This window comes from Neolamprologus multifasciatus, chromosome 20, assembly GCF_963576455.1.
Source record: "Neolamprologus multifasciatus chromosome 20, fNeoMul1.2, whole genome shotgun sequence".
Taxonomy (NCBI): domain Eukaryota; kingdom Metazoa; phylum Chordata; class Actinopteri; order Cichliformes; family Cichlidae; genus Neolamprologus; species Neolamprologus multifasciatus.
Window position 1 is genome coordinate 3953438 of NC_140458.1, and position 121896 is coordinate 4075333.

The 121896-nt window shown below is 43.3% G+C and overlaps 4 protein-coding genes, 1 long non-coding RNA gene and 1 other non-coding gene across 13 annotated transcripts; 4 read left to right on the forward strand and 2 right to left on the reverse strand.

The window, feature by feature from the left end:
- Positions 1-3594: 3594 nt before the first annotated feature.
- Positions 3595-15978, forward strand: irak1 (interleukin-1 receptor-associated kinase 1). Of its 2 annotated transcripts, none has more exons than XM_085145228.1 (15): positions 3595-3937; positions 6544-6711; positions 8888-9043; positions 9133-9206; positions 9327-9497; positions 10902-10966; positions 11079-11190; positions 11641-11762; positions 12941-13145; positions 13944-14012; positions 14178-14265; positions 14356-14450; positions 14728-15352; positions 15463-15561; positions 15652-15978. In XM_085145228.1, the coding sequence occupies exons 1-15, from the start codon at positions 3826-3828 to the stop codon at positions 15729-15731; spliced, it is 2241 nt and encodes a 746-aa protein (XP_085001354.1). In that variant the 5' UTR covers positions 3595-3825; the 3' UTR covers positions 15732-15978. The 2 variants fall into 2 exon arrangements, with proteins under 2 accessions (XP_085001354.1, XP_085001353.1); XM_085145227.1 differs by having other exon boundaries at positions 3596-3937; positions 9321-9497.
- LOC146494131 (uncharacterized) lies at positions 12917-21011 on the reverse strand. The gene is made up of 2 exons (XR_014871445.1): positions 18146-21011; positions 12917-17853 (listed from the first exon to the last, which is right to left on the reverse strand). It is a non-coding gene; the product is annotated as an uncharacterized LOC146494131 (long non-coding RNA).
- hcfc1b (host cell factor C1b) lies at positions 16682-39262 on the forward strand. Of its 4 annotated transcripts, none has more exons than XM_085145223.1 (32): positions 16682-16866; positions 21558-21770; positions 23647-23795; positions 24045-24205; positions 24287-24489; positions 24674-24758; positions 25728-25834; positions 26025-26204; positions 26290-26613; positions 26701-26846; positions 27082-27252; positions 27345-27569; positions 27672-27785; positions 29006-29204; positions 29513-29628; positions 31038-31176; positions 31950-32116; positions 32265-32430; positions 32551-32828; positions 33066-33206; positions 33298-33381; positions 33457-33523; positions 33606-33742; positions 33822-33998; positions 34071-34269; positions 35533-35688; positions 36858-37063; positions 37149-37256; positions 37343-37528; positions 37623-37926; positions 38018-38072; positions 38609-39262. In XM_085145223.1, exons 2-32 carry the CDS (start codon positions 21590-21592, stop codon positions 38646-38648), a joined length of 4971 nt encoding a protein of 1656 aa, XP_085001349.1. In that variant the 5' UTR covers positions 16682-16866; positions 21558-21589; the 3' UTR covers positions 38649-39262. The 4 variants fall into 4 exon arrangements, with proteins under 4 accessions (XP_085001349.1, XP_085001350.1, XP_085001351.1 ...); XM_085145224.1 differs by having other exon boundaries at positions 16682-16862; XM_085145226.1 differs by lacking the exon at positions 16682-16866 and having other exon boundaries at positions 21151-21770; positions 32551-32648; positions 32739-32828.
- Positions 39263-46419: 7157 nt separating this feature from the next.
- On the forward strand, positions 46420-87982 carry ccdc120a (coiled-coil domain containing 120a). Of its 4 annotated transcripts, XM_085145230.1 has the most exons (12): positions 72800-74394; positions 75355-75948; positions 76198-76380; positions 76528-76645; positions 76726-76853; positions 77161-77274; positions 77496-77637; positions 80190-80246; positions 82251-82350; positions 82475-83259; positions 84541-84817; positions 85395-87982. In XM_085145230.1, the coding sequence occupies exons 3-12, from the start codon at positions 76333-76335 to the stop codon at positions 85498-85500; spliced, it is 1875 nt and encodes a 624-aa protein (XP_085001356.1). In that variant the 5' UTR covers positions 72800-74394; positions 75355-75948; positions 76198-76332; the 3' UTR covers positions 85501-87982. The 4 variants fall into 4 exon arrangements, with proteins under 4 accessions (XP_085001358.1, XP_085001357.1, XP_085001355.1 ...); XM_085145232.1 differs by lacking the exons at positions 72800-74394; positions 75355-75948 and adding an exon at positions 46420-48705; XM_085145231.1 differs by lacking the exons at positions 72800-74394; positions 75355-75948 and adding an exon at positions 51372-52987.
- Positions 57205-57276, reverse strand: trnae-uuc (transfer RNA glutamic acid (anticodon UUC)). The gene has a single exon. It is a non-coding gene; the product is annotated as a tRNA-Glu (tRNA).
- Positions 87983-93277: 5295 nt separating the features above from the next.
- abcd1 (ATP-binding cassette, sub-family D (ALD), member 1) lies at positions 93278-121662 on the forward strand. Its single transcript, XM_085145936.1, has 17 exons — positions 93278-93813; positions 95636-95917; positions 98644-98750; positions 98849-99006; positions 99131-99318; positions 101532-101706; positions 101838-102028; positions 102154-102334; positions 102430-102572; positions 102783-102960; positions 103135-103229; positions 107968-108113; positions 108265-108410; positions 109225-109309; positions 112816-112941; positions 113958-114045; positions 119616-121662. Exons 2-17 carry the CDS (start codon positions 95789-95791, stop codon positions 119736-119738), a joined length of 2259 nt encoding a protein of 752 aa, XP_085002062.1. The 5' UTR covers positions 93278-93813; positions 95636-95788; the 3' UTR covers positions 119739-121662.
- The last annotated feature ends 234 nt before the right edge of the window (positions 121663-121896 follow it).

Genomic DNA, 121896 nt, shown 5'->3' on the forward strand with positions numbered 1-121896 from the left:
AACGCATTCCCTCTGCTGAGCCATAAATTCCACTTCATTCACATGTAGTTTGACCTACAAGCCTCGACAAAAACAAGTGATATAAAGGTATAAATCAATACAGTTCCAGCCATTAACAATTGTGAAGCTGTTTTGGAAACTACTAAACAACTTATAAACAATCCCCATCCCAAGGTCCAACCCAATATATATTATTGGCTGTGGCTACAATGTAGCTGCCATCACCAGTGTGTGAATGGGTGCATGAATGGGTGGATGACTGGTTGTGTAAAGCGCTTTGGGGTCCTTAGGGACTAGTAAAAGTGCTATACAAATACAGACCATTTACCATTTACCATTTTAAAAAAGATACTCAAAATTTGGCAAGTCCAGTTGTTTTCAAGGAATTAAAATAAATGATAAAAAACTGCCACATCTGTAAAAACTTATTAGCGTTCCCTCTGAGTCTGAATTTTATAAAAAACAAAAAACACTTAACATATTTCAGTGATGTAGCTGCAGGATGAAGAGCTTTCAAGGACAGCAAAATTCTACAGTGCACCAACAGTGACTGCATGTAGAAATGAATGAAATGAAAGCACTTCACTGTGGATCCACTTGCCTTCAAAGGGGTGAAAAAACCCAACAACAATAAACTCAAATGCTATCAAACAAATAAGCCTGACTTCAAAATATGAAAATTGGATATTCTCTGATATCTTTTACTTCTTGCCTGTGCGGACCTACACAGGATAAACAACAGTTTTGCCTGTTGGGGTCCCTCTGTGGGTTTTCTGTGGGCAAACACACTATGGGTTGACCCACAGAAAACCGTCATGGGGGCCCTGTGGACACTGTGGGCTAAAAATACCATGGCACCAGCACAGGATGACCACAAGGGGGGCTAATGAGTGTTTTTGGTGGGCAAGCCAAGTGTGCAACGTCACTCATTAATGTAGTATAACATGAAACTAGTGGTCAAGCCCATAAAGTCAATGAAATCATTTACTGAGGTCACAGAGCGGGAATCTTAGGGACATTTTTTTCACAATGTGCTTCCACTTGAGTCGCCCCCTGGTGGTAATTGTGAACATTGCAGATTTTGTCTTTAACATGGAGTCAGAGTCAGAAAGGAGGAAAATCCAGGGTATTCTCATTGACTAATGACCCCGTGGCACGCTCACTTTCACAGTCATATCCACGCCTCACACGTCATGTCCAGTTTCAAAACACTAAGATGGCAAAAACACTCTGTTTGGCTTTCAACAGTGTGTGGCGTAATGGTGGCACATTTTTTAGTCTTTTTTACCAATCTGTCAAAGAGGTAACTCAGAGAGCCAGACAACCGTTCACACTCATGATCACACAGTCGATTTAGAATCACCAGTTAACCTAACTCAATGCATGCCTTTGGGCTGTGGGAGGAAGCGGGAGAGAACCCATACGTACATGGGGAGAACAAGCAAACTCCATACAGAAAAGCCCCAGACTGAATTCAAACCCACGACCTTCCTGCAGTGAGGCAGCAGTGGACTGAAATGACAATTATGTAGGGACCTCAGCATTGGAGGGGACCCAATTTAATGATTCATGCTAATTTTTAGAATTTGTCTCAATATCCTTTAGGTCGAGTCAAGACAGCCACATAAAGGCAACAAAGACCGGAAAACAAATTCTATCACCCCTATTTTTTATTTTATTTTTTACTTTTTTCATGCAATTAAGCATTTCAGTTCACCAGTGTCATGAAAAGAATAAACTGTGTAACTGTGCAGCATGTAGTAGTTTATAGAATAGATCTTTAAAAAACAATCAAGCAAAATCCTCAGATATGAGAGCCCAGCTGCACTGGGTGAACATGAATCCCAGCGATCTTTATGCAGTCTCATACCTGACGGATTATTAATCTGATGACAAAACCAGATTCTTAAACCTGGAATTTTTTCAAATATCTCCACTGAGGTCAGCAAAACTACCGAGCTTCTCTGTTTTTCGCCGAGACGTGACCCAGTCCTTCGGTTTCACAGTTCTACTTCATGCTGTTATTCTAGCTGTATGTGGTATTAATAATAACAGTTTGCTGTTGTTAATCCTTTGACACAAACAAACTGAACTGAGCTAATGAAGCATTCAGGCGTTTCATTCAATGACTAACATTCAAAAAAACACGGTGAGAAAAAGGAAGTGTGAAACGTGTGCGCGTGTGTGTGTGTGTGTGATGTAATGCAATGCTTCACATTTGTCATAGTTCAGACAGGAAAATGACTCATTTTAGTCAAAGCCACAAGAAAATACTCACTTAGGACTTCCTGTAGTGAAATGAAAGTCATACGAGGTCTTTACACACATCAGTCCTGCAGGATGTAAAACAAGTATAAAATGTGGTAAGCATAAAAATTAATATAAAATAAGTTAAAATAAGAAGAAATCTCTTAATATATTACAATAAAGTGTCTCTTTCAGGTGACATAGCTCAATGCATTGCAGGAAACATTAATTGCAATGTGAAAAGGAGATTTTATAACCATAATACATCTACATGTTTTCAAAGCTCTGTTTGTATTTGGATTCCATCACAGCAATCTCAGCACTGACCCAAATAACTGTGGTTTAAACCAAGCAGCTCTAGTTCTAATAATATCCTATTTTCTGACTGATAGTTAAAACAAAAAACAACAACAGTCTGGAGTTTGTCATGCAGAAAATTATATTTAACCAGGAAACGGTCACAGTGGAGAAGCTGACACTTTGCATGTAAGAATGACCGATCTGATGTAATACACTGTTACAAATCTTGGTATAGAGAAGAGTAATATTTGGATTTTCTGGTTATTTTTGGTGATTTAATAGTCAAAAAGTACATTTTATGCTTGAGTAATTATCATTAACCCCCCCCCCCCCCCCCAAACAAAGAATTTATATTATTTTTGAATTTTTACTGTGCTTCATAAATACAAATAATACATTTAAACAAAATAAATAAATTGGAAATTTGGCCAAGCAAAGACTCCAATCTGTTAACTGCATTTTTCTACGTTTTACAGCTGTATTTTCCACAGATAAAGACCTCTCCCATGGCCATTTATGCTAAACCAAACTAATTAGGTAATAGGTAAAAAATTAGAGTGATAAGAGACGTTGCTGTTTTTACTACTACAGAAATGTCTGTTTGTTACAAAGGATGCACAATTTTGCCAAATTTGTGCCATTTTCTGCAAAAAGCTTTCTCTTTTATAATATCAGGATAGTCAGTAAACTACCAAAACTTTTTTTCCAGTCATTTTACATTTTATATCTTTATGTCTTACAATTTAAACCCAGAGTCATGCTGACAGATTCTTTTCATTTACCACGACAGCTTTTCTTTATCATGTAGAAAAACTGAGATGTCCTTTTATCTGTCGGTCCGGTCCTAAGACATCTCGAGGATTAAATGTGTAATTAAACTGATTTAAACTGTCAGAAAGGGGAATTTCACTGGTGTGGTCCACTTGTGATCAAATGGGGGTATATGTGGCTCACGAGGTAAAACATTTGTTTAAAAAACAGAAGTAAAAAGTGAAGAAAAAAAGTTTTAAAACAGTGCATTTATTTGGGCTTTTATTTCGGTAGTACGGAGCGGAAGCAGCTAGCTTGTTTTAGGCGGAAGCGCTGAAAGACTCAAACCTGTAGTTTGAAAGAGTTTTTGAAGTGGTTGAACAGGTTCGTTCCGGGCGGTTCTGATGTGATCCAGGTCCTTGTGTGAATCTGATACCCTACAGACCACCCAGAGTTCCCCGCGGTGGCCGCTGTCATCGGTTAGCCTATTAGCTTCAGCGTGGACTAACTTGTAGGAGTTAGGTAAAGATGTCGGGAGGAGACCCGAGGGCCGTATTGTACTACAACCTGCCCGCCTCCGTTGACTGTGAGTTCTGCCGCATCATGGACGGGCTGTCAAACCAGGACTGGACCCGCTTTGGTGAGTCAGAACCCGAACTTTGGCTCAGAGCTAAAGGCCAGCAGCTTGGGGTAGGAGGGACGGTGGAGTCCACCGTTAATTGGGTGTTTCACCAAAATAAACTCGAGCGTGTTTATTCTGTGTAACAACTTTAACTGCTGCCATGTGAAATCACTACAGAAAATGAGAATTAAACAAGCTGTGAGAGCCTCAGCTGTGACCCATCCTTCTCAGTCTGCCCTCAGGTACAGGGCTTACCTGTCCCAACTATTTTCACATAGTTGTAAAATATATAATAAAAGATTGCTTCAGCGTGAGTGTCAGCTGAGATTAAATCAGGTACAGTTTTCTTCCGATATTAGGTCACATTTTGACTACAGTTAGCCTAAATATAGATAAATTCACCGGTGGCTGTTTTGAGGAAGTCTCTGGTTGACGTTATCTGTAAGTGCACTTGGTTAATATTGTGTAAATACGGAGCACAAGAATGTGACAGAAACTGAAATGCCTGTGTGTTCTGACACATAATGAAATGTGATTAGAAACAGTTTGAAGTTTCTCAAAAAAATCCAGAAGTTTTCTGTTTTACTGTAAACTCTCTTAACTAAGGTTGTGCAGGGTTTATTTGACTAAAAATTAGGTAGAGCTCTGTTATGTTGGTGTACTATATTGAGTTCAGGTGACTTGAAAATCTTAAGTTTTCTTCGAATGAAATACACTTTTAAAGTTTTACATTGTATAAGCAGCATTTGGCGATGGTGGGGAGGAAGACCTCTGGCAGTTTCTCTTCTACTTAAATAGAAGTTTTACAGAAAAACGACAAAATTAAATTAAAGCATTAGAGAACATTCACAGCTGTCAAAGTGGAACACTGAAAAGAAATACTAGAGCAGTTAGAGTTGGCAGAAAAGATGATTTAAAAAAGATTTAGATGTAGATCTGTATACAGATGATGGAGCCAGGCATTGTGATGTTATTTTGAAGCCTCACCTTTAGTGTTTTGGTCACCTGCACCTTTTCTCTGATATCACCATCAGTTCCAATTTGCATCACCCTCGCAGCCATCAAAGGCAACTACTTGTGATCCCCGAGACATCGCGCCTTATCCTGGTCAATATAAGCCACAAAGTTTAAAATGGTAAATGGCCTGTGTTTGTATAGCGCTTTATTTAGTCCCTAAGGACCCCAAAGCGCTTTACACGTTCAGTCATCCACCCATTCACACACACATTCACACACTGGTGATGGCAGCTACATTGTAGCCACAGCCACCCTGGGGCGCACTGACAGAGGCGAGACTGCCGGACACTGGCACCACCGGGCCCTCTGACCACCACCAGTAGGCAACGGGTAAAGTGTCTTGCCCAAGGACACAACGACCGAGTCCGAGCCGGTGCTCGAACCGGCAACCTTCCGATTACAGGACGAACTGACAACTCTTGAGCCACGCTCGCCCCTAAGGAAAATCAGTTTTTGATACTCGTTTTTTGTTTTAACCGTGAAGGTTGGCTTGTTGTAGCTGTCAAAAAAGAGACAAAGTACCACTAATGTGGGCTGTACTAGCTCATATTTTTTGCTGTTGCTGGTAATTTTATTAGCAAATAATAATCATTTGTTTACTGTTTACTGTAAACAAATTTATTTACAGTAAACATTACTGTAAATACTGTAAACAAATGTATTTGTTTACAGTAACAAAAAGGAGCTGGAGGGGAAAATGGACTCTGCACAGACAGACACTGTTAGTGATTGAGGGCAAGGGGAGGCAGAACAAGCAGAACAAGCACTTCTTTGAAATGAAATGAAACCAGTTGTTAGAACAATAAATTGCCATCGCCCATGCTTTTCCTGTTTGCTCCTTTGGTCTATGTTGGGTTTTTTTGCACTTCTTCCTCCTTGTGGTAAACTCTGGTCATTTTTTTTTCCGAGCTGAAAAGCATCGGGCCCAGTTGTTGTGTATCCCACCCACATCAGGTGATGGAGTTGTGGTTTTTGGCGGACAGCACGTGCGTTGATTATGTCTTTGAAATCTTTCAGACGAACTCTAATGCAACACTGCAGATGAAGCACGAGTCACAAGTGTTAACCAACAGAAAAAGATGTTAAAATAAATAAATAAGGGCAAATGTTGCACGCTGAATAAGATCACATGCCTCAACATACAGTATGTGAGGTTCCATAAGTATTTGGAGTAATTTTTTTCTGTATTTTTGTGTTCTCGCTTCTGTACACTACCACGGTGAAATTTTAAAACGATCATCAAGATGTGATTCTGGTGCAGACTTTCAGCTTTAATTCGAGCGCTTTTAAAAAAGAACTGCGCTAGCTTTCTGGCGCTAGCTTTCTTTCATTATTATGTCGACAAACACAAATAAAGCTGTTAGAGAGACAGCAATCGGCATAACAGAATGGATGTACTGCCAACACCAGAAGGCCTGAAAGATCACAGAGGACAGCTAAAGTGTCAAAAAATTATCTTATTGTTATTAGTGAGTTATCTTATCTTGTATTTTATATCTGTGATTGTTTATAGCGAGCTAGTGTTTGTCCTCTGAAGTCTGAGTGTCTGTAAAATCAGTTTACTTCATATTTCTGCAGTTTTTGATCGTACTGTTTCTGTCTCACAGCCTCTGGGATGCTGATGGATCAGAACGACGTGCGATTGGCTGAGAGGCAGGAAAGGCGGACCCACTGGGTGATGGTCAAATGCTCGAACAGGAACATTCGAGTCGGAGAGCTGATCGACCTGCTGGAGGATCTGCAGCTGTTACGCCCCCGTGATGTCATCTTGAACTGTGAGTTTACCTCCAAACACTAATGACCTTTGACCCTGAGGGATTAATGTTAATGCCACGGTGCACAAACTGGCTGCAGTTCAGCCGCGGTGCTTGTGAGATGGCCCTCGATGAACAGGAGTCAATTAATAATTATTTACACCTGCATCTAGAAAAAAAGACCATATATTAAAAATTCTTAAATATATTTGTTCCCAAGTGTCTTTTAAAAAGGAAAATAAGGTTTTAAAATGTGTTGGATTTCACAGATATATGCTGTAGGTGTTTACAGCTGATCACAACCAACATAGGGTGCTTTGTTTTGTGAATGTTGTTGGGTTTGCTCAGAGTTGTTGTCCTTTAGTTATCACTTCATCTTGAATATGCTGCCTGTGGTTACCCTCATGCTTGACTTTGTTCACTCATAAGTTGATACTTAACAAATTAAACTACTTTTGTAGTTGTAGCTTTAAAAAAGTGTCTATCAGTTGGGGGAGAATTTCAGAATAATATTCCTTAACATAAACCAACAAGACTTTGAATACCTCATCATCTACAGTACATACTGTCATCACAAGATTTAGAGAAGCTGTAGAAGTCTCTGTGTGCAAGAGAAAAGGCTGAAAATGAATATTGGATACTGTGATCTTTGGGCCCTCAGGAGGCACAGCATTAAAAACAGGCACGATTCTGTCATGGAAATCGGTGCATGGAGTCGGGAACACTTCCAAAAATTACTGTCTGTCAAGATACTCCCAGATTTACGAGCACCTTAGTCCAACAAATACGGCAATAACGACGGCCCGCTTGCATGTTCTACAAAAAAATGTGCTTTGTTGTGTATCTGACGGACAAACACCAAACCAGTTCCACATCACTGAAGTTGCACCATTTTTACAAACCAATTCTGGTTCATCCGTTTCACTCAACAATCGGCCATGTGCGTATGAAAACAAAGCACTGCGCATGCGCGTTTGACCCATATTCTATCGCGATATTTCATTTTCTTATCGTTGCCTAACATTGTACCGGTATTACCGTGAACGGTATGATATGGCCCAGCCCTATATGGAAGTACATCAGTGGCTATAGAAGTGCTAGCCTTCACATCTGGAAAGGCGGCATCAGTGCTCCCACCTAGATGTCGTCTTTTTCATGTTTCTGCAAGACTGCAAAGATAAGAATAAACTTGCCTCTTATCTTTGTGTAGTCATACCACATTAGATATTAATCTTGGACAAACGGTGCTAAACAAAGCAGCATTCGAGGAACTGTTTCTCTTTGTTTCCTTTGCCTTTCATGGTAGTTTTTATCAGTTTCTTAATCTTAGACTCCAAACCAGGCTGTCATCTCATATCTAATCAAACTTTCAAGTACTGAATTACAAAAATTACCCATAACTACAGAGCTCACTTCAAACAGCCTGAGTCTACAAACACAGTGGAGTCTTTGAGCTAATTTTTCACATTTAAAAATCAACGTATTCTTCACCATTAAAGAATTTGTCCATATAGATACTCAAGTACTTATATGTGCTCTATTGTACAGACATCAATTGCCACTGGGTCGTGTGCACATATACCCTTAGGGTCAAATAGCATTTTTTTTTCAGTTTTATCACTATTCAAAATGAGACGATCACGGTTACATCACACTTTGAAATCACTGATATCCCTGTGGGATAAAGACGGGCGGTCACCTGCATGTAGGATATAATATAATAATAACGGGGTTATCAAATTCTGTGATGAGAATTTGATAACCCCATAATTAGTCCAGTTACCTCAACAGCCAGTAGTATACAAGGTGAAAAGGAGAGGGGAACTCGCGGAGATTGAATTGTTTAACTTGTTGTGACCGGCTAGACAAAAGGGATAAAAACCAATTTATAATTAAGGTTTTTCTAAATTTAAGAGTTTTTGGACTGTGGGTGTGGACGAACAATCAAATGCAGATAGAATCTGATCATAAGCTTTTGAATCTTCTGAATGCTTGCTTATTAAAAGAGTGACACTTAGCACAGCATCCTCAGTGCTGTACCCCTCCCTGTACGCATATTGAAGATGTCTCTGGTTTGATCACATTCTCTTAAAACACTTCATCACTATACGTTAGTGCAACGTGCCTGAAGTCCATGTTTTCAGTAGAACCTTTTGTATAGGACTGACTTTTTCTCATTCTGTCTCTCTGTCTGCAGGGGTGAGAAGTCTGGACCTTTACCCCTATGTTCCTGCTCCTGCTCCTGCTCGTCATCTTCCTTCTTTATCTCCTTTTTCTGACTCTCAGTTTGTCCCCCCTCCCAAAAAGCCTGGGGCCACACCCATACAGGACACCTGTAGGCTGCGCTCAATAGGTAACACAAGCATAAACAGACATTTACGTATGTCCAGTCGGCTTGTTCTGTGACACTGATGATGTCACTACTTTATTCTGTAAATAAAGGAAGACGAAGTCCATTACCCAGACCTGCATCGCCCCCCCCGGGGCTACTCTCTGAAGTGCAACAACGTCACCAGGTCTCTCTCTCACACACGCATACTTGCACACGCATTACACAAGGTTTGTTCAACAATCAATACAAACACATCACTACAACAAAGCACGATGATGGTGGTGATGTCATCCCCCAGCCCCAGGTGATGGTGGCGGTGAGCAGCAGCATCCGAGTGATGCGCTTGTCATATGAAGAGGTGTATGCTGGGACAAATGGGTTCTCCCCCTGCCTGCAGATAGGGGAGGGGGGGTTTGGAGTCGTGTACAGAGCGACTCTGAAGGACATGAAGTGCGCCGTCAAGAAATTCAAAGAGGTCAGCCAATCACGATGCAGTTCAGTCTTGAGGGGTTTTCAGACAGCGAGCGGTTTTCAGGCAGCAACAGGACTGGTACAGAAAAACTCTGCTTACAGTTTACGCTGCAGTTACAGTAAATGTATTCACGATCCCAACCGTCCGATTATTTCTGCGCTCGAGCTAGAAAGTTAAAACTGTCGGGCACCAAAGAAATGACAGGAAACGAGATGAAATACAAAAAAGTCAGAAATGGTGTTGCACACTTTTATTTTGAGGAAAGGGCCCTTTAAGTCTTTATGTAACCAGAGGAGTCGCCACCTGCAGGCCATTAACAATGAAGTTTAAGCAACACAAAAGTTGGAAATAGATCAAAAAGGCTGTGCAGGCTTTTGTTTTGGCTTGTCACAGCTACAGACCCTATAAAAGATGAATGTAGCCTCCAGGCCATTGGTTAGTCAAGTCCCCATGACGACACCTCTAGCTAATCGTTTTAATGAGTGAGTAGTTGTTAGCCAATTAGAGTATATTTTTGATTCTTTATTTTACAAAATGATCTTCATGTTTTATTCAGTCTCACCTGGAACTAGTGACTGAGTCAAAAATGTTAAGACGAAAGGTCACAGAGCAGAAGAGTCGCCCCCTGCTGGCTGTTAGAAGGCCGGTTTAGGTAACTTCTACATTTGGTTGACTTTTTAGACCGACCTGGAAGTCCCGCGATGCTGGTCGGGTCGGGTGGTTCCCTTCTAAACCCGTCTCCACACAAAATATGAGCTTCAATTTTAGCTTCTGGGTCTAAAAAGTGAAGCCATCGTAGAGGTGCCTTAAACCTGCATCATTTTTAAAGGCCACCAGGGAGCGACTGCTGCTGTTGAACAAAAAACTCTGTCAGGACCATAGTCGACACTTTACTGCTGATGTTATCATCTCAGCTTCTCGTTTCAGTCACACTTAATGAAAAATTCAGTCCATTTTGTACATTTGGGTCATTCTAAGTGTGAGAGAGGACTTTCCAGGAAATGCTCATTGCTCATCAACATGTGTGTGACAGTGAGTGTGCACATCCTGTTTCAAAACACCATCATGGTGTCAGCAAAATGGCTCATCTCGAGGGTTCAACGGACTTCACAATCCGATGGGTGCTGTCACGGTAGCTGCCAACATCTTTCACGTACAGTCTATGGGTTTGTCACAGGCAGATTTTTAAAAACGGCTGTGATTTTCGAGGTTTTTGCTGCCATGGAAACGGAGACAAAATTAGTCTGAACGAGTCTTTTGGCTCTTTTTAGAAAAGTTAAAAGATAAACATCGACTGATAATTAGAGAGGGGTCGACCGCTCACTGTCTGAATCAGCCTTCTCATTGGTCCATTTTACTGCCAGGAAGTAGATTGTGATTGGTCAGAATTGCTGCTGTTGTTGACAGGACGGTCTGCTGGACTGGGCTCTGCTGAAGAAGAGCTTCCAGACTGAAGTGGAGCAACTGTCAAGGTGGGTGAAGTTCCTCAGTGAGATTCAGCAGATTTCATCTGTTCTGATTAAAGTCACATGGTTGTTATTGTGTGTGTGTGTGTGTGTGTGTGCGTGTGTGTGTCCTCCTCAGATTCAGACATCGCAACATTGTGGATCTTTTAGGGTTCAGTGACGGAGGAGGTTCATTGTGTCTGATTTACAGCTACATGGAGAACAGATCTCTGGAGGACCAGCTGCACAACGTAACACATACACAGATGCACACAGCTCAGATAACTCCAGGGTTTTCCCAGGACTCGGGTGCTTTCTGGGTGTCATAGGTGGTCATTGCTGGGTCTTTTCAGTGTTGGCTTTTGCCATTATCCTTGCAATATTACCGAAAGAAAGCTGGCAACACTGAAACCTGATACACCCAGTGTATCGGCCTTCATCTGTTGCTCCAAGTAGATGTGAATAAAAGATTGTGATATACAAATAAATAAGATCCACTGATGGGAAGTGATTATAAATATGAAAGGCTTGGTGTGGTAATGGTGGTGTTTATTAATCACCGTTACCTCTTCATGTGCATTCTCCATGATGCTCTGTAGAAACACTCCTGCACCCGAGTTTCAGTGCTTGGGGAAAACCCTGCACACTACATCATTTACAATTTGTTTTGGAGGGTTGTGTTATTTCCGTGTGTGTTTCAGGAGTGTGCGGTGCTCTCGTGGCCTCAGAGAGTCAGTGTTGTTAAAGACGCATCAGAAGCTCTGCAGTTTCTCCACTGCCGCCCTGAAGGCGAAAAGCCGCTGATCCACGGAGACGTGAAAAGGTGACCTTCACCCTGGAGCTCTTCAGTGTATTTATGAATCCATATGTGTTAAATGGATCAAAGTGAACAGCTGTATTACAGTCTTTAGGATTACTTTTATTTGACATGAGTCACTGAAACGTGCAGAAAGCAGAAGCTATACTGGATTGTTTCCTGCAGGAAGAGAGAAATGACTGGACATGATGAGTAACTCGTGGACACGATGAGTAACTAATTTGAAAGTGAGAAATATTATTTCTGCTTATAGGTCATAAATTCCCTTTTTCAAATTCCAGCCTTGATGATGAATTTATTTTTATTTATGTTATTGAATTGGAAGATGCGCTAGTACCTATATAGCACTTTTCTCACTGAGCAGTCGAAGCACTTTTTACTACGAGCTACAGTCTTGCTCGGTCATACACATTCATAAAGTGCTGTATTCTACGCCTGCAACATTTGCACTGCAGGACCAGGGATTGAACCACCGTGTGCGACCCGCTCTGTCTGCTGAGACCGAGCCTGCTCCATTTGTTTTCAGATTTTTTCATGATTATCCTTTTTTATATGACGAATGCAGGAACAGTATGAAAGATGAGCTTTTTGTAGTGCAGGACGTTGCAATGTCACCACAGCAGACCAACGTTCACCCTGTAGTCTGTTCTCTTCTAACTTCTCACATTTTTCCTCTAGTCAAGGAAAAGTGATCAGGAAGATAAATATTTATGGTGTCCTTTGTCATTCAGCCAAACGCAACAAAGAGAGGAAGAAGCGCCTCTTCTTCCTCTTCTGCTATCTGGAGGTCGCCATCATTTTTGTTTTCCTCTGAATTGTGTGTAAAACACGTCAGCGTAGGCAGACCGTCGGGTAACGTTTCAGTTGAAATTCACGCCTTCATTTCACAGTTCATACAAAGGTCACAGGAAAAAAACATCAAGACGAAGTTTCCGTTGAAGAAGTAATGAAATGATTTGCATGAAGTGTATTTACCGCCACATCTACTCATTTATCACAGTTGATGTGGTCCACCTGGTTATAAGGCTGAGTGATGTCAAAAAGTCATCTGTTGGTTTTTTGTTTTGTTTTTTAAAGTCTGTTAGTGCGAGTATTTGCACTATGGCGACGCACTGGCAACAACAGCCTCTGCTTTCATCTGGTGTGTTAACCCGAACTCCTTTTGTTTATCTGTTTCTCTCCAGCTCCAACATTTTGTTGGACAGTCACATGACGGCGAAGCTTTCAGACTTCGGTCTGGCTCGGTTTGTACCCACCGGCACCTCGGCAGCTAGCACGACATCCGTGGGTAAAACGACAACAGTGAGAGGAACGCTGGCTTATCTGCCGGAGGAATACGTGAGAGGAGGAGAGCTGGGACCCAAACTGGACGTTTACAGCTTCGGAGTGGTGAGATGTCGCAGGGCCTCATGGGAAACGAAGTCTGTTAGTTTAAGAGGAACTTTTAGCACAGTATGGGAGGACTCTGTGTATTCATATATTCCTAATTATAAAAGTATTTCTGCTTTTCCAATAACGGTTTGTAGTTTGGTACAGAAACAGGCCCGTTTCTATTATGAGAACAGTGGAAAATTGTGTGAAACGTATGTTTTTAATATTATAGGACTTTATTTTTAATGCAGTTAATTCCTAATCACTATGATGTGATGTTTCGATGTGAACCGTGGCTAACCGTTGAGGAGTAGCAAGATTTACAGCTGCAGGCCTCAATTTTGATTGTTCCTCTAGAAAATATTTTAAACACCACAAAAGATGTAAACAAGAAGTTGTAGATTTTGAAACCGAAGCACAGAAGTAAAAAAAAAAGTACCTGGAAACAGAAAGACTTTGTACTAAGTATGACGGCGTTATCGTTTGATCTGTAATACTAGTATACTGTGAAGCATAATTTGCACCCTAAGCTTCAAGCTTCTCCATAAAAATGTTTGAAAAGCATAATTAAATACACTAAAACATCAGCCATTAAACCATAAAAAATATCATAAACATAATCATTTGTAGGTGGTTTTGTTTATAAAATAAGCAACAACCATCTATTAGTTAGAGAAACCTCTTTGTCAGTTGTAGGTAAGTTATAGAGTTAGCAACAGGAAATATCCTGTTTTAGGAACTGATGTGAAACTGAACATTTTTATTCTGAGACCAGAAAACAGAAGAGAAACACAGTGGTGCGTTTGTGTGTTTCAGGTGCTGCTCGAGGTGCTGACTGGACGTCGAGCTCTGGAGAAAGATGGGATGTGTGGAGAGAGATACCTGGTAATAGCACACACCTGCTCACACAGTTGGTTTGCAGATCAGGTTGTTTTGAATCTGAAGCTTTGGAAAATGGCAGAATTCTTCCAAACCCGGCTGGTGTGTTTCCTTGCCGGTAACCTGGTCTGTTTGAGTCGGACTCACCCTGGTTTTGATTCTGGTTTGCAGAAGGACCTGGTGGAGGACATCAAGGAAGGTCCAGGTGGCTCAACTGAAGCAGTTTGGAGGAAGCATCTTGACAAACGGCTGATTTCCGGTCAGTGTTGGAGCTAAGACCACAGTCCCTGTCCTTGTTGTGCCTGCTCCATGTCCTTCCTGTTACCTGTTGTGTTCACTTTCGTTGCAGGGGGCACTGCTGAGCTTACTGGTAGCCTGCAACTGGCGGATCTGGCCTGCAGGTGTCTGGCAAAACTCAGGAAGAAGAGACCGGTAATGAAAGATGTAAGAGCCAGCCGCACTCACTTGGTTTCCTCTTAAACAGTTTTGTTAATCTGGACTTTGTCAGATGTAGTTTCAGTCTCCCCAGACCTCCTCAGATGTAGTTTCAGTGGTTGCAGACTTCTTCAGATGCATATCCTGTCAGTTCAGACTGGTTGTGGTGCAATTTAATTTAATCTGGACTTCTGTGACTGCTGCTTAGAGCACTCTGGAGTTCCTCAGGGCTCCTGTTCGGATCCTCCTGTTTTTCACCTCAGTGTGTTGTTTTGTTTTTTCATAGGTGTGTGCATCTCTTGAGGACGTATGTAAAATGGTGAGGGAGCCTCCCTACCAGTCCTTCCCCAGACCTCCCCGCTCTCTGGACTCTAATATACAACAGCTTTCCAAAGAGCTGAGTAAACTGGGACCACTGGAGGACACCTACCAAGTGTCACAGTCAACCAAATTTTCTTCCTCTCCCTCTTTGTTCACCCTCGCCACTCCTGACCCACTTCACTCATCATCATCTCTTCCCCCGTCATCCATTTTCCCTCCTGTGTCTTCCTGTTCATTCGCTGGTCCGTGTGAAACCGACGAGAGTCGAGGTTTCTCCCAGTACGACCTTCGCTCTCAGCTGAGATCAAACGGGACCAGCTGCAGGTCTTTATCTCCTTCCACCAAAGCCCAGTATCGCAGTCCAGCTAGGCTCACAGAGGTTGAGTGCAACCAGCCTTCGGTGCCCACTGAGGACCAGTACAATTTCCCTCCCCAGCCCAATAGCACCAGTTTGAGTATAGCACCCGGAGCACTGAGAGGGGCCCCAGCAGGACCAGAGACTAGAGGGCAAACCACGGCAGGGGCCACTGCAAGGCTCTACGGCTTCTCTCCTGCAGGGTCCCTGAAGTCAACATCTCCAGAGCCTTCAAGTATGTGAGCAACTCATTAAAGGCCCACACCTTAGTTTCTTCAGACATTATTGAACACCTGTCCTAAACTTTTCTGAAACTGAAACTAGATCCATTTCCTGTTTGTTCAGTTCAGATAAATTCCAGCAAACAGCGACTCCTGGAGAAGAAAGCTCAGTACGAGGAAGGAAGGATTCGTACTCCTGAGCTGCTGTCGTCTGAAAACATCTGTATGTAAACCACACTCAAGAGTTTTTATGATACCTGTTGGTTTTGTTTGTTTTTGGTTCACTCATTGTGTTTCTCCTGTGTCTGATCAGATGAAGAGAAGAGTCTTGGGGGCATCAGAGGACCGGAGGAGAGCGATGAGCTGGATTATCTTCCCACTAAACACAAGTGACTGCGGTTATCTATTATGGACACAAAGCAGAGGACCAAAGATGGACAGTTTCTGGAGTGCAGCTGTGGATTTCATCATCACTAATGTTACAGAAAAAACTGTAGAGCTGCTGGTGTGTCACATTTCAGACTGCTGGTGAATCTGGGTTTCATAGATTTCTCCAGCTGTGCATTTACCAAAAAACATCACTGGGTTCAAACCAAGTGATGCTCATGTCAGCGTAACGCAACATTCCTGTTATTTTCATCTAACTGAAATTATTTATTCATTAGTCTGTAATAATTTTAAAATTCACATGGAAATATTTTAATATTTGTAATTGTGTCTGAAAACACGGTACATGCTATATGCTTTGAATGCTGCAGAGTTTGAGACGATGTTTTATGTTATTGAGCGCCAACAAAAACCTGCATCGGATTGATGGCTGTTGTTGTTCAAAGAGCAAGACAAAGGTAACATCAGAACGATGTCACAAGTTCTGCATTTTGAAAACTTTATTATCGGCGGAGCCAGAAGATGTCATATGTGGACAGGAGGGTGAAATGTTATCAGGTACTGCTAGCTGGCTTTGATGGCAAACTGCATCTATACACTGTACAGGTGGAACACCGAGACACCGCTACCTGTGAAATACAATATTAAATTTTCAGTCACCAAAACTGAAGCACGGAGAAAATATAATCAGATGACAACATTTTTGATTTGGAGCAGCCGCTAAACATGTTTAGGTCTATTTCTTGTAAAATTGGGCATTTTAACATCGGACCTTTTTTACTAAGCAACTATATAACACTGAAAATAATTATTGTTAATTAACTGGTTTTACTAGTTCTTCACTTGAGACAGTTTATAAAAATAGTTTGGCTGATTTAATTAATTTAATTAAACAAGTTTTTAAAACCCAGTTTTGTTCATTTATTTTAGATTGCTTTAATGACATTTAGTTTCCATTTCTACTGAAAGACTGTAGCTGTGTGTTTGTGTATGTCCTGAGGGGTGCGCTATTGCGCCGTGAAGTTGGGGAGGAAATGGCGTCTCTTTGAACGGCATGTCGAAGATGAAGATGAGCGTTTGAAGCTACGGAAAGATTGTTCTGAGTTCAGTCTGACTGTACACGACAGAATCCGCAAAGTGAGTAAGTACTCCAGACCGGACCGGGCAGGACCGGGTCGAATGGTACTCGCGACTTTTCAGCCTGTTTGAGCGGTTAACGGTACTGCCGCCATGTTTGTTGAGGGAAGGGACGTCAGTGCTAACAGCCGTTAGCATAACCAGCTACTTATTTAATGCAAGCTCGTTGTTGAGCTACATTAACCGTTCCAGAGCTACTCAAGCCCGCGGGCCAAAGAATCATTTTTAACAGGAAGTTTGGTGAAAGCTCCATCAGTTAACCACTATTAAATTAGCAGATGCTAATCATTAATGAAGCTTCTGTGCTAGCTAAGCTATCCGTCGGCTACCTGCAGCTCTTTGTGGTAATATGAGCTAATGTTGGACGCTATCTGATACAGCGATGATAATCTTTGGTTAGCACGAGAACGGTCTGCTAACAGCACATTAATAAAGTAGACTAGCATTAGCAACCCTGCAGAATTGCTAACGTCTGCTTTTACGCTCCGTTTCCGGATCAGAATGGGCAGATAGCCCGCCGGCTTCCCGTAGAGAGAAAATGGTTTTGTTTTGGTTAGGTGGACAAATACTTGTTTCACCCAGGAGATCTAAAATGTCTCATAGAACAGCTCCTAAACGTTTTGATTTCTCTCCAGGTTTAATTTACAGTTGTGATAAAGAAGATACGAAAGAAATAAAACATTATACAAGTTAGCCGGTTAGCTTTGTGAGTGCATGCTAACAGCTTTAGCCTAGCGGTGGGTTTTAGCATTAGCTAGCAAATAGCTGTGGCGCTGGATTCCACTTATGTTGTCATGAATGTTACTGAGCAGCAAATAAAAGTGCAGCCAGGTGCGTCGGTTACCTGCCGAGCTAACCGGAAGCGGAGAACAGCAGGTGTACCGGAGCTTTTAATTGTTCCGACGTGAAACAGCCCGTGTAAGGTTTCAATGGGAGTTCAGCTTGCTGTGTTTGGATTGTCCACTTGGTCACAGCAAGCATTTCCATGTTTCTGAAACAAACAGCAGAGCATTAGCAGGACCGATTTTAGGACACGGTGAAAACAACGATACTGATGTTGTTAAAGTATATGTGTCCAAAAAATAAATATCTAAAATACAAATCTGTGTGAAGAATTCCAGCTTTACAAGCTCAGCTGTAAATTTTACACTATAGTAATGTAAAAAATTCTCTATGAAGTTAAATGTAATAGATGCAGGACATAATACATGTGTGTGAATGAGAGGGAGAAAGGTGTAACAGTGAAACTGCAGCTTGATTTGAAGGTAGATGAGTTTAAATACCTGGGTTCAGCCATCCAAAGTAACGGACAGTGCACAAGAGAGGTGAAGAAGAAGGGTGGAGTAAGTGCAGACAAGCGTCATTGGGAACTTGTGACAGAAGGATAACCGAGATTGAAAGGGAAGGCAAGGCTGAGATGTGCATGGGAGGGATAGAGGCTATAGTGGACAAAGGATGCAGGATGAAGATAGAACTGCCAGAGAGGAGGAAACGAGGAAGACCACAGAGAAGATAAATGAACGTAGTGAAGGAAGACCGTGCTAGCAATAGGGTGAGATGAAGGCAGATGATCCGCTGTCGTGACCCCTAAAGGAAGTACCTAAAAGAAGAACGAAGCCAAATACAGTAAATTATATTACATCCATATTTAGTCTACAGTCATAGACTGTATGTTAAAAATGGACACATCTACAGCAATATTACCAGTTGGTTTTGCCAGCATGATCATTTTTTTGTTGGAAGTTGAGCAGGTCCCTAATGCAATTTGAAGAAACCTTTGATTGACCTATGAGGCAGTGGTAAAAATATTATAGGGTTACCTAGGCAACCAGAGCCTTAATTGTCCTAATAGAAAACTAACAGTTAATTACACGGTGATGTGGTAGAAACAGTTCAGGGGTGGTTTCATATGAAATACTTAGCAAAGCTTAGGCAATGGGTTGAATTTGATGCAGCTGATGAGAATGTGCCTGTACAAGTGAAAAATATTTCAGCTTAAGCAAAACGTGCTGCTGCTCGGATTATCCTGATTTTTAGGACACTGGAAGTTTCCGGTCAATGATGGTCTAAGCTGATAGATGTAGGATCTTCTGTACAGTGTTGTAAAACCATGATAGTGCTGCTGTAGAATCCACAGTCTTGTGTCATGAATTTTATTCGTAAAGTTACAGGACGTAGGCTAGATGTCCTGGGTGGAACTTTTCAACCTATAATCCTACATCTGTGGTGGAGGCCGCTGTCGCCGTGGAAATGTTTAAACCTATGATCATCAGGTTGCTTTGAGAGTGTGAAACTTTAGAAACCACAAGAGTGCTGATTGCAGTCAGGTGCAAAGCTCTGTGTCAATAAGGAGGCGATACTTAAACATAATGCAACACAAACTACAAAAATCCATTCAAACTGTTATTTAACAACATATTAACCATAGAAGCACTACAACAATGAAAGCATTGCATTTAGGGGGTTTACGGCTGTGGAGTCTTGGATTTGCAGTTAATTATGTGATGAGTGATTCCTTATATAATTATGTAATTATGTACACAGTTTTGAACCTTTGTCATTTTTTCCATTTTCCTTTATTTTTTTTTTAATACGAATGAAATCTTTTTATGGTCAAAGGTCACCTCTCAGCTGGTTGTCTGGGTTCAAGGATTAAAACTCTTTATAAAAGGATTTCCTGAAATAGGAAATGGGAAATTCAATTCTGGAAACAGAGACCTCAAAAAAGTAGCTGTTGAGCTCTGTTGTGACATTTACTGTAGAGAATGTCAATAGTACTGCAAAATGGCTGATTAAATATAGCGTGTTATATAATGGGCGAGGTCAGGGTGAAGCTATCCAAGTGTTCACAAAGTTATTTTTAAAAACAACTTCATGTAAACTGTTCCTTAATACAATTTTCTGTGTTTATTTTGCAGTTAGTTTGTTAGTTTTCTGGTGTGTTTATCACAGAAGCCCGGGTGTGTTGTTCTGTTTGTATCTAAAAACGTCGATGCTATATTGGGTCTGCTTGGAGGGACCCTCCGCTTTGACTGGTTGTTGTTAATGGTAGATGACGGCAAACTCTCAGGGCCATCAGGCAGAGGCAGGCGAGGAACCAGGCCTTGAGAATTTGGGTCAAGTCCTGTTGAAAACATTCACGTTGTGTGGCATATTTAACTGTGGTATATATTAAACAGCATTTGAAAACCACTCCAGTAGGTGTCTAAGATGGAAGGTTACGGTGTTTTGACTAAATTCCTGCAGAACGTTTAGTTAATGTAATTATAAAATGTAATTAAATATAATGTGCACTGAAAAGTGTCAGAATCCCAAATTTGCAGCTTTTCTTTGCAAGTTTGAAATTTGTGTTTTTCTGTTGGCTGGATGAAGCGGCACGGCGATGGCGCCACTTTTAGCTCTGGTCCTTTTACGAATCCCTCCAGTTTTTTCGGGTGACACAGTCAGGGGTAAAATCCCAGTTTGGAGGTGAAACATATGTATGCTACCTGTCAGCAGCAATGCTGTTTAAACAAACATTCAACAACCAGCTCAGTCAAGTCCACAACTGTCAGTTTTCCAGTGTCCAGAGCATCATCAGTCACCCGACAGGGAGGCAGCCAATCACAGCAGGCCAGAGCTCCAGGATCTTCTGCATCCTGACTGGAACTGCTGCGTTTAAATGCTGCAAGTCATTCAGGCACAAATAATGACTTAAAACAGTCATTCAAGCACACTTCTTTCAAAACTCACACATGAAGATTAGCTTTTTTAATTATTTTTTTATATTAATCTTTTATATGCCTCCGGACTCCAGTGTAAAAAATAATTATCTGAGAAGGTAATCAAATACATACTTATAATAAATACACAATAAATAAACAATAAATAAAAAACGCAGTAATATGATTAGTTAGTCCCAGGTTATTTGAATCTGCCAGCAGTTTTCTGTCATTTGGGGTCTATATGAGCAGATGATGGCTGAACTGATCAAAGTTTTTGATTCTGTATTCAGATTGTAAAGTGATTTTGAATTTTTCAGCAGACTTTTAGAAATGAAGTAATTATTTTTTTAATTAATATTTATTCCCACTATTGTAAATGCACAGATTAAATTAAGTTAGAAAGTTTAATACAGTAGACTGAAAGCTGCTCACGGAGCTAATAAGTCACTGTTTTGTATATAGAGGTTACTACTGAGGACAGGAAGTTGTCTGTTAGCTGCTAGCTGTTAGCCACCTAGCTTCACTGCCATTTTCAGCGGCTTCTGCTAGCAGCAAGATGGCGGCTCCCGCCCCGGCTGCTCTGCGTGTCTGATAGCAGCCTGCTGCCTCCGGGGCTCCTCACAGCACTGCACGCAGCAGCCGTATGCTCATTTGTGTTAGCCTGAGCTGCTATTGGCGGCTTCCTCCCGTCTCCAAGCAGCGCCCACTGGGCTGGATAGCACCCCAGTGGTCTCTGTCTGAGCCCGATTCTGCGGCTGGATCTAGAAAGGAAGGCTTTTTTATATAGTGGGTCCAATAAAAGGGGACGGATCCGGGTTAGACCGCAGCTCACAGAGCGGCTCTTTAATCCTGGTAGCAGAAGCTAGTTAGCCATTCAACAACGTCAGGGACATTAGCCGGCTAGTTAGCTTCTGGCGCTAGTTAGCAGGCTAATGCCAGCCGCATACGTTTTAAACTCGCGACTGAATTTTGATCTTTGTCTGTCATTGAGGACCGAGAGGAGCGCACCCAGAGAACAGCCCAATGGAAGCCAAACCCGGGAGGCCAGCGGTGCTGCAGCCCCGCTGGAAGCGCGTCGTAGGATCGACTGGTCCAGTCCCACGGCCCCGGCACGGACACAGGGCCGTAGCCATTAAGGAGCTGATGGTGGTGTTCGGTGGGGGGAACGAGGGGATCGTGGACGAGTTGCATGTCTACAACACAGGTACGATTCATATGCTCCATGTGTCCAAATAATTATGAGTATGGTATGTGTGGCTGCATGCTAAATTAATTTATATGCTATCTCGATGCTAACTGTGCTAAAGAGCTAAGAGAGCGGAGTTTTGTTCTGCTTGTGACTAATGAGGCTGAAATGCTCAATAAATAATAACCCTTAGCCTGCTAGGCTATGCTACGCTAGGCTAGGCTAACCTCAGACTACCAAATAAAACCTACTAGCCCCGCTCCGCATGCTAACAAGGTTAGCAGGCAGCTAGCGGCTAACCGGGCGGCTCTGGCAGAAGCATAGAGAGAAATGGCGCGTTTTTACTGAAAACATTGCTGACGTCACATGGACACACCCCCACGTTGCTGCAGAAAATAAAGAAAAACATTTAAAAACAAGCCAGTTTAAAAACACTTACGTTTCAAAATTCGTTTTTAGTGTTTTTGTATTTGCGTCCAAGTGGTTTGTGGGGTCGTTATTTGTTTAATATGGTTGTCTTTATTTTATCATTCTCTATCGTGGTTCTGACCTACAATCGACTGCAGATAAAAATCTGCATGTATCACTAAATTTTTACATATTTACGACTTTACTAATTTCTCAAGTTATTCCGTTTACATCGGGCATTCTTAATAAAATAAACAGAAAGCAAAGTTACTGTTAAAAAAAAAACAGTTATCTAAGAAAATCTCCAAAAGGTTGATTCTGTTCATCTGGACTTAGCGTTTTGTGTGGTACTCATGGCCATCAGTGGATCAGTGGTTGTTGATCAATGGTCATGAGAATTTGCATGATTAAGATTAAGGAACTGACCTCCCATGAGCCCATTGTTCATTCAGTGGGCTGGTTTACTTTCCTGGATGATTGAGAATGCATCAAGACGTTATCTAAGAAAACTTAATTGCTGTGTGTGAAGATTGTGTTGTTGATGATTTCCTAAAGCTTTAGGTTCAAAGCACAAATGTATTTTGAGCCAATTGGTGTCAAGCGTATTTGTACTGTTTTATTACCTTAATAACATTCTCTGGGGCTGCTGTTCATGCTTGTTGAATATGTTTCGTTCAGTTGATGTAGATTTAAACATTTTTGTATGTAGTGTGTTTTCATGCCAAGTTCACATCTTGTTGATGTGAGCTTGCAGGCTGCAAATGTTCCAAATCTAAATGAGCTTTTTTCAGGAAAAAACAAGTATAATTTCTAAAGTTTGTAATGGGGTTTTCTCTCATTGTCCCTGTTTAAATCTCTTGAAATATTTGTCATGAAAATTTGTCACAGTGATCATTAAACTCTGTGAATAACATAATTTAATAAAACTTTCCAGCAAGTGTTAGACCAAACCAATGACCTTCTTAGGGTCTACCATGTAGCGTGTGTATGTGTATGTTCCACGTATCAAATCCCTCTGACTGAACATAAGACTCGAGAGGCTGGATCATCTTCCCATTCGAGCTTTTCAGTTTTGTCAGTGCACTTTGACCACAGTTTGCTGTTAACCAAAAGACATTTTGCGAACATAAAAAGAAAAGGTGTTGGTGTAGCAAGCATGAAAAACCTCCAAACTGCTGACACTTTGCTGTCAGCTTCCTCCACACCCACTAACTGCTGTCCTACAACAAATGAAACATGGAGAAATTAAGCAGGTCCCGTTTTCTGAGTGGGGGTTGATCCGATGTTCCAACCAAATATTAGATTCCTGCATCCCTACTCGTAGTGTGTGTAGTGTCAGAGCTTGTCTTAAGAGGTTCAGTACAGTCTACCAGATTTCACAGTGACTCTTTTAACGGTCCTAACTGGGTCGAGAAGTTACATTGCTATCATGAAACACTGAAAATCAGGAACATCCTGAATAACATCTGACCAATCTGACTTCCAGCCACCAATCAGTGGTTCATCCCTGCAGTCCGTGGTGACATCCCCCCCGGCTGTGCCGCCTATGGCTTCGTGTGTGACGGGACGAGGCTGCTGGTGTTCGGAGGGATGGTGGAGTACGGCAAATACAGCAACGACCTATATGAGCTGCAGGTCAGTGATGCTACTGCAGGGAGCGGGGTAACAGACGCTAACTATCACAGATGACGATTGATGGTGTAGGTGTAGACAGCAGTGTGTTAGCCTGTACAGAGCTGATTAGCGTGGCTATGCTTTTTTTATTCATTCATCTCAACTGTAAATGTGGTAAAAACAGTCATTCAAAGTGTCTGCAGAGCCTGGAAGTCTTTATGAAGCTTATAAAGCTCATGAAAGTTTCACTGTAACACCTTATACCTTCAGGCGAGTCGCTGGGAGTGGAAACGTCTGAAGGCCAAAGCGCCAAAGAATGGCCCACCCCCCTGCCCCCGTCTTGGACACAGCTTCTCTCTGATTGGAAGCCGGTGCTACCTTTTTGGTGGACTTGCCAATGATAGCGAAGATCCCAAAAACAACATCCCCAGGTAGGAAACGTCGGGAGCCAGAGCAAAAAACTATTGGTCCAGATAGAGACCTTGAGCCTGTTCTTTGACCTCTGCCCTCAGATACCTGAATGACCTGTACTGTCTGGAGCTGCGGCCGGGCTCCAGCGTGGTCGGCTGGGAGATTCCAGCAACGTCTGGCCCACCACCACCACCCAGAGAGAGTCACACGGCGGTGGTGACGACAAACCACGGGGCCAGCAGGTTAATCATCTACGGAGGCATGAGTGGCTGCCGGCTGGGGGACCTGTGGGTCCTCGACATAGGTGAGGTGGCGTCATTGCTGAGTGTTTGTGTAGTTCTGTGGAGACGAGTGTCCTGATTCAACAGCTGTTAAATTTATAAAACATCTGGTCTGAAGTAAACAGAGCAAAAAAAAAAAAATGGGACCCTCGGGTCCAAACCAGCTGTACTGACTTCTGATTGGCTCCTGTCTTCTTCATAACACAGACTCTCTGGTGTGGAGCAAACCAGGCCTCGGTGGGACGGCCCCCCTACCTCGCAGTCTGCACTCCGCCACCACCATCAACAACAAGTACTGCCCCCCCCCACACACACACAACCATTCAAAAGACTGGATTCACTTTGAGATCTCCTTGTTTATTTTTCATTTGATTTGTTTGTATTTCAAATAAAGTGTCAGCATCCCAGAGCTTTTTTTCTCTCTTGAGGACTTTAAACAACAGCGGTTGAAGGGACAGCTCTGCTATCTAGCCATCAGGTTGCCACTGTACTGAACTTGCATATCAACAGTGTGACTTTTACTATTGTATTAATTGCAAAAGCAGAGGTCACTCACCACACGCCTGTCGTAAAGGCCTAAGAGCCTTTATTATAATAACTTTTCTGTCCCTGAATGGCTCTTTTTGTTGGCAGTCTCACAGGCGTTGGCTGATTTTTTGTTAACAGCCCAAATTTGAAAGAAGCCAGCTGAGGTGGTCCTGGTGCTTCTATCTGGAGGTTATCTGGGAAACCTGGAACTGGGTGGGAACACCGGGGAATACCCAGAAGTTTCTAGAGATATTGAATATATGATCTTTGAGCACTTCAGGTTTCAAAAAGAGGAACTGGAAAACCTTTCTGTGGAGAAGGATGTTTGGAGTACGCTGGTTATTCAGCTGCTGCTGTGACTGAACTTTAGACGAGGAGCAGATAGATGCCAGAGTCAGGCTGTGTGACGGAGAGGAACTATGGCAGGTTAATGTGTGCGTTTTAGATGTATTTTGGTTACTTTGGTGACGGAGTGATCTATCATCTTGAGCACTGCTATAACTGAAGAAAAGTGAAATCTTGATGAACTTGGAACTTGTGGGAGAACTGAAGGCACACAGAGATTATGTCAGATGGCTTGGAGACACTGTGTTTCTGCTTAAACAATCTGGACCTGCATAAGTGGCTGAAAATGGATGGGGGTCAGATATCTAAACAAGGACTCTTAAGTGATCAAAGACGTCTGAGCTGTATTCTACTACTGCACGCTGAAATCCCGACTGTTTTCTTTCAGGATGTATGTTTTTGGAGGTTGGGTTCCTCTGGTGATGGATGATGTTAAAGTGGCGACTCATGAGAAGGAGTGGAAGTGCACCAACACACTGGCCTGCCTCAACCTAGGTACAAATACACACTCAGATACACAGCAACACTCACTCTTCACATGTGTGGTGCTGAGCGCTCGTGTTCATGCAGGTCATGTAAATTATGTTGCTGACATAACAGATGTTCTACATGTGCATAAATAACTGAAACTAAAGAGGAATTCATCACACAAACGACAAAACTGAGTTCACTTGTCTGCCTCCAGACACGATGTGCTGGGAAACGGTGCTGATGGACACTTCAGAGGAGAACATCCCCAGAGCTCGCGCAGGTCACTGTAGCGTCGCCATCAACTCCAGACTTTATATCTGGAGCGGCAGAGATGGATACAGGAAGGCCTGGAACAACCAGGTGTGCTGCAAAGACCTCTGGTACCTGGAGACCGGTGAGTGCACTAACTGAGGTGTACTAGTGCGGTTTTACCTGAGCTGACAGTCTGACCTGGTATCATTTGTCTGACCTGTTCTCAGAGCGTCCCTGCGCCCCCTCTCGGGTGCAGCTGGTGCGGGCAAACACTACGTCTCTGGAGGTGAGCTGGGGGCCGTCACAGACTGCAGACACCTACTTGCTACAGCTGCAGAAGTACGACATTCCCACCACGCCTGCGGCCTCCTCACCTGCCACAACCCCTTCCCCCACTATTGCCACACCTGGAGCCAGCTCCCCCAAAAGCTCCGCCCCCGTCACAGCAGTACCAGCCAACCAAACTGTCCCCCTGTCCGGCATCACGCTCGTCCCTACTCCCACTGCATCTGTAGCTGGAACCCCGTTGGCTGCAGTTGCTAAAGCACCAGGTGGGTCTCCACACTTGCACAGGTAGATGTAGTGGTGGTCGAGCGGGTACACATGAATGTCCCTCACCTATCTTTTTGTTTCTGCAGCAATCTTGAAAGTGCCATCAGCTCCGGGTACAACAGGTGGAGCCTCCATCGTCACAGTGAGACAGGCCATGCCCAAGTCGCCAGTTGGTGTGACGACACTTCCTGCAGGTGTTCGTATGGTGGTACCTGCTCAGCCCGGTCAAACGGTAAACAGAACTTTGTTTCTTATGAGCTTTCACCTCCCCTCCCACCCTCCTCAGTACAGGTGTCACACTTCGCTCTGCGCTGTTTCATGTCGTCCATGTAAGCGTTGATAATCTGGTAAAACAGGATTTGTTCCTGTAACAAACACTTTGTATGCTGTCATAAACTTTGATATGGATTATCATTCATATTTTTCAAATGTTCCTGTCATGATGGCTTATTCCCGTCTCCCCTCAGCCAATCGGCAGCAATCCTCAGATGAGTGGCATGGCAGCATTGGCGGCGGCAGCTGCAGCGACTCAGAAGATCCCTCCATCTACGGCAACGGTGCTGAATGTCCCCGCAGGAGCAACCCTAGTGAAGACCGTCGCTGTCAGTCCAGGAACGAGCAGTCTGCCTGTCAAAGTGGTAAAGATAAAACTCGACTTGACGCCTCCAAGACGCAGGATTACATCAGAACACGCGGCAGGTGACATGTAACGTCTTGCTCTTTTTCTCAGGTGAGTAACATGGCCACGGGATTGTTGAAGACGGCTGCAGCCCAGGTGGGTGGGGCCTCCGTCTCCAACCCTGGGACCCCCAGCAGGCCAATCATCACGGTCCATAAGTCGGGCACGGTGACCGTCTCTCAGCAGGCTCAGGTGGTCACGACGGTGGTGGGTGGAGTCACAAAGACCATCACTCTGGTTAACAGCCCACTGAGCATGGGAGGAGGCGGGACACTGGTGAGTGATGTCAGCTGCAGCGCTGGTTTAGATGATAATTTATCTGATATCAGCGTGTGGGTCAGAGTGCTGTTTATGACATCATCCCTCCCTCTGTATCAGCTCAGTAACCTCAGCAGCCTGGGCAAAGTGGTATCGGTGGTCCAGACCAAACCAGTTCAGAGTGGTGCCGTTACGGTCCAGGCTGGGAGCAACGCAGTAACTCAGATCCTCCAGGTACTGGTCCCAGAGTTTGAACCCCCTCTGTAAATGAATACTGAGACACCCCTGACTTCAGTTTCAGTTCTCACTGGGACGATTAATAAACAATGTTTAGAATCGCCAGTCAAATCCATTTTGCCCTTTAAAGCCGGTGGGAGCGGGCACGCTCTGTTTTGCGTAACTATTTTTAAATCCCGGTAGCTCTGCAACGACGTGAGCTAGCGCAATAGTTTTTTTGCATATGAAACCGGAGGAGTTGTACTTACATCTTATGCCATCAGCTTGTCCTCGGTCACAGTTTCCTTCCACATATAACTTTGCAAAAACTGCATAAAAAGCACTTGCAGCAACAAAAACATAATATTCCAGAAACACGCTTTGCCGATCCGATCAGCTGTTCATAACACTTCCTACATTGGATTAGACGTCAGCGCGAACTGTCGCATGTCCGCCATGACCTGCCCGAAACCGGAAGTGACGTCATTTTCGCGGAAATGTAGTTTTTTACCATCCGGGCCTCAATGAGCCTATACTGGTGTTTTTAAAAGTTATGTTTGACTTTATGACTTTCTGTGTGGTTTCTGGGATGCTTAGGACTCATATTGCACTGCTGGAAATAGTTTATTTTGATGCATATGCTGCTTTTTTGCAAATTTGCACAATAATATTTATTTTCGTTTTTCCTGCAGTATATAAAAATTGGTGTATTTCAAAAATAAAACTATGAAGACACTCAAAATAAATTTCCTGTGGTGGGAAACTATTTTGTTCAACTTTTTTGTATTTACAGTTTTGAGGGATAAGCCTCTTAAATTTCTCTAACTAGAAATATATGTTAAAAAAACAAAAACGATTTTCAATTTTTATTTGTAGTTTATTGCACTTTTTTGCAATTTATGTAATTACTATGCACTTAATGCATAGATATTATTAAAATCTAGGCTGTAATGGTTGTATTGATGTATAGCAACTTGAAATGCTCCCAAAAATGGCTCCACAGCATGTAAAAATATAATATAAGCTCTGGCGGACTTGGTTCTATGGTAGGTCTTAAAGGGTTAAAAACTGCTTAAAGTTTGGGAACTCTTGGCAAATTTTTTCAAAACTTTTTTTACGTCATGAATTTATCTGCATGGTGTTATACAACATTAAATGTAAGTTTCTTCTCTGACTAGAATTTAAAAAATTTAAAAAACTCAGTAACCCTGATTCTTCCTCCTCCGGCTTCCTGTCAGGCTAAGGGCGGTCTCCCTGCAGGAACCATCCTGAAGTTGGTATCGTCTGCCGATGGTAAGCAGACCACCATCCTCAGCACGGCACAGGCTGGATCCTCAGCAGGGAAACCCACCATCCTGGGCGTCGCGCCGGCAGCCTCCAAACCCGGAACCACCATCATTAAGACCATCCCAATGTCAGCTTTGCAGGGAGGCGCAGGTACAACACCAGCACACACCTCAAAGCCTTACATGATTTAAAGAGCCAGTAACACATCCAATAGCCTCACTTCAGTGTTTCAATGTTGTAGATTCTGCCTGGTTAGAACAGTCGTTTCATTGGTAAAGGAGATAAAAAAGCAGAGAAACCTTTTGCTGCATTAAGAGAACTCGACCTGCTCTTATTATGACTGCCACATAGGGGTCATTTCACTCCCCCAGGAACATTCCTGAAAGAAAGTGGGACCACTGTAAGTCCAGTTTAATGTTTAATGTGGTGGATGACTGAGTGAATCTCCTCCCTTCCAGGTGGAAACAGTCCGATCACCATCCTGACTACCAAGATGGTGACTCCAGGGACCGCTGGAAAAATCCTCACCACCGTGCCAAAAGTGTCTGCAGGAGGCCAGCAGGGGGTCACACAGGTAACACACACACACACACACACACACACACACACACACTGTAATGCATGAACATGCAGACAGTAAAATTCAGGCTGAACGAATCAGACTGATGAGACGTGTTGTTATAGAACGTCAGGAAAAAAACATAAGCTTGGAAATCTGCGAGAAACTGTCGGAAAACAATCCTCGGAAGTCTGTGTTGGTCGTGTGTTTGTTTAATAGACGGTAATCTGATGTACTCCATGTATCAGCCACATCCGCCACATCAGTTACATTAGACACCAACCCAAATGTATTCATTTAAAAAAATTATACCCAATGAGACACTTGAGGCTCCTTTACATGAACCCTCTGTTGCCACATCGTTGTCATCTTTATGCTCTTTTAGCATCAGGTTAAAGTGGCGTGTACAAAGTGCAGCAAAGCTTTTCTCTTCAGTTGTTCATGTTATTGGCTCACAGTCACCGTGATCCGCCTGTCATCAGTTATTATAGTTTTGCTTTTCTCATTAATTTTTTTTTTTATTAATTACACATTAAATTTTAATTTGTGACATTGATATTTAAAATGGGTAAAACTATTAAATTCAGTGCATTTGTAGCTCAAGCCTCATCAGGCTGGTTGTGCTGACAGGTTTTAACAAAACTGTGTTAAATATAAATATATTTTCTTTTCATTTTAGTTTTCTAGTTCTGGGTCATAAAGTTGTGTTTTTTCCAAAAATATAGTACTTTTTTTTTTTTTTCTCCACTCTCAGGTTTAAATTTTATTAATTTTTTTAATAACTGTAACAGTTCAAATACTGTACAGGCAGTGAGTTTTTGTTTTTGATGGAAACCCTGATTAACAAAGCGGTGTCTATTGATTTTTTTTGTTCTAAGACTGTTTTCACACCTGTAGTTCGTTTACTTTGGTCTTGATGAGTTTGTAAACTTGTTGCTGTTTCCCATGGTTTGGTTTGTTTACGTCACTACAAACCACATGAGAATATTCAGTCTGCTCATTGGCCAGGTGTGTCTGGGGCGGGACCACAAGAGTAAATACAGGAAGATGATGCTGTGTTCTGGACTATAGGAGAACTGGAGTAACAGCTAGCTTCTAGCCCGTTCATACCTTTGCACATCTAGAGTACTTTGCTACAAAGCATACGTGGCTACAGAACTTTTTAAAAAAAAATTAGCTCAAACTTGTAATGTACGCCTGGTAGTTTGTTCGAATCGAGGTCCGATTACATTCACACTGTAAACGAACCGCCCTGGCGTTCATTTGGAACCGCACCGAGACCACCACCTCCAGAGGTCTCAAAGTCTTGAGGGGCGCCAAAATTACCTTCATGAAGGAAAAACTGAGGATTATCTTTCCAGCACCACCCAGGGGATTTAAAGCCAACTGAAGTATTTTCTGTGTGTGTGTGTGTGTGTGTTCAGGTGGTGTTGAAAGGAGCTCCAGGTACGCCGGGCACAATCCTCAGGACCGTCCCGATGAGCGGAGTCAGACTGGTCTCGCCAGGAGGTGTCGGCACCAAACCCGGCACAGTAACCACGCTGGTTGTCAAGGGAACCACAGGTAACCCACCTGCACTGACCCTCACAGCATGGGGATGCTGTCGCTACGAGGCTACAAACTAATGCCTGACAATGTGTGATTTGTCACGTTTGTATTGTCAGTGCTGCAGTGACATGTCTACAAATCATACTCATATCAACTCCCATTAGAGCAACATTGAGCTCCTCCAGACTCTGATGACACCTTTTTTCTAATAACACTCACATGCAGTATACACAGGGTGTGATGTTGAAACAGCTGTATGATGTAGTTCTCCTTATCAGCCTGAAACATTTTGAATTTTCACACTTTGTGTTTTTGTCTGGCATTATCGACGTGTCTTTGTTGCCTCTGCTACTATATGTGTCTGTGCTTTAATATCCAGACAAACGCCTCCTTTCACTGCGTGAGACGTTCTGTTTTTGGTATGAAGAAGATTATAGGACATAGGCCTCTAAAGAGCTTGACTTTTCACACTTAAAGCTGTCCAGTGGGCTACACTAGACCCTTTAGTGGGTCGGTTCTGGCACCAGGGCTGCATGATTAAAACTTCTCTTCTACACTAAATATGTTACATGTATAAAATGTCTCACCAGTGAAACATTTGCATGCAAACTACAGCAACAGCATCCATCCTACATTATCCAAAAGTAGCAGGGTTAAAAATCACGATTTTTGGATAGTGCTGTCCAAAATGTTCCAGCGGCTGTTGCACTGCACCCCCGCTAAGTCTGTTCAGTGTCAGTGGACATGTGACCAGTCCAAACACAGCAGCTGTGATTTTACCTCTGCAGGTGTCTCCAGTCTGGGGACGATTACAGGAAACATCTCCACTACCGTGGCAGGAACCGCCGGTGCTCAGGTTAACGCCTCCTTGGCAACGCCAATCACCACCCTGGCAACTATTGCCACACTGGCTGGCCAGGTCACGACAGCCACAGCTGCCACTGGACCTAAGCAGGTAATTTATCTAATACTGGAGAAATACTGGAATACTTTACTGTAGTACTGCAGTTACACTGGACAGGACATGAAAAAAACTATCAACTTGTTTTTAGTACTTTTATTACTACAGAATAATGGAGAAAGACTGTAATTTCTCTCTGTAGGTGACTCTGATCACAACACCAAGCGGTGCAGAGGCTCAGCCGGTCGTCCAGGATCTGCCAGTCTCTATCATGGCTTCTCCTACTTCAGAGGAACCTGGAAGTACTACGATTACGAGTACAACAACTACTGCGCAGGGAGAGACTGGGGAAAGTGCAGTTGCTGCAGGTACAGAAACCAGTACCACAAGTTTTCTATTTAGCTGCTGCACGAAATAAACTGTGATGCACGTTGAACTACGTGATGGTTGTTTCAAAGTTTTTTATGCTGTTATTAATGATGCTGCAGTGACAGTGGTCTGCTCCAACCCACCCTGTGAGACGCACGAGACGGGGACGACCAACACCGCTACCGTCGCCAGCGCCAACATCGGCGGTAGCAACCGGGTGTGCTCAAACCCTCCCTGTGAGATGCACGAGACAGGAACAACTAACACTGCCACGGTCGCCACTGCAAATATCCTCGGTAATAACCAGGTGTGCTCCAACCCGCCCTGTGAGATGCACGAGACGGGAACAACTAACACCGCCACGGTGGCCTCAGCGAGCATGAGCCAGCAGCTGCAGGTGAGTTCATGGAGTCTTTTTTTTTCTCCGTAGTACCAACTCAACTTGAGTCGACTCTCCTCAGTCATTCTGTTATAATTGAGGACCAGCTCACTGTGCATGTGGTTGTTATAGGAGCGCATAGTCAAGTCTGTAAAACGGTTTAGATAACAGTGCAGGAAAATCTCAGTCCTGTAAGGGCTCGCAGGGTTTTTGCTGATTCTGCATGACCATCATGTTCCCGCTTTTCCTCCTCAGATGAGTTCAAACCAGCCTGCAGCTCAGCAGTCAGCTCCACCTGCTGTCATTCTGAACACCTGCTCAAATCCACCGTGTGAGACCCACGAGACTGGGACCACCAACACCGCCACCACTGCTGGAGCTGGAGGGCTCCAACAGGTGAGAGAGCGCTTGACTCCTGACACATGCAGGTTACTGGTGGACAGTCGTTGGTTGAAGGTGTGGTGATGTCTGCTGTTTGTGTCTGCAGGTGTGTTCGAATCCACCATGTGAGACCCACGAGACCGGGACCACCAACACCGCCACCACAGCTGGAGCTGGAGGGCTCCAACAGGTGAGTCAGCTGATCAGAAGGTGAGTTGTGGCAGGTTAAAGACTTACAAACAAGAGTAACGGTTTCTGGTTTCAGGTGTGTTCGAATCCACCGTGTGAGACCCACGAGACTGGAACCACCAACACCGCCACTACTGCTACAGGTAACCTGCTCACACCTGACTTTTTGAAGACAAAGAAAAACGAGAGCTGAAATGACCTCATTTCCTGTCCTGTGGTCTTCAGCTCAGCAGGCTGGAGACAGCCAACAGGGGGAATCCACAGAACCTTCCACATCTGAGCCCCCCTCCACAGCAGCCAATCAGAGCAGAGCTATTACTACTGTTACACAGGCCACGCCCACACCAGGACCAGCCATACCTGTAAGAGGCAGACACGCGGACACACACCCGTGGCATCACTATTATGACACATTACACCAACAAGTCTGTGCCTCTGCAGGAGATCTCGTCGTTGGTCGGACAGCCACGGGAGGAGTCCTCGGAGGCTGTTGCTATGGATACAGCAGCAGATGAGGGGGAGGAGCCTATGCAGACAGACAGCCAAGCAGAGGATGTGATGTCATCAGCAGCGGCAGTGTTACACGTTCATGTTGAGGGCGGTGATACGGCAGCACAGGTAAGACGTCCCCACACACACTCGCACAAACACTCACCTACAGGCAGCTGATTGGCTTGTCCCCACCCTCAGATGGCGTCCTCAGACGGCGGTCTTCCTCAGGAGCTGATGTCGTCTGAAGGGGACGGAGGCGAGGACGTCTCTGGGACGACGACGACCCTGATGGTGACGGGGGCGCTGATGCCGGATCAGCTGGCTGTTACCACGGCAACAGAGGAAGCAGCCCAGCAGGCGACGATACAGGCAGTACTGCAGGCAGCGGGACATATCGGTGAGAAGATGTCATTATTTTAAAGACTCGTCTGGCCGTAAGTGGACGTAAGAACTCCATGAATTTGAAAAGCTGTTACTTCACTTATTTCAAACTTGTAGATTTTTTTACCAATGTGATACTTTCACAACATCACAGCTTCATTAATGTCCGGGTTCTGATTACTCTGATCCCACGAGAGCACTAAAAACCAGCCATGATAATTCACGTTAAGCCAAGAAAAGAGTCCAAACAGCTGGAGCTACATCTGTGTCCTTGTATGTTTCCAGTTCCAGCTGTTTGCTCTTTGGGGTCAGGGATTTGATAAGCCAACTGCAGTGTTTCCCAATTCTCCCCTTTATTCGATCAAACGCCTCCTCGGGAAACATTAAGAGTTCAACGGCTCACCCACCTTGCTAGTTTCAGGTCATACTGATTAAAACATGAAGTTCATTTTGTACGCTACAGTTTTTGTAAGAATCACAGAGGGGGATTATCCAGGATAATCTCATCAGCTAATGACCTGCTGACCACAAGTCATTAGCTGATGGGTGTGCGGGTTCACAGTCAGGTCCACCACTCACTCATCACATCTGAGTGTGCAACAAAAGTAAAGGTTTAAAAGCAAAATGTGTGGATCCTGTAATAGGCAATATCTTGGGCTATCAATTACCACACAATTTTAAAACTGTACATCTTGGGAATATTAGAGAGTATGTTATGTACGACGACTTGTATTTGACAAAAATCCTGTTGATAGCTGCAAAGAAAGCTATAACAAGAAACTGGTGCAAACTGGATCCGCCTTCTTCAAAAGACTGGTTAAATATTGTTGGAGAAATCTATGCAATGGAAAAAATGACTTACATTCTCAGATTAAAGGAAGATATTTTCGTTGCTAAGTGGGAGAAGTGGACATTATATGGCACCAAGGAAAATTAATGAAAGAACAAAACATTTATGGTCTATAACTCTGTATATCTATTGATGCTTGCCCGTATAAAAGTACGTATATAAGCTGGAGTATGTATGCTGCGGAGTAAAGGCAGGTATGCATACGGTAGTTGATTAGAATTGGCACCCACACCTTTTGTTCGCTTTAGTTCTGTTTGTTTTGACTGTGTGCTTGCATGGTTATTTCTCCTGTAATGCAATAAATGTCTGTGTTTAAACTGTGACAAAACTATCAATAAAAATTACAGTGTCAAAAAAAAAAAAAAAAGTGTGGATCCAGTGTGACATAGTTGCCTTCATGACAGGTGTTATTCTGTCTGTCTTGTGCAGGTGACGCTGAGGGCTCAGAGCAGTCTATTCCCATCGTTCTGACTCAGCAGGAGCTGGCAGCGCTCGTCCAACAGCAGCAGCAACTGCAGGGCATCCACCAACCTGAACCTGAGCCTGAGCCAGAACCGGAGCCACAGCACAGCAGCATCCCTACAGGTACACCTGCTGTCAGACGTCTAAACTTAGTGTCATTATTGTATATTTAAATGCTGTCATTGTTGCTAGGCAGTTTGTTTTATAATAATAATAATAAATTTTTATTTATATAGCACCTTTCAAGACAGAATCACAAAGTGCTGCACATAAGATTACAAGTCATAAAAAGATGACATAAAAATGAATGAAATAAAACAGGCAAAAAATTAACCAAAAGCAGTTTTAAAAAGGTGAGTTTTGAGTTGTTTTTTAAAAAGCAGCTACTGAGTCCACAGTTCTTAATGTTTGGGGGAGAGAGTCCACAGTCTCTGGGCCACAGTGGCAAAAGCTCTGTCACCCTTAGTCCTCCTCTTAGTATTTTTATAGCAAGTAAGCCCTGATCAGATGACCTCAGAGACCTGCTGGGACATCGGGCTGTAGCAGATCAAAGATGTAGGCAGGTGCCAGTCCGTGCACAGCTCTGTAGGTCAAGACCAGGATCTTAAAATCGACTCTAAATTTAACAGGAAGCCAGTGTAACTGAGATAATAACGGTGTCACATGTGAGTACTTGGAGGATTTTGTCAAAAGTCTAGCTGCAGCTTTTTGCACAACCTGCAGACGATCCAGAGAACCTTTGCTTAGACACATAAACAGCGAATTACAATAATCCAAGCGTGACGAAATAAATGCATGTATAGCAATCTTGAGTTCAGAGCGAGATAAAACCGGGCTGAGCCACATTTCATGATAAAAACAAGACCGAACCAGAGATTTCACATGCCCATCCAATGTTTTAGCTACAAACGAATCTCTACGGCTCTTACGTCTATGAATTTAGGCATAAAAACAGACAAAAATAAAACTGACGAGGAAATAAACAGATCAGTTTTCATTTGCAGTAAAGTAAATAGATCTCGACTCTGTGTGAGGAACAAATAAGTCACCTGTAAAGCTTTCAAACTCACCTGTCCATGGATAGATTCTCATTCAGCGTCGTAGAGCGATCGTTAGGAGACAATCGAAGGACCAAAAATATTTTCTTCATTTCTAAGAGAACCGAGTTCTTTTTAAACTTGATCACTTTTAATCTGCTCACAGGACTGATAGCTGATCAATAACTGATCAGCTGATGACTTTGCTTCTGCTTAGTTTAAGCCTTATAAGATTTTATATCTTGTGTTTCCCAGAGGGCCTTGCTCCCGCAGACAGCCTCAACGACCCGGCAGCCGACACGAGTAACGGACACGAGCTGGCATCATCGGCGGTAACGAGCGCTGTTGCGCGATTGGCCAGCACGTTTGGTCCCGCCCCCACTCTGACATCAGGGCAGGTGAAGAATGAAGCGCCTGCCGCACTGCCAGAGGCACCCAACGGCATCGCACCGACTGCGCCGGTGAGCGACTGAAAAACAGGCTAATGACATGCTAACAAAACCGTAACGTCATGCTAACAAAAAGCTAACTGTGTGCCCCCTGCAGGTGAAGACGTCGGCGAAGGAGGATCGGTGGTTCGACGTCGGCATCGTTAAAGTCACCAACATGGTGGTCTCGCATTACTACGTCCCCTACGACGACAACACACCTGACGTAAGAACGCCGCCTTTAAATAAAGTTTTATTCAGTTTACAGGGATGTTCCTGTTGATCATGTCTTTGATGACGCCAATCCTGCAGGACGACTCGGGCGCGGTCCCGGACTACAGTCGAATGAGAAAGGTGGAGCTACAACCGGGAACAGCCTACAAGTTCCGTGTGGCAGGCATCAACATCTGCGGCCGTGGCGCGTTCTCAGAGGTGTCGGCGTTTAAAACGTGCCTGCCCGGTTTCCCCGGAGCACCCTGCGCCATCAAGATCAGCAAGGTGAGATGCGGGCTTTATGGCCGCCAATTATCCTGCAGTGTCACCAGTAGGGGGCGCCGAACCTCATGTTTTCATGTGACCTCTGCTGCTGCAGAACCTGGACGGGGCCCAGCTGACTTGGGAGCCTCCCGCCGTCACGTCGGGGAAGATCACGGAGTACTCCGTCTATCTGGCCATCCACTCCAGCCAGGCTTCCTCCTCCTCCAGTTCAGGTACTGGTGCCACCCAGCTGGCCTTCATGAGGGTCTACTGTGGCCCCAACCCGTCCTGCCTGGTCCAGTCCTCCAGCCTCGCCAACGCACACATCGATTACACAACCAAACCCGCCATCATCTTCCGCATTGCAGCTCGCAACCAGAAGGGCTACGGTCCCGCCACGCAGGTCCGGTGGCTGCAAGGTGAGAACCAACAGAACCAGGATCAGGATCAGGTGTGCTGATGTTTTTCAGAGAAAAATGGAGCTCATGTTTGTTTTTCTGTCTTCTGTAGAAACCAGTAAAGACCCCAAAGCAGCGGTGAAGAGACCAGGACCCGCTGCAGACCTGTAAGGACATCTTTGACACAACGTTATTGTTCTGTATTTAAAAAACAAAAGGGAACAACCCAACATTCATTTGATCATGTGAAAATGTCCATTTTACTGACTTTACACAAGTAGACTCCATTTGTGTTACTCAGACGGTTTCCTGTTCTAAAATATTTTAGTCGTCTGTCATTTTTATGCAAAAAAAAAAAGAGCAAAGCCGACTCCCTTCAGTTATTTTCATTGTGATTTTAGACTTTAAATATCAGCCTCAACTCTTCGACTGCAGTACATGCTGCCCCTCCACAGGGCTGTAGTCACATGACTGCAGGCCGCCTGACCTGACGGAGCGGATAACAGAAAGATCCTGGATATGTTGAAGTTTCACAGCAGGAAATTATACTGTAGTGACTAGAAGGGAAGAAATTAAAATAATTAAATTTTTTTTTTGTTTTTTTTAAGATAAAGAAGGATTATTCTGAGCTGTGATTCATGCAAAGCTAAAATGAGTAGAATCATTCTTTAAATCTCACTGAACCTCTTTGTTTTGTCCCTAGTAAATCTGCCGGACCAAAGAAGTTCAGACCCGACCAATAGGAGGAGTCGACTTTCTCCTGAAAACTGTGATTGGTTACTGTTGCTTGGTTGCCAGAACCTGGAGGAGGCGGGACTCTGGAAACAAACAAAACAAAAGACTTGTAGGATATTTGTACATTTTTTTTTTTTGACCAATCAGAACTCTTCTTCCTTTGTTGTTTCTTTCTGCTGTTGTCATGGAGACAATGTTGGGCAGAGTCAACAGCATTTCTCCAAATGGGATTAAAATTTGAATTTATTTGAGTTATATGTAGGTAGCTCTCTCTCTCCCCCTCTCTCTCTCTCTCTGAATGTCTCTCGCCCTCTCTCTGTCTGAGGTCGTTTTAAAGGTCACAGTTTATGGTGCTGTTTGTGGGCGGAGCCTCTGCAGCAGAGAGGGGCGGTGTTTAAACCAGCTCTGTTGTAAATTATTTTCTCCCTGTAGCATTGAAATGTTATTTTCATTTTTATAAACGTCTGTCAGGTTATTCAAAGTTCTTCTTCTGTGGTTTCTGTTTCTTCTTCTGTTGTTCACAGCATTCACAAATTGGTCAGTGAAGGAAACTCGAGCTGTTTGAAAATCAAACCAGATGTTTGTGAATATTCTCAGAAACAATAAAGATTTTTAGAACATTTCCTGCTCTTCGAACAGAAATCAGTGATTTCTCCACCTGATCCTTTCAGAATCAGCTGATTTGTAATCAACTGTAACTTATTCATATCTGAGCAGTGTAGCTTTTATGTCCCTGATGTCAAACAAATGGTCTGGCAGCTAATGTTGGTCATTCAAAGGGTGTTGGATGGCCTTGAAAAGAAAAGGAGTGTAAATTTTGGACTTTTCTATTAAATAAAATAGGATCGTATAACGGGAGTAGGAACTGTTAATCTAATCTGAGCCGAAGGTCTCGGTCACCATCAGTTTTCTTACATACCCGCCACCACCAGGCTACACCAATCCAAGTGCTGGATCAAGCATTAAACATAATTTAGGGCTTTTTGAATCATTTTTTTAATTTGTATCTCAGAAACGACTCAAATTATGCAAAATAGTCTGCAGTTAAGTGTTTGCAGAACATAGAGAGGCTGATTGAAAGGAAGCTTGGCTCCAACAGCAGAGCTGTAATAATACAAAGAATTATACCTCCTTCAAAGGAGGAAGTCCAGCATGGATAGTGGTTTTCGGTCAACTGTGTTCAAAATCTGGAACAAGAACAAACAAAATGTGACAGAAACAAACAATCGGGACAAAAAAGTCAACATGAGTATTTAAAGTACTTTGTTTCATCTGTTTTACCAGGATGAAGAAATATTGAAGAATTGTTTTTGAAGTAGTGCCTAAACCCGCCCTGGGAAAGGAGACACAAATTACACTGTAAATACTTTTACAGTGTAACTGCATCATTTTTACTGCTGGAGTGGTTTATTCTTGCCTCAGGAAACCAGGGAAGGAGATTCACCTTTAGAAAGTTGTTTAAACCGTGATTGTGAAAGGGGTGAAAAAGGCTCCATCGTTACCCGACTTGATACTCGTGCCTACCTTTAAGTATTTGTAGGTAAAGATAATTAAATTGAAATTCAGTTTAATTACAGGGCATTCACAGCCTTACTTGTGGGCCTTATTATATAGTGTTACATTTTTTTCCTTTGTTCATCACAACTAAAAAGGTAAACTGTAATATTTCTACCACAGTCATGAGGAAGCTGCTAACGTGAAAGATGACCATCATGCCCTCCATAATGAGGTTAAGCCACTGAAGGTCACTGCTGAAAAGGCTGGCTGTTCAGAGTGCCGTATGGAAGCATATTGATGGAAAGTTGGGAAAAGTGTTGCAGGAAACGGATGTCAAGACAAGTTTATTCAAGAACAGGAGAACTTCACAAAGAGTGGACTGAGGCTGCTGTCGTTCCATAAAGAGCCGCCACACAGACGTCTTTAGGACCGGAATCACACCTGTCACATTCCAGATACTCCTGAGCCGACATCAGGAGTGTCTTGGCCTGGCCTGAGGAGAAAAAGATCTGGACTGTCCTCTTTTCATTGAAGTAAAGTTTGCACTTAATTAGGAGATCAAGGTCTGGAGATAGAATAGAGAGGCACAGACTGAAAAGTCTTTAATGTTTCCACAGTCTGATGGGTTGGTCTGCTTGATCGTGCCAGTGGTGGTCGGTCAGTGCTGAGAAGGTTACTTTTAAAATGTATTCCATTACAGAATACATGCCCCAAAATGTATTCTGTAACGTATTCCGTTACGTTACTCAATGAGAGTAACGTATTCTGAATACTTTGGATTACTTAATATATTATCATGCTGTTTACAACTACATGAATGTACTATTGCTGTGATTTATTACTGTTACTGAAGGTCCGCGGCTCCGAACCGTAGTAAAGGGACCTCTGGCTAATACGGTGGGTTCTGTGTCGGCTCGTAGCCGAAAACTAGCTTTACTTTGTTGTCTGGGTCAACTTTGCTAGCAGAGACAGAGAGAGGCGTTGAAAGGCTGCTCCAACAGAACTTATTGTTTTTGGAGGAAAACACGAACACGGTGTACAGTCGAGTCTTAATAGCTTACTTACAACTGGGCTCGTCAGGCTCTCTTCTTGGCTGCAGTGGTTATTATTATATTTACATGCTTCCAGCTCCCGTTTTTGCTCGATGACAGCTCGTACTTTTCCTTTTTCTCCCTCCCTCGCTCACAGACACATAACGTGTATGGCAGTCCATTCTCCCTGCAGCACGGACTACATTGCCTATGATGCTACATTCTTTAGCGCTATGCCTGTAGCATTCTGCCTATTAGCTTAGCACAACAACAACAAAAAGGCCTCTCTCACCCAGGAAACACGCAGAGAGAGAGAGAGAGAGTCACCCTGTAACCATGGCAACCGTAACGCTGCCACCTGGAACAACAGAACGTAGCTGTCAAACAAAACCCAAACAGTCCTGACCCGCCACAATATGAAACAGGAAAGTACCACCGTGTAATCCATTTATTTCAACAAAGTAACTGTATTCTTTTTAAACGGTAACTGTAACGGAATACAGTTACTCATATTTTGTATTTTAAATACGTAACGGCGGTACATGTATTCCGTTACTCCCCAACACTGTGGTCGGTCCAGTGTGTTCTATCAAGTCCAAAGTCAACAAAGCCTCTGCCAGAAGGTTTTACTACGGAAGAGGATTAGGGCCACCAGGGAAAAAAAGTGGGCACATCTTTTTTTCTTCTTTTCGAGAATTCTGAGATGAAAGTCAGAATTCTGACTTTTTCCTCAGAATTATTTTTTCCCAGAATTCTGAAGAAGAAGAGAAAAAAAAGACGTTCCGACTTTTTTTCCCAGTGGCCCTAATCCTCTTCCGTATTTTACAGCATGTATGGAGATGCTAATTTCCTTTTCCTTTTTGGGGGTAAAGCACCAAAATAGCTGCCAGTATACTGCGTTTGAGCAGGCAGTCAACTCACCTGCCTGACTTGAGCCCCACAAAAAATTTGTGGAGTATTTTCAAGAAGGTGAAACATCTGACCCAAAACTACAGGCAAGCTGAACACCTCCATGTTTCACCACACAGGTGCAATCATTTGTGGTAAAGGAGCCCCAAATGCTCTGTGTGCATACACAACTAATCAGAAGTTTGACATTTCATTATGTAAATCCTTTTTTCAATGATCGTAGGAAATATCATAATTCAAGATACTAGATGTCTGAGCCATACGCGATAATCATCAAAATTTAAACAAAATTTAAATGTTTTACTGTGAGTTTACCTGTTTTAATTAAAGTATAACTGCTTTAATGAAATGAAATGTTTTAATGAAAGTATTAACTACACAACTTTTTACAGTATTCTAATTTTTTGGAGAGATGCACTCTTAAAGACGAGAGTCTGAAGAAGAAGATGCTTCCTTCCTCCCCACAACCGCTCACAAGAGATGGCCGCCCCTCCCTGACGCTGAGCCGGAGGCTACTTCCTGTTGAAAGGGAGTTTTTCCTTCCTACTGTCACCAAAGCGCTTGCTCGCATCATCAGACGCTGAAAGTCAGTCAAATAGAATGTAATTGGAGTACAGTAGAGAGGAAGCAGCAGCAGATTTAAACATCTCAGCAGAAATCAGCGGAAACAGGAGCAGCTGAGCCTGAAGCCTCATTGTGTTTCTGCACATGTGGGTGGTGGTGGTGGTAGGTGGGGAGCTATTCTTCTGCATTCGTCCCAGCAGCAGGATTATTCTCCGAATTAACCCTTAAGATGTCCTGCGCCGAGTCAAACTGAGCTACTCGGAGAATTTAGATGCACGTTTGATTCACAGTTTGCCAGATGTCACCAGAGTTTCCACGTTTCCTGCAGGTCACCTTCTGCTCATATTCATGTTTTTAAATATTGCTCACTGAGTAAAGTTCAACCTAAAATGATTTGATGGGTTTTTATATTTTTTCAACAGCATATTTATATGATTAACAATCAAAACACACATTTAGGTACGTACGTATCCACACAGTATTTGTAATTTTGGCTCTGTAGACCATCACAGTGGATTTTAAATCCATCAGTCAAGACTTCACTCACTGAATTACTTTAAAGCCTCTAACAAACAGGGCGGACGCTGTTCAATAATGGCTTTAATCCTCATTCAGGAAAAGCAGCAGTTTTGTTAAACCCCTGGAAATAAAGCTGGAAGTCTGCACTTCAATCACATCTCGAGTGTTTGACTTGAAACTAGAGATCCAGCCTGTTACAGAAAGCTGGTTTTCATGACTTTATCACTGAGTGAAGTTGATTTTTCGTGATCCCTGTGGTTCACGTAAAGGTGAAATGACTTGTTTTCCTTTGAGTTTTCAAGCTTACATATGATTTTTCTTCACCAGCTGATCACACAGACCTGCTGCCCCGGCCTCCGTCAGAGCTGGAGCTGTTCCAGCATTCATCACGTGGAATAGGAGGGTTTCCATCACAGAGGGAGCACAGTGATCGTACCTGGCTTCAAATCTCTTCTGGCACACAGACATTCATCTCAGTAAAAGGAGGAAATATGAAGAGGCTGCACTGGTTGTGATGGAAAGTGTTCATATCATTTTCACTGATGCCTACAAGAAATCGGTCTTTATGTATACAGTCTCTTGGAAATGTTCCAGCTTTTACGTCAAAGTCAAATGAGAAAAGGAAGCAAATTAAAGGAGTTAAAGTGCAACCTGGTGGTGTCCGGTGGATGGCACTGTCCCAGAGGTGAACTATTGGATCTAGAGGATGTCGGGGCCTCAGCCCACCCTCATGAAGTCTGTTGCTGATTGTTTTGTGAGAAACATTCTCACCAGTGGCCTGCTGGAGGTCATTTTGTAGCTCTGGAAGTGCTCATTGTTCCTCCTTGCACAAAGGAGCAGATACTGGTCCTCCTGATGGATTAAGGGCTTTCCACAGCCCTGTCCAACTCTCCTAGAGTAACTGTCTGTCTCCTGGAATCTCCTCCATACTCCCGAGACTGTGCCACAGCAAACCTTGTGGTAATGGGTGAAATCCTGGAGGAGTTGGAGTACCTGTGCAAGGTCCAAGTATCGCTTCATGCTACCAGTAGTGACGCTGACCCGAGCCAAATGCTAAACTAGTAAAATACAGAAAAGATGAAGAGGGAAAAATGTCAGTGGCTGTCAGCTGTAAAACCATTCCTGTTTTTGGGGTTGTGTCATTGTTGCTCCTCTGTTGTTAGTTTCATTAATGCCAAAGCAGATGAAACTGATTAACAACCCTCTGACCACATCAATGTACCTGGCGGTTTAACTGACCTGATGCTAAACTCTGATTAAAAAGTGTTGCAGTGTATAACACTGACAGATGAGGTCAAATACGTTTTATTCCTCCACAGAGAACAGAGCTGGAGACAAAGCAGTTATTTTAAGGCTGACCACTGTTACACATAGAACTGTCCAGCAGTGCAGTCTTATTAGTCAGACACAGTAACATGAATAAGAACAATTAAAAGGTTTTTCTTTTCTTTCTTCGCGAAACCAGATGAATCGCCCCCTGCTGGTCACGGAAAAGGAAGGCACTTCCATCCTTTATATCCAGTCTATGACCTTCACTAAGACGTTTTTTAAAACTTAGTTTTTGGCTGAAACGTGTTTTATAAATCAAGCGTGGTGTAAGCAGACTGATGTAGGTGTGCGGATGGATCTACATCAGATACAGTTTCCTCTGATTATCGTCGCGGATGAGAGGTGAAACGTCTTCAAGCGACTTAAAGAAGTCCAGACGCTTTTCTTTCCAAGCTCCTTAGACTACGATGACCGGATGACTGGGAACCTTCACAGACACGTCGCGTTGTGAAACATGAAGGGACCTCCTGCTGGAGTCGGGCGAGGGCGTGCGCATGCCCGCCGCATGGTGCTGGCGTCGTGAGCGCGCCTCGTGCTGCTGCTGCTGCTGATGGAGCTTCACTGAGCACAGAGAGTGGCCGCCGTGTCGAGGAGGAGGATGAAGAGTGATGAACAGAGTGTCGACCCTACATGACTGATCGGATCGCTGCACGCGGGAGGCGACCGTCGGCGTCATCAATCGGCGCGCAGAGTCCAGGTGATGTGAGGCTGAGCGCGAGCCGCAGCGGGAGACAATCAGCTGAGCGGCACCTGGACGTTGTGACGGAGGAGCTGCAGGTGAAGTGTCAGGCCAGCAGGTAGGAGCTCTGTCACCCGCCGGCGCACCTACACACGGCCCCGACTGGCTCCCCGCTGCTCCGCCAGACTCCATTCAAAAAATCGCTGTTTTTAGTCTGCATGTCTGCGGGCTGCAGACGAGCTGCACGAGGCGGTGCCGCGAGTCCACCAGCCTCTCTTTAACAAATCGGGTCACAGTTCAGAGGGCGGAGGCGGGAGGTGTGCTCTGCAGCTGTGCTGGGTTTTTCCGCAGAGACAGAAAAATCCTGAGTGAGGCTGATTTTAACACCGAAGCTGCTGCGATGATGAGATCTGACAGCAGTGTTGTTGTTGTGGCTGCGCGTCACACCCAGCGCCACGTGCTGCCGCCGCTGCTGCTCCTGCGCGCGATGTTACATATCGGTTTGTAATTATTTATTAGTAATTATCTAATGAAAGGTTGGAGGGTTTTCCCAGTTTTCCTGCTCAGGATCATAAAACACTGACTTGACGGACAGACCCAGGGTATAGTGTGTGTGTGTGTGAGAGAGAGTGTGTAGGTGTGTGTCTGTGTGTGTGTGTGTGTGTGTGTGTGTGTGTGAGAGAGAGAGAAAGTGTGTAGGTGTGTGTCTCTGTGTGTGTGTGTGTGTGAGAGAGAGAGAAACAGTGTGTGTAGGTGTGTGTGTGTGTGTGTCTCTCTCTCTGTGTATGTGTGGTATATGCATGTTTGTACATATATGTTGGGGTTGAAACCAGTCCCTGTCTTAAACATGCATTCTCGCGAATGTCCAGTAGGGGGCGACTCACCTGGTTTCAATGGAATAGAAGTCTATGAGAAAACTTCTCCACTTCTTACCTGATCTACGAGCCCAGCAAACACATTCTTGATGAGTTTATTGGCTGTATCACTAGCTTTACTTCTTAATAAATAAAACATGATATTTGTTTTGTAAATTACAGCCCCTGAAAGGAGCTGGATGTGCTTTAAGCCCGGATTGGGCAGCTCTTGTATTTTCTCCAGGGGGGACATAAAGACAAAATCATGATAGGGCCTCGCTTTGAATATCTAAATTAAAATGTGACACACGCAAAAAAACGGAATTACTCCAAAAGTTATTTTAGTTAACTAAAACTAAATTAAAAAAATAATTCTGAAGAAAATATCTTTAGTTTTATTATTTGTTACTTTGGTAAAATCTGTTATCTGCCATATATGTTTACAATACTGAGAGTCAGCTGCCATAAATCTGCAATAAATACAGTAATAATTCAAACAGAACTATATCATAAAATGTGCAAAATAAGAAGAAGTAATGAAAGCTTTAAAATCAATTTTTACGGAGTACAAAGTGAAACATTTGCATCTGAAATATAATGAAGTTGCAGCAGAAACCGTCCTAACACAGAAATACTTAGAAGTACATGAAAACTGCACCTCTGTAAAGTACTTTCTCCTTCATGCTCTCATCCAATGGCGTTACCAGTACTCTCTACAGTACTGCAGGTGGGTGGAGCCCCCACGGCTGTGATGGCGGTAGAACCATTATTTTGACCTCCTTCTTTCTTTTCCCTTATTTTTCCTCCCTCGGATGTGCTCCCTGTGCAGTCGCTTTGGGACGCGCGCGCGCGCGCACACACACACACACACACACACACACACACACACACACACACACACACACACACACACACACACACACACACACACACACACACACACACACACAGCTATTCTTGCTGTCCTGCCTTGTGTGAGGCTCAAAATGAGCCTTCGGGGAGCCACTGTAAGCAGGGCTGGTCCACATATAGACACAAATACTGGTTTGTCTGCCTGAACACAAATCTGTGCATCCTGAGGATGAACACAAATGTCACCAAACTGAAGGAAAACCAAAGTCATGTCAGTTAGATGTCCTGATGTGTTCCTGGTTTGTTCAGAGTATAAATTAAAACCAAATCGACCAATCAGAGAGGAGGTAGATCCGTGCTGCAGATATTTTTTCCCAGACTCTTTATTAACTTTTATTACAAACAAGCAAAGAAACAGTGTCCTGCTTCAGTGTTGATGTAAAACTGAGATCAGAAGTCCAGCAATGAGTTCAGGAGCAGTTCATTCATCCGATGTGAGGAAAAAACTCAATGAGTGTGTTGAAGCAGATTAATTTAATCTGAGGAGATTTTCTCACATTAACTCAAGCGGCTCAGAAGTGGATTAGACTCCTCCTGAAGCTTAGACACGAGCTGAAGCCCACAATGAAACAAAAACCAGAGTGAAGAAGAAAGCCTGACCTTAACACAACTGACATGCTGAGGCATGACCTGGAGAGCTCTGTTCAATTAACACATTCGAGAAACGTCGATAAACTGAAAGGAACAAATCAAAGTTTTCAGTAAACTCTAACAGAGGCTGTAGCTGCTAATGGAGCTTTATTCCTTTTAAAAAACTATGTGTTTAGTCAGCTACAAGCTGCAACCTCCACATCAGAAACATGAACTGCAGTTCCTCGAGCAACACATGAGGCTAGCTCTAAAAGCGAGTAACTCCCCATATACTGTATATAAAAGATGGACGTAGCCACCTTTGAATTACCATTAGTTCTGTAATCTGGATTTTGAAACCTCAGTGTTACTGGTTGAGATCATGTTGGTCTTTTAGGGCAGGAAGTTACCATATTTACACCACTGGGTGGAGTGAAGCTATTAGCTAAAACGAGTTAGCTTAATTAGCAAGCTGCGTCAACAAACTGTACGAGTACGATGCAGAGATACCCGTTAATTAGTTCTAATTAACCAAAAATGAAGCATAAATGTTTTGGATGAACTTTACCACACAGCAGGACAAGATGTTTGTACGATAAATACATTAAAACTGCAGTGAACAAGCTCCATGCAGCACCTCCAGCTAGCTGCAATATAGCTATGTGAACAGTGATTAGCCATGCTCCCTAGCTTAATTACACAGGTGTATGAGAGGTAAAGAAACAAATTACACCTCTTAGAGTTGTTATAATGGGGGAAACTATTCAAATCACTGTACTGAGCCTTGATATTTTCTGCTGTTAGCACCACATAACAGGGACCTGCATGTTAACATTACTGCATATACATCTAGCGCATGTAGGACTTCTAGCCTCAGCTAATGTGTAGACCTCGTCTCTGCTTCTGCCTTTAAGACACAAAATGTCAGGGAAACAAGCAAACAAACAGTAACGGAGACAACAAAGACAAAGCCTGCATGATCACGCAGCACTCCGCCCTGTTGTCCTGATTTTGTCATCACTATGGGCTCCGATGCCGAGGCATCAACATGTTGAGTCCACTAACAGGCGGCGTGACGGTGGCTGTGTTCAGCTTTTACAGATGACGTTAGATCACATTTTGAGTAATCAGCGGGGAAATCCTGGTGATTCCAGCTGGCTCACTACACGTTTACGAGTTTGCAGATTGACTGTGACACCGAGTAAGCGACTTTATCTTGTTTCGTGGATGGAAAAGCGTTGCAGCAGTGTAATGTTGTGTAGAAGTGTTGGTAGCAGGCTGAGATGTGTGCAGGACGCTTATTTCTGAGAGCAGGATGATGGGAGCTGAGGGGGACAGACTTGTTGTTTTGTTGCAGGAGCAGATGGATGTTTGTGTGTATGTGTGTGTGGTAATCGTTGGTGTGTGTTTCCTGGAGTTTGAACTCTCTTCTTCTCCTGTTTGTCTGTTTCTGTGCTCGCTCCATAAAGCAAATTAAAACTGAGAGAGAGAGAGAGAGGAGGATTAGAGGATTTAACGTGCTGGTCAGAGCTGAACATTAAATCTGATGAATTCAGATTTTCATCTCGTCTGCTCTCAGACTCACAGCCCATGTTTACTGTATTAACGAGGACCTTCAGGCTGCACGTGGAGCCGCTCCTGCAGAACACCAAGTCTGAGTCTGATCACTCTGACGGGCGTTTGCACCTGCACAGAGGTCGGTGTGTCCACGTTCGAGTCCGGTTAGGGTCAGCTGAACCAGCCTTCAGCTGTGTGCTTGTTTTAGAAGAGCCTTGAAGCTTCTGCTGGAGACAGTCAGCAGAAAGCAGGCAGCTCGAGGCTTCTGCGTTTGTTTTTCACCGACAAGAAGCTGTCAGAGCAAAGTGATGCAGAGACTTTGCAGCTTAGAGCCATAGAATAAAATTTCACCCGATTCTTTTTCTTCTTTATATATTTTGCTTTTCCTCTTTCTTAAATTTTTTTGTGGTTTCTTTCAAACTTTCTTTTGCATGTTTGTTCCTTGATTTTTCTATTTTTCTTCTTTTATTGATTTTTCTTTGTATGCTTTGCTTTTTAATTTCTTTACACTTGTTTTTTTCTTTTCGTTTTGCTGTTTTGCTCCTTTTTTCACTACTTTTCACTCTTTCTTTCCTCCTCTCTCAAAAAAACAGCTTATTCTGTTTCAGGCTCATGGCGGCATCGAGGGAGCCGAGGCACTCAGGCCCCTCTCTCTCTCTCTCTAGTAGCCTCCTTCAGCTCCTCTTAGGGGATCCTCTGCCACTCCCGGCTCAGCTGCAAGTGTAATCCCTCCTGAGAGTCCTAAATCAGCCGCGGGCACCCCGCGCAGCCGGCTGGAGAGAGTTATACTTGTGGTTTTATTCTTTCAGTCATTACCCAAAGTTCATGAACATGGGTCAGTGTGGGAACATGAGCTGACATGACTCGCCTAACCGAGCTTCCTTTACCCTCTCTTTATTTGACCTTTAACCTTTTTATCCTGTTTAAAGTTCCTTTGTGATGCTTTGCGGTCGTTTCTGTGTGAACTGATATGTTGCTCAGAGAGATTCAATAAGATGGCCTTAGTTTATTTAAACAGGAAGTGATGTCAGATCCTCTGCTTCCTGTCCTTCCAGATGTCACCAATTGGTACCAGGCTGCGAGAGTTGAGGCTCGGGTGTGAAATTTATGGTTTTCAGGGTTTTTACCATTTTTATAGTTAACTCGGTTTCCCTGAGTCTTTTCCTGTGTGTTATGAATAAATCTCCTTTTTTGGTGCCTGTACTGGTTTTGTTGTATTTATCCGCGACACCTTAAAGGCTGGTCCATGAAAATTGTCGACATAAACTGGTCTGTGGCGCAAAAAAGGTTGGAGACCACTGATGTAGAACATCTGCAAACATCTGGTTTGAGATTAAATGCTGTTTCGTTGATTACATTATTGATTATAATGCAAGGACCAGTGTTGGGGAGTAACAGAATACATGTACCGCCGTTACGTATTTAAAATACAAAATATGAGTAACTGTATTCCGTTACAGTTACCGTTTAAAAAGGTGGTATTTATAATACAGTTACTTTGTTGAAATAAATGGATTACACGGCGGTACTTCGCTGTTTCATATTGTCGCGGGTCAGGACTGTTTGGGTTTTGTTTGACAGCTACGTTCTGTTGTTGCAGGCAGCAGCGTTACGGTTGCCATGGTTACAGGGTGACACTCTCTCTCTGCGTGTGTCCTGGGTGAGAGAGGCCTTTTTTGTTGTTGTTGTGCTAAGCTAATAGGCAGAATGCTACAGGTATAGCTCTAAAGAATGTAGCATCATAGGCAGTGTAGTCCGTGCTGCAGGGAGAATGGACTGCCATACACGTTATGTGTCTGTGGGCGAGGGAGGGAGAAAAAGGAAAAGTATGAGCTGTCATCGAGCAAAAACGGGAGCTGGAAGCATGTAAATATAATAATAACCACTGCAGCCAAGAAGAGAGCCTGACGAGCCCAGTTGTAAGTAAGCTATTAAGACTCGACTGTACACCGTGTTCGTGTTTTCCTCCGAAACAATAAGTTCTGTTGGAGCAGCCTTTCAACGCCTCTCTCTGTCTCTCGCTAGCAAAGTTGACCCAGACAACAAAGTAAAGCTAGTTTTTGGCTATGAGCCCGACACAGAACGTATTAGTCAGAGGTCCCTTTACTACGGTTCGGAGCCGCGGACCTTCAGTAATAGTAATAAATCACATTCATGTAGTTGTAAACAGCATGATAATATATTAAGTAATCCAAAGTATTCAGAATACGTTACTCTCATTGAGTAACGTAACGGAATACATTACAGAATACATTTTAGGGCATGTATTCTGTATTCTGTAATGGAATACATTTTAAAAGTAACCTTCCCAACACTGTCAAGGACAAAGGAGCAAATGATGCAGAAGGTTACGGTGATAGGCGGGGATACTGAAACACTCATCAGCTGATCGAAGGTGCAAGTAGTGTGAAAAGTGCAGGTCACGTGGAAGCGCATTGAACCTGCCTTCTTTCCAACGACCAGCAGGGGGCGACTTGTCTGGTTGTAAAAAGAAGTTTGATTGTATAGAAGTCCATGCAAAAAAGACCCTGCAGCTTCCCTGGTCTCTTTGAACTCAGTAAATTCTTTTGGTCTATTTTATGGTCCAAGTCACTTGTTTCAACTCTTATTTATTACGACACGAGGTTTGTGCTCTAAATTATGGTCCTCATTAATCCCAAGAAAGACAATGAGGTTTGGTATGCTTTAGGGTCAGCCGCAAGGAGAGTGCAGCATTAATCACGTCCACAGTAAAAGCTGAGAAAAATTTTCAGCTTGAGGTTTTGAAGTCATGACTGTGCCTGTGTTTGTTTCTTATATTCAGTTTGTGCAGAGTGAATGTGTGCTGCAGAGTGAATGTGTGCTGCAGAGTGAATGTGTGCTGCAGAGTGAATGTGTGCTGCAGAGTGAATGTGTGCTGCAGAGTGAATGTGTGCTGCAGAGTGAATGTGTGCTGCAGAGTGAATGTGTGCTGCAGAGTGAATGTGTGCTGCAGAGTGATGGGTGACAAGTAAACTGCTCTGAATGCGATCAGGACTTCACAAACCAGAAGTTCTCGGCTGTTACTGAGCGATCTGCAGGTGTGATGTATTCATCTCTTTGCTGTTGCTCCTTCTTCTATCCCCAGCTCGTGCCTTCATCGCTGTCAGCCGCAGGCAGCAGTGAAGAACATTTCTCAGGCTTCATGTTTGCATCTGTGGCTGTTTTCCGTTTTCCTCTCTCACGTGGAGAATCTCTTGTCTTGTCTCACGCACGGTCAGAGTAGAGGGTCTTCCTGTGTGTGGTTCTGTCTTACCTGCACTGTTCTCACATGGGCAAATATCAGCTGTGTTAAAGGCAGTTTAATATCTGATCATATGTCAGGTAGTCTCTAGAAAAGGTCAGGGCTGCAGTGCATGTGTGAGCCAAGAGGGGCAAGAGTTAGACGCCATGTTTGCCCAGAAAGATGCAGGTTTCAGTGAAGCACTCGCTTTACTACACTGTCATTTCAACGCGTCCCCCAATTATTAATTTTAGTCGTTTCCATGTGTTTATTTTAGATTAGCATGTAGCGTGTGTGAGCCAGACGGGAAGCAGAAGTTTGTCGTCCATGCTGTCCTGAAAGATGCAATAAAGCTAATTCAAACTGGATGAGCGTGTTGACAGATGGAGAGAAAAGCAGCGCCTCTTTTCCTCACTAGCCCAATTAGATTTAGCTAAACTTTGCCTTCACCAGTGTCTTTACGTTTCTGGCAGGCAACATCTTCTACTACTACACCCACTCATGAGGACATCACCGTCATTTATCCTTAAACCCTGCCGATGTTCCAGGTGTCAAAATACCAATAAGACCAGGTGACAGTGCTGACAAACTCCACACTCAAGGCCTGTTAGGATCAGCAGAGCTCAGCCTTTCCCGAAGCTCCAGCAAGATTTAAAGAGGCTTCAAGCTTCAAGGCAACACCGTGGTGAGTCTGGTTCTCCCGGGAGCAGATGATGCAGGTTTAAAATCAAAATATTTCGGGTCAAAATGAACAGAAAGTTAATTCAGGAAGATTCAGGGCAGCAGTGCATGTGTGAGAGCAGCTTGGAGTTTGTCCCTGAGTTTGTCAGCTTCAGCACCGAGCCCACGCGCGCTCCGGCAGTTCAATAAAGGTTATTCAAACCGGATGACAGTGCTGACAGATGGAGAGAAAAGCAGCGGCACTGAGACGGCTCTGCTGGCTTCAGTTCAACACGAAGATGTCTCAGATTTTATTGGATTTGTTTCATAGATCCGAGTCTTTTCTCGCTGACGGGAAGCAGCGTTTGGTGCAGGAATGTTTTTTGGGAAAACAGACGCCGGATGGGATGATTTCATCCCGACAGAAACCGTCTCCTCCTCCGTGTTTCCTTTGTTTCTCCTGTTGAACTGATGAATTGTGTGTGCACGGCGCTCTAGTTAACGCCGTCGTGTCCCTGCCTGTATCAGCGTTAAAGCCATGCGATGATCTCAGAGAGCGAGGAGGTTCGGATGCTGCTTGGCTCTGTGAAGGACGCTTCCCGCAGCTCAGCCCGGCCCTCACAGAGACACAACAACACACGCGCCCTCCAGAGAACACACACATGTAGTATTGATGAAGCTGGTGCCTCTGTGCCTTTGAGCCAAACACACACTGATTCACACACTCAGCACCTGTGTGTGTGTTTCTTACAGTGTTTGTGTGTGTGTGTGTGTGTCGAGGATGAATGTAGGTCACGCTGCTGATTCTCTGCACAGCAACAATGCACAAAATCCCAACTCTGAATACTCGCAGTGGATTGGTTGAGAGATCCAGCCAGGCAGCCAATAACCTCTCAACCCCCAGGCACCGTCTGTGTGTGTGTGTTTCCGTGTGTGTGTGTGTGTGGACAAATTTCAGTTTAAAAACCGTGGTAGTGAGGACACGTCTGCCTGACAGGGTCAGACCTTTTTAAAGACTCTTTTCAGATTCAGAGTAAGTGTCCTGGTTTTATCCGCTGAACGATACAGCGTGGCGTTCAGGTGACATCGCACATACAGCAGCTCAGAGGGCGGAGCCACGGATTGACACAGAAGACCATTTATAACTCCCCGAGACCCCTGCTGTGACACACGTCCAATCAGAGAGCTCAGCCTCTGTCTCTGTGCTGCTGCTGGTGAGGTTACAGGTTGACCTGAAAGTCACACAATCGCAGGTCCTGGATCAGTTTTTCAGTTTTTCAGTTGAACGTGCTCGGAGGACGGCCTCAGATACTTTTTCTTTATCATCACATCTAACAAACAAAACACAAAGTTATATATCTCTTCAGTTCAAGCTCTGTAGCAAAAAAAAGAAACAGATTTTATGTCGTGAGACGTCAAGTGTGGTTTTTTAATCCGTTTCTCAGCAAATCGTTTGAGTCTCCTAGAAAACCCGAACATATTTGGTGAAGTTTGGTTTTAGGCATTGCTAACTTGTCTCGCTTGTACAACTCATCACTGCTTCAGTTTACTGAATTCTCAGAACACAATAAAGCAGTGTACGCACAGCGTCAATGTCACCCTGCCGTGACTGCCTGATGCTGAGGCCGGTGGGCTGTTGGCAGGCTGCGTGTCCCAGCTGTTCCTGCAGACTTGCATGGACCAGGAGCACCACCTCTGATCTGATTACTCGTGGTGCAAATCTGACTCGACAGAGATGAAATGCTCCAAGCTGTATTTGTGCCGTTCTTGCAGCAGCACCCCGCCCTGTGGCCCCGTCAGAAGGACAGTGCAGGCGTTCGTAGATCAGCAGCATATTAAGACTCTTCCTTGGCCAGTGTGAACGCCTGGGACTCTCCCAGTCAGCATGTTCATTCCAGCAATTCCTCATCTACAGATCTGGACAGTTAAATTTTTTCATTGCATACTTCATATTTAGCATCCTGTTTATACACATTTTATAGTGTTGGTCTATAAAATCCAAGCTAAGCTAGTTAAATCTGCAGCATGCTGGTCCGGTGGTTAGCGCTAGCACCTCACACCACAAAGGTCCTGAGTTTGAATCCAGGCTGGACTTTTTTGCATGCAGCTTCTTTTCTGTGAACTCTGGCGTCCTCCTGAGGTTCAAAGACGTGCATGGCGTTAGGTTCATTTGTGATTCGAAATTGAACATTCGCGTGAACAGCGACCTGTCTGCGACCTGTCTGCGGGATGTACCCGGCTTCTCAATCTATGACAGCTGTGATAGGCTTAACTCTGCTGTAACATTGGACATTTTAACCTGGGACAACTTATTGGGTTTTGGAGTCTGCCTCAAGCGGCCAAAGGGGGAACTGCAGTTTTTGGTACTCGGGCATTAGCTACTAAAGGGGGGCCTAGATGGGTCCAAATCAATTACTCCAAATATCTATACTATTGATACCAACGCTGGTATTGATATTGGATTGATAGCAGTGAGATATGATCGATATTTTGTTTCTATCCTTGAAGTTCAGATGTAGCCACTGAATTGTGTTGAATAAATATAAATAAAATAAAATATACCTCAAACATACACTATGAAAAATGGAAGAAACAAAAACAACACACACACAGAAGTACACTGGTCTGCTGTTTTATCTGCAGTTTCATATCTCATCTAAACATCAGCTGTTTGAAGTTCTCTCTCTCTCTCTCTCTGTCTGGGTCAGAGTCTCTCGCCCGCTCTTATTTTCTACCCCCGGCGGTGTCAGACACAACAAAACAGAGACCCTCGTGGGGAAAAAAGATCAGGGTCGCGTCCTGTCACCAGTGTGCAGTGTGTGTGCAGTTCCAGCAGGGGGCAGCGGCTGCCTCACCTCGCCCTCTCTGACCCCAGGTAGTGCAGGGAGCCTCAGGTGTGTTATGGGAAATGTAGTACTATGATGACCTGGATGACTGAGAACCTTCACAGACAGAAATATAGCGCTCAAAGCAGATGAGGTCCATCTGCTTCATGCAGGAGACACTAAAGCTGTGCAAAGAGTTTATAAATAAAAATGCTTTTAAATACCAAAAACCACAGAGTGACACTGATTACAGCATTTCTACAGTCAGTGTGAGGTCACGGCTCCTCCTTCCCTCAGCATCTGTGCCCTCTGTGTGAATCCACGTTCTGTATTTAGACGCTCAAAGTATTTGAAATCTGCGCAGTGAAGCCGGTGTTTATCTCTCTCTGTCTCTGTGTTTAATGAATACTCTCTCTGCTCCTGAATTAGAAGCCGGCTCTCAGCAGCTGCCCTGATTGGTCGGTGCCAAATTCCACTGTGTTGATTCCCCAATGGACCAACTTAACCACAGCTCCCCATAAACCGCCTTTATCCAACAGTGTCATCTGACTTTTCCTGTTAGAAACATGCTCAGTTCAACTTTGACAGACCGTCGAAAAGCAATAATACAATTCAGTGTAACGCTTAAGATTCTTCTACAGGAAGCAAAAAGTTGCTTACTTGTTTTTATCTCATCAATAGCAGCAATAAAAAGCATCAGGTTAGAGTGGTGGGGGTGTTAATATTGGGGAGGGAAAAAATAATTTTGTGGTTAAAGTCAAGAAAAAATCAGTAGAAAACCATCTAATGTCAGTCAGTGGTCTTCTTCACTGTCAGTGGTAGTTGCTTACGTTGCTGACCTGAAAGTTAAGATGTTTATCTCAAGCCCCGCCCACTTTTTGTTGTCATTTCACCAACAGTTGCTTAAAGTTGCCAAATATTGTTTACTTTCTCACTGCCATGTTGCTCCGAATCACCTCCATTGTGCTAGTTAGTCAACATCAGCTAGCTTAGCTCTGTCAGACACACAAACAGAGTTTACTAAGAGTGTGGCTAAACTATCTCTGACTGTTTGGCTCAACAAAGCAACATGCGATTTCCCAGCAGGGGTGAAGGGGATTGACCACCTCTGGTCTACATCAGCCTAGATCTGCTAAATTATTTTAATCCCTGGGGGGACTAAAGATGTTGATCTTGAAACAGTCTACAGAGCAAAGAACAGTTAAGGGCCACTTTATACCCACCAAATGGTGAACAGCACCTTACGACAAAGGTTATTCCAAAGTGACGCCATATTCACTGAAATAAGAGACTTAGAGCTTTTTATTGTCATTATTTGTATCTTAATTGCCCGTTGGGGATAAATAAAGTCTCTCTGATTCTTCTTGTGCAGTTTCTTGCACAGCGAATTTGGGTAAAAACTCGAGGAAAAAGGGCGTTCCCATACCGGGAGTCGAACCCGGGCCGCCTGGGTGAAAACCAGGAATCCTAACCGCTAGACCATATGGGACAAGCTGCAGTTTGTGCAACAATACGTGCCAACACTTATTTGTTGTGTGAGATATTTTCTAAGCGGTGACACCTAACATCCAGGAGACTCTAACGGCAAATTCAATTCAATTCAATTTTATTTATATAGCGCCAAATCACAACAAAAGTCGCCTCAAGGCGCTTCATAGATACAGAGAAAAACCCAACAATCATATGACCCCCTATGAGCAGCACTTTGGCGACAGTGGGAAGGAAAAACTCCCTTTTAACAGGAAGAAACCTCCTTCAGAACCAGGCTCAGGGAGGGGCGGGGCCATCTGCTGTGACTGGTTGGGGTGAGAGAAGGAAGACAGGATAAAGACATGCTGTGGAAGAGAGACAGAGGTTAATAACAGATATGATTCAATGCAGAGAGGTCTGTTAATACATAGTGAGTGAGAAAGGTGACTGGAAAGGAAAAACTCAATGCATCATGGGAATCCCCCGGCAGCCTACGTCTACTGCAGCATAACTAAGGGAACGGCAAACGAGATGATACTGGGAAATCATCTGATTTGTCATTAAGCCACTAAGCACCAGTGTTCCAGTGTGAAAACTACTGTCAACCAAACAAAAGAGAAAGTGACTCACTTCGAGAATCAGTAGACTTACTGCGTGACAGCCACTTGCCTGATTGGTGACATTGAATTCCCTCCAAAGGTGAGATCTACAGCTTCTTCTTGTTGGGCTGACAGAGAGGAGCAGGCGCACACCTGTGTGAACGAATGAATCCTAACCTCATTCATTCGCTGCATTCACAAGTTAGTACTTATGTGCCATGCCGGTGTTGTCATCATTTATTTCATTAAACAAATATGTTACAATATTGTTGTAAAAACTGTAGTTTAAGTTCTAAAGTTATTGTAAAAAATATTTGAATGACAGCGGTGCAAAAATAAATACTGTAACAGGCTCTTCTGTTCTTTCACAAATCACACCCTGGTGTAGAGCGTTTAAATAATAACCTTAGTCCAGATTTATTGGGGGGTAAATAAGCAAATGAAAAGTCCAAATAATCTATTAATAAGGTGCCGATTTACAAGCACAAATCCAGCCAGTTCATTTCAATAATCACCAATAATCTAAGACAAGCAGCTCAGATTTGTTAGTTAAAAAACAAAAAGGCCTGATGAAGGAGCAAGAAACTAAAATAACGTAATATAAACATGTTTTCTCTCTGAAAGCTTCAATCAACGGGAGGTAGCTGAAGGAGAACCAGTTTGTTCTGTTAGAAGTGCTAACCATTCTGATATTAAAAGGCACTTTGGGGTTTTCATAAAGGTTTCCTGATTAAAAGCAAGTCTGCCATAAAAACCTGAAATCTGTGTTTAACAGCTGACCCGAGACTTTTTACTGCAGGACTCTGAACGAGTTAGCGTGTTATTAATACAGCTCCACGTGTGTAACTGTAGCTCTGGTTTTCTTTTTCTTCTGCTGTGTGAGGCGGCGGATATTTACTGAAGTTAAAAGGAAGAATCACTCACAGCCACCTGTGGGCAGCACGAGGAGAGCTGACACAGATTCAGACATCATTTTAACAGGTTTAAGTCATGCTAATTGCTGCATTTGGACAGACACGTCAATATGTTATGTAACAGACCAGTGCTGTGTGTGTGTGTGTGTGTGTGTGTGGCAAAGTGCTTCTACGCAGTGTACCAGGGGCACGGAGAAAAGTTGTCGTACCATAGGCACCAGGAGTGTGTGTGTGGAGAGGTTGTTCTGCGCAGTGTACCAGGGGCATGTGGAAACGTTATCGTACCATATGCACGAGGAGTGTGTGTGTGTGTGTGTGCACTGCTAAGTAGAGACTCTGCAGTTCTCATTAGGGACCGATCTCTGTGAATCACCCTGTAAACATCAAGCTTGCTGTGAGTAATAAGTGTCATATTCATGGCACATGTGCAGTTACTGAGGAACTAATTGTTTATTAAAACCTAACAGAAGTCATTTCACAAAGATGGTTGTTAATCTGTTTCTTAAGATTTTGCTGGTTTTTAGCAGCTGTTAAACTTGTTAGTGTGTTAAAGCATCAACTGCTGGCCTGAAACAGCTGAAGCATGTTTTTCCAATCAGTGTTAACTCTGCACCACCGTCCTTCACTTTTAGATTTCAGCCTGCTGTAGAATCACGTTTGATCATTTGATAAAGCCTTTGACATGTTTCATGTTTTTTTAATCAGGCAGCTTGAGTGAGATTGAAACCTTCGGGAACAATGAACAGAAAAACAGCAGAGGAACACAGTAACCAGAGAGGTCATAAAAAACAGATGCAAGTATCATTAAAATCATTTAATTAATCTCCTTGAACTCCAGGGGGAGCGCAGATCTGCAGTTTGAGGGCGGTAAAAATAAAAGGAGCTGCTTTTCTTCACTTGTGCCGCTGATGCCTCTGCCAAACAAGGAATAGCACACCCACATGTGAGACAAGACGCTGGTGTATGAATGCAGGAAGCAGCGATATCCTCCATCTGTGTGGTGGGTTGTTGTCCCTGATGCTTAAAAGCTGTCAGGTCATTCGATTCAGTACGTTTTCCTTCTTCTGTATTTGCCCCATTCATGGAAATATCTCTTCAAAGTCTGATTGCTCCTGATGATATGAGGTTTTATGCTAAAATCAGGGTTTTCTTATCAATCAACCAGATTGTAAAGTATCAACTAACAAGTGGCTTCAAAGCAGGACAAACACACAGTAGCAATGTGTGTCTTTTATATTTTCTGTGATCCAGGAAGATTAATTTAAAAAGAAATCATGCCTTGTATGGATGTTATGAAGGCAAAAGGCAAAATATTTTTTGCAGTAGGATCTAAACTACGGGACTGACTCACTGTTGAGGTCAGCCTCAAGTGGCCGTTACAGGAACTGCAGTCTTTGGCACTTGCAGCTTTACCTTAAGTTATTTGAATTATCTGATAGAGTCTGCTTGCTTTTAATGTGAAGTAAATATCATTTACATCATTTACTAGCTTGATTTCTTGGCTGGGTGTGAGTTGCTGCACAGACTTGCTGATTCATGGCTTCAGATCTTCTCAGTCTGACAGACAGATTGAAAGTACAGCATCACCTCTCAGCTTTGATGGCTGCTCTTGATGTCATGTTTTACAGTTTAAATACTGGGCAGTACTTCAGTCAGCGACCCTTGTTTGTGGCTGTGCTCATAAATACTTTAACCAGTGTAACCAGTAAACACAGTAGAGCCAGTTTGTGTGGCTTCTGGGCTATTTGTGTATGAATAATGAGAGTGTGCTGAGGCTCCAGGCAGGCGCTTGGTGGGAAAAATGGGAAAATCTGTGTATGAGTGAAAAGCCGACCTGCAGATAGTCTGTAAGTACACATCAGGAAGTTTTTATTTCCCAGAATTCCCTGCTTCTGTCCTGCTGAGCTGGAGAATGTGAGAACAGACAGTTACAGGAGGAGTCTCAGTGTTTGTCTGTCTGAGTGTGTGAATGCCAGTGATTTATGTGTTTGTGTGTGCCTTTTGTTCTGCTAATGTTGGTGGGGGTGGGCACAGCGCTATCAAAACAGCTGGAAGCAAAGAAACAGTTTTCTGATGAGCATCTGCTCTTTGTCCTCTTAATTCATTTATTTTAATTCAATAAAAAAGTCTCACACATGTCCAGCAATCAATACACAAAATAGGATTTCATCACATGATGAAATTGTAGAAAAATGTAAAAATAAAGTAACAATTTGACAAAGAAGTTCAATTTTTATTTTTTTTTAAATAAAATAAATATTTTTTATTTGTCATCATCACAGCTTTTTTAGGATCTTCCCACTTTTAGTTATTTAATTTTTTATGTAATTTTTAAAAAAAATTTTTTTATGTAATTAAAGTTAAGTTTTATGTAATTAATTTTTTTCACCATAATTTTTCAACATTTATAATATAAAGTATCAATGAAAATGACATAAATTTTCATATTACTTTTATTTTTAATGAAAGATTTTTTTTCTCATGAGCGTTTTACATAAATAAACCTGAATATAGAAAAGATTAATAAAAAATAAACTGTTCAAATGTCAGTAATCGATTTTATATTTTACGTTGATTAAGTTTTTATTGACGCATCTGTTAATTTCTGATGTTTCTGTGTTTCTGGGGCAGAAATTGATCTTTGAGTTTTGGCAGATTTTGCACAATCTCAAAATACAGTCCTCCAGCTTTCCGTCTTTAATGAAAATAGACCCACATTAGAATCAGAAAACCTTCATGTGGCAGAAAAGAAACCTTCAATCTGCTTCACTTTATCAGGATGTTGCCACTTTCAAAATAAGAGCAGCAGGACAGAGTCAGGAACAGCAGGAGAAAAAATGGAGCTCGTATGAGAATAAAATAAATGTAACTTGAACAAATGTTTTTATTTCTTTTTATTTATATCATTTATTTTGTCTAAAGATAACAGACAACTTACCAAACAACCAACTTTAACTTGTATCTTTAGGCACTTACTGGCGGTCTGATGCGTATAAAATTATATTTTTGTAACAACAAGGTGACTCCAAACAGCTATTAGCTGAAAACTTTGCCGTGTCCTCAAAAGATTTCATATCGTCGGCAGTGAGTACAGAGGAGGTCAGCAGAAAATTACAGTCAGAGTTTGATCCACCATGCAATACCATTTGGAAAGCATCTGAATAGCAACAGCTCCATTTTTCAGCATGTGAGGGATCCGAGACACATCGACAATCAGTCATGGATTGGCCTCACCAGAGCTCAGACATCAACACTGCTGAAGCAGTGTGGAGTCATCTGGACAGCAGAACAACAGGCAGACAACATCCAGAGAAGAGCTTTGAATGTCCTTCAAGAAGCCTGGAGAAATAGTTCTTTAAACTACTTAAAGAAAATACAGGAAAGCTGCGTATGAGAGTTCAAGAATAAAGGAATAAATAAATAAATTTAAAAATGCCACCTACTTGCTTCAAACTCAGTAGAATTTTACAAACCCTGTTTTAGCTTTACACTGTGCTTTATTTTATGTTTGGTTATGTTTCAGTAAATCCCCGGGTCTCATTTCAGTAAGATTTTAAGATCCTCTATCGTCTCTGCTAAACTTTAAAACACTCAGTGGAAAGCTTAAGATTAGTAACATCAGTAAAACTGATCAACCACCCCAGGCAACAAGGTTTGCACCTGGTGGCGACCGAATTTTTATCTGTTGTTAAACGTGTTAAAAGCTTTCTGACAAAACTGGCCACCATTCTTACCATGAGATAAACCAGTGCCCGAAACATCTGAGTCCACATGGAGTCATATTCATGCTGTGTATGAAATTTAAGCGTATTTGTTGTTGATCAGGATTCCCAGAGGGATCCAAACACCCTTCCAATCAAAAGTAGGGTTAAGCTTCAGGATACCTGTCTGCCAGACTGACTCTAGTGGGAGTGGGAGGTATGTTTCATTCAGAACATGCCAATGTAACTGGGAGATGTTTCCCCTGTTCCAGACACCTTAAGTAAGTGTGGTGTTAGCAGGGTTCAGAATTCGGGGTCATCATGTGTGTCATGTAGCCTTCAAATAGTTCCCGTGCTTAGCATACAGCTGGAATGAGTGCTTATGACATACAGACTTACCTTTTAAAAATACATTTCAAACTTCTGTGCTGCCATAAGGCGCTGCTGCTAGCGTACGTTGGACTTTTATCCGGTCTTAAGTCTGATGTAAGTAGCTGCCCAAACTCCGCTTCAGGTCCCAAACGAACACTGCTGCATCACTGAGAGTTAAAAACTGCCTGAATTTTTTCATCTTTAATAACATGATCAGTGTGGCTGCTCTACCAGGGGTAACTGTTTAACATCCAGGCATCCATGAAAACAGAATTTATGAAGTTTAACTGAGTTTGAAGTTAGCAGGGAGTTAGCTCGCTAGTTTCCATCTAAAGAGGATATATCACGTTCTCACTGAAAAATTAAAACGTGCAGCTCTGCTATCACTTCCGACATAAATGAAGACAGAAAACTAAACAGCAGTGACGTTTGTAGGGTTACTGAATTTGGAGTAGCTGGTATATAATGATGTGCTAGCTACACAGCTATGGTTAGCATAATATAAACACATTAGCACAGTGAAGCTGGAGGATGAATGCTAACTTTTTTCCACTTGATAAAAGTTAACGTGAGGGTTCCCGATGGTTAGGGACAAATGCAATCGCATTTGTAAACGGACCAAACTTCAGTCAGGAGAACAACTGAGATAATCCATCCACAATATGGGGTTAATCATTAATACACTGCTGCATGGGCTGAGCTGTAGTTACATCGTAAGCTTAGGTAGTGGTAATAAAAACCGAGGCCGAAAGTGATTATTGACTTTTTTTAGGGGTTTGTTCAGATTAAGTAGAATGAGATATAAAGCATTAAAACATGTTAAAAACACAACAGCCTTAATAAACACAATTCATGACATACGCAGTTCATACGTCATCGCTTAATCGAATTCCCGCGGAGATGTGAAACGACTTCCTTTTGTCGTTTTATTTTGACACGGCAGAGCGGAAGTGGAGGGGTGGTGACAGCGGAGAGCTTGTTGGTGAGACTCAGCTGAGAGTCAGAGAGAGCGAGTCAGAGCTCAGAGACGCTGAGAGGAGAAAAGCGGAGTTTAACTGGCAAACGGGCGGGTTGATCCGCGGGACTGAAGCTGTTTTATTCCCTTTTCTCGGCTCCTGTTGCGGACGTGCCCGTCCTGAGGACAGCTGGAGCCGGACCACACCTGGTCTGCGAACAGGATGGTTCAGACTCGCAGGTATTTACAGCCTTTTCACCGCTGCTGGTTCGCCTCCGGCCTTACCTTCGTTACTTTCCTGGATGGACTTTCGTGCAGTTAAATAAGTTATGAAGTAAATAACTGATAAAGATGAAGATCGAAAAAGATCGATAAAGATGAAGTAGAAAAATCAGAGAATAAAAAAATAAATGTCTGCACTTTCTTTAGAGAAGGTGCTGACTCCCTTTAAACGTGTCAGAGCAGCTAATAGATCTCAATAAATTAGGAGATTAATTATTCAGTTGATGCTGAGATTTAGACAAACGTGTTTCCCAGAATAAAATATAGAATACTGATTATCTAAACCTGACATTTAATTAAAAATTGTGCAAGCAGAACATAAAAAATGTTCTTAAGGAAAAACTGTGTTCCTTTTCAATCTGATGACGTCTCACACAGCTGGGACAGGAGCAACAGAAGACTAGAGTAAGTTTTTAAAAAATCTATTTATTTACTTTATTTATTTTTAGATAATTAGGTAACATGATTGGTAAAAAGAGAAGAGTGTCTATTGTGTGGTGGATTATACGTTGACCTAACAGGCGAAAGCTCCCCAGTTTGATCCCAGGAGGAGACACCAGTCTCTGAGGGTCACACTGAGAAGGAAGTCTGGTATTAAAACGAAACGCAGAGTAAGGTGAGGTCCTTCATTAGAACATGTGTAATAAAGCTACATGAGGGGGTTTTATTATCTACTGTTCATGACATTGTTAAAAAACTTCATTGCTGACAGAGACGAAGCTGAAAACCTTTGCTGTGATCTTCAAGCAGCATTACAGACACACACGATTCTGAAGTGGAAATCAATGCTCGCGCTCAGGAACAAGCCATAAACGATGTGAAGAAACCGCTGCCTTCTTTTCATTAACGATGGACGGAGGCAAAGTGAACGCTGTCGCGCTGCCCCATCAAAAACCTGCTGGGAGCAGCTCATCCGGCTTGTTATCGGCACAAAGTTCAAAGCCGGTGTTGTGCCAAATTAGGTATCCCCGACAGAATTTGTTTCCCCTGCGTCGGGAGCACACGCTGGACTGTCCAAATCACGGACAAACAGTATCCCACATTGTTGATTTTTAGTTTACAAACACTTCTTATAATGACTAACTACTCCTGACATTTTTGAGATGTTAGCTCTTTATACAACGAAGTTATAGTGGGATACAAATAATATCAGGCTGATCCTGCCACAATTTGTTCCCCTTGTGTAAATCACGGACAAACAGTCTCCCACATTGCTGATTTTTCGTTCACAAACACTTCTTATTATGACGCATTACTCCTGAAACTTTGGAGGATTTAGCTCTTTATATAGTAAAGTTATAGGAGAATAAAAATAGTTATCAGCCAAAACGTTAATGGTTTGTTAAAAATAATCCCATCTGATACCCGTGAGCAATAAATATATAATTTTCTGTTGTAACCCTCAAACTGAATGGTAATGTAACGATACTAATTTTTCACTTTTTCACAAAATGAAAACATCAGTACTTCTTGGTGCTCCCAGCACAGGGGAAACAAATTCTGTCGGGGATACCTACTTTGGCACAACACGGGCATCCACAAGGATGCAGGTACCACATCTGTGAGGGCAACATTAACGCTGCAGCTTTTTCAATCTTTTTTTAGAGAAGGTGTTGCTTTTTTCAGTAACACAAAAACCAAACCTCATTCTGCACACGTATGAGGGAAACTGTCCGGCTGCTAAACCGGCCTGCCTGCAGTCAGGACCTGTACCAGCTGGAGGATTATGAAACAAAAACTGCAACAAAGGAGACCTGAAGTAGAAGAATGGGAGGCATGCAGCGAGCAGTGTCAAAAGGGAGAGGTGATGAATCACAGCGGGGAACTTGTTCCGACTTTACTGGAGCGTGTTCCTGGCACCGAATTAGAAATGGGCAGATTTTTATTTGAAAGTAAAAACGTCCAAGTTTAAACGTTTCAAGTCAGAATTGGGCTTTAAAGAGTTTCAATGAGTGTGTTCTCTTTATTTAAAGTCTGTTTTTTGTAATCGGGGCTTTAGATACGGTGAACTCACCGGGCTCATCAGGTAAAATAAAAAAAGAGCACATTAAACATGTCGTCTTCTTGACCCTGGAACCAGAGACGAGTGTTGATGGTGAAGATCAAACAGCTCTGATGGACAGGGATCACAGGAAGGAGTCGTGCGCTGTAAACTTATGACAAATGTGTGATTTTTAGTGGACGTCTGTGGCTGTGACGGTGTGGGACAAACCTGTGGTCTTTCTGGACTCTCCGTCAGGAGTATGCAGGTGAACGTGTGGCGGATGTCTGAATTTTAAGCCGGTCCGTGACTGAGCTGTACTCAGACTGCTGGAGACTTTTAGAGGAGAGTTGATGGTTGATGTGTAGGTGTGGTGGACAGAACAGCAGGAACAGACTCGTGTGAACCCGCTGCTGCTGCGAGGACACATCGGTGAACTCTGGGCAGCGTGATTTATATGTTCGCCGTGTTTCTCTGATTTCCTGCCCGAGTTTGGTGAGATGAATGTGAATGCAGCCGAAGCCGTGGTCACGCAGCGCAGCAGCGATCCGGTACTGGACCGGAGAGGGTCGGAGACGTGGTTCAGTTCCTACTGAGAGTGTTTGTGATAACAGGATTAGTGCTGCTGGGATCTCCTGCCTTCGCGGTTTAGTGTGAGGGCAGAGAGAGGACACACACACACACACACACACACACACACACACACACACACACACACACACACACACACACAGAGCATCCATCTCTCTCTCTGCTGAATATTTAAATCCTGTATTTGCATCTCTTTGTCTGCAGCTGCAGCCTTTCATCACCAACTCTCCCCGTGTGTGTGTGTGTGTGTGTGTGTGTGTGTGTGTGTGTGTGTGTGTGTGTTCAGCATGAAGTGCTGAGCCTCTTCTGTGCATTTGATGTGTTAATCTTTCTCATCTTTAAATGTTCGATTTGTTGTTGACTTGTCGGGCTCATGAGCTCCTCTCTGTTTACATCATGTTGCCGTTAGCGGCGAACGTCAGATCCTGATTGGCCCGACGCGTTTCTTCTGGTTCTGGTCTTGCTCTGTGGGCGAGTAAAACTCCACAGCTGTGAGTCTGAGCAGAATCTGGAGGACGAATCCTGGAGCACGTCCAGGATATCTTTGCCTTATCACTTCACTTAACCTAAGATCAGCAGTCAGCAGTCACATGAAGGCTGTTATCAGCTGGATGTGTCAGCTCAGGCTTTCAGTCTAACTATCAGCATCTCACAATCACAGGAACAGGTCTGCTGGCAGCGTTTCACAAACAAAGATCAAACTGAAATATTGGAAAAATATGAATCGGCAGCATGTGAGAGGTGGTTAGTTCAGCTAGAAACAGTAATCAGGTCCACTGCTCCTTCATTAACACAAGGGAAGATCTGGCTTCAAGTACAGATGTGTAGCCTGCTGCTTGAATAAAGGTTATTATGGTTATTCAGCTGCAGCCTCGTTGGTTTTAAACGGTCTGAGAGCAAGTGAAGAATTTTACAAGCAGAGTTTTACCTGCAAGCTGAACAAATACGAGGTTTAGGTGTCATGTTTTAAGGAAATATGGCAATTATTAGGCTTATAAAACAATGAAATATACTTGGAGTCTTCTGGGTCGTGGTGGGGGAGGTGGGGGGGGGGGGGTCACGAGTGAAGGAATAATTTGCTTCTGTGAGTCTCTTTTTTTATTGGTTGTCATTCAGGAAAGACATACTCCCTGAGCATGGAAGTCTCCGGGATCTTCAAGGAATTCTGTCTCTCTTTCTTTTCCAGAGGACTGATTGGCTGGTCGTTTTACGCACCTTATCTCGAGTTCTCAGGTCAGTTAGGTCTGCAGCATAATTTCCAATAATTCAACTAAAGTTTTATTTATAGAAGACCCCAACAACCAGACAACCTCTATGAGCAAGCACTTGGCGACAGTAGGAAGGAAAAACTCCCTTTCAACAGGAAGAAAGCTGTGATAGAACCAGGCTCAGGGAGGGGCGGGGCCGTCTGCCACGACCAGCTGAGGGAGGAAGACGGGATGAAATGACAATGATACGCGCTGATAGGAAGTGAACCAACCATCTATTTTCTTAACCACTTGACCAGTTCGCGGTTGCAGAGGTGCTGGAGTGTGTCCCAGCTGTCATTGGACGAAAGGCAGAGCACGTCCTGGACAGAGTGCCAGTCTGATGCACGGCTAAGAAGTGACTAGGGATGGGTATCGTTTAGGTTTTATCCGATACCAGTACCAAACCGGTACTTTTGAAACGGTGCCGGTGCTTAAACGGTGCTCAAACCGGTGCTTAAAGAATGGAGAACACAAAATTGGTCCAAAAACCTCTCATGTTCAGCTGGTTTTTTGTAAAAAGATAACAATGTTAGCCTTTTCTGCAGCTATGGGGCATATATGGTATCACTCTGGGCTGGAAGCAGCTTAAACAATGGAAAAAACACAAACTTTGTCCAAAAACCTCTCATGTTTAACTGTTTTCCACTTTTTCTTTGGTCATTTTAGCCTTTTTGTCCAGGGTGAAGGGAGTATCTGCCATCAAACAAGAAGACAGCTGCATGTAGCTACGACGGTGTTTGCTAGTTCACCTTACATGCATTAATGTAATAACGTGGTTAGCCTACTCAACGTAAATTACACACGAACAACATTAAGCTACTCACGCAGAGAAGAACGGCTGCTGCCATCATCATCCTCATCATTTCTGCTACACTGGCAGGGCTAGGGGCCAGGACTCTCCTCTTCGGGTTTTTGGGGGATGTTGCTAATTCCGGGTCCGATAACAGGCAACCCACAAGCAGTAGATGTGCTTGGTGTGAGGTCTCGCAGCAAGCTATCAAATACGGCGCATTTCTCGGCTTTAAAAAAACGCTATGCGTCGCCAGGTGTTTCATCAGATTTGAGGTGTTACCTCCTTTGACAGCATCACAGTATCACCTTAAAGCACTTGTTGCAGCTGCTGAGTTTGCATCTTTTGCTGTGAAGTACAGCCAGACTTTGACCGCTTCGCCTTGGTCATTTTTAATCTGTAGCTCTGCTCTAAAAGAACGTACGTACCTGGACCCGCCTACTATCCTCGGAAACGTAAAATGATTGGCTAGAATCTAAAGTGTATCACAGCTCAGGAAAAAAAAGTACCGAAATGTGCGCTGCTTTTCGGTCTGGTTACTACTGTTTATGACAGAACCGGTGCCGGTACCCATCCCTACTCTTGACCCACCTTTGTAACGTTGAAGGCGCAGGTTAAACCTGAGGTTCAGTCCTCACACTGCAGACTTCTCGGGCCAGACGCATTAAACTGCAGAGATTCATGACTAAAAGTGCACAAAGGCAGAAACCTGTGCATTTTCTGTTTGACTTATAAAGCTATAATGTGCTTGGTTCTCTTTTTGTGAATTCCAGTCATTTTGGAGTGTTGTGCATGTTCACGAGTATCATTCATGTTTTCACATTTAGCTGTGAATGAATGTCATGTTAGGTCAGCAGCAAAGAAGAAGCACAATTTCACAGAATATAAAGGCGAGACATTCAGGAAAAATGAGTTTTGGGTAATCTCAGATCTGATGCCGCAAGCAGATGAAAAACTACCGAAGGCACAAAATAAATGGAGGCAGCAGCTGTTAAAGCGCCACGACTGAAACAAAAGAGACGAGGAAGTGTGAATCTATCAAATTAAATCTGTTTAATTACAGTTATTAAATAAAGGGTTTAAAATAAGAGCTGCATCGTGCTGAAAATTGGATGTAGCTGTAGTTCTTGTTCTGGATTTCCGAACTTTTAACACAAAAAGTGTTTGTGTGTCGTCTGTGTGCACGCATCCCTCGTATATCCAACCCTGGACTGTGATGTGGGAGAGCGTCGAGGCTCTGAAAGCGTTTGCTCCTCGCAGTGATGATGGAGGCTGCGCTGGTTCAGAGAGATCAGGCACTCAGACTGGAAACAGATTGTCCTCAGCGGGCTGTTATCAGATCAGCTGTTCAGGCCTGCAACACCTGAGAGGGGGGAGGGGAGGTGAGAGTGACACCCCAACCCTCCCCCAAAACACACACACAGACAACAAGGTCAAAGACCAGGCTGCGAGTGTGTGAGAGTAGAAAAACAGATGTGAAGCAAACCTCCGGTGACGAGATGCAACAAAACACCAAAGGACGCCGACGGTAAAGAGCGCGCGTCGCCCTCGCAGCACAAACAACACGCTGGAGAATCAGAGCGGCTAAAGCGCTCAGTCAGAACTTCTGCAGCTGTCTCGGAGACTTCACTCCATCACAGCAGCGCGAGGAGACGGACGAGCTGAAGCCGATCAATCGAGACGCTGATGGATGAAGGGAGGAGCTGCAGGTCTGGACTCGACCTGGCAGGACTCAGGAATGTAAGAGGAGGGTGGAGGAGGACAGAGAGGAGGGGGAGACCATTTGACAGAGCATTTGGTGTCAGAAAACCCCGTCAGTAAGCTCTGGCTCATCTCCACACTTGTTTGTTTTTCCCTGACGGAAAAACTCCTTGATTAACGTTAAAATCCAGATCCAGTGTTTCCCTCAGATGTCGATCAGTGCTGCATCTGTCTCCTCTGTAATGTCATGCAAATAAATACCCGAGCAGCAAAAGCCGCGTTCGAACTCCAAGGTTTCGGTGAGATCGGTGTAGTTCGTGCAGCAGATGATTTCATATGTCATGAAAATTGCTCACAAGTGGATACAGGTACCAAAATTGGCGCACACACCCGTTTTTCACAATAGCTGCCAGCTCGGGCAGGAAAACGTCACGTACAGCTGCGTTTCCCTTTTTAATGATCTTAGTGTCAAATTGTACATTTGTCTTTTTCCTGTAGTAGTAGAGGCTGTAACTTTGTGTCTCCTCCGTCTCCTCGTGGACTCCTGGCACTCGTCCCTGCATGCCTGACTCACCGATGGCTCCAAGAAACAGTCTGCAAATACTGAAATAACTTCAGCGTCCGTACACGGTCGACAAATGAAGCTTTACTGCAAATTATTCTTGTTTTATTGTCCTCCTGGGCAGCTGGGTCAGTAGATGTGTTTTACTGGTCACAACAAAACCAGTTTAACGTCAGATTTTAAAGCGTTTTATGAACATCCTGCATCATCCACCCTGACCTCCTCCCTGCTCTACAGGAAGCTTTCCAAAGAAACAGGACGTCAAACCATTTTCTGCAATCTTCCTTACACAGTTTCAACATCTGTGTGAAGAAGACGGCGATAATGCTATAAGCTCCGCCTCTCTGATCCTCGCCATTTCTACACAAACTTGAATTTTCGTGTGAGACTTTATCCTCCGCTGCTGGATACTGTGGCGTGAATCACACCAGTGTTACCAACCGTTTCAGCTGTTCCCAGTCAGTCCTTCCCATCCCCCCTAATTTCCCCCTTTTTTTTTTTCATCACTCATTTCCTTCTTCCTGTTTCCTGTTGGGCTCCACTTCCTGTTCTCAGGGCTGTGCTGTCGGAGGACATCTCGTTCTCCTCCAGTTGGAGGGTAAAAGTGCTCAGAGGTTTCCGGCTCCTTGTTGTTTTGTGATTAAGTAACACTTGTTGTTTTCTTCGTGTCTGCTTTCCTGTGTCGGGCTGGAACATTTCCAGGATGGGAAGTGACGTCGTGCTGTGGCTTTATAAGATTTTCTGTTGTATTGAATCCCTGTTAGGAGGCAAACGGACAGGAGATGATCAAATCTGAACAGATCTAAAGCTTGAAAAACTACCTTTTGCTCTGGTCTTGATTGCCTTGTTATAACAGATGCTCAAACAGGCAGGTAGATGTGCACAGCGTAGTCCTGTAAACACTACAGAAAGACATCTGCAGCGTGGATTCTCAGAGATCCACGAACCTATTTGTGCTTTTTACTAAATATTGTTAGGTTTGCTGTTCAGGTTCCTCGAGGAAATGTTTGCATGCTCCGGACGTGCAGTCTGCCGCTGACAGCCTTTAAAATGTAAAACCTCTTTATTCTTACAAAGAGGCTTGTATGGTGTATTTTTATCCTCTGTGGGCTTTTGAACTTATTAGGTTTAACCCTTTAAAGCCGGTCGGAGCGGGCACGCTCTGTTTTGCGTAACTACTTTTAAATCCCGGTAGCTCTGCAACCACGTAAGCTAGCGCAATAATTTTTTTGCGTATGAAACCAGAGGAGTTGTACTTACATCTTATGCCATCAGCTTGTCCTCGGTCACAGTTTCCTTCCACATATAGCTTTGCAAAAACTGCATAAAAAGCACTTGCAGCAACAAAAACATAATATTCCAGAAACACGCTTTGCCGATCCGATCAGCTGTTTGTAACACTTCCTACGTTGGAATAGACGTCAGCGCGAACTATCGTGTGTCCGCCATGACCTGCCCGAAACCGGAAGTGACGTCATTGTTGCGGAAATGTAGGTTTTTTTACCATCAGGGCCTCATGAGCCTATACTGGTGTTTTTAAAAGTTATCTTTGACTTTATGACTTTCTGTGTCATGTCTGGGATGCTTAGGACTCATATTGCACTGCTGGAAATAGTTTATTTTGATGCACATGCTGCTTTTTTGCAAATTTGCACAATAATATTTATTTTCGTTTTTCCTGCAGTGTATAAAAATTGGTGTATTTCAAAAATAAAACTATGAAGACACTCAAAATAAATTTCCTGTGGTGGGAAACTATTTTGTGCAACTTTTTTGTATTTACAGTTTTGAGGGATAAACCTCTTAAATTTCTCTAACTAGAAATATATGTTAAAAAACAAAAACGATTTTCAATTTTTTGTAGTTTATTGCACTTTTTTTTGCAATTTATGTAATTACTATGCACTTAATGCAGACATATTATTAAAATTTGGGCTATAATGGTTGTATTGATGTATAGCAACTTAAAATGCTCCCAAAAATGGCTCCACAGCATGTAAAAATATAATATAAGCTCTGGCGGACTTGGTTCTATGGTAGGTCTTAAAGGGTTAAACGCAGCGACACTGTCATCAGTCAGGTTGCACATGTGGTTGGATTAGAAAAAACTGTTGATGAATGTTGAATAAAACCAGAGGAACAGCTGGAGATGGTTAAAGTTTACATGTAAAAATGTTACGAAAGCTCAGAGCCTGTTTCCATCGCGCTGTGACTTTGCTGCTGTCTGATGATGCAGATGTTTCTCGGTTTCACTCCTCCAACCAGCAGGAAGAGATCAAACACCTGCTCCCAGCCAATCACAAGGCAGGATATACTTAAGCTCTCACTCTCTCTTTTTTAAACTTTGGATTTTCAAAGGTCCAGATATTATTTCTCCAGACAGACACGCAGAGGTCACACAAGCTTCAAACATCTGTCGCCCGACCGCGCTGTCACTGTAAATGGGCTTCATGTGTTTTGGTCTTTCTCTGTTTTGGCTACAGACTGACAGATAAACCTTTGTGTGTGTGTGTGTTGTGTGTCTGTCTTTTGTCTGAGGCATGTCAGTACTCGCCGTTCTCGCCACATTTTTCCTTTAAACCCAGTAAATCTGGAGCCAGCTCTCTCCGTCTGCAGCTCCAGCACGCAAACCTGCGCGTTTGATCACGAAGCTCCACGAGAAAAGACTTCATTGTTTCAGATCCATTTAAATCGTATCTCTGCTCATATTGTGCATTTAATCCCAGTTCAGAGACCGACCAACACAGACTGAATCCCTAACCCGAGGATCTTCAAGGCTTTGCCTTTTCCAAACTATTAAAGCCTCTGAGTCATCCTTAGTGGCTGACATATTTAATTATCACCATGAACTCAAAGTATTTGTAGGTTTTCTTTGTAAAAACTCTCACGAAAGCACCAAATGTGATGGTTTCATTCTCTAATGAATGCAACATCTTCTCCTGTTTGCTTGGTAAAAAAGCAGAGACCGGCTACTTTAGGGCACGTTGAGCTTTTAAAGAATAAAACTGTACGAAGCATTTATGTGACGTGTGAACTTTGTCTTTATTTTGCAGTCAAACAGAAAATGGGTTTAAGGTTTTACCTGCACTCGGTCAGCTTTCTTTGCATGTAAAACAAATCTGCAATTAAAACGTGAATCCAAACGTTTTGTTGGTGTTTGCGTCGAATCAGGTGGGCGAGATTGATGCTTCTCTGTTGGCCGCTGAAGGCTTGGAAGCATCTACAAATAAGCCACAACATCAGATTTGTGAGAACCAGGTCAGGATATTTTCCACAGTGTCCCTGTGGGTGCAACACACTGGCACACCTACCTGCTAATTGGTGCTAATAAAGACGTTTGTATCACAGAGCAAACGGTGTTATTTGAGCAGCACAAAAACATTGGGGAGGTCCAGTTCAGTGCAGTTAGCTGAGGTGAGACCCTGCAGACACCAACAGTGTTGGGAAGGTTACTTTTAAAATGTATTCCATTACAGAATACAGAATACATGCCCCAAAATGTATTCTGTAACGTATTCCGTTACGTTACTCAATGAGAGTAACGTATTCTGAATACTTTGGATTACTTAATATATTATCATGCTGTTTCCAACTACATGAATGTACTATTGCTGTGATTTATTACTGTTACTGAAGGTCCGCGGCTCTGAACCGTAGTAAAGGGACCTCTGGCTAATACGGTGGGTTCGTGTCGGGCTCGTAGCCGAAAAATAGCTTTACTTTGTTGTCTGGGTCAACTTTGCTAGCAGAGACAGAGAGAGGCGTTGAAAGGCTGCTCCAACAGAACTTATTGTTTTTGGAGGAAAACACGAACACGGTGTACAGTCGAGTCTTAATAGCTTACTTACAACTGGGCTCGTCAGACACTCTTCTTGGCTGCAGTGGTTATTATTATATTTACATGCTTCCAGCTCCCGTTTTTGCTCGATGACAGCTCGTACTTTTCCTTTTTCTCCCTCCCTCACTCACAGACACATAACGGGTATGGCAGTCCATTCTCCCTGCAGCACGGACTACACTGCCTATGATGCTACATTCTTTAGAGCTATACCTGTAGCATTCTGCCTATTAGCTTAGCACAACAACAATAAAAAGGCCTCTCTCACCCAGGAAACACGCAGAGAGAGAGCGTCACCCTGTAACCATGGCAACCGTAACGCTGCCGCCTGGAACAACAGAACGTAGCTGTCAAACAAAACCCAAACAGTCCTGACCCGCCACAATATGAAACAGGGAAGTACCGCCGTGTAATCCATTTATTTCAACAAAGTAACTGTATTCTAAATACCACCTTTTTAAACGGTAACTGTAACGGAATACAGTTACTCATATTTTGTATTTTAAATACGTAACGGCGGTACATGTATTCCGTTACTCCCCAACACTGGACATCGAGCAGCTACATCTGCTTCACCCGTATGCAGATGGATCAGTTATTAAAAATTCCCCCTGTACAGCTGTCCACAGACACCAAACCTTTCTTCATACCAGCCAATAAACGTGCTTTTAATGCTGAGAAGTTGCACATTTTAATGAGAGTCTATGGTGAGCTACTGGCTTTTGCAGCCACCAACATGTGGCCAAACAACTGCAAGGTTTGATGCTGCTTGAGTGTAACAGCTCACTTAATGCACAGATGCACACATATAGAGTCATATGGAGTATGCATAAACTGGCCAAATCAAGCGTGCAGAGCTATCAGAGCTACCGCTGTGAATAACGGAGCAGCTGAAAGTAGCTTTATTTTTTAAGCTTCATAACCCCCATATTATACGTGCATCTACATGTTTCACTATTTAAACATTTGTTTCTGCTGTAGTTTGCTAAAGAGACCTCGTCCTCCAGAGTTGGTAATTTTCTTTCTTTCTTTCTTTTGGTCTTTATTGGACAGGACAGATATAGAGGAGAGTAGACAGGAAATGGTCCAGGATGGAATCAAACCCAGGCAGGGTCGCCTGCTCAGCCAGAGCGACTCCAAGTATTTCTTAGAAAGGTTTTTTTTTTTTCTACCTTTATTTTTCATTGGTAATTTCTCGTGTAAATGTATTTGTTAAGGTTCTAAGTTCAAGCTAACTGCACGTAGTTTTGACATTTTAAAATGTTTACTTTGATAGTATTTGTGACTTTTTGAGAGAAAATCTGTTGTTTTGAACTTTAGCTTCTAATATTTTATTGACCACCTGATTGGTCCTCACTCTAACACCTTCTTCTTTTTCTTCTTGTGCTTTTGTTCTCCTCCTAGGTCAGGAGCTCTGAAGACTGTTTGCCTCCCTCTTCAGGCCCATTTTGGAACTGCAGCTTCACCGTCAGCTAACAGCTAACCGAGCAGTGAGACGAGTTAGTGAAGCAGTGCTGTGGTTTGTGTTCTGACTGTTGGATGGCCACAGGAGTGAACTACTGGAACTCTTATGAACCCAGTCGCAAGGTGAGAAAGTCCCGAAGGTTCTGATTGGCTAATTGGTCAAAACATGGTGCTGACATCACACGAGCAGCAGGATTTGTCATCGGGACTGCAGGGAGTCTGTGCTAACTCGCAGTACTAACCTTTATTTGTGATGACAACGTGTTGCAGGTGAGAGAGAGTGTGTGGGGAGGTGAACAGGAGTCGAGTAGTGAGGAAGGAGGAGGTGGAGAGGGCATATGGGACACACAAGCCATGGAGGTCAAAGGTCAACTCATCTCAGCACCTGGTGAGAATAAACGCTGACATGTGGTGATGCTACACTCTCGAGTGTGTCTGTTAGCTGTCTCTTACGTGTGTGTGTTGCAGACCCTCTCACCTGCCCAGACAGGAAGCAGAGGGAGCGAATGGTGGAGCTACAGGAGAGGAGGCGGAGTCTCCAGGCGCTGCTTAGCAGCCGATTGGCTGAGCTGAGACGCATCTGTCTGCAGGAAGCTGTAAGTGATGTCATAAAAAGAGATGACAATATGACACTGACAGTGCATTCCCACCTAAACCAAAGTCTTCTTCACTCTCCAACTAATCCTTTTATCCCTCTCTGCACCAGTCCTCTCCACGTGGTCTTCAGATGTCTTTATCTGGTGCTTGAACCTCCTCAGATGCTCTTTTTATGTCTCTAACTAGTCTTCTCTGTCCAGTCCCCAACCTCCGATTACTGCAGCCGACTCTACCTTAGTTTTTACTTTAACAATGACTGAAGTAACTGCCAGATAGCTGTAAGTTTTCCTGTGTTTTCCTGGTCAGGAGCTGACGGGTGCAGTGCCCAGTGATTTCCCCCTGGAGGCAGGGGAGAAGCCCCCCTGTGTTCGTAGGAGAGGTGGGACGTCCCGCCAGGGAAACAGGAAGTGTCGAGTAGAGGTGAGGAGCTGAGGAGGGATTTGACTCTAAATAATTTCAACAGTGGTGGAGAATTTTACTGTCCCCCTGTGTGTGTTTGTGTGTCTGTGTGTGTGTTTTTGTTGTTGATGGAACAGTTTTGACCTTCATGTGTGTTTCGCGCTGAGGCAGTCTGTTTGTATATCCCTGTGCGTGCATGTGTTGGTGTGACCTTTAGGTATTTGCGTGTGTTTTTTCTTTAGGAGGAAGACGCTCAGCGTTCGAAGCCGAAGAAAAATTTATTCAGCGGAGCTCTGAGGAAACACAGCGACTCTGAGCACAACGCACACACGCAGACACACACACACCACGGGAAGAGGACTGTCCACAGAGGCTGCCACACAGGTAACACACACACACACACACACACACATTCAATACTAGAGATGGCACGATACCACTTTTTTATGTCCGATACCGATATCATAAATTTTGATATCTGCCGATACCGATATGAATCCGATATAGTGGTTTTTTTTAATCAATAAAACTGTTTTTTTAATATCTTGCTGCATTTTGTATAAGTTTATACTCAAGTTTAAATAAACAACAACACTAAAGCTATTCTGTTATACCTGTATGTAAAAAATACAACAAAATATTTCATAGTTCAGCAAAACTGATCAATCTAATAAACTTAAACCTGCTCCATCCTCCCTATTCTGGTATTTTAAAAAGTACTTAGCAGAAATATTAAGCAACCTAACTAATAGGGTTGCAAACTCCCAGCAAAAAAAATAGGAAACCCCCCCCCCCCTCCACCTCATGATGCTTAATCGACGTAATCAACTTTAATTTGATGCAGTGTGAAAAAAATGCACAGAAATAAATTATTTTTCAAGAATAATTAAATAGATTCAACATCTTTCTTCAACAGAATTGCAGACTGCACAGATGGTAACTTCCCAAAGGAAAAAGTACTATAGCTTACTAGGGTATATTAGACTTAACAGTTACTATATACAGTAATGGACTTCTATATATTTTACATCAGATTAAAACTTTGGGTGTAAGATTCAGATAATTATTTATTAAAAGCTCGACATTTTAAATGAGAATAAGAAAGAAAAGTATGTCTTTGTGCCCCCTTTTCCCTGTTCATGCCCTATCGGCCCCCCTGGCTAAACTTTGCTAGATCCGCCCCTGCACAGTTACCAGCCGTCAGCTGTAGAAAAAGATCCTGGTGTAGAAAGTAATATTAAAAAAATTCTAACAACAGCTTATCAAGCTTAAACGTGCTGCTGTTGTTCAGCCGCTGGTTTCCTCTTTCTGGTGCAAAGTGGGACAAAAACAAAGAAGAGAGACGGAGTCGCGACAGAAAAGCCGATCAGCTGATCATTAAGCTGTTTCACGATTGAAGCAGCAGGAGAGAGAGAGAGAGAGAGAGAGGCAGTCCTCCATATATCGGTTGTTAACCTTAACGCGGGAATGCTTTACAAACATTCAGAGATGAACTTACACACTTGCTTTACTTCTCTCTGGGATCACTTCCTCGGAGATAAAATGCTGGTTTGGTAGCGAGGCTACAAATACACACAGCCGCTCTATCACGTGAGGCACACTGCCGAGTTACGCCGTGTAGCAAGTTTTGTGAGGCGCTTTTTTGATATTTAATGGATCGGATTACCTTTTTTATTTCTCGCCGATATCCGATTCAGTAATTTGGGTCAGTATCGGACCGATACCGATACGTAATATCAGATCGGTCCATCTCTACTCAATACACATGCATTCCCTAGGCGCTCTCCCTACCCCTAACCATCAAAAATGAAAGCCTAATCCTAACCATAACCTAACTGTAACCCTGACACTAAAACCACATTTTGAGCCTCAAAATCCCTTCAAACTGGTGGGCATAGCAGCATGCCAAATTTATGTCCTCACAAAGATGTCTAAACAAGTACAGACACACACACACAATCCGGTTTCTTCTGCCATATTCACCTGGCACACATTTATGATACAGATGGTACCTGACCCATCTCGTTCCTCTATAGGGGAGCACTTGCAAAAACCAACAAGGACTTCGCAGGGTGCTGTTGTGCACTGGTGCTGTATAAATAAAATGAAACACTGTCATCCTCCAGTTGAGAGGTTTTCAGGTATAGTTGCTATGTCGTGTTTATAGGACCTAATCAAAAACGTACATACATGTATCTCTAGAAACCGAAAGCCTGATTGAAGTTTGGGTACTATCCCCTCCAGAGTAGTCACCTCACTCAGTGATACACTCTGTCGGCACATCAAACACCAACAACAACACGTCCTCGTGACAGCAGGCCATGAACTTGAATTTGGTTTGCATCAAATAACCTCCCCCAGCTGTCTCAGGACATTACGAAGCAAATAGTATTCATTTATGCAGCACTTTCACAGATAGGAGGCACAAACTACTTTGTACTTTACTGATCTCTTTAGAAAGTTATTAGACCTCTTAAACTAGTTCCTAGAGCTGTGCAGTGTGTCAGATCTCTGCAGTTAGTGTTATTACCGCTCTAACTAGTCCCGCTACCTCAGAAGTCCTCATACATCAGAAACGAGTCCCCAGAATCCTGCAACGAGTCTTCACACTCTGCAACTTATCCATCCATTTTCTAAATGATGCGAGGACTGGTATGTATCCAGTTTGCATCACACTCGCTGACCTCACAACTGAATTAATCAGTTTCCTGAAAGCCGTCCTCGTTGGAGGGTCTTCAAAGGACCAAAGACGCAGAAGGTGCAGTCAGTGCGATAGATGTGACGGCCTGGAAAGTTTCCATTCATAGATACACATGCATACATATGGAGACACTCACAGCTGGCAGTAGATGAGAAGCCATTGTTTGAGGAAGATGAGGAAACCAGCATCTTCCTGCTTTTATTCTCACTCTGTTTCTGTGTGTGTGTGTTTCCAGACGACACAGTGAGGTCAGAGAGCAGCTCGACATCAGACTCAACAGGACACGACAATGGTAATGAACACACACTCGCACACACCCTTCTATCTGTACGAGGACCATCACTTAATGTTTTTCCAACACTCCTGAGCCTGAACATAAACCCGATTCATAAACCCTGAAACAGAAGGTCTGTGCTGTGGACCTGCTCTCACTCTGAAGCTCTCAGTGGTCCTCGCAAAGATGGATGTACAAGCAAACACACTGTAGAGCTGGTAGTGTAGCTGCAGCGCCCTCAGCTGGCTGACAGGAGGAATAACAGTAAAGGTTTAATGCAGTTCTGGTCTCATCTTGGAGAACTGCACGGCTGCTGGCAGTGAATAAGCGAACAGACTGATTCGGCATAGGGTGTTTTGATTATTTAGCATTTTTTTATTTTTAACAAATGTTTTTTCCCCTTTTTTATTCTCTCTCTATATTTTTATCATAGGACATTTTGTATACTAGACATCAGGCAAGCACTAGACAGTTAATCGGTTAATTATTTTTATTTATTACAGGGTGATTAGTTTATGTAAAAATGTAGTTTGTTGTTGTTCTGGTTTACGTGCTGAAAATGGTTTTTATTTGTGTATGTTCAATGTGTTAGACTTGTACATAGTTAACCATATATGATCAAATAATGTTGAATAATGGATATGGATTTGTAAGCAATGAAATTTGAAATAAGGGGATAGGAACAAGAAAAGTGTAAACTTCATCCTACTCCTTTTCAAGCACACGCATTCTGTAGACAAAGATATATACATGAAAACTTGATGATTTTTAAGTTTTGTTTTTTGTTTTTTTTTGTTTTTTTTTCCGTTGTTTTTGAATTATATTTGCATGTTCGAAATAAAATTATATCTATCTATTTTATCTATTTCATAATGTGCAGGTTTATCGATCTTTTTAAAGGTCGTGTTTATGAATGTGATGTTTTCCCTGCTACACTGTTCCGAAATTAAATGTCCTTAAATTATGTATGTATGTAAGTATGTTATGTCTTACAAACATCGTGATATATGACATAATCTTCATTGTGTACGGTTACCATGGTTACAGCTGTCTTTATCCCGACTTACAATATCATAAGGAAAATATAAGTGATTGACAGCTTTTATAAGTTGAACTGAGGTATAGATTTCAATTAAAGTTAATATTTCTAGCACAAGTCAAAGGAGCTTGCAAAGAAAAGCGTCTGGACTTCTTTAAGTTACTTGAAGACGTTTCACCTTCATCCGAGAAGCTTCTTCAGTTCTAAGGTCAAATGGTGGGGAGTCCCAGATTTAAACCTAGTGGGAGTTTCCCCCCACAGAGGGACAAAAGGACCCCCTGATGATCCTCTAATTGCCTGAGCCAAGGTGTGGAACTGGGTGTGGGTCCCAATCAGCCAGAGTTTCGGGTGAGTTCATTGTGAAACCTGGCCCCACCCTATCATGCGAATTCCTGAGGTCAGATGGCCCAGGATGTGAGTGGGCGTTAAGGCGTCTGGGGAGGGAACTCAAAACTGGATTATAGATGGCAGACAGTTGGTGTCGTAAACCACCGCCTCTGTTCAAAGATGGTCGCTCACAGTGGACATAGATGCTTCTTTCACTCCTCTTTCAAACCATCTGTCCTCTTTGTCCAAAATGTGAACATTGGCATCCTCGAAAGAGTGACCTTTGACCTTTAGATGCAGATGGACAGCTGAGTCTTGTCCTGTGGAGGTGGCTCTTCTGTGTTGTGCCATGCGCTTGTGAAGTGGCTGGACCCACACCCAGTTTCACACCTTGGCTCAGGCGATTAGAGGATCATCAGGGGGTCCTTTTGTCCCTCTGTGGGGGGAAACTCCCACTAGGTTTATATCTGGGACTCTCCACCATTTGACCTTAGAACTGAAGAAGCTTCTCGGATGAGAGGTGAAACGTCTTCAAGTAACTTAAAGAAGTCCAGACGCTTTTCTTTGCAAGCTCCTTTGACTACGATGACCTGGATGACTGAGAACCTTCACAGACATTTCTAGCACAAGTAAATTTCTGTCTGTGTATCTGGCAGATGACTGTGTGTCTCAGTGTCGCCCCCTGCTGGTTTCTTCTGGGTCTCCGGTGGAGGTTTTCTATCAGAACAGAACCAGGAGGAACTCCGTGCACAACAGGTACGGCTCAGAGCACGTCCACATTTGTGTCACGATTTCTTGAGGTTTCATGATCAGCGTGACCTCATCATGTTTGGTTGCCCCTCCCCTCTGTATACTGAAAATATTTCCTTTTGTCTTTCAGAACTGAGCATCTGGACACCCAGAAGCCCCTCCCACTGCCTCCATCACAACCTCCTCCACCTCCCCCTCGCTCTCAGGACTCCTCTTCCTCTGGCCCGTCTGACCCTGGAGCAGGAGGGGAGGCAGGACTCAAGGCTAATGCAGCTCGCCGTAGTAACAGCTCCGATGGCCTCCTGGACCGCATCACCCCTCCTGAGGATGATGTTGGGTTGCAGCAGGGGGGATTGTGGGTAAACGGGCTGCCGGGGTCCAGAGGAACAAGCACGGCCGGCGCGTATTGGAACTCAGAGACGCTGACAGACGGACGGTCGAGGGCAAATAATGGAGTCAGCGATGGGAGAGGAAAGGGGGGAGGTGCAGGGCGAGGAAGAGGAGGAGGAAGGGGAGACAGGGGAGGAAGAGGAGCGGGGTACAGCGATGTCCTGCTGGACTATGTTTGGGGAAAACAGCAGCAGAGACAGCATTCTCAGCCCCACAGACAGCCAATCACATCGCAGCAGCAGGTAGTCTACAATGGCTACTCCCAGCAGCCATCAGGAGCCCCGCCCACCTACCGCGGCCCCCAAGGCGACCAGCGGCGGGTCACGGTAACCCGAACCAAATCGTGCGGTCCGTTCCTCCCGGTGCAGCAGAGCCAGACTGATACCCACAATCCCCCTCTGGTCGCCATTCAGCCCGACCCCCACCCCCACCTGCTGCCGCCCCGACCCCCTCAGCTGCCCCCCAACCAGGACTCCCAACTGGAGGAGGCCACCAGGAGCCTCCACAAGGCCCTCGCCCTGGAAGGTGAGTATCGTTACCCTGTAGCTGCTCCGCACTTCCTTTACGGAGGCTTTGGGGCTCGTTAGCTTCCAGCTCAGCCTCTCTTACCTCCTGATGTTTGCTGATCTGTGAGGCTGTGAAGCTCAAACGTGTTGAATGTTTCATGGGACGGAGATAAAACTGGGTCAGTGCAGCAGAAACTGTCTGCTGGTGTATTGCAGTGAGGAGGTGATGCCACCTGGTGGAAGTCAGACAGAATAACACAAATATGTTTGCTTCATCCGTTCATTGCTTACCCACGCTTGCATCTCGGGGCAATCATCTAAGCAGAGAAGACTTCTCTAGACCTCATGTGATTCTGCAGCATGTCCTGGGTTTGCCCCAGGGTCTCCTCCTGGGAAGACTCACCTAGGAGGCGTCCAGAAGGCATCCTCTTCATCCTGAGCCACCGAGCAGACTCTCAATCCCTCTGTCGGTCTCACGATCCACTCTCCCTTCACTTATAAACGAGATCCCAAGATATTTAAACTCTTCCACTTAGTGCAGCAACTCATCCTGGACTCTGAGAGGGTACTCCATAGTCCCGGAGTTGGAGATGCTAATTCTATTCCCACTCTTTGCCACTTGGCCGGGGACTGCCTCAGTGTAAACTGGAGGTCACCGCCTGTTGTTTGTTTCATGACTTAATTTATCTACACTGCATCAAGTCAACTTTGTCTGTTATTAAGTCTCAGGCGCACTACCGTAGAGTTTAAATAGAAGGGTAAACGGCGCTCACTCCTTCTGTGACCTCATTTCTAGTTTCACTTCTTGTTTAATGCAACCTGATGTTCATTTATTGAGTTATAGTCCCCAGTAGATAAAACGGGGTTTGTGTATTCAGACAGATAAGTTGTTATCACACGAGCGTGTGGTGACACATAATGAGGCAGGTGGTTTAAAAACACCAAAAGAATCAGAGTGAAACCTCAACCCGTTCATGAAGCTAACAGTGAGTGATCGGTTAGCTAAGTGACTTCCTATATTTTATTTTAAAGGTGTAATCTAAGGTTCAGTACACGTAACAGTGCGACAGACCACTGTGGTTTGATGTGGGTGTCATTAACAACTGTGGTTATACTGGGAGTCTTTAAACCATATCTTCTACCTGGACACAGTTAAAGTCTGCAGGAGATTCAAAGGTTGGACTGAACCTGACGATTAAAGACAGTCAGCTCCAAAGCGTGAAACTTGCTCCGAGTGTGGTGATGGGAGACGTTTCCATGGAGCAGAAACTGTGATGAGCTGTTGATGTGTGATTGGCAGGTCTGAGGGACTGGTACCTAAGGAACACCTTAGGCTCCTCCCACCAGAACCAGGCCAATGGAAAGGTGACTGCAGGGACCAACGGCAGCAAGATGAATGGAGGGGTCAAAGGTCAGGCGGGAGGAGGCGGGGCTCTGCAGCGGAGACGGACGACACACGGTGTCATTCAGCAGTCGGCCTATCAGACGGAGACGAATCATCGTCAGCACGCTGCGCCGCATCACAAACACACGCTGCCGCATTCAGCCACGTTCCACGGACACCCGCTGCACGGCAGGTATGGGTCAGATGACCACGCCCCCTTTATACTCAGAAGTTTGTTACATAGTTTAAGACGCAAACGTGTCCGGACTAAAAGTAGATTAAAATCATAAAAACCTGCTAAAATCTCCTTTTTTTCGAAGGACGCTTTTTCTTCACTTCTAGTCTTTGCTTTGAAAGCCGGAGCGTCCGACTCGTCTTTGATCACAGCAGGCTCTTTATTCCAGACACGGCAGCAAAAATCTGCTTAGATCTTCCAACATGATTATCCTCAAGCTCGATGATGGTAATCGGTGTAAATTAGTCCAAACGTATTCAGCAGAGAGCGCTTCTCCTCAGCTTCGAGCCTTGAAGCCTCCTCGTTACAGATCCGCTCCAACCTGCTGGTCACCGCGGTCGGTCTGAACCCTGAAGAACTCTTATCCTCTGTTCAGCAGTAATGTTTGCTTTGAAGCTGCAAGAGCGATATTTAAGATGAGAACAAATGTTAAAGTACCTAAAAGGTCAAATAATGTCAGTGCAATGAGTTTGAGGCGACGTTTAGGAAGACTTTCTGCTGTGTGGGTAAATATCCATTTCTGTCCTTCCTACAGGTCTGTGGATGGCTCGCTCTACCACGACTCGTTCCCTCCTCAGAAACAGGAAGTCCCTCTCAGAGATCCGCCGATGGACCAACCGTCTCCTGGGACTCTGGTCTGACTCAGCAACCAATCACGATGCTGAGAGGCAGGCAAAGGGACTAATTCCAGGCTGGCTTCCTGGGATGAGCAGTATGAAGGAATGCATGTCCAGGTGTCTGAATCAAACGCACCTTGGTACTGATGGATGGGAGTTCCTCTGATCGTTCAGGATGGAAGAAAGCCCCGCCCACCTCGTCCTCGTCTGCCCTCAGGGTCGAGCTTCTGTTTGTAAAAAATGAACCAAACCCCAGACCAGGTCCAAGGAGGGAGGAGCACCTCCTCCCTCCTTGGACCTCCTCCTCGCTGCTCGGGTCACTGCTGCTCTGCTCGGTGAACTTCTTCTATCAGGGATGGACTTTAAGTCAACAGCTGCTTTTCCACCAAACACATCAGTTCTACTAGGAACTAATGACAGGAAGTTCCTGCAGCAATCTGTGTTGCAAAGAAGAAGATTGAGCAATTTCCTCTCACAGTTGTTAAAGTCTGGATTCAGAAAGTAATCTGTCTCGTTCTGCTTCGCCCTGATTACTGCCACCAAAAGTGTCATCTGCTGTGAAAGATGCTACATTTCTGGACTAATTAGAGATGTTCACATGCACGACCTGCCCTGAGATTTCTCAAACTATCCTAATGGCTACTTCACTCTGAGGGATTTTAGTTTCTAACATGTAAGCGACGTAAATGGCTGTGGCCAAATCTTTGGTTCTCTTCGCTCGATGGAGTTTCTCAGAGAAACGAACTCAGCCCGACGATCAGTGGCCAAAAGCAGCCGTAACTGTTCAGAAAGGAAGGTCCGGGTTCCTACGGTGGCATCAGACTGATGCTGGAACACCAGCCACATGCTGTACGCGTCTTTTCAAATACATTTTAAGATTTATTGTTAAAAGCTGCAGATGGACGAGCCGAAGACGATTCTCTGCTTTTGTGGAAGTCGTTATTTCTCAGGCGTTCAGATTGAAGATGGAGATACGGCGTCTCTCACAGGTTCCTGTTTCTGGGATGGCTAAAACAAAGACTCCTGGAGTCCTTTCAGAGATGCAGCCATTTTCTGAAAGGTTTTAGATTAAATCAGAAACTGAACGAGGTGTCCGTGGCTCTGTTTCTACACCCTTCAGACTGTGCTTAGACAATCAGACTCTCAAAACACCAACGAGGAGGACGTACCTCCTCTGAAGACAGATGACATCACCAGCTACCTGCAGCCAACCAGCAAAGCGCAAAAATAACTTTTTGGTGACTTGATCAGGTGACCTGTCGATCCCTCAGGTGAGTCCAGGCAGGGAGCGTCGCGTTGAGGTTCTCCAGCGTTCTCCCGGTTTGGACTCAACATCTCTGCACTAAAACTCGAGCACAGAGTTTACTGACACCAGCTGAACTGTCGCTGCTGCTGTTTGTGGCTTTAAGCAGCTGCAGAGCCCTCGAGTAGAAACCAAACGTGAACAGAATAAATCCCACCTCACTGCTGCAGAGTGACTCACAGAAGCTGACGTACTCACGAGTCTTTTCCCATGAAAAGGGAAATATTTTCTGTACGCGTTAATTTATCTGACAACTTCAGATACTTGGAAACGAGGATGCTTGCAAACGGGACACTTTAGTAGCCGATACAAACTGCTGAAAGGTTCATTTGGTTTCTGAAAACTCGACTTGAAATGTGAATATCTGACACTTCTCATTTTAGTAATTCACTTCGAATCATTTTAAGGTTTGGATAGTTTGTTGGTTTCCACTGCAGGAACACCGGAGAGGTTTTTAACTTTAGCTGCACTTTGCAGTGAGAAATTACAAATGCAGAAAGTCAAAGGAGCTTGCAAAGAAAAGCGTCTGGACTTCTTTAAGTTACTTGAAGACGTTTCACCTCTCATCCGAGAGGCTTCTTCAGTTCTAAGGTCCAGACGCTTTTCTTTGCAAGCTCCTTTGACTACGATGACCTGGATGACTGAGAACCTTCACAGACACAAACGCAGAAAGTTGAACCGGACATTTTAACCCCTGGCAGCTGTTTCTTATCAAAGAGCCATTTTCACACATGCAACTAACACAACTTTACTATGACTTCAGCCCATGTCCAGCTCAGTCAGATCACAAATAAACCAGTATTTAATTCCCGAGTGCAAAGTCGACGCTTTATCCGATGCATGAATTCTGGTGCATCGTTGCCTCCGAGCTGCTCATTCCAGGCAGTTTCCTAACTTTAACCCCAGAGAGTAATTTACATCATCCTGCTTTGTCCCCAAATGTGACAAAGGAAACTTAAACTCTTGTAGTCTGAACCTAGAATTTGAACGACTAGCACATATTTTGTCAGAACACCACCTGAAAGACTCCTTTCAGGGCAAAACAAAGGCACATGCTCGGTAAACGCCTATGGCGCTCTTCCACAGGTCACTGATTCGGTTTAGAGGATCCTTTTTAGAAATGTTAAAGGTGAAGTCATCAGTTTATCATTAGACATCAGTAGAACATCAAGACATCACAGGAATCCCCTCAAAATGTTCAACTACTGTGCCTATAAAAAGCAAAAGACACTAATTAAGTTTGGCTGCCATCCCCTTTGCTGTAGGCTTCTCTCATTTGTTTCCAATATGCTTTTCTATGGAGCTGAAACTTGGAGGGTTTGGATTGTGGTGAAATATCTTTTTTTAGTTATTAGGTATTCGGCAGCCTCCTGAGATGAGTCGCCTTCATGCACCACAAACAGCTGCTTCTAGATTTTCATAAGGTCTTAACAGAGCAGTTAGCAGAGTGACAGCTGAGAAAGTTGTTTGTATTTGTGAAAATTACAGAAGAAGAGTTAATAAATATTTGGCTCCGGTGACTCCCATTCATTAAGGGTTTTGCATTAACAGGAAGTGTAAAGGCTCTTTGTTGAATGAGGCACCGATTCAAGGAAAATACCCCACAGCTACCCGTAGTTCCTGCACTGGAAACCCCTCCCCAGTTTTTGTTGTTCGTGGTTTTTTAAGCAGTGAATCCAGATTATGATCAGCAGATGAATCCATAATGAAACAGTCATCAGCTGCGACACAGTTTATTCTCGCAGAAAGACGAAAATAGTCACATCTAAGGGAACCAGGAGTTGTTTGATCAGACACTCGGTTGATTAAGAGGGATCGCTTTGGAGGTTTCTGTATTTGTGGTTTGAATGAGAGCCAGATGTGGAGAAACAGCATCAGCAGCTCAGACCTTCTGCCCCATTCGGAGCCCTCAGTGAAGCCATTGTCCTGCTGAGCTGATCGGGACTTCAAGTCCAGGACGACTGAAGCAATAAGAGGAGCTGTTCCCAGTTTCCCTTTGCAAATTTTAACGCTCTGTAAGGAATAAAAACAAAAAAAACAAACCATTTGCAGCGACAATCAGGAAATGTCACAGTGGTCACAGTAGTGACTGGTTAATCGATGAATTTGAATTTATTCTGTTTTTTCTTTTGTTTCTTTTGGTACTCTGCTCCAGAAAAAAGATTTTATAAAAATGTCCGTGAATGAAATGCAGCATTTTCAGCGCTGTGAAGTCAGTGTTATTAATCCATAAGTTATTGATCAGGATCTGTGTCCACACGTTCCTACTGTCTGTATTTATTGATTGTCTTTCAGCGTAAGTTGCAGCTTTGCCTGACCCAGTCCCAGCTTCACTGAAACCGGCCTGACCTCCAGCTTCCCCCACAATGAAGCCGCGGTCACATGACCCAATATGACGACAAACTCAGACCAAGTCGGTAGATCAGACTGAGACTTGAGAGGTTACGATACATCAAAGAAAGTTTCTCAGGTCACAGATTCACTTTAGAAGAAGATTTTAAGACATTTTAAAGGTGAAAACATCAGATTTGTGTTCTATCACAAAAGCAAAAATCACATCTGATTTAAGTTTGGCTGTCGTCCCCGTTAATGTAGGTTTCTCCCATTTAGCACTGTCCTGTTTCCAGTCCTCTTCTGTTGATTTCAATGTGGATCTCAAACTTTAATTTTGAGGATGAAGAGAGCTGGATCTCCAGTTTTCACACATGACCTGTAGCCCAGAACTGTTCCAGGACTTACCCAAATACATAAAGTGGTCTTTAATCTGCTCCAGCTCTTGGATGTCTGGTGTCATGTAGGAGAGCCATCTTTGAGACAGTCCAGAGTGATTTGGTGCCTTATGAAGCTGAAGCTTCAGGCTATTTTCTAACACTGTTGAATCAGACATGAATGAGTATTTAACCTGCCAGCTGCCTAGGAAAAGTCATCGATAATGGGTTGTGGGTATGGCTGAATAGAATAAATCTATTTCCAGCAGTGCAAGAAGTTTAAAGTCTGTGTGGAAACAGCTGGAGACCAAATAGTGTCTTTACTGGAAGAGCCCACAGTGTTAGGAGGAAGGCCTGCCCACATTCTCTCCAGTCTCCAAGGATCATATTTTATCAAGCGTAGTTGAGGGAGAACATTCAATGGAAACCAAATGAATTTAAGGAATTCAGCAGCAGGTGATTCGGGAGAGGCTGGGAATGTTGTATTGACCTGGGAGTGGGTAATGGCCAAATCTAAATCAGGACCATTTGTTTGCATTTTTTAGGTAAAACGTTTTCAGTCATATTTTGTGTAAGCATCGCCGACCTCCAGAGATCCAGGCAGGGTGTTGGATAGTCTGGTCATGTGACCCTCCGGCTTCAGAAAGTCTCAGCATGCCCCTCTCCTCACGCCACGCTCACACCAAAGCAGAAACATGTGAAGATACGATGTAAATACAGCACGCGTTCACGACTGTTCGAGCTGCCGTACTGCTCTACCTGTACATAATACTGCAGCGCCACTAAACATACTGCATTACTGCAGTACCAGGTTGTAATGGTGTGGTACCAGTCTGAATATTTGTCACATTCTGTACTCTCCAGTAGCAGTATTAGCTTGAGTGCAGTACTGTACTCCCGCTGTAGTACTGGTAATGAGCAGTGCTAGTATTCAGGGACCAGGACTGCAGACGTGCTGATGTCCAGGTTCAGTGGAGCCTCTCAACCAAACCCTGTACAGTATTTTGATGATTTAACATTCCTTTCTTTCTGTCTCAGTATGAGAGTAAATTTCCTCCAGCTGAGTTAAGTACTTTTTTAGGTTAAAGCTCTGTCTCCTGTACTGCTGAAGTTGTACTAGTCTCCAGTACAGCTCTTTGCTCTGAGGGCCTCCTGCTGCCATTCTGTGTCCCAGTTCAGGTCCAGGACCAGCTGTAGTACCACTGTGTGGACTGTGGCTCTGCTACGATGCATTCAGGTGCACTGTGTACAGTCTGTTTTTTCTGCTGTACAGTAACTCTGTTTAAAAAAAAAAGGTTTTCTATCGGTCGTTTGTACTTTTTCCACTCTGAACTCTTTCTGATGTTTCACGATGGAAATGAATCTTGGTGTAAATAAAGCCTGAGGCTGTCAGCAGGTGCTTTTTAAATAAAGATTTCTCTTCCTTTAGATCTGCAGTGTTTTATTGTTGGATTTTTTTTCTCAGCGCAGTCACACAGAGGAGTAAGTGTTAGATACTCTTGTTTCCTGGCTGTTTTTACTCGTTTCTCACAAGTAAATGCAAGTGTGCAAACATCACGATGCCAACAATGATCTGAGAAAAGAAAATTCACTGACATCTGTAGTTCAGTGTGTCTGAAACAACTTTACTGCGCACACAGTAAAATAATACTGACAATGTAGGGACTCAAAAAATGTCTAAGGACACAGTCTTACCTGCCTCAAGGAACTTTATATTGTAAAGTAGACTCGACTATAATACAGAGAAAACAGAGAAAACCCAAACAATTACATGGTCCCCGATAAGCAAGCGCTTTGGCGACAGTGGGAAGGAAAAACTTGCTTTTAACAGGAAGAAACCTCCAGCAGAACCAGGCTCAGGGCGGGGCAGCAATTTGGTTCGACCAGTTGGGGTTAGTTGAGGAAGACGAGACAAAAACATGCTGAGGAAGAGAGCCAGAGATTAATACTAATAATTAAATGCAAAGTGGTGTAAAAACACACAGTGATTAATGAAGAAACACTCAATGCATCAGCAGCCTCGGCCTATTGCAGCATAACTAAGGGAGGATTCAGGGTCACCTGGTCCAGCCCTAACTATATGCTTTAGCAAAAAGGAAAGTTTGAAGCCTAATCTTAAAAGTAGAGATAGTGTCAGTCTCCTGAATCCAAACTGGAAGCTGTAATTATTGTCATTGTTAATATTATTATTGATAATAATGAATTGCAGTAGTCCAACCTAGAAGTAATAAATGCATGAACTAGTTTTTCAGTGTCACTCTGAGATTTTGGTTCATATTGACATCAAATCGTCACACAGTTGTCACGAATTTGTCCTCTGAACATCCACATTCATGATGTGAATCCATTCCACCACATGTCAAAGGTGCTCTGTTGGATTGACATGCGGTTACTGTGGAGGCCGTTTGAGTGCAGTGAACTCATCGTCATGTTCGCGAGAGGAGTTTGAGAGCTCTGTGACACGGCACATTACCCTGCTGGAAGCAGTCATCAGAAGATGGGAACACTGGTGATAAAGGTAAGGATGTGGTCAGCAACGACACTCAGGTAGAGTGTGGTGTTTTAAAATAATGATTATATTTAAATAATAATGATCTGGCACCAGCAACCATGCCATGTGCAAAGTCACCTCAGCCATCTTTCCTCCTCCTCCATCTGCTTACTTCAATAGATTCAGCTGCTGCCATGTGATTGTCTGATCACATATTTGCATAAATAACCAGCTGAACAAGTTTGCCTGACAAAGTGCTGATGTGTTTTAGTGTGCGGTCCAGCAGTAGGAAGTATTTGTGACAGAATATGCAAAGCAGAAACCAAATGAGTTCATTGTTTGTTTCTAAATGAAATCTTAAACCTTTTAACTCAAACTAAGGTCTGTTTAATACAACTAAAGAATTAGCAGAAGACTATGAGCTACCTGTAAATGAACACTCAAGTTCATTATTGCTGCTATTTCTAATCAATATGTTATAAACTGTATACAAAGGATGGAAGACACCTCCATGACAAACACGTTTTTAGGTATTGCTGAATTGTGGATGTGGTGGTTGCTGTTTTTGTTACATTTGAATATAATTTTGCATGTGCATTGTTTCCATTATGATTCAGTGTATGACTGCTACTTTTGAGCAGGTCTCCTGAGAGATTTTGATCTAAATGTAAGATCCTGATGAAACTGGGTATAAAATCATCATTCTTTCTATCAAGTGGAAGTTATTTAGAGAATTTAGGCCTTATGACACAAATTGTATTTTTTTTTAAAAAGAAGAAAAACGTTTATTCCTAATATATATATATATATATATATATATATATATATATATATATATATATATATATATATATATATAAATTTTTCCACTATAAATTTGCAGTTCTTTCTCAGACATTTGGCATTATTCTTCTCATAAATTTCCAATTATTGCTATGTCTTTTTATTGTACGTTTGCAAATTTATTTCTCCAAAACTTCTTTTTCATCTTTTAGTTTATAAATTTCCCATATTTTTGTCTGAAATTTGGTAGTATTTTTTTTACATAAATTTGTTAATTTTATGCAAGGTTTTTTTTTATTGTTAATTTAGTTTAATTTTTGTAAACTTTAAATAATTTTATTTGAAATGTATCACTTTAACCTCCAACCATCAGAGGTTTTATTTCATTTATTTATTTATTTTAAAAATATCACACCCCCTCCCCACCACCCAGCTACTTATATTTTGTTCGGATAAAAGCAGAAGGAGGAGAGGGAGGTCACGTCCTCAGTATCGGAACGCGGCCCGCCCTTCAGGGCACCTTGTGTCGGTATCCGGACGCGGCCCGCTGCTCAGGTAAACAGATGCTGAACTTTTCTCTGCCTCCGCCGGTGTGACCGTCCTCACACCGGTTCAGCGTAGCAGAAGAAGTTGGTGGAGGAGTGACGGCGGGTCGTGCGCGCGTCTGTCCCGGGCGGCTGTGAAGCAGGAGGAGCGATTTAACCCGGAACTTCGTGCGCTTTTCATGTCCACATCAGAGAAACAACAAAGTTCCTGTTAGCAGTTAGCTTCAGTTAGCAACCGTGGGTCCGCTGCCGGGTCACCCAGCCCGGAGTAAAGTTCGAGTCCGGGTCGAGAGCTGCTCGGCGGGAGGGCAGGACACTCTGCGAACGGCAGTAGTGTTATAAACGAGTTCGCGCGACAGCGTGCCGTTAGCCGTTTGTTACAGTCAGTGTTCACGGGAGACTTAGAAGCTAGGGGGACCGGAGCTAACACACCGGAGCTGGACTCTGTACACCGACACACCGACTGTGGATGTTCAACAGGTCACCGACTGCTGCTGCTGAACCCGGGTGAGTGTTTACCAGAGTACCCGGAACACTGACAGGACACCTGCGGGACGCTAAAGTGGAGCCGGTCCTCCTGGTCGATAGTAAATGAGAGCGAGAGAGCAAGGATCTTATTATTAATGTTATATAATCTCTAGACGTTCTCTATATCTCTATACGTTTATTAACGTTATATAACAGTGTGCAGTATGTCACAGCACGTTTACTGACCTTATATAACAACATTTTGTCAGATTATTACATATATCACAGACCTTCCTTCTGTCTGTTCACAACACTTATAATACGTATAAAGTTACACTAATCAAATCAGGTTACATGGGGGTGGGGTGGGGGTGTCATGTAGTTCATGGGTCACATACAGCTCAGTGTGGGCCAGTGAAAGCATTGCGTAATAATCTTTGGGTTATTCCGTGTTAAACCAGTAAAAGCTGAAAATACCTCCACGTGATCCCCCAGAATCAGCTGATTTCTTTAATATAATAACTTTAGCGTTTCTAATGAAGTAATGGAAATTTTTACCTTCATATTATGGCTGTTCTCAGAGTTAGAGACCCCCAAGCAAGAACACATTTGAGCCTTTATAACTTAATAAAATTCCAGGACTGAAAACATGTAAGCTCTGTTTAAACTGCACATGAATCAGGTTTAGATCCACTGCAGGTGTGACAGTCTACAGCCAACATTTAATTTTTCTATAATTCATTTTACGCTTTATTATCATGAGATAAAACATAGATTCAGCAGTGATTTAATGTGTATAACATGTTTTATCTGTGTGCTTATAAGTCACTGGAGAAAACTGGGAAAAGTACTTTGAGTTACCTTTCAGGGCTCAAGGGTCAGAGGACCACGTGGGACAGGTGGCTGGACAAACAGGTTATAGCATATGAAAGGTCTTTCCAGGGTCGTCTTCTGGCTGATATTCCTTCTGCATCAGAATAATTTTATGTTTTTAACAGAGCGTAAATGTGTTTTGTAGCTGGGGATGTTTAACATGGATATCCTTTTAAGGTATATAAGAAGACATAACAAACGGCCTGCGTTATCTCAAGAAAGTAAGAGCAGTTGAAACAGCTTGTCTCGAGCTGACATTACACGTGTTTCACAGATTTAAGTGGCTCTTTAAAAGCTCAGGTGGAGTTATTTAGGTCTAAGTAACAATTTTATTTGATGTTTTTATAGAACAGCAGATTACTTTATTAAGAAGATTAAATTATTGAAGACTTTTCTGCAATTTTCTCACCTTGCAGAGTCATCCAGGGTGTCGGATCAGACCCTCTGGCAGGCAGGGCTGCATGCGTGACACCCCTGCATTACACACTGACACACACGGGTGTAGATAATATAGAAAGGAGCACATTCATGTGGGGGTCCTGGAGGAAATTGTGAGAGTCAGGCCCTTAATTTCCTGAATTCTGCTGAATGGGTCATGCACCAGATTTTACTGCTAATGTCTTTATTTATGGGTGAAATCAAAGAGCTCTCCCAGTTAAGACTGGTTGGTCTGACTCCACCAGAGCAGTGGTTTAGTCTCAGACAAAGCAAGAAATGTTGATCAGTCATTACAATAAAAAACAAATGCACATGTCTTTGCTTTTTTTAGTATAATAAAAATTGATTGACGGCTACTTTTTTCACTACACGATTGTGAACACAGAGCCGTGCGATCCTATCATTCATTCACAGACACATGTTTCTTTTTGGAGGGCCTTGTTGGGCCCTGTGCAGCTGTTTGCTTACTCTGCAGTGTTATGGAGTGCATGAACTGTCTAACGGTTGCAGCTGGACTGAGGTGTAATCTAAAACCTGATCCTGTCTGCAGGTGGTGGCTCACACTCTGAGGTCAGCATGGCGTTTCCTTGACAAACCTGCATCGGTTCACAGTGGACCCGTCTGGGATCAGGTTCGGTTTGACCTTAGGTGACACGCTGCGATTTCTGTGCATCAATTGGTCGTTCGTGGGCTACCTGTCAGCATGCAGCTGACCTATGAGAAGCTGCCTGCTCAGCTGAGGCGGAGCTCCAGACTCAGGAAATTGACGGCCGTCCTGCTCACAGCGTACGCCGTCAAAAAGCTGTCTCCATATGTGTGGAGGAGGCTGCAGGTACGCACACACCTGTACACACAAAGGTCATTATTGTTGAATGAAACATTAAAACTATGTGTGAAAAAAAACATTTTAGTCACCAGAAATAAAAAATTTAATTATACTTTAATCATGAGAAATTGTTGCGTAGCTAAACTAAAGATTTACAGTCAAAGTAAAAGCCCAGCTTCAGGTTGCAGATTGTCTTTGATGTTTATCGCAGCACTAAAACAATTTATGACGCAATAAATCACAGAGTCACTAACAACAGTTTTCTTCCCTTCTGGCAACTTTTCTCACACACAAGCTCTTCATCAGGCTCAGTCACTCACATTGGAGCTGTTGTGTTGCTGCGTGAGGCACGGCTCCTCCCTTCTCTGCTTTCCAAAGGTCTAACCTGTCACTGTGGTTAGCAATGCACTAACATGGATATCTGCTAATCATTGCTAAGTAGTAACAGATCAATAAAACTCTAGACAGTCACGAACATCTTGGATGGTCTGTAACTCACAGCAGGACATTATTATTATTTCATTAAACATGCTTTGAGAGGCACAAAGACTACAAACATGGTGGAGAGGACCAATTCAATGAGTGAGCCTGGCAGACAACCATCAGCTGCAGGTGCATGGCAATCAAAGTGGCCACACCCCCAATGTTAACCTCACTAGATGGACACTGATAGATACTGCTATACAAATTTCACCCACTGAACAGTTCATTACAGTGGGTTTCTGCTGTAACGTTGTACATTTTAACATAGGAAACAATGGGGATTGACTCCCTTTTGGAGTTTGCTTCAGGCGTTTGTTAGAGGAAAGGCAGTTTCTGGGTATCTCAGTGTCGGCTTCATGTTTCAGCGCCAGAGGCTTCTGCCCTCCACCTGGACTTACAGGTGTTTCTTCAGTTTGTGGGTCAACTTATAGCTGTGACGTTTGTTCATACTGGTGTAATCAAGGCTTTTTTCACTCATATTGGCAGTAGCCAATTAGTAAAGTGAAGTATATAAAATATTTTCTTTAATAGACCCTGTGCACGAGAAAATGCTAACTTCCTGTTTTAAGACCGGATGTAGGGTTGTACATCTCCAGAATCATGTCCAAAAACACGAAAACGGGAAGATCACGTTAAGTTACAAAGAGCAGAGGTGGGAACACTCACCACTGCTGTGTCATGAAAAAATCAAATGATAAATTTTGACATTTGAAGCGTGTAGATTGATCGGTTGTTTACATCACTCAACACAAGCAGAACTGCATCACTGCAGCAGAAGACACATCGTCCACATTCAGAAGCACATCTCTGTATAGTGACTGGTCTTATGATTTAAACAGGCAAATGTTCAGCATTCAAACTACAGGTGAACAATAGTCAAACCAGATGTTTCCCCGTTATGTTGATATCAGCTAGTCAAGTACACACCCACACAGCATGTTAACAAACCGTGAAAAAAGCCACAAAAAGATAAACGAATGATTGCTGGTAAGGATTTCTATACATTAGTATTTATGAAGGGTATGTTGTGACTTACCTTCAAAATTACAGTGGTCCCTCACTATAACGCTGTTCACCTTTTGCAGCTGCGCTGTTTCACAGATTTTCTTTGCATGCATCATTGTGTTCTGCATCCTGATTGGCTGCAGAACACTGTCGATCTCCTCCGTGCCGTCTCTCCTCTACAGTACAGAATCGCTACATCGATCGCCGATTCATTGATTCATTAATGATTCATTGATGTTGAATTATCTCGCAGCTGCTCTATTCTCATGTTCTGGACCTGAAAACAGGATTTGATCTTTGGTTTTATTCTATAATACTGGACTTATTTTTCTACAAAGGTTTGAACTTTGAGAGTTTAAACAAGAGAGAAAAGTGTGAAAATGTTCATGCCTGTCTGAGAAAAGTGTACAAAGTGTGTAGTGACGGGTTTTTACAGTCTTAAAACATCTCTAATAATTGTAAAAAATAAAGTTGGCTACTTTGTGGATTTCGCTGGTTATTTTTAGAACATAACACCCGTAATAAACGAGGGACCGCTGTACACAAATACTGAGAAATATAACTTTTGAATCCTTTTTCTCTTTTGCTCGGAAAAATATCGACAAGTCGATGAACATCATCTACAGATATATTCGTTAAATGCCCGAGACATCTTGAGAAATCTAAATCACCGCTTGATCACAGAGTCTATTGTATATTTTCGGTCGATAGGAAAAATTCTTATTCTCAGGGAACGCCTTTCCTGATGCAACCTCGAAGGGACTTTTTCTCCTCCTGATCTCGAGCCTCTCACACGTTTCCATGTGTAAACCACCACACTGTGGAGCCACTGGAGATACTGTGAACCAGTGAAATGTATTTTCATTTAACTGTGGTCGGTGTCGTGACAGCCCTAACAAAAGATTCCTTTAGTTTAAGTCTTTGTTTAGCAGGAAGAACACAGGGAAGCATTAGTTCATGTGTTTGCTGAGGCCGGGATGTTTACGTGAAGGTGAGTCAGCCTGCTTTTCTGTTTGGATTATTTGTTCTGAACTTCCTAAATCCACAGACAAATCCTCCCCAGGATTATCAAAAGAACATTCACAAAAACCCTGAAAACTAAAGATGAGATTAAAATATATAAACTGAAACCAGGAAACATATTCTGGAAGCTGACTCGGAATAAACTGACCTGAAAACAGACCTGCACAGACATGTTCACACCTGTACGAACAGCGCAGGTGACTGTGGGTTTGTCTTTGCAGAGGCGAGCAGCAGGTAAACAGCTGGGTGTATCTGATCCATCAGTGGGTGCAGTGAGCTCTGCTGACGATGGCGGAGAGAAGAAGAAGCAGAAGAAGAGTGACAGCAGGTGTGTTTTTAATGGCAGAGGGTTTGCTCGCCTGTCCGGCTGCTCCGGGCCTTCAGGGTCGGGCTCAGGATGAACTTCTCGTGTGTTTCTGTCCTCAGGTCTCCGTCGGTCAACAGGGACTTTTTCCTCAGACTTTCCCGGCTGCTGAAGCTCTTGTTTCCACGGTTACTTTGTCCAGAGATCGCCCTGCTCGCCTTACACTCTCTCACCCTGATGTCCCGGACCTTCCTGTCGATTTACGTCGCGTCTCTGGACGGTCGGTCTCCTTGTTTGTCTATAAAGTCATTAGTTATCCATTGATCATATTTTTAGGATCAATGGTGATGAAGTTAGTTTGGCATCATCACTAATCAGCAGCATTGATCTGCTGTGTGTGTCAGGTGTGATAGTGCGGTGTATTGTTCAGAAGGATCCTCAGGCCTTCGTGCTTCAGCTCTCCAAGTGGCTCCTCGTTGCAGTTCCTGCAACTTTCATAAACAGCGCCATCAGATTCCTGGAGGGTCAGCTGAGCCTCAGCTTCAGGACCCGATTGGTTAACCATTCCTACCAGCTGTATTTCACCAATCAGGTAACACAAACACACACAAATAAACAGCTACGACAGGTGTGTTATCAGGACTAATGTCTGATTTTTACACTTCACTGGTTCATGCACGGATGGACGGGGACAGTCTCGAGAGACCTCGGGCCTTAACCCTTTAAGACCTACCATAGAACCAAGTGCACCAGAGCTTATATTATATTTTTACATGCTGTGGAGCCATTTTTGGGAGCATTTCAAGTTGATATACATCAATACAACCATTATAGCCCAAATTTTAATAATATGTCTGCATTAAGTGCATAGTAATTACATAAATTGCAAAAAAGTGCAATAAACTACAAAAAAATTTAAAATCATTTTTGTTTTTTAACATATATTTCTAGTTAGAGAAATTTAAGAGGCTTATCCCTCAAAACTGTAAATACAAAAAAGTTGCACAAAATAGTTTCCCACCACAGGAAATTTATTTTGAGTGTCTTCATAGTTTTATTTTTGAAATACACCAATTTTTATACACTGCAGGAAAAACGAAAATAAATATTATAATGCAAATTTGCAAAAAAGCAGCATATGCATCAAAATAAACTATTTCCAGCAGTGCAATATGAGTCCTAAGCATCCCAGAAACCACACAGAAAATCATAACGTCCAACATAACTTTTAAAAACACCAGTATAGGCTCATGAGGCCCTGATGGTAAAAAAACTACATTTCCGCAAAATGACGTCACTTCCGGTTTCGGGCAGGTCATGGCGGACATGCGATAGTTCGCGCTGATGGACGTAGGAAGTGTTACAAACAGCTGATCGGATCTGCAAAGCGTGTTTCTGGAATATTATGTTTTTGTTGCTGCAAGTGCTTTTTATGCAGTTTTTGCAAAACTATATGTGGAAGGAAACTGTGACCGAGGACAAGCTGATGGCATAAGATGTAAGTACAACTCCTGCGGTTTCATATGCAAAAAAAATTATTGTGCTAGCTTACGTGGTTGCAGAGCTACCGGGATTTAAAAATAGTTATGCAAAACAGAGCGTGCAGCTCCGACCGGCTTTAAAGGGTTAAAACTAGTACTGAATGACTGATCACCTCCACCAGGCTGTCACACAGCATTTCATTAAACCAGAAACGAAATCACTGAAGCACAAGTCCATCTTAAATCCATCACTGAAACCACAAATAGAAGTTTACAAACAAAAAACACAGACAGATCTTGAGCTCAGTTAAGATGAAGTGAAGCGGAGACATGGACTCATGAACTCTGCATCCTCTGAGCTAAAAGTGGACGTCCAGTTTGATATCAGTTAGAGTGCATGGGTAAGTCGGTGGTCTGTAGAAGCACCATTAAAGCTGAGTGATAGCATGTGCTACCATCCAAACCTCCTTTTTGTATTTTTTCAGGCGAGACAATACCAACACGTATTCTGCACATATCCCATTAGCATGGCTCCATAAACGAGTCTGTAGCTTTGAGAACTGGGAGAAAACTGAGCTGCTGAAAACATGTAGCATTAAGCAGGATCGGGGAAACATTTGGCTTTGGAACAACAGCAGCTGGACTCCTCGGTTCCCAAACACTTAACGAGTGTTGTTAAAAGCAGACGCAGTGAGAAACCTTCCCCTGTTGCTAACATCAAAGAAAAAAAAGAAAGAAATGGAAGTATTTCTCCTGTTTCAGGATCTGGGATTTTGTGTTTGTGCTGCTTTTAATTAAATGTGACTCAGATTATCTGCAAATCTTCACATTTTCTTTAGTTTGTGAACTGAACAGCTGTCAGGCACATGTTTCACACCTTCCTGCTGCCAAGTTCATGAACAAGACAGTCCGCAGAGCCCAGCAGGCCACGATTTCCTTACTTGGACAGCAGGGAGAAGCTCTATTTATGTTACCCTTAAGGAAGGTTAGCAGGGACAGCTGCAGCGCTGCCTCACCGAACAGTTGGTGGCTCAACTTGGTACTGCAGCAAATCTCCAGATTATTTTCTGACAGTCATTTATCTTCCGCCTTATCCGTTATCAATCAGTTCCAAGCTAATCTTTGACCCATTATTATAGTTGCATGTGTCCCACTTGAGGATGATCTTTGTGGCCTTGTTGTTATCTTTTGTTATCTCCTCCACTGTGTTTTATCAGTCCCCATCCTGACGGAGTGTTCTGAAGTTTGTATGTTCTGATCATTAGTCTGATGCTTATTTTTGACCTGTTTATACTCTGATTGGTGAACTTGTCGATCTCTGCAGACGTACTACAGAGTCAGCAACATGGACGGGCGTCTGTCCAATCCCGATCAGTCCCTCACCGAGGACATCGTCATGTTTTCGGCCTCCGTCGCTCACCTCTACTCCAACCTGACCAAACCCATCCTTGATGTGATCGTCACCTGCTACACGCTGATACGCACCGCCCACTCCAAAGGTTGCTTATGTTAGCGCCAAACGATTTCACGCATGATGTGAACACATTGGTGTGTTGCTTGTAATTAATGCTTATTTTTGACTGAGGCTGAGGTTGTTCTAACAGCGTGTCTGCGCTACATGTTTCTGCAGGAGCAAACACAACGTGGCCGGCGGTGATCGCCGGCCTGGTCGTAGCACTCACGGCTAAAGTCCTGCGCTCCTGTTCGCCTCGATTCGGGAAGCTCGTGGCCGAGGAGGCGAAGAGGAAAGGAGACTTGCGTTACATGCACTCGCGAATCATCACCAACTCGGAGGAGATTGCCTTCTATGGAGGACACAAGGTAAAAAAAAGAAGTGATCAGTTTGAATGACAGGTAGGAGATTTTCACCATTGCTGTTAAACTTTGTGGGTGGAGATCGCCATGTCTGTGATGGTCATGCGAGTTTGGGTGTGTTTGATTTGTAGGTGGAGCTGGCCCAGCTGCGGAGGAGCTACACGTCTCTGTCCTCTCAGATCCATCAGATCCTGCTGAAGCGCCTCTGGTACATCATGCTGGAACAGTTCCTCATGAAGTACGTGTGGAGCGCCTCCGGCCTGGTGATGGTCGCCGTGCCCATCATCACCGCCATCGGATACGCTGAACACGGTAAACACACTCCTGTTATCGGTGTACAGTATCACAGCGAGTCTGGTGCGAGTGTGGCGTTCAGCTGCTTCACCTTTGACCTGTCATGTGCTCAGACTCGGAGGAGGTGAAGCAGGCTGCCATGGTGATGAAGGAGGAGGAGCTTGTGAGTGAACGGACGCAGGCCTTCACCACGGCCAGGAACCTCCTGAACGCTGCAGCCGACGCCGTGGAGAGAATCATGAGCTCCTACAAGGAGGTATGCACGCCGCGCTTCCTCTTTTTCACCTCTGATTCTCTGGCTGATGGTTAACAGAGGAGTATTTGAAGAAGGCAGCTGCTGGAGGGAGACTATCACTTCCTTTCTTCTGCTCGTCTTCCTCCAGTCTTCACCTTGTGTTTCCTCCCTTTCTCCTTCGTGCCATGTTGATGTTTAACTGATGCACACTGACGACTGACTGCTGTGCAGGTGACGGAGCTGGCAGGTTACACTGCTCGAGTCTCTGAGATGTTGGATGTGTTTGAAGATGTGAATCAGGGGATCTACCGCCGCTCCGCAGACAAAGAGAAGGAGGAGTTAACAGCTGAAGGAGGGGGAGGAGCAGTTCAACACGGGCAGAGAGTCTGTGGTCCGCTACAGATCAGAGGTGAGTCTTGTATCATGTAACACCTCTGCAGCACTTTACTCCCAAACTCTCAGCTGGGTTATCTTTGGCTCTGTGTCATTTGTCGCTTCAGTCACTAAAGGGCAAAACCCCGCCCACACACAAACGCCAAACAGGAAGTTGAGACAGCTGTTTTGTCTGTTGTGTTGTGTATAGGTCAGGTGATCAGTGTGGAAAAAGGGATTCGCTGTGAGAACCTGCCAATCATCACGCCTACCGGAGATGTAGTAGTGTCCTGTCTGAATATCCAGGTAACACACACACGCGCACACACACTTTGTTACCATGGTAACCTATCCTGCGAACCTAATTTATCTTGTTTTGTTTTTCAACCTTTTATGTGCAAACAATTTTACAATAATGTTGTTGTTCTGTAAGCATAACCAAACAAATTAAGACACTTATTTGTACCTGAGGCCTTCATATCGACTGCAGGTAGACGAAGCCAAGGCTAAAATGCATTAATGCAGTAGCTCACACCTAGCTCAGGAAACCCTGGTTTCTGAGTTAATTACTTTGTGTGACAGCTTATCCAGACTGCCAGTGTTAGCATGAGTGAGTCCAAATAATGCAAAGATATCCTGGGTATGTTGAACTTTCTTTGTAGCAGAGGACGTTGCTGTGGGCTTTTCCTTTTATTTATTTTTAATTTAATGTCTGTTACGATCCGGACCATGAATCCTCAGTGTAGTCAGTGTCGCCTCAGTGTGTAGCTAACATTTGTGGCCACATGGTGGCACTGCTGCAGTCCGGTCCTTATTGATGGTTTTGGATTGAGCACAAAACCATCACAGATTTAAAGGAAGTCAACTGTACATGCTCGCTTTACAGACACACAAATGTATTTTTACTTCTGCACATAATAATAATAATAATAATAATAATAATAATAATAATAATAATAATAATGATAATGATAATAGTAATAATAATAATAATGATAATAATAATAATAATAATAATAATAATGATATTAGTAATAATAATAATAATAATAATGATATTAGTAATAATAATAATAATAATAATAATGATATTAGTAATAATAATAATAATGATAATAGTAATAATAATAATGATAATAATAATAATGATAATAATAATAATAATAATGATAATAATAATGATAATAGTAATAATAATAATAATGATAATAATAATAATGATAATAGTAATAATAATAATGATAATAATAATAATAATGATAATAATAATAATAATAATAATAATGATAATAATAATAATAATGATAATGATGATGATGATAATAATAATAATGATAATCGTAATAATAATAATAATAATAATAATAATAATAATAATAATGATGACAATAATGATAATGATAATAATGATAATAATAATAATGATGATAATAATGATAATGATAATAATGATGATAATAATGATAATGGTAATACTACTACTAATGATAATAATTTCTTGGCACATTTCAAAGCCCTTAAAAACAATGTCACCTTACAACACAAAACTAACAAGAACAGTAATAAAAAAGATTTGAAATCCTGGAATAATATGATTGTGAATGATAGGAAACTAGATGGTTGAAGCTGACATGCTGATGAAAACAGATCGATTCTGAGCTGGGATTTGTCAGAGAGTCTGTCTAACGAAGGTGAAGTGTTGATAGGTTTCAAAGATGAGGCGCGGCACAGCTGAAGTCCTCCGGCACCCTTGGTGTTAAGTCTGAAGTGAGGAGCAGTCAGGAGAAGCTGAGCACAGGGTGTGATGATGGACGTCTGACAGATACGGGAGTGACGAGCCACTGAGAGCAGAATCCTGCACTGAATATGCTTCTTCCTAGCTCTTCTCTTACATGATGGGGTGGGAAGAAATGGTTATATAATCAGTTTTCTCAGTATAGTCAAAACATAATTGAGCAAAAATGAAAAAGAATAAGCAACAAACACGGCATTCATCTAATTCTGTGTAAACATATTTGTACTTGTAACTTTCAGTCTGGCTGATCCGCCGATGCTTTCTTGATTAAGTGTTTTTCCTCTGAAGCATCCCCTGCAGCCTCCGTGTTTAACGCCACAGCGCTGTGAACTGTGGGTAATTTCCCTCAGGCAAAGTCTGCAGCAATTACAGAAAAGAATGAATAAAGGGCTCAAGATTTCTACCAAAGAGCCCAAAAGGGCGTCAGACACCGAACCCTCGCTGCCTTGGCGGGAGCAAGCCTCAAAGACTGCGAGTCTGTGGACATTGGGATTCTTTCCATATGCGCCTGGGGTCAGAGGTCATCGCTCATTAGCATGTGCCGAAACAGTGAGAGAGTGTGTTACTTTGCGTGTTTGTGCGTGCTCGCGGCATAGAATGAGGTTCCTGTGTTCAGTACGAGAGGATGAGAGAAGAAGAAGAAGCAGCAGAGATGGAAACATAGAGGGGAAGAAGAGGAACATTGATGGACACAGAAACTCCTCTCTGTTGTCTGGTTCTTAACCTTCGACCTCTCTGCTCTCACAGCCTGTGCTTTGATTGGTCTCTTCTTTCAGCGTGTTGTTGTGAGGAGGGACCTCCGAGATTCAGTCACATGTTTACAGGCATCACGGGGGCCTGCTCGGGGAACGAATTCAGCATCAGCAAGCTCAGGATAGATTTGAGCTTTTTTTGGCTTAGCTAAACCCAACAAACACAACCACGCTAAGCTAAGGACAGACGTAGCATAAAACAGCAGCGAACTAAACAAACGTGAGGGATTTAAAAATATAATCTAGGCTAAAAGAAAGACAGCTGCTGTAGCCAGAGCCAAGAATTAAAGCTGGTAAAAGATCCGGACTGCATGGTTAATAATGCAGTATGTATTTGCCCCAGGTGGGTCCTTGGGTATTTTTACTGAACTGAAATAAACTTTGCACGTTTGTAGATTTGTATTTTGTATTAACTATCTAAACGACCACAATAATACTTAACCAAAGCTTAAACATTTACGCTGTGGAGCAGAAGCAGAACAGAAGCACGACATCGAATTGCAAAGTTATCAGAATTGTGCTTCAGTGCAATGCTGGAATAAACATAATTACATGTTTTGAAGTGTCAGGAGGCCACTGCACAGCCTTGCTTTAGACGCACCCGTGCCGTCTGCAGGTTTGCAGAAGGGGGGTGTGGGGGGGTTCTCGTACAAGCTTATCTGCCAAATTTGAAGATAATAGCAAACCAAGCTCGCGTGCTTCTCATATTAGGCAAAAGCTTGTTGTACAGGTGGTTTGTACACCTGGTGTTTGTACCCACAAAGGCTTTGATTGCAGTTACAGTAATGGCCATAATTGTTGTCAACAAAGGATTATCTTCACAGTGCCGACTCTTTGTTGTCTGCTGCAAGCGTTTCACCAAGAGAGAAGAGAAGCTACAGCTTCACTCTTAATTATACACACGAGGACACGTTATCAGCCTTTATGTGGGGAACAGATCGAGATCACACGGGATACGTTTTGTAATGCTTTTTATTTTAATACGTGGGGGTTGGGCACTACGATGAAACACAGTCGGTGAAAAAAAACAAGTTCTTTGCAGGTGTCTGTGGTACTTTCAGCCGTAGCTCAACACTGCATAAATAAGGAGTCTGTGCTGTGGAGTAGTTGTGCTGTAGGAGGTCATTAGTTAGGTAGTTAATGTCACGGTCCTGGGTCTTATGACCCAGTGTTTTGAGTTTTAGTTCTTTTGATGTTTATAGTGTTTGTTTAAGCTTATTAGGTTTCCTATGTTCATTTGCTTATTAGCTCCCCCTTGTGTTTTTAACCCCTGTGAAGTCTCCCTTGCCCTTCGTGTGTTTCATGTCTGTGTGTCTTATGTTGTCATGTCTGCCTCTCTTGTTTCCTGTTTTATTTTGAAGAGATCTCGTGTTTTTATATTATGGATTATGTTTTGAGTCCTTTGTTCTACTGTTTCTTGTTTCCCTAGATTTCAGTTATGGTTATCATAGGTTTAGTTCTTTGGCTTTGTAATATGGCTTCCCTGTGTTCAATGTTGTGTCTACTGTGACCTTTTTGTACCATGTTTCTGGTCCCTATGTTCTGTCCTCTCAGTTGCTGATAAGTTTGCATGTTTAAAGTTCAGTCAGTGTGTTTCCTGTTTTACTTTGAAGGTCCACGTCTCATGTGAGTGTTTCTAGTTTTGCTTCCCTTGTCTCGTCCAGCCTGATTACTCCCAGCTGTGCTCTCCTTCTGTGTCTCATTCCCTCGTTATCCCTCTGTGTATTTAAGCCCTGTGTTTCTCTTTGTCAGTGTCGTAGTCTCCCTCATGGCTGTGTTTCCTTGCGTGTCAGTTTACCCATGTCCCAGTTTAGTTTTCCATGCCATTCTGCAATAAAGCAGCTTTTTGAGTTTAATGTCGTTGTCGTGAGTTTTGCGTTTGGGTCCTTCTCCTGCCTGTACGCAGTTGAAACATGACAGTTAATCAGTAAAAACGAAGAAAAAATTCTGACTTTTAAAACACCGCCTCATCTTTAAGACAAGGTCGATCCAACTGTATTTACCACCACAGCCTGCTAAATGAATCTGTTGCTGTTGCTAACAGGCTTATTAGCCGTAGCCTCGTTCTTTCAGCTGCAGCCTGGTGGTGTTAAACAGTGTGGAGAACAAGTAACGAACAAATAATAACTGAATACAAGCCAGTGAGAAGGATTATTTGCAAGTTTAGTGCCAACAAGTGCAAAGTTTTAGTGCTTTAATTAGTATCTGGAGTACACAGCTACAGGAAACAATGAGAACTTTTTTTCCATTCATGCTCAACAGCCTTTAGATGCTCTCTGCAGACATTCATCTGTTGAGGTGTTTTCTCAGAGCAGGTCAAGTCCAAACCATGTTTTCATGGCTGTCGCATTTAAAACCCGAGTATAATCTCACATCTTTAACTCCTAAATCATGCGTTGCAGTACAGGCTTCTGTGCACATATGTTCTGTAAAGACTTGGAGACACCTTTCCAGAAACGAGACCAATCCTGTGGATTTGTCTCTCTGTGTGTCTCAGGTGGACGATGGGATGAACGTGCTGATCACCGGTCCAAACGGCTGTGGGAAGAGTTCCCTGTTCAGGATCCTCAGTGGGCTGTGGCCTGTTTATGGAGGAGTCCTGTACAGACCGGAGCCAGAGCACATGTTCTATATCCCACAGAGGTAACACTGCTACTACTACTACTAGTGCCAAATTCAGTTCAGCACTTTATATTTATATGGTTCCAATTACCACCAACAACCATTTTTGGTGTTTTACAAAGTTAAGGCCCTAGATCCAGCAGTTGTGGTTTCCTGTTCTTGTGGTTTGCAGGCCTTACATGTCAGAGGGGACCCTCAGAGACCAGGTGATCTATCCGGACTCAGTGGAGGAGATGGTTCAGAGAGGACTCACAGATTCAGACCTGGAGGAGATCCTTCGCACCGTCCACCTGCGCTACATCATGGACCGAGAGGGAGGTCAGTCCCAGTGCGTTTAGCTGCGCTCTGCGCTTTGTTTGGAGTAAACAGGCAGAAAAACCTCCACAGCAGCTCAGACTCAACTACACAAACAAACATAGAAGACGGGAAACTCGTGAGGCAGATTGTGAGGCGGCGATTGAACCGAGAATTAATTATGAGGAGTCATTTCACATCTAATGGTGCCTCGACCTCATTTCACTTCATATGACACTTACTTTTGAGAACCGCTCCATCACAAACATTCAAACCGGTTCGAATGCTCAAATCAAATTCTGCTAAATATTTAATCAGTGCGCCGTCCCCAGCCTGCCGTGAAGGGTGCTCGACTGTTTGACTGACACTCGCAGTCAGTTTGAGAGCTCGCAGCAGCTGCAGGATGTGTCAGGTGGCAGGATTCAGGAAAGACCGGCTCACCTGTCACCAGTATTAAACATGAAAATACAGAGAGAGCTTTTCACTTCACCTGAATCAAGCTAATGAATGAACATAACTATCATTAGTTGCAAAAAAAGTGTAGAAAAACGTATAAAAAGATGTCTTAGAGAGTGGGAATCAATCCGTTTGATCGCTGTAAACATGTAAATACTGAATTAATAGTGTTACACGTACACTTGAGCCACATCATGTGTACATCAGCGCTACCAGAAGACTGTGGGGGGGAAATTTTGCACATTTCCCTTTGGGCTCGGATTCAAAGCGTCAGTCTGCAGGTGCATGGACACACGCGATTGTAAATGTCGTTTAACTGGGATCATCTGTAGCTGTTGTAATGCAGCGCTGCTGTGGCGACACCTGTGTTTGTGCTTCTCAGGTTGGGAGTCGGTCAATGACTGGAAAGACGTTCTGTCTGGAGGAGAGAAGCAGCGGATGGGGATGGCTCGGATGTTCTACCACCGGTAAGGTCTCACTCTTTAATGAGCGAAGGATGCTCACAGCATCTGGCTGTCTCGACTTTGGACAGAGACGTCGTGAAAGAGCGACGAGGTGCTCAAAGAGTTCTGAACAGAAACCTGAAGGAAGCGTTTTTAATGGTAAAGGTGGAGATAAACCTGCCCTCTGCCTCCACAGAACCAGCCAACAGCTGAACCGAGAAACTAACTGAGGTGGTGTTGCAGTAGAGGTTTGCTGCTGTGTAGTAGCTGTTATTATAGGTGATATGTAGGTGAGTGTAGGCTCACTTTGTCCGTAATGTAAACTGTTGTGTTTCTTGGCTCAGGGTGGGAGGATCTGAGACGTTGCTCGTGTTGGTACTTTGAACTGAGCCCCTATAGAAACTGTAATGTGTTAACTTTGCATATGAAATCAGATTTGACTCATGATGATTCTGTATGTCTGTGAAGGTTCGCAGTCATCCAGGTCATCGTAGTCAAAGGAGCTTGCAAAGAAAAGCGTCTGGACTTCTTTAAGTTGCTTGAAGACGTTTCACCTTCATCCGAGAAGCTTCTTCAGTTCTAAGGTCAAATGGTGGAGAGTCCCAGATATAAACCTAGTGGGAGTGTCCCCCCACATAGGGACAAAAGGACCCCCTGATGATCCTCTAATCACCTGAGCCAAGGTGTGGAACTGGGTGTGGGTCCCAATCAGCCAGAGTTTCTGGTGAGCTCATTGTGAAACCTGGCCCCACCCTATCTTGCGAATTCCTGAGGTCAGATGGCCCAGGATGTGAGTGGGCGTTAAGGCGTCTGGGAAGGATCTCAAAACTGGATTATAGATGGCAGAGAGTTGGTTTGGCGTTTTGTCTGACAAAACAATGTGGTGTATGCTGTACAGTGCAGCGAGGAATGCCCAGACCTCCACATTGGAGAGACCAAACAACCACTTCACAAGCGAATGGAACAACACAGAAGAGCCACCTCCACAGGACAAGACTCAGCTTTCCATCTGCATCTAAAGGTCAAAGGTCACTCTTTCGAGGATGCCAATGTTCACATGTTGGACAGAGAGGACAGATGGTTTGAAAGAGGAGTGAAAGAAGCATCTATGTCCACTGTGAGCGACCATCTTTGAACAGAGGCGGTGGTTTACGACACCAACTCTCTGCCATCTATAATCCAGTTTTGAGATCCTTCCCAGACGTCTTAACGCCCACTCAGACCCTGGGCCATCTGACCTCAGGAATTCGCATGATAAGGTGGGGCCAGGTTTCACAATGAACTCACCAGAAACTCTGGCTGATTGGGACCCACACCCAGTTCCACACCTTGTCTCAGGCGATTAGAGGATCATCAGGGGGTCCTTTTGTCCCTCTGTGGGGGGAAACTCCCACTAGGTTTATATCTGGGACTCTCCACCATTTGACCTTAGAACTGAAGAAGCTTCTCGGATGAAGGTGAAACGTCTTCAAGTAACTTAAAGAAGTCCAGACGCTTTTCTTTGCAAGCTCCTTTGATGATTCTGTATGTTTCAACGGGGTCCTGTGACCATTGACATTAAAGTTAACGGCTCTCTCCCTATTCAGTTAGATAGCTGCTTTAAACCACCCCAGTAACGCCCACATTTCCTCGGACACGCTCCCTTCGAGCAGACTCTGAACGCTGGGCGTGCTCGTGTTGAGCTTCAGCGTAGCTCTCACTAACTCGCAGCTCTGCCTCTTCGTAAGCTCTGGCTCTCTCTCTCAGTTTCACCTGGAAAAGTTTTTTTGCTTTTAAAATATAGTTTTTGTGCTTTTAGCCTTTATTGCATTAGGATCGCTCATGATTGGCCTCAGTATTAGCATTACGGCCTATTCATTATCAGGTCAGCCCGGTGAGTTAAATCAGCACCCCCATGACCTGGAAATGTTTAGGACTGTGACCGCTGCCGTGTTTATTTTACACACCTCAGCACTTTTAAACCAACATGTTTCCGTTTTCCATCAGAGTGAAACGTCCCTGCAGCTGCTTCAGATGCAGTCAGCGCAGGCGTCTGTTTATTCTGTCAGATTATGCTCCGCTATTAAAATAATGGTTTCATCTGCTGCCACCTTTATGATGACTAACATACTGTAAGGGGCCTGTTTATGAGCCGTGAACAGATTTCGCACCAGTTCAGACAGCTGACGACGTCTTGTGTTTATTTTTCCCAGGGAAGAAAAACAAATATTAAAGGACAGTTTAGCCCCAAATCTGTACCCGAACTCTTCCACAGCATGCATTTTTAATTTCTCTTTGATATTTGGACATATTGGGGCCTGATAAATGTAAAAACAAAGAATTAACAGATTTTTTTTACCTAATTTTTGTTTCTAAGAAAAATGAGAGCCACATATGAGGATATTCATTTAATATTTCGATAGAACAGTAGCAGTATAATGTCCTCGTAAGTGGATATCAGGCTGTTGTAGAGCAAAATTGAGTATTTTGGTCTAAATAACACAAAATGTGATGTCCACATATGTGGACGCCAGGTCCTAGGAGGTTAAGGAATTATTTCCTCTCTGTCAAACTACACCTTCCAGCTATATCACAGAAAAGCAAGTGTCTGTCTATCCAAGATGAGACAGCGTGACACATGAAACTTACACAAAATTAGTAACCAGGTCATGATTCCTGGGAAGAGACGGTTTCAATAAGTTTTTTAATGTGTTTTTTGGTGTTTCCATGAGGAAAGTGCAGTTTAAGCGTCTGCGTGTTGTGTTGCTGAGATATAAACTGAAGTTTAAATGGGACTGTGCTTCAGCGTACAGGTAAATGTGTGTTTACGTTTGTATTTTCATGCCGACTTATTTTGGTGGCTAGAAAAACTCAGAACGTAGAAATAATTAGGGGTGGGGGGAAAAATCGATACTGTGTAGTATGGTGATATTTTGTTTGCTAATAATGTATCGATACAGGGACAGCAGAAATGGATATTTTGTTACAAAAAAGGTTTTTGTGCTCTGACTTCAGAGCATGTTGATCCTTTTTCTGAGCAAGAATCCTGACATTCCTTCACTGTCCAAATGTGTTGAACTTTTTTTGGCAGCAATAAACATGACAGTTTACTTATTTTAATTTAAGACATGTTTTATTTTAATTAAGTTTAAAACTTTTTTATTTAATGTAAAATTATATTTTGTTTTAATTTACTTTCAAATTCTTCAGTTGCTGAAGGGGCTGCATAGTTTTCATAAACTGAGACTTTGATATTAGAGAAAATGCATATTGATAAAGTTTACCTTTATGTACAGAATCTGAATATCGCAAAATATTTTAAAGAATTGCAATAATATCGTATCGTGTGTTAAGTATTGTGATAATATCGTATCGAGGGATGTATGGTGATTCCCACCTCTAGAAATAATAGAAGCTGCCGTTTTAGACAGAAGCATGCAAATGTCACAGATGCTCAGCGTGACAGCGACTCTGTGTGCGCCCATCACAGTCACCCTGTCTTCTCTCGCTCTTTTCCTCTCTTTGTGTGTTTGTGAATGTCTCTCGCCCAGCCCAAGGTACGCTCTGCTGGACGAGTGTACGAGCGCTGTGAGCATCGATGTGGAGGGAGGAATCTTCCAGGCTGCGAAGGATGCTGGGATCGCACTGCTGTCAATCACTCACAGGCCTTCCCTTTGGTTAGTACACACACACAGAATCTCAGTGACCTTGACCTCAAGGTCAGAGGTCAAGTTTTCCAAAAATCTTGAAGGAATTTTTTTACCACTAGTAATCGTTTAAGACGTTTAAGACGTTTCTGCATATTTTGTTGATGACCTCAGTTCGTTTTGGGATGTTTTTTTACTGCTTTTAAAGACAGAAATGTACCAAAAGCATCTCCAAGTTTAGCAGAAATATCTCTAAAACCTGCCACGTGTCCAACATCATGTGGATGTTTTCCAAAAATCTTGAAGGAGTTTTTTACCACTAGTAATCTGCTTGGAGGCTGAGGGGCACTGCTGCTAGTACTAAAAGTAAAAAGGTGTCATTGGTCATGTGGGAAGCTTCCAGCATCATGTGAGTCCAAAGACAACAGTTACACTGTGAGCGCTCCTGAAAAAGAGGGCAACTCTTAAGATGTGGCCGGATGTTTTTTATTGCAGTCTGAAAATGATCATATCTGTGACTGCTCTTACATTTTGAGAGTGTTATAACTGAGACGTCACCTGTTACACGTTTATTTGAATTTTGTGGATTATTCCTCATGTCTTGCATTCAAGACGCAAAAGAAACAAGCGTGGTGGCAAAATGAAAGTGTGATAGTCTAAAAGATCAGATGCCAGCTGAGTCTGTCATCTGTGTCATCAGGGTAACTTTTGTGGGTTAAATTTGCACAATTTCTAAACAACAATGACATTCAAACACTTTTCAAGGTGATGTTTCCTGACTTGGAACATGTAAACGCTTTCATTTAATATTGTTTTGTCTTTATGTCTTTACAAAGTCTTTAAATGTCATAAATAAAGTTTTACACAGCGTAAAACTGAAATCCACAGACTAGCAGATAAAACTACGTGACTCAGTTTGCCTCAAAGATCAGGAGTGAACTCAGGTTTTATTTAATTTTATTTTCAGCCTGCAGGGGGCAGCATAGCTCTGAGCTGCTGCCGGCTGCCACACCCTCCAACTAATCTTCTCCTCCTCTGTCTCACAGGAAGTACCACTCTCACCTGCTGCAGTTCGATGGAGAAGGAGGGTGGAGGTTTGAACCTCTGGATGCCTCCACGCGCCTCTCCCTGCAGGTCTGTGTGTGTTTAATTCGAGCTCTATGATTGGTCCCCGGCAGCAGGTGTTTTATTTGAGCGTGTGCAGCTGTGAGACCGTGTCATGTTAGAAACAAAAAAGGTGTGCGCTGTTTGTTTGGAGAGTCCAGCCCCCAGGTGGCTCCTGTTCAGGTCTGTTTGTAAGATTTATACTTAAACTTAGCTGTAAGACATAAAAACCCGGCTTAAATGTGCTTATTATTGATCCATAAGCATTAAAACAGCTTAAAGTGAATGCAGCTGTCTCTGATTTTCCTTCAGTAATACAGCACAGATCAGGATTTAGTCAGGAATGGCTGTGGAACAAAAGAGAAAAGCATCTCAAAGTGCTGTCATCAGTCTCTTACAAAAATGCCAGAACAGCTGTGATTGCTTCTTTCTAATGCGACGCCGCATTATGCTTTTAGAGCTACACAAATAACATTGCTGCACATTTAGGCTGGATGACGACACGGCGACATGCCAAGAGTGCTTTTATTAAACGACTGATCAATATGAAATGCACACATATGATTTCAATTCAATTCAATTCAATTCAATTCAATTCAATTCAATTCAATTTTATTTATATAGCGCCAAATCACAACAAAAGTTGCCTCAAGGCGCTTAATAGATACAGAGAAAAACTTAACAATCATATGACCCCCTATGAGAAAACACTTTGGGGACAGTGGGAAGGAAAAACTCCCTTTTAACAGGAAGAAACCTCCGGCAGAACCAGGCTCAGGGAGGGGCGGGGCCATCTGCTGTGATTGGTTGGGGCGAGAGAAGGAAGACAGGATAAAGACATGCTGTGGAAGAGAGACAGAAGTTAATAACAGAAATGATTCAATACAGAGAGGTCTGTTAACACATAGTGAGTGAGAAAGGTGACTGGAAAGGAAAAACTCAATGCATCATGGGAATCCCCCGGCAGCCTACATCTATTGCAGCATAACTAAGGGAGGATTCAGGGTCACCTGGTCCAGCCCTAACTATATGCTTTAGCAAAAAGGAAAGTTTGAAGCCTAATCTTAAAAGTAGAGATAGTGTCTGTCTCCTGAATCCAAACTGGAAGCTGGTTCCACAGAAGAGGGGCTGAAAACTGAAGGCTCTCCCTCCCATTCTACTTTTAAATACTCTAGGAACAACAAGTAGGCCTGCAGAGCGAGAGCGAAGTGCTCTAATAGGGTGATATGGTACTACAAGGTCATTAAGATAAGATGGGGCCTGATTATTTAAGACCTTGTATGTGAGGAGCAGGATTTTGAATTCAATTCTGGATTTAACAGGAAGCCAATGAAGGGAAGCCAAAACAGGAGAAATATGCTCTCTCTTTCTAGTCCCTGTCAGGACTCTTGCTGCAGCATTTTGGATTAACTGAAGGCTTTTCAGTGAGTTTTTTGGACATCCTGATAATAATGAATTGCAGTAGTCCAGCCTGGAAGTAATAAATGCATGAACTAGTTTTTCAGCGATTTGATGGTGCACATTAAAAAAACAGTTGGTCTCAGATGTTTAAAACAAATGACAGCTACACTTTGAGGTTCTGATCCACAGCTGGGGTGCTACCTGCAGAAACTCACCTGTGCAATGCTGTGGACACGGTCATTAGCAACACTGATTTTAGCCAATCAGATGCTCTCTCTCACAAGCAGATGAAGCCATTAAACTCCACTGAGCTGTTGCTTATTTGTGTTCATTTGGATCCAAACTAAAGTGTTAAAACTCAAACGTCTCAGAGTATGAACAGCAGCTCTCATCTTCTGTTAGCTAAAAAGCAGAATTTAGCGTTTGTCGATTGTTGCCGCGCACAGTTTTAATATTTAACGTGTGTGTTCAAACTTTGGAGAGTGGGCACGGGAAGGTACGCTGACCCCGAACCATCGAAAAAGCTTTTATACGCAACAGGATGGGAGGGGACGACAAAACGTATAACACGAAGAGTCTGGAAGATAACAGTGGGTGACGAGATCAAAGGCTAAAACATACACAGGTAAAACAAAGGTGATCAAACGCACCGCGGAGTCGCCCACTGCCTTCTGCTTACGGGGATTAAACAGCGAGTCGTTCTCAATATTCTTCATCATTGGCCGGTGCTGCATCTCCCTCCGTGATGAAGGAGACCTTTGAGTCCGAGCCCGAGGCGTACAATGTAAAACATTCAGCAAAAAATGTAACATTAAAATGATTTGGTCATATTCCACGTGTCCTTTGAGAAGCTCTGTAGGAGGCGTAGTATCCCAAACTTCACCAGCAGGAGAATCACTTTGCATAGAGTCAAGATTATGTCAAAGTAACTTTATAAATAGCTGTTCATACATATAAAAGTCATCTCGAGTGACCCCTGTAATCCCAGCTCCCCGCTCTGTATGTAAATCGGAGTCGGTTGTGTTTGCAGAGGCCAGAGGACCGCACAGGTTCAGGTTTGGAAACCCACATGTATCTGCAACCACAGGCTACACGGTCGCTTCATCTTTACTCATAACTGGACGTTTTATTTTATTAGCCATTTGCAAGCTGAATTCTAATAACAGCTCACTGCTCAACGGGTCATGAATTCCTTTAATTAAACTGAATCTCAGAGGTATCTTTGACTTGTTTTTACATCGAGATCACTTATTGCAGCTTTATGGGCTCATTGGACTCTAACAGCTTCTCCTAATGTGACAGGAAGTGGAGAAACATGAAGGATCATGATCAGTGATGCCCCGTTGTTAGACAGTTTCCTCTTATACGTGGGATCTAAACGGTTCTCCCTTCGTTATGCAGGGTTAACAGAGGTCATTATCATTTGCAGACTTTAAGCTTTTACACAGTTCAGACGTTTCTGCATATTTTGTTGATGACCTCAGTTCGTTTTGGGAAGTTTTTTACTGCTTTTAAAGACAGAAATGTACCAAAAGCATCTCCAAGTTTGGCAGAAATATCTCTAAAACCTGCCACGTGTCCAACATCATGTGGATGATTTGTTTCTGAAAGATTGCGTCTTGTTATCAGGGGTCAGAGTTCACGGTGGCTTTGCAAACTGCTCGGCAGAGTTTCATTGAAATTCCCCTTCTCTCAGTTTCGTGGTCACATGATGGGGTTTGTTAGGTGAAAGGTTGAGTTGATGGCATTCACAATAAAAAGAAAAACTGGGCCTGATGATCGCTTTATAGAAATTTATATGGTTCAGATTTTTAGAATATAATTATTTCGCACAGGGGAGGGGCTTTGGTGCGATACTTAGCGCTGTCACACCCACACACAGCTCAATACCGCGCGAACACAAACCTAAACTCTTTGCATGAGTTAAACAAGCTCAGCGTCCTGACTGTGAGCCTTTAGCAGCTGCTGGATCAGTTCTGTCACTGCGTTTCTGTTTCGTACCCGCAGGACGACCCCCCGGCGTCACTTACGTTCAGCATCTGTAACTCTGTGAAAGCGATGTTCGCATCCTGCTGTGATCATCCCGCTGCGCCGAGGAGAGAGAGCGGAGCTGATCACTGAACCCTCCTGACTCGTAAACACGCTAAAATTACCGCGACCCCTCTGACTGCTGCCTTTGCGCATGCAGCGGTTACTGTGGTAACCATCAGCACCACAACAACACGCCCGCGGCACACGATGTGCGAGCGAGCGAGGTCAAAGCGCGGAAGCGGCGAGGAGAGCAGCCAGTCAGCTGGCTCCTCTCTGTCATGTGACGGATCATTAGTGGCTGCAGGGCTGCTGCAGTTTATCATTAGCCTTCAGATTTAAAGGTAGAGCTTATTAATCCAGAGCATGAAGAGTTTATTAACCTGCTCAGCTTCACCTGAAACAGTGAAAACAGGTTCGAGCAGGAGAAGCTGTGGGAAGAACACACAGATCTTCCTCTGCGGGAAGTCTAACAGACTCCTCGGGGGTCGATCCCAACACCTCAGCAGTGATGATGATGCTCAGCCTGCAGCTCCACAGAGAAAACTATAATAAGGACAATCAGACAAAGATACATATATTTAACACACAAACACAGCAGCGGGATTCAAGCACATCATCGCACACTTAATCTGCCATTAAACACAGTATCTAATTATAGGATTGACTGGTGCACAAACGGGTCTCTTGTTCTTCAGTGCACATGGGTGACTTTGTTTATTTTACCCTCACTTATGCGAGGAGCTCGGGTGAAGTCCTGACTTCAGGAACTCAAGTCGTTACCGCTTAGAGCGGCTAAAGTTTGCAGCACATCAGCGGTCATATCACACGAGGATCCATGCAATGGTTTAGCATCGCGCGTCGTGTTTCCTGCCAAATACGAAAGGACATAAAGGCTCGGCGTATACACATTACACCGATTGAACTGCAGAAATAACAAAAAAGCAATCTGTGTACTCGTCCCCACGGACGAAGGCGTTCCAGGATAACAGATGGCCCATCGTTACATCCTGGTATTTATGGGAAAATAGCTGCTGGATAGTTGTATTATTGATACCAGGTGAAGGATCTGATACAGTCTCCTCTGGTGGGATTCTGGTAATTTCTGTAACACTATTACTTTCACTGCACTCACTAAAAACGCTGTGTCGGTGTTCACGCAGCAGCAGTAGCAGAGCTGTGTGATTAGAGTCCTTAAGAACGTATCGATCATGCCTGAGCTGACCCTGAGCAGCCTGGTGAGGTCCCAGCCGGGTGTATTGATAAAGGCCCGAGGATGCAAACATTGTTAATGAACTCTTGTGTCAGAAAAGTTCACTGTGAGCAAAGTGGAGGTAAAGATTGGACCACTTACCGTTTCACTCTGCATTATGCTACGTTCACATTACAGATGTCAATGTAATGTACAATTTTATTTCCTGTTCTGGAAGAGAACGGATCAGCTCGAAGAGAGAGATCCAACCATGAGCTCATGTTTTGGCTGTGAAAGTGTAGAGAGACACAGGCGCACGAGAAACAAGTATAAACAACAGCGTGAGCTACATGTGTAGTCTAGATTAAACGCAGAACTATAAATCACACATCAGCTGGCTCCCAGCCACATAGACATGCGAGTGGCAGTACACATTTGTAGCAATGCTTCCTCGTGTTTCTTTGTTTTGATAAATTTAGTATTTAGTGAGTAACTATGACAGTCTTGAGCTTCTTCACAAGGCTCCATTGCATCATAACAGCGCTAAAAAGTTGTGGTATGTTAACATGAAGTTGTGATGCATCGCGCAGCGTCGAGTGTCTGTAGCGTCATATTTTCGTCTTCCATTGACTTGCGGTCAGTTGTTTCTTTGCCTGTAGAGTAAACATTAACGACTATTGTTTAGCTGGGGTATCAATCAGAAACAGGCGGCCACATTAAGGAAGCAAACGCGCAATAACCAAAGTTATCATAATTCTAGATGCTGTTTGTAGTAATGGTGGATAAAGCTGCTGAATCAGGAAGCAGAGCTTTCAGGTACAAGTACAGACACCGGCGGATTTAAGAGTGACAGGAAGCTTAGAGACAACAAACAAATGCAACACCTGTAACAGCAATATTCAGAGAAAAGTAAACATAATATATTCATTGTATTTCTATGTGTCTGTGTTTGTGGTTTCTGTGATGTGCTGCGTCTCAGGAGGAGAAGCATCGTTTGGAGAACCAGCTGCTGGGGATTCCTAAGATGCAGCAGAGACTTTCAGAGCTGTGTGTCCTGTTGGGGGAGGCCGAAGGGGAGAAAGAAGAGAAGCTAGCCTCCTGAGATTACACACTGATGGAAGAATGATGATTTTATTTACTGGTTAGCATTGAGAGAAACGCACATACACACACGTTTGTATTCCTTACTTGTAGGGCCCCGCGTTGACTTGATGTAACTCCTGTAATGTGCACTGGACACAAAGTCCCCACAGAGCGGAAGTGACCGCACATGTTATAAATACGCTTATAATGTAAAAATGCCTTTGTAAAGCAGAATTATCCCCAAAGTGTCCTCAAAATTCACAAATGTCCTCATAATTCACAAATGTCCTCACTGTGAAGATATGTCCTTACAATTCAGAAGTGTCCTCAAAGTAAAACAAAAAAATCCTCAGAATTAAAAAGTAGCCTAATATTACCTCAAAATGTCCTCATAATACAGAGATGTAAATGCTCTGAGAAAGCACAAGTGCCCTCATAATGTAGAAATCCCAGTATAGTTCAAAGTGTTCCAAAATGTCCTCATATTACAGAAATTCCATCACTGTGCATGAAAACCTTTTACTATGCAGAAATGTCCTCATATTGCAGTGTGCCTGATGGACAAACATGCGCACACACACACACACACACACACACACACACACGCTGAGCAGGTAAATCGTATGACTGAAGTGAGTTTTAACTGTGAGGTTTTATTTTTTTTAATTTTATCTCGTGAGCGCTGCCGGTTTGCTGTCAGAGCTGCTGTTTCTCAAAGACGCCCATGATCAGTTGGCCTTTTTGTCACGAAGCACTTCCTGTCCTGATTGGTTATCTCGCTTATTTTAAATGGCTCGTTTCTACTGTTATGTAATCTTGTTTACATACATTAGTTGGCTGGAATAAATAAGCACCTAGAGTTTTTATTCAATTCAGATTTAGGGGCGATCGTGGCTCGAGAGTTAGGAGTTCGCCTTGTAATCAGAAGGTTGCCGGTTCTCGATCGTTGTGTCCTTGGGCAAGACACTTGACCCATTGCCTACTGGTGGTGGTCAGAGGGCCCGGTGGCGCCAGTGTCCGGCAGCCTCGCCTCTGTCAGTGCGCCCCAGGGTGTCTGTGGCTACAAAGTAGCTGCCATCACCAGTGTGTGAATGGGTGAATGACTGAATGTGTAAAGCGCTTTGGGGTCTAGTAAAGCGCTATACAAATACAGGCCATTTACCATTTATTTACAATAAGAAATCGCCACAGCAGTCACATTAGAGCGCTTTGCATTGTGAGGCTATGAGAGGTTGGCTGTCTGCCTGAAGTGGTCCAGGTGAGGTGAGGTGAGGTTTTTTCCGCTGATAGCTCAAGTATTCTTGTATAGAAACAGCAGGTTTTTATACAACTTGATAAATGGTCTTGATCACCTGGTAGCCTGTGTTAGGAAAAATATGCGTTCCTCGACCAGTTTGCAAGTATGGTAGTTAACTAGTGATTGCTTTGGTCGTTGCCAGAGTGCTGCAGTTGCTGGTAGTTTGCATAGAAGATGCCGTTTTGTCTGCAAACACTCGCTAAACACTGAGGGGAGGTGAAATGCAACTCAGAGGCGGAGACCAATTTGCCTTCAAAGTAAAAGTTGTGCCTTATTGGTGAAACAAATGTTTCAAAATGTGCAACTTTTACTTTGAAGGTGAGCGGTCTCTGTTAGTGAGTAGTTGGTGAGTGTTTGCAGACAGGTTGCCATCTTCCATGCAAACTACATCCGTCTGTCGCAGTCTGCTAGTGACCAAAGAAATCTGAGAGGTTTCTGGTGCAGCACTGTATAAATTTTTTAAACCAGTTTCATTTAGATACTACAAGCAACCACTCGCCAAACAGTCTGGGCCAAGTAAGCTGCTTTTGTAAACAGACTTTTAATTTGAAAGGTGAGGATCAGTTTATCAACATATGCCATTGACCTTTTTTCCACCAACTGTGTGCTGGTCCTAAGCCCCCCCACAAAAAAACAGAAAAACAAACAGTACCAGTATAGCTCCAGAAAAATAAGAGTTCCACTGGGGGAACCGCTGATGTCAGAGGCTGTGGGTGGGGCTACACTGGATAACATCTGCCTTTTAAACCTGTGACATTTGTGCTGGTTCTCCAAAGACAGTAAGACAAGGATCTGACAGCAGCCGTCAGCTGACTGAGAACAAAGAGAGGAGCAGCAGATTTGAAAGAAAAGGATCAGCTGAGTCACATGACTGCTAAGC

Bases quoted from the DNA above. Each gene is read 5' to 3' on its own strand.
- irak1 (XM_085145227.1), top strand. From the start codon at position 3,826: ATGTCGGGAGGAGACCCGAGGGCCGTATTGTACTACAACCTGCCCGCC. The intron at 9,044-9,132 runs GTAACACAAGCA...CTGTAAATAAAG, and splicing joins CTGTAGGCTGCGCTCAATAG to GAAGACGAAGTCCATTACCC. The intron at 10,967-11,078 runs GTGGGTGAAGTT...TGTCCTCCTCAG, and splicing joins GAAGTGGAGCAACTGTCAAG to ATTCAGACATCGCAACATTG.
- hcfc1b (XM_085145223.1), top strand. From the start codon at position 21,590: ATGGAAGCCAAACCCGGGAGGCCAGCGGTGCTGCAGCCCCGCTGGAAG. The intron at 24,206-24,286 runs GTAGGAAACGTC...CTCTGCCCTCAG, and splicing joins CCCAAAAACAACATCCCCAG to ATACCTGAATGACCTGTACT. The intron at 29,629-31,037 runs GTAACACACACA...GTGTGTGTTCAG, and splicing joins GCCAGCAGGGGGTCACACAG to GTGGTGTTGAAAGGAGCTCC.
- ccdc120a (XM_085145232.1), top strand. From the start codon at position 76,333: ATGGCCACAGGAGTGAACTACTGGAACTCTTATGAACCCAGTCGCAAG. The intron at 77,275-77,495 runs GTGAGGAGCTGA...TTTTTTCTTTAG, and splicing joins ACAGGAAGTGTCGAGTAGAG to GAGGAAGACGCTCAGCGTTC. The intron at 80,247-82,250 runs GTAATGAACACA...TGTATCTGGCAG, and splicing joins CTCAACAGGACACGACAATG to ATGACTGTGTGTCTCAGTGT.
- abcd1 (XM_085145936.1), top strand. From the start codon at position 95,789: ATGCAGCTGACCTATGAGAAGCTGCCTGCTCAGCTGAGGCGGAGCTCC. The intron at 98,751-98,848 runs GTGTGTTTTTAA...TTCTGTCCTCAG, and splicing joins CAGAAGAAGAGTGACAGCAG to GTCTCCGTCGGTCAACAGGG. The intron at 102,335-102,429 runs GTAAACACACTC...TCATGTGCTCAG, and splicing joins CATCGGATACGCTGAACACG to ACTCGGAGGAGGTGAAGCAG.